Source organism: Ovis aries, chromosome 7 (genome assembly GCF_016772045.2).
Source record: "Ovis aries strain OAR_USU_Benz2616 breed Rambouillet chromosome 7, ARS-UI_Ramb_v3.0, whole genome shotgun sequence".
Taxonomy (NCBI): Eukaryota; Metazoa; Chordata; class Mammalia; order Artiodactyla; family Bovidae; genus Ovis; species Ovis aries.
Window position 1 is genome coordinate 23257109 of NC_056060.1, and position 123576 is coordinate 23380684.

Genomic DNA, 123576 nt, shown 5'->3' on the forward strand with positions numbered 1-123576 from the left:
GCAATATTTAAGACCCCAACAGAATGAAACAATAAGCAAGGGAACTAGAACTATTCTAAAAAGACCCTTTGTAATCCTACACCATGATCATCTAGGATTTATTCCAGGTATGCAAGGATGATTCAGTATCCTCAGATCAATCAATGTGATATACCGCAACAACAGAATGAAAGATAAAAACCACATAATTACTTCAGTAGATGCAGAAAAAGCATTTGACAAAATCCAATATCCACTCATGATAAAAGCTCTCAATAAACTTGATATGGGGAAAATGTACTTCAAAATAATGAAGGTTATTTATGACAAACCAACAGCTAACATCACAATCAATTGTTTTAAACAATGAAAGCTTTTTCTCTAAGACCTTAAACAGACAAGTCTGCAAATCTCACCACTTCTATTTAACATAGTACTGGGAGTCCTAGCCAGAGCAATCAGATATGAAAAAGAAAGAAAAGGCATCAAAAATCTGAAGAAAGAAACTGCCACTATTTGCAAATGACATGATGCTGTGTATAGAAAATCGGAAGGTACCATCAAAAAGCTATTGGGATAAATAAATGAAAGTAAAGCTCAGTAAAGTTGCAGAGTATGAAATTAATATATAGAAATCTTTTGCATTTCTATATACTAATAATGAATTATAAGAAAAAGAATTTAAGAAAACATCCAATTTACAATTGAATCTAAGAGAATAAAATAATTAGCAATAATTTCAACAAAGGAATTGAAAGACCTGTACTTTGTGAACTGTAAGAATTGATAAAAATGAATTAAGACAATACAAATAAATAGAAAGATATCTCGTGTTCATGGACTGGAAGAGTTAATATTGCTAAAATATCCATACACCCAAAGCAATCTATAGATTCAATGCAATCCTCATCAAGTTACCCATGGCATTTTTCATAGAACTAGAAAAAATAATCCTAAAATTTGTATGGAACCATAGAAGACCTCAACAGCCAAAGCAATTTTGAGAAAAAAGGAGAAAAGTTGAAAATGCTACACTCTCTGATGTGAAAATATGCTACAGAGTCACAGTAATCCAAAATTGTATGGTACTGGCACAAAAACAGACATAGATAAATGGGACAAAATAGAACCAAAATAAACCCATACACCTATGATCAATCAATCTATGACAAAAGAGGCAGGAATATACAGTGGGGGCAAAGAAAGATTCTTCAATAAGTAGGTTTTGAGCAAACTGAACAGCTACATGTAAAAGAATGAAACTAGAAATTTTTCTCACAGCATGAATAAAAATAATCCAAAATGTTTTAAAGACTAAAATGTAACAGCTGAAATTATAAAACTCCTAAAAGAAAATATAGACAGTATGCTCTGTGACATTCATCTTTATAATATTTTTTATAATCAAGCTAAACTCTTGCACAGAGAAGAAAACCATTAACACAAAGAAAAGGAAATCTGAAAAGGAAAAGATATTTGCAAGCAACATGTTGACAAGAATTTAATATCCAAAATATATAAAGAATTTATGCATTTAATATCAAAAACATAATCTTATTTTAATTTAGGCAGAGGACCTGTTTTACCAAAAAAGGTATACAGATGGCCAACAGGCACAAAGATGCTCAATATCTTTAGTCATCAGTAAAACGCAAATCAGAAAAACAAATGAGCAAATCACCTTACTAGGGCTGTCATCAAAAAGGCAAGAAATAACAAGGGTTGGTGAGGATGTGGAGAACAGGGAATCTTTGTGCACTGTTGGTAGTAATATAAACTGGTGCAGCCTCTGTGGAAAGCAGTATGGAGATTCTCCCCGCTCTGCCCTCCACAGATTAAAAATGGAATGATGCCTGAGACCTGGAGTCTTGAAAGGAGGTAGCACCTTTTGGTGGGGAGAGACAGAGACTGGGATCCTATCTTGGTGGCTGTGGTGGGAAAGATAACAGCAAATTGACTGACAATTTTTTTAAAAAAAAATTAAAAATAGAACTACTACATGATCCAGAACTTCCACTCCTGGATGTTTATCCAAAGAGAACAAAAGAGCTAGTTCAAAATATATAGTCGCCCCAGTGCTCGCAGAAACATTGCTTATGATAGTCAAGATACCAAAGACATCTCTGTGCTCATTCGTATCGTAGATGAATGGATAAAGAAGATCTAGATGATAGATAGATAGATAGAGCCATATAGATATAAATAGTGAAATATTACCATAAAAAAGTAAAATCTTGCCATTTGGGAAAACATGGATAGACCCAGAGGGTATTATACTTATTGAAATAAGTCAGAGTGAGACAAATAAACTGTACATTTTAATACATATCTGTGGAATCTGAAAAACCAAACAAACAAATATAACAAAAGAGAAACAGACTCACAGACAGAATGAAACAACTAGTGGTCACTGGATGGGAGAGGAGTGAGTGCAGGAGTGAACTAGGTGGAAAGAATTAAGAGGCACACATTCTCAGTTATAAAATAAATTATGTTTGTAATGTACACCAAATGAAATATGATCAAATTTTATAATAATTTTGTATGGCATGTAATTTATCAAAAATATCAAATGACTATGCTGTACATCTGAAATTAATATAGTATTGTAAGTCAACTATGTTTCCATTTTAAAAGTTTTTTTTTAGATTATCAGAGAAACTTTAATTAATCCATTTCTAAAGTGTTTTGTGTGTGTGTGTGTATTTAGACCATTATAAATTTTTTTTAATTTTATTTTTACTTTATTTTACTTTACAATAGTGTATTGGTTTTGCCATACAATTTTAAAAGTTTTAATTAGATTAAAATGTGGCAAAGTAGACTTTGGGTATGGGATTAGTTGCAGGATCTTGATATGAATTATTCTGGATTATCTGGGTAGGTCCTATACATAACCATGCATCTTTTGCTGAGATGAAAAAAAAAAAAAGACTATCAGATATTTCTCTAGAAAGATGAGTTTATTTGGGATCAGCAAAGGACTGCAATTTGGGGTCTGCAACCATGGCAAGCTTCATGCAAGTCCCCACAGGACTAGAGAAGAACAGTCTTATAGAGAAGAAAAGAAGTTGGGAGGGCTACTGCAAACAGACATTTACATTTGTTTACATTGGGATGTCCCTGGTGGTCCAGTGCTTAAGAATCTGCCTTCCAATGCAGGAGATGTGGTTCAATCCCTGGTAGGGACCTAAGATCCCACAGGCCACCAGGCAACTAAGCCCGTGTGCCATAACTAGAGAGCCCATGTGCTGCAACTACTGAGCCCACGCACTCTAGAGACAGTGCTCGCAACAAGAGGGGCCCCTGCACACACACACACACACACACACACACACACACACACACACACACACACATGCACACACACACAAAGTGAACAGAGACCATGGTTTTTTACTGGCCCAGTGTTTGGCTGGAAAAGAGGTGGCATCTTTCTTCTGCCCTTTAATCCTGTTATCTTCACAGAGTATGAGAGCTCTCCCGCTCTCCCAACTCTATTAAATGAGTTTCTGTTTATTTACTTATTTCCTACACCTTAGAAGCAGAAGAGTATTTGACTCCAGAAGAGAAAGGAGCTGAGGTGGTAGAAGTAAGAGATTGCAGTGATTCAAGGAAGGGTTATGACCCAAAGAATCAAGTGACCTCCAGAAGCTAGAAAAATGCAAGGAAATGGATTCTTCCTTAAAGCCTCTAGAAGGAATCAACCAGCCAAGATCATGACTGTAACCAGCGAAATTGATTTCATACTTCTTCAACCCAGAATTTAAAGATAATTAATTTTTTTAACTTATCAAGTTCATACTAAACATTGAGCAAACATTTTTTGTTTGCTTTCCACAGTGGTAGGATGGCATGTAAATATTTGCAGTGTCTGTTGGAACACTTCATGGTGAGGCGGACGCAAACATTCTGGAGAAGGCAACTAAGCTGGATAATATCTTTATTGGAGTGATTTCACTTAATTCCTTTCACTTTTCAACATTTTTGAGTTTAGCAAGCATGCTCTGTCACTCAGTCATGTCCAACTCTTTGAGACCCCATGGACTGTTGGGCTGCCAGGCTCTTCTGTCCCTGAGATTCCCCAGTATTACCCAAGAATACTGGAATGGGTTACCATTTCCTCCTCCAGAGGATCTTCCCCACCCAGGGACCAAACCCATGTCTCCTGTGTCTCCTGCACTGGTAAGCAGATTCTTTACCACTGAGCCACCTGGGAAGATGTGGTTAAATATTTATTTTAATTCTATCCTCTTATCAACTACTCTGCTGGTTCCCAGTTAGAAGTTTCTAGCACAGACGGAGACACAGACTGAGAAGGGAAGATAAAGACCAAAGTCCATAATCTGTAGGGCCAAAAAGTATCTGTGATTAAAACTGTACTGATGTAGGTGAGTAACATTAAACACTGCAAACGCCCTGTGGTGGCCTCAGGGTGTGACCGTGGCTGGAGGAGGGGCTGAGCCCCGTGGAGGGTTTGTGTAGAGGCTGCAGGTGCCTGGGGAGCACTGTGCTGTGCAGCACAGAAGTAAGTGCCCGAGTCTGTGGTCTGCGAAGAGGAAATGTGCAGGGAGCTGCGGCGTTCTGTAGGGACTGTTGTGGCGTTTAATCTTCCATCCTGCTTTGTCCCTGAAGGAATGTAAAACAGGTGGATGAGGCGGCCCCCAGGGTTCTGAAGATACCACTGCACATTGTCTGCCAAGGTGGAGAAATTACACCGCAGAGTAGAGCTGGCTCCCTCCTGGAGACTCAGGGCTGGGGGACTCTGCCCCACATCCATCCCTCTCACACCTGATGAGAAGGAGAGAAACAGTCACAGGTGAGGGTCACAGAGCTCCTGCAAAACCCGGAAAGTACACCCCCAACCCCATAAGGGTAGAAAGTCTGCAGGACTTGTCAGCTCCTTTCCTTCCTTCAACAAAAGAGAAGCTGCTCATTCCTTCAGATTCCCCTGTGGTGCAGCCCCAACTCACAGCAAACCTGGGCAAACAAAAGCCCCAGCACAGTGTCCACTAGCCTTTTCATGACTCTGTCTTGTTTCTGGAAAATATTCACAAGATACATAGCAAACCCTGGGTGGTGAGTGTCATGACTTGTCTGGATGGTTCAGCTCCTGCAACCAATCAGCTCAGCCAAGAAACCCTGCTCAGCTGACACTCTGTGACAGGAAGCCCCACCCTTTGGTCTCAACTGAGCTAAAAACAGGTTAAAGAGGGGTGAGAGTGGAGGAAAAAGGTGACATTCAATGTTTTATACACAATTTTGAACTTGTGAAATGGACGTTCATATTTTCTCCTGATATATATTAATAAATAAATCTTAGGCAATAAAAGTGGAAAAAAGTCAGAAAAAGCTGGTATCTATACTTCAAAATTTTCCATCTAACGTTTTGTTTATGACTCCCTGTTTGATCCAGGGGACTTTCCTGAGAGCTATGGATAAAGATAACGACATAGATAAAGATAATAATAATCAATACAAATACAGGTATTTTGCATTGTGGTCATAAATGTCTAGTGCTTGAATCAAGGAATAAGGCAGAGCTATTATTGAAAGGAATATTCATCAAAAAGCATGCTTCTTATATGCCGATAATGATTTAGCTTTTCTTCACACAAAATTATTCTCCTCTATTATTACTAATCCCCATTTGAAAGAGTTTTTCAGGGGGTGGAGTGGTAAAGAATATACTTGCCAATGCAGGGGACGAAAGAGATGGGGGTTTGATCCCTGGGTCAGGAAGATCCCCTGGAGAAGGAAATGGCAACCAGCTCCAGTATTCTTGCTTGGAAAATCCCATGGCCAGGGGAGCCTGGTGGGCTATAGTCCACAGGATGGCAAAGAGTAAGACCCGGCTGAGCACTCGAAACCTCAGGATGAGTTTCAGAGGCAGGAGGTAGATGGGCCCCTGGGCTAGACAGCTGGCATGTGTCAAGCAGAGTAAAATTCAAGCTTTGTTTTCCCTACACACTCCAAGCACTGAGGGAAGGACCAATTCTAACTGTTGGAACTGTTCCTTTGACTTGCTTTTCGTTGCTTTTGTTATTGTAATCGTACATAACAGGCTGCCTCAGAGAATCAGCCCCTCTGCCTGACTGCTCAAGTGCTTTTTGTTCATGATCTGTCCACCTGTGGATGGTAGGAAAGAAGAAATTGATACATCCCCTGCCTGAGGCTTGCCATTCCAGGAGACGTTTACAAGATTAAGTTTGCCTTTTTAACTTGTTTCCTCACCTTCCCCTTCCCTCTTCTGTAAAAGAACCTGGCGTCCAGACCCGGACAGGATGATTACTTGGGACATTAGTCCGCCATCTTCTTGGTCAGCCAGCTTTCCGAGTAAAACCCTTGCCCCAACACCTCGGCTCTCAGAGTCATTAACCTGCCATGCTAATTAGCCTGTCAAAGGGAGCTCAGCCTCAGCACCTAAGACAATTAACAGCAGGAGCTGAGCTCTGCTAGAGTGAAAAAGTGACCACTTCTGAGGTCAAGAGGTCAAGGAAAACTGCACAGGCACAGAAAGACTCCTTGGAGCTCAAAAAGGAGGTGGCACCACCTCACAACAGATGATGCCAAGCAGCCCACACAGCTCTGTGCTGGAGTCCATGCTGGTGAAGAGATGCACAGGCATCGCTCAGGAGTGCCCTGAAACAGGTCTCCTGTGGGAAAAGGAGAGAGAGATCCGGCCAAAGATAAACACAGGCCCAGAAGAACTGCCCCGTAAAGATGATTTAACCACCTCTTCATGGCTCTCCTCATCTTCCTCCCCATTAAGGAGGGTGCCCTGTGTCTCCTGCATTGGCAGGCAGATTCTTCACCACTGCACCACCTGGGAAGCCTATTATTGGGGACTGATGAATAAAGAAGCCTTCTTTTGTTTCACATTATATTGTCTTTGGAAAGGTCACCCATATACATCCTTAAGTGCCAGCAGTGATTAGCTGCACCAGTCCCAAATGCTTTAGTCAAAGAGTTGAAGTCCTTTAAGGAAAGAAGCCTCTTAGGATACTAGCAAAATAGTCTGGAGATAATGCAGTTAGAAATAAGCCATTGTCCTGGGTTTTTTTGTTTGCTTGAGAGATGAGATGAATATTGTAAAGCAAATTCTCTGACTTATGTTGTATCAAGTCACATGGCCAACCTCAAGCTATTATATCTCAGCCCATCACTATTCCAAATGACACGGGAGTAAGTAACTTTCTCCAGCTTGTTGAAAATTCTATGGCCTCATTTTCTCTAGAGTTCTGATTCTAGAGGACAAAAACGCCAAATTTCAGAAAACAGGAGTCTTTCCTTTGTAAAATGATAAATAAAAAAGACTAGAAAAGACAAGAAAAAATGAAGAAAAGAAAAATCTAAGATGCCCATGGGAACCAAACACTTCCAGGATTCTGCATTGCCTGTACTATTTGCCTTCACAGGCCAGCCAACTTCCTAAACATAACAAAGATTGAGCTACAGTGTCCCGGGGGGTTTGTGTTCAGCTCCTCCTGCAGTCCCAGGCACTGTGTCACTCAGCGCACAGAAGTACTTGGCCGAGTCTTTCCAATGAGCTGGTATTTTCCTCAGGCGGAAGGACTTCTCACTCCTCCTAAATTCAGCCTCAAAACCTTTGATGCCTGAAACAAGATTGTCTCCAGACTCATACTTCAGGAGAAGCTGGAGTCCTTGGTTGGGGTACTGCACGTACCAGGAGAGGTATGGTGAAACAGAAGATGAGTAGTTGCACTTCAGCTCCAGACGGGCTCCTTCAGAGACAGTGATGTGGTCATCAGGCTGGGTCACTGACTGGGCTCCAGCTCCTGCTGAAACATCAATGCTGAATCAGTGAACTCAGCTAAAACAAAAAGTCTCTCTTCAACACGGAGCACTATTCCACGTGTGGACAAAAGAGTAAAATGGAGCAGTACTCACTCAGAAACAGGAGCATCTCAAGCATCAAGGTGAACACCAGGGTCATAGTGGGGCAGTGAAGCGGCAGTGAGCTCCCTTCTAACAGGTTCCCCACGAATAAGCCCGAAGACTGGCTGACTTGAACCCAGGTCTCTCTGAATAAGAATGACAAAGGATTTATATTTCTTCTGATGGAGGTTGTAGGGAGGTTGTTAGGAAGAGAAGCTGTCTTAACCAAATGCCTACCTCTGGTGTCTGAGATGCTTTAAGTCTCATGTGTGAAAAATGGTCAGAATATCTCTTTAAACCATTGGGGTTTTCTGAGGTTCTTCTGGTCTTTTACAGAAAAGCAATTTCCAATTTAAGCAGCAGTGCCCTCCAGAGGCCAAATAGAGAACTACGGAGAAGTTCACTGTTTTCATTAACATGCCCCACCTTTTACTGCCTTTCTGTGGTTGAATTTCAAAGCATTATGATTATGTACAGAAGAGGATTTATATGTTGTCAGCCTTGAACTGTATTAAATTTGGCTTTTTTAAAAAACACAGAATTGTGATTTTAAAATTCCCTGTGTTACTGGATAGCACAGGGAACTATATTCAATATCCAGGGGTAAACCATAATGGAAAAGAAAGTAAAAAAGAAAGTCTATATATGTATAACTCAGTCACTTTGCTCTACAGAAGAAATTAGCATAACATTGTCAATCAGCTATCCTTCAACTTTTAAGTGTTGAATACAAAATAATTTTTAGAATGAAACATAAAATCACAATGTTACGATTTTTTTAGTTTCCAGATTTAACTATGCGCCAGAAGGAAATAATCCAATATATTTCAACTGCAGAAAGAGAAGGGCCATTAATCCAGAAGCCTTCACTAGTAAAGACAAAATTGAGACATTCTCAGATGAAGGAAAACTAAGAAAGTGGTCACCAGAAGACCTATCCTTATAATGTCTAAAGGAAGCTCTATAAATAGAAATAAAAGTATAAAGGAAGGAGTCTTGAAACAACAAGAAGGAATCAAGAATACAGTAAGCAAAAGTATGGATGAATACAGTAGACTTCAGCTATATTTGGTGAAAATATAGCATACTATATATGTTATATAATAATATAATGATATATCTGGAAATAATTATAACACTGTCTAATGAGGCTCTAAACACACATGGAGGGAATACTAAAGAAAATTATTTTATGATTGGGGAGAATAAATAGGTGTAGAGAGAGGCAATATTTATACACTTAATTCAAATAGATAAGATAATATTACCAATAGACTATGTTATGTATAATGCAGTAACTGGAGCAACCATATAAAAACATCTTTACAATAAGACACACTATAGGAGCTTCCCTTGTGACTCAGACCGTAAAAGAATCTTCCTACAATGCAGGAGACCGGGTTCAGTCCCTGGGTTGACAAGATGCCCTGGAGAAGGGAATGGCTACCCACTCCAGTATTCTTGCTTGGAGAATTCCATGGTAGGTTACATCCATGAGGTCGCAAAGAGTCAGACACAACTGAGCAACTAACACACACACACACACACACACACACACACACAGCACTGCAGATAAACTGAAGTATAATCTTAGAAAATTTGACTAACTCACAAGAGGTTAGAGGGAAAAACATAGGGAACAAGAAAAAAGCACAAACAAAATATCAAATAAAATGGAAGGCTAAGCCCTAAAATATCAAGACATTAAAAGCAAGTGACCTACACACAAAGACTAAGACACAGAAGTTCATCTGAACACACCAGTGACAAAACAGTTCAGACAAAAAGTGGATTAAGAAACATGACCCAACTATAACTGTCTGAAAGAAATCCATTTCGAATAAGACATAGTCATCTTGAAAGTAAAAGTATGGAAAAAGATGTATTATGCAAACATTAATCAAAGTATAATGGCTATATTAATATCAGATAAAGTGAACAGACTCCTGAACAAAGAAAACTACCAGAGACAGAGAAACACTATCTGCTGGTGAAGAAGGTGATTTACCAAGAAGACATAGCAATCCTAAATGTATGTGTACCAACTAACAGAGCTGAAAAATAGATGGAACAAAAAATCAGAACTAAAAAGAAGAGACAGATCTAGAAATATAGTTAAATACTTCAATATTCGCCTCTCAACAACTGGTAGAATAACTTGCCAGAAAATCAGCAGATGTATAGAAGAACTCAATATCACCATTAACCAGTAGGATTTAATAGTCAGCTATACAACACTCCACCCAGCCAGAGCAGAGTATACTTCTTTGCAAGTGTCCATGGAATATATACCAGGTGAGTCCAAATCTTGGGACCTAAAAAAACTCAACAAATCTAATGTAAAAAGCTGAAATAGAAAGAGTGTGTTCTCTAACCACAATGAAATAATAGTAGAAATAAATAACAGAAAGATACAGGAAAATTCCCAAACACTGGCAACCAAACAACACACTTCTTAATAATCTGTGGGTCATAGAGAAGGTCTCAGTGGAAATCATTGAATTTCTCATAAATTGAGTAAAAACGAAAATACAACATACCAAAATTGGGGGGACACAGCCAAAGAAGTATTGAGAGTGAAATTTTAGCACTACATGCAAATATTAAAAAAGAATAAAATCTCAGATAGATTATCTAAGCTTCTACCTGAAGAACCTAGACAAGGAAAAGATAAATTAATCCAGAACAAGCATAAGAAAATAATAAAGATAAAAGGAGAAATCAATAAAATTTAAAAGAGATAAACAATAGAGAAAATCAATGAAACAAAGAGTTGGTTCTTTAAGAGGATCAGTAAAACTGACAAACTTCTAGCAAAACAGACGAGTGGAGGGGAGTGGGAAGAACAGGGACAATGTCAGCAGGCTAATTAGCACTATGGCATCTTATGTGACTGGTTAACGGTGAACATTTGCCTTTCTCCAGTTGGTCCTGGGCTTCCCTCATAGCTCAGCTGGTAAAGAATCCCCCTGCAATGCGGGAGACCTGGGCTTGATCCCTGGGTTGGAAAGATCCCCTGGAGAATTGAAAGGCTACCCACTCCAGTATTCTGGCCAGGAGAATTCCATGGACTGTATAGTCCACGGGGTCACAAAGAGCTGGACACGACTGAGAGACTTTCACTAACTAACAGCTGGTCCTGAGTTGAATGAACTTCCAAAGTATTATGCTAAGTAAAATAAACAATGCAAGAATGCCATGTGTTGTATGATTCCATTTGCATGAAATACATAAAATAAGTAAATCCATGGTCAGAAAGCAGTTGGTGGCTTCCAGGGACATGTGCGTGGGGAGCATGGGGAGTGACTGCTTCATGGGTGTGTGGTTTCCTCTTGGGGTGATGACAAGGTTTCAAATCTAGGTAGAGGGAGTGACTGTGCCGTGTTGTGAATATACCAGATGCACACTTAGTTGTTCGTTTAAAAGAGTGAACTGTGTGAAATGTTACTTATTCTCAACAAAACTACTATTTTTTAACTTTTTATTTTATATCAGAGAATAGCTGATTAACAATGCTGTGTTATTTTCAGGTGTACATCACAGCGATTCCGCTATGCATATACATGTATTTATTCTTTTTCAAATTCTTTTCCCATTTAGATTGTAAAACTATTATTTAAATTGAAGCTGATGAAAATCTAAAGATCAAACAATTCACAATATAATTTTAGATCATTTTATCAGATTTTAAAACTTATTTATTTTAATTGGAGGGTAATTGTTTTGCAATATTGTGATGGTCTTTGCCATACATCAACATGAATCGGCCACAGGTATACCTGAGTCCCCACCATCCTGAACTCCCCTCCCACCTCCCCCACCACCCTATCCCTCTGGGTTGTCCCAGAGCCTGGGCTTTGGGTGCCCTGCTGCATGCATGGAACTTGCACTGGTCATCTGTGTCACCTATGGGAATGCACATGTTTCAGGGCTCTTCTCTCAAGTCACCCTACCCTTGCTAATTGCCTCTATCTGGAAGGAAAGTCAATACAGGAACCCCTTAATGGAAAAAGTTGCCTCAGCGCCAAGACAGGACGTGGTTGGAGCCCCATCTGCAGTTTGAGTACTGGGAACAGGTTCCCTGGGTGCACTGTGCCTCACAGCACAGAGGTAGGTGGTCGAGTCACTGTGCTGAGAAGTTGCAATGTATAAAGCACTGTGTCTTGATGATTTATCCAACGAGACTGTAATTCTTCCACGTGCTTGCTCCTTCTGGTTCGCCTGAATTGACAATAGAGATGCGGGCCCTTTCGCGGGATCCTGCCTGAACCACTGAAGGAAGTACAGAGCGCTGTCGGTGTAACTGCAGTTGAGAACCAAGCTGTCTCCCTCTCTCACGCTCAGAGCTTCAGGACTCTGACTCACGTCCTGTTTACTGCTCACCCCTGTTCAGAAAGAGAACACAGAGACAGGCTGGTTAGCGGCTGATTATTCTTTGGAAACTAATTTTGTTTACTTTTTTGCTCTCCACAGGAACTCCCAGAAACCACACAGGTACAGCTCCCTGACTTTCTCTCTTCCCTGGAGAGCAGTATCCGGGAGTTGCCCATTCGTTGCCCTGTTTCCAAATCCCTCTAACTCACAGTCTAGTTGTAACCAAAGGATGAGCAGGCTCAGGGATGTGTCCATTCCTCTGTCACGTAGACTCACTGAGAACTGAATTCTTGTGTCTGTAAAATGTTCGAGGACTCATAGGATAAAAGATACGCTTTGCTGCCTCTTGTGTCCAAAACTTTCTACAGGAAACAGCGTCAGCCCAGCCAATCAGAGCAAGTCACACAGGCAGGGAGGAGGACAGCGCCAGAAGCCCAGCTGCCAAGAGTGGGAGGTTGCCATGGAAACACCATCACCTCAAGACCGAGCCCAGCCTTGCCAGAGAACTGCTCATCTCTTTCCCTCCTCTTTCTCTCCTCCTGGGGAAAACAATTTTTAACACATCAGATTTGTAGAATGTGGCTAAGTATGTACTTAGAGGGGTTTCTCTGACGGCTCAAACAGTAAAGAATCTGCCTGCAATGCAGGAGACCCAAGTTTGATCCCTGGGTGGGGAAGATCCCCTGGAGATAGGAATGACAATCCACTCCAGTATCCTTGCCTGGAAAATTCCATGGACAGAGGAGCCTGCTGGGCTACAGTCCATGGGGTGGCAAAGACTCAGACACTACTGAGTAACCAATACACATAGGTACCTAGAGAGAAATGTAAGCGTAAATGCTTATGCTAGAAAAGAAGAAATTGTAAGTTTTACTGCACAGCTGCCACTGAACCTCCTCGGATTCCTGTAACTGCTCCTTCCTCTTGCCACTTCAATTCTTAGGAATTGTTTTCTCTAATTCACATTTTCTTAAAAATCCCTTTCTATCATTTCTCAGCCATCAGGTTGCAAAAAGAGTTAAGAATGGTAATATTCACATTCAATGTGTGTGATAAATCAGGAAATGGGCACTTTCACATCCTATAACTGAAGTATAAGCTAAATAAGATTCATAGGTGCTATTTACATATCATTGGCCAGAAATTCCACTTGTCTGAGAATTTTTTAAGAAATAGCCTTATAAATACATTATAACATTACATATTGTATGCAGCAAGGATATTTAAATATCCTTCAATACAAATATTCGATATGTTATGATAGATCTGTATTATAATATACTATACAGTTGTCAAAGGAGGCACCCCACTCCAGCACTCTTGCCTGGAAAATCCCATGGAAGGAGGAGCCTGGTAGGCTGCACTCCATGGGGTCGCGAAGACTAGGACAAGACTGAGCGACTTCCCTTTCACTTATTACTTTCATGCATTGGAGAAGGAAATGGCAACCCACACCAGTGTTCTTGCCTGGAGAATCCCAGGGACGGGGAGCCTGATGGGCTGCCATCTATGGGGTCACACAGAGTCGGACACGACTGAAGTGACTTAGCAGCAGCAGCATACAGTTGTCAAAAGAGTAAGTAGACCATTTCTGACTTGCAAAGATTTTTTGGGCTTATTCAAACTGGTTATTTACATTTTAAATTAATTCTTGTTGGAGTATAACTGATTTCCAATGTTATGTTACTTTCTGCTATATAGCAGAAATATTTTTGAACTGTTTAACTCTGGAGATTTTATTTTTTAATTCTCATTTTATGTTGCCTGCAGCATTTATCTTAGAAATCCTTTCATCTTTAAACATGTTTAAGGCTCAGTTGCACTCATCTCACACACTAGTAAAGTAATGCTTAAAATTCTCCAAGCCAGGCTTCAGCAATACGTGAATTGCGAACTTCCAGATGTTCAAGCTGGTTTTAGAAAAGGCAGAGGAACCAGAGATCAAATTGCCAACATCTGCTGGATCATGGAAAAAGCAAGAGAGTTCCAGAAAAACATCTATTTCTGCTTTATTGACTATGTCAAAGCCTTTAACTGTGTGGATCACAATAAACTGGAAAATTCTTCAAGAGATGGGAATACCAGACCACCTGATCTGCCTCTTGAGAGACCTATATGCAGGTCAGGAAGAAACAGTTAGAACTGGACATGGAACAACAGACTGGTTCCAAATAGGAAAAGGAGTACGTCAAGCCTGTCTATTGTCACCCTGCTTATTTAACTTATGTGCAGAGGACATCGTGAGAAACACTGGGCTGGAAGAAGCACAAGCTGGAATCAAGATTGCTGGGAGAAATATCAATAACCTCAGATATGCAGATGACAGCACCCTTATGGCAGAAAGTGAAGAGGAACTTAAAAGCCTCTTGATGAAAGTGAAAGAGGAGAGTGAAAAAGCTGGCTTAAAACTCAACATTCAGAAACCTAAGATCATGGCATCTGGTCCCATCACTTCATGGGAAATAGATAGAGAAACAGTGGAAACAGTGTCAGACTTTATTTTTGGGGGCTCCAAAATCACTGCAGATGGTGACTGCAGCCATGAAATTAAGAGACGCTTACTCCTCGGAAGGAAAGTTATGACCAACCTAGATAGCATATTCAAAAGCAGAGACATTACTTTGCCAACAAAGGTCCTTCTAGTCAAGGCTATGGTTTTTCCAGTGGTCATGTATGAATGTGAAAGTTGGACTGTGAAGAAAGCTGAGCGCTGAAGAATTGGTGTTTTTGAACTGTGGTGTTGGAGAAGACTCTTGAGAGTCCCTTGGACAGCAAGGAGATCCAACCAGTCCATTCTATAAGGAGATTGGTCCTGGGTGTTCTTTGGAAGGAATGATGCTAAAGCTGAAACTCCAATACTTTGGCCACCTCATGTGAAGAGTTGACTCATTGGAAAAGACTGGTGGTGCTGGGAGGGCTTGGGGGCAGGAGGAGAAGGGGATGACACAGGTTGAGATGGCTGGATGGCATCACCGACTTGATGGACATGAGTTTTGGTGAACTCCAGGAGTTGGTGATGGACAGGGAGGCCTGGCATGCTGCGATTCATGGGGTCGCAAAGAGTCGGACATGACTGAGCGACTGAACTGAACTGAACTGAAGGCTAAATTTCCTTACCTGAGGATAGATTAATATTAGTTTGTGTGTTTTAGATGATAAAAAGAGTACCTAAAGTGCTGAGTAATGGACTTGGCATATGGCAGTGGTTCAATAAATGATAATAAACACTCTGATGTTGAAGATGAAAATGACAAAAAGATAGCAGGTAGAAATAAAAATCTCATGATGATTCTCTGATCTATTCCACTGAAGACATTGGGCGGACTATAAAGCTATAAACCCAAGATTAAAACTGAACAAAACCAGATGGTATGGATAAGAATACCTTGTCTCTCTCCTTGAATCAGGAAGCTTCCACTTCTTCTTCCCTTCTTTGTAAACCTCCCCTCTTCTTCTACCCACAAAGGAGGAGTGAGAAGGTCTGATGTTGTCATTCAGAGTCCATTTATGAGTAGGAGATTGAAAAAAAAGTGAAAATGCTAGTCGCTCATTCATGTCCAATTCTTTGTGACCCTGTGGCTGGCATCCTGCCAGGTTCCTCTGTCCATGGAATTCTCCAAGCAAGCATACTAGAATGAGTAGCCAATCCCTTCTCCAGGGGATCTTCTTGACCAGGGATTGAACCCGTGTCTCCTGCACTGCAGGCGGATTCTTTACCATCTGAGCCACCAGAGAAGCCCAGAAGATCAGTTCTCAGTCTAACTTAAAACACAGGACTGCAGAGTCCACTTATTCTGCTTACAGCTCCTGCATTTTGAAGTCTTTGCCTACCTGTGATAATGCATTTCTATAGAGGGCTAATTTAGTGCCCTGGGAATGGCTGCCTCTTCTTTCTCTTTCAGCCCAAATGCCTGAAAAGTAAATCAACTCTTGGCTAATTTGAGGTGTGTCTTATCTTTCCACCTCATCCTTATAGGAATTCTGAGTTTGCTAATCTGGATTCAGAAGGAAGTAGGAAACTCTACTTAGGCATGAACCTCAAACCCACCTTTCCTAGAGGTAATCAGAGGACCAGTGATATTAGGTCCTGGAGGAAATTAGGTCCAGGGGTCAGCTAAAAGTCCTTCTTCACTTTCTGTTTGGATTAAGCTAATACATACAGCATCTTCAGGAATCTTCCCAGTGGTGAGCAGGGCAGGATTTGGCCATTCTTAGGTCCCTGACAATATCACCATAGGATATTAAATCCCCACTTCAAATGGAAATATTTTAGTTGAATAATAATGAATATATGACATATCAAAACACGTAAGATGCAGCAAAAGCAGAACAGAAAGTCCCTTCCTTTCCAACTTTACAATGGTGCAAAAATGATATGGATTCAGTAGAAACTGCACTTCTAATTTTGAATTTTGATCTTTTCATGGGCCAGTATGATGCTGTCTTTTAATGCTGAACATCAGCAGCGACTTGCAGCTCCCAGTCAGTGACTCGATTGCAAAGGTAAACAACCAACACACGACCATCCTGAACCTAGACAGCCACTCAGTTTTTCCTCTTCAGTACAGCGCCAAATACATTATACATGGTAGTCAGCATCAAATTATAAGACAGGCTTTCTATTAGATAATTTTGCCCAACTGTTGGCTAATATAAGTGCTCTGAACATGTTTAAGGTAGGCTAGGCTGAGCTATGATGTTCAGAGTTCAGGTGTATTAAATGAACTTTTAACTAAAGATATCAGCTTATGATCAGTTTTTGCGGCATATAACACCATTGTAAGTCAAAGAATATTTGTAATTAGAGACAAATTTATGAATTTAAATTATATTTGTTAGGAAAGAAGAAATGTTGAGAATTAATAGGCAAAGTTGCAACTCAAAGAACTAGAAAAATATCAAGTTAAAATAAAAGAAAGTAAAGGTAGCAAATAATAAAACATGAGCAGAAAAAAACAATTTGTAAACCATCATAAGAGGAAAATAAATATATAAAGAACCCTTTATCTGTTAAACTAACTGAATCCATAATTTAAGGATTATTAAGTTTCTCCCATAAGGCAATGCCTCACTATAGTGAACTTTCTGAAAATTGTTTCTGTTGGGACCTAACAAATGCCATGATAGGCTTCAGGGACTAAGGTAGGACTCATGGGAAAGGCTGAGTCATTGCCCAGTGAGGTCATCCCCGCGGATGCCAGGACTTGTCTAATCAGCATACTCCCCATAACCTGGTTTGAGTTTATCAGGATGTAAAAGACATCACCCTGCAGCCAATAGCCAATTAGTAAATGCCAGGAAACCCCTGCAGCCAATAAAGATTAGCCAACTAGTACATACTAGGAAACTCCTGCAGCCAATCAGCCCCTGCCAGCTCTCTGTTCTAAAACCTATAAATACCTCTGTAAATCTGGGCTCGGGGCTCTTTGCTCCACTCCACTGCATTGGATGTGGCAGGAGCCCTAGCTCGAGCTAGAAATAAAACCCCTTCATGCTTTTGCATTGCTGTGGATGTCTTATTCTCTCAGTTTTGGGGACTCGGACTCTGGGCATAACAGTTTCTAAATCATTAAAAAGCCTACACAAATTCTTATATAGGTAGAAAAGAAGCCATAAATTGCAAGTTACCACCATTACAATCTTGATACTAAAAATCTGATATTAACATGGAAAAGAAAAAGTTGAATACTAGTATCATTCAGGAAAATGGGGGGAAAGTGTGCAATAAAATAATAGCAAATCAATGTTTCATTATGTAAAAAGGACAAAACAACATTCCTAAGAGCACTTAACTCTAGGAACGAAAGTTGGTTTCACATTTAAAAATCAGTTTAAATAAATAAAGAATATTTATCAAAAACACTATAATTATTAATCACAGTGAAATATTGAATGCTTTACCTCTGAGTTTGGGAATAAGAAGAATTCTATTCAACATTTTATAGGTGATCTTAGCCAGTTAAGTAGGACTTGCTATATCATTTGTGGGGTGCAGTTAAAATGAAAATGCAGAACACCAAGTGGGCTGGGGAGTCACCTGGTAGGACCACTGCCCAGACCCCAGACCTACTGAAGAGCTTTCAGTCGGTGAACACACAGAGGTGCTGGGCGAGTGGTCCCTGAGGAGGATGCGGAAGCTCTACAGTTCCCCTCACAAACCTGACCCTACACGCCTCTGCCATCCGGATATTCACCTGTATCCTGTATCATAGCCTCTTATAATAAACAGGTGAAAATAAGTGAAATATTTCTCCTAGTTCTCTGAGTCACTCTAGCGAATTAATTGAGCCCAGGGTTTGGTTTGGTTTTGTCTTGTTTGGGGAACCTTCTATCTACAGTCTTTTGTTCAGAAGCACAGTTGATCACTTGGGCTTGTGACTGTCATGCTTTTTTCAAGTAGAAAGTGTCAGAACTGACTAGAATGATAGGATACTCAGGTGGGATTGCAGAGAATTGGTTGGTATGGGAAAAAACACATTTGCTGACCAGAAATGCTTTGTGCGAGTAGTAAAGGAGACTCACAGGAAAGAAGGGCATAAAAGGGCAGAGATGGGTTTTTCCCTACACAAGAAGGAAAAAAAGTCAGGTTTTTTTTTTTTTCCTCACACACAGCTTTTTTCACAATAGCACAAAACTGCAATCAATCCAAACAATCCAAATATCTACTTCTTGGAGGATGGATAATTAAATTGTTAGATATTCATATAGAGGAACTCTACACATCAATTAAAAAAAGAAAAAGTAAGACATAAGCAAAGCAACACCAATGAATTGCAAAGATATTATTTTGAGTGAAGAAAACCAGATATAATATATATATGATGCATGTAGATATTAACAAGGGTAAAAGTTCATTGAGTTCTAAGCTTCAGTTTTATACACTTTATTATGTGTTGTACCTCAGTTACAGAGAGAGAGAGAAGAGGAAGCCAAGGATCGTTTTGAATGTTGAGATAAATGTCAGTGTCATCACCTGAGAATAAAGAGTGGTTCCTCTGGGGAGGCAAAAATAGACTATGTGGAAGAGAGAGAAGAAAAAGAGAGTGCTATTTGATTATGTAAATAAATGAGAGTATTATTTTGATTTAAAAAAAGAAATTTTATTTTTAAAAAGGATGAGAAAATGAGAATCTCAGATGAGATGAGGTTGAAAAATAATCATTGGCTTTATCACCACCAAAGCCACTGGTTTAAGTGACAGCATCTCTCAGAGTAATGCTCACAGGAGTCAGGTTCAAGGAGGGGAGGACTGGACTTGAAGAAATGAAGACAGTAAGTCTATACAGTCAACTAACTGATTATTAAGGAGAAGAGAAATGTAGTAATAGGGCTGGTGGAGATATGACCGAGAATGTATTAAAATGGGAAAGATTCTCTTACAGACATGTGGCCAGATTATTACAAGAGAATGTCAAAAAATTTATTTCAGGGAAGAAGGTAGATTCCTGTGGTGTCTTTTCAAGGGGCCAAGACTTCATACCACCCCTATCCCTTTCGAATCTCCACGAGGGGAGCTCTGGGCTGTTTGAAAGAGCAGACTGACCCATGGGCACAGGGGGGTACTGTCTAGGGTCCTGGACAGAATGCCCAGTAACCTCTGCTGTCTGGCTGCGTCACAAGAGTTCGTTCTCCATGGGACCACTTGGGAAGAGGCTCTGGGTGCTCAGGAGGAAGGAAAACAGCAAAGAGGCCCCTATTCTAGAGACCCAGCTTCAGGGTTTGGGTACAGTCTGCAGGTGCCTGGGGAGCACTGTGTCTCCACAGCGCAGAGGTACGTGGCTGAGTCTTTGGGTTTGGGGGCTTCAATGTGCAGAGAACTTCCCTTCTTTAACAAGGTGGCTCTCAGTCTTTCTTCCTGCTTTTCATCCCCAACTGAGTAAAGAAGGAAGAGGAGTTCGGGGCCTTTCCCAGGATCTTGTCTATACCACTGTAGCGCTCTAAAATTGCTGACAGTGTAGCTGCAGTTGAGACTGAGACTGTCCCCCTCCTGGATTCTCAGGGTCTGAGGACTCTGCTCCACTTGGTCTTCACCATTCAACCCTGTTCAGGAAAACAAAATCAGAAACAACACAAAGCTTTCAGTTCAGCAGTACTTGAAAGTTCCATCACAAAGCCTGGGATGAGCAGTGTCTAAACTCCTCTCTCTCTCCTCCGCATCTTTGGGAAAATGTGCCCGTAGGGTCCCATCTCTTAACCTGCAACTTACATCCAAGCTGCAGCCACAAGACCATGAATGCACATTCCAGCATGTTCTCCATCCTGCCATCTCACTCTTGATGCAATCTTAATGATTCCAAATCTTCTCCCCTGAGGAGCTGCTCCTGTGTCTTAGTTCTTCTCTAATGCACAGGAGAGCCTTTCTGTTCCGGGCTCAGCCAATCACGAGCAAATCCTCTAGTAGCTGTCATGCTTTTCTTTTAAGGCACTGGAAAAATGAAAGGAATGGAATCACTGCCACCTGGCGGTCACACATATAAACATCTCACAGGACCAACTATGCCACCTACAAAGACAAATATTGAGGGAGGGACATCTTTTATGTTGGTGGCCACAGTACATAGGAGGTCTAACTCAGTAATCAGAAAAGCCTTCTCTGCCTGCAATTTTAATCATATAATTGTTCCTTGAGTGTACTTTAAAGCTAAACTGCTACCAAGGGTTATAGGAGTTGAGCCCAAGCATCAGTGTAATGGGGCTTACCAGGTGGCACTACTGGTAAAGAACCCATCTGCCAGTGCAAGAGATGCAAGAGACATGGATTCAATCCCAGGATCGGGAAGGTCCCCTGGAGGAGGGCATGGCAGCCCACTCCCATATTCTTGCCTGGAGAATCCCATGGACAGAGGAGCTTGGCAGGCTACAGTCCATGGGGTTGCACAGAGTCAGACACGACTGAAGGGACTTAGTAGCAGTGGCATAGGTGTGATGGATTGTGTCTCCCTCTACGGTACACAAGAATCTCACAGTGAGACTGTAAAGAGACTAGAGTGCTGAGGGAAGCAGAGGGAGAGAACAGCTGTGCATCTGACTGGAAACCTGTTTGGCAGAGAATTGGGAATATAAGTTAAGAAATCCATTTCTTCAAATAATTTTATGCCCGGCTTCAGGGACCAAGCAAAACTAAAACTCAGGGTCAAGAACTTGGTAGATCTTGGGAGAACAGAATGGGCGATCATGGCAGAGGGAAAGAAGAGCTCTCCGATCCAGACATCAGACAGGTCAGAAAGTCTCAGGGCAGAGTGGGTCGCAGAAGACAAGTACAGCAAAACTAGCGTTGCTTAATGTGCTTGGGTCTATGACACCCACTGGATTTTGTCACTGAACATATGTCTGTGTTGTGGACTTGACCACCGTTTATAGGAGCTCTCTTAAGACTTGTCTGAACAGCACACTCTGCCCCAACCCCATCAGCTTCAATGCGGAAAAAGAGCATCAGCTCTCACCCGCACTGCTCTGATGTCACTTGACCCTTTACCCACTCAGCGACAAGAAAGAAGAAGCAGCACAGACGTTCTTACAGTAACAGTGTTTGGAGTTTGTTGTTCTTGGACTTTTTATTTGAAAATTTGGTAATTTCTCAGTGATTTAAAAGTCATTGAACTAAATTATATCCATTTAGCATCCTTTGATTTAATTCATTTTAACCTCACTTAGCAAGCTCTCTTACAATCATATTTAGAAGGCAGCTTTTCTTTGTTTCTGAATGTGTATCTCAGAAAGAAGATGAGAAAGATAACTGCAAGATAAACGCAGGAGCTCTTTGTAGAACAGACACTAACTGAATCCAGGAGCTGGATGAGGGGTGTGTAACGAAGCTCAAGAGGTGATTTACAGTTGTGAACATTATGGAAATTGCATGCCATTTTTTAAATACTTTCGATTTTGAATCACATGACTGAGTGACTGAACTGAATAGATTCATGGAAGTTTCCAAAATGTACAAGGAGGCTCTGGGTACTCTTTATCCGGTCTCCTCCATGGTATCTAAACCAGGAAATTAACATTAGTAAAATCCACAGGTTTCAGTTTTTGGATTTCCCCAGTTTTGCATACAGTCATTTGTGCGTGTGTGTGTGTAGCTCTATTCCAATTTTACACACGTACAGATTCACATATTCGTGTATATCTCATGTATAGGTTACACAAGTACAGATTCACGTATTCATGGATATCACATGTAGGTTCATCACCACAATCAAGATGCACAACTGTTTCATCACAACAAGGCTTCCGAGGCCATGCACACCTTTGCAGCCACACTGACCCCCTTCCCTAATCAATAACCCCACACAATCACTAGTCTGTTCTTCATCCATACAATTTTATTGTTTAGTAATGTCATAATGGCTTCCTTGGTGGCTCAATGGTAAAAGAATCTGCCTACCAAGGCGGGAAATGCAGGCTTACTCCTTGGGTCAGGAAGAGCCTCTGGAGAAGGAAATGGCAGCCCACTCCAGTATTCTTGCCTGGGAAATCTCTTGGAGAGAGGAGCCTGGCGGGAGTCCATGGGGTTGCAAAAAGTCAGGCATGACTTATCCACTAAACAACAACAATGCCCTAGAAATGGAATTATTTAGAAGTAACCAACGAGATTTTTTTCACTTAGCATAAGTAGTAAAATCATGAGATCTATCCAAGCCACTGTATGTGTCCCGCGTGTTGCTCTTTCTATTTCTGAATAGCATTCCATGGCATAGATGCACCACAGTTTGCTTAGCCAGTAACCCCTGAGGGACACTGGGTTGTTTCCACATTTCGACTGCTGTGAATAAAGCTGTTATGAATATTCAGGTACAAGTTTTTATGTGAATAAAATATTTTATTTATTTAGAATAAGTATCCAAATGTGTGATTCCATGTTTAGCTTTATGAGAAACTGACAAGCTATTTTCCAGAATGCCGTATCATTTTATATCTTCATCAGCAATTTGTGAGTGATTGAGTTTTTCCCACGTTTGCCAGAATTTTGTGTTATCACCATTTTTTATTTTAGCCCCACTGAGATTTGTGTAGTGATATTTCATTGTGGCTTCAATTTGCATTTCTCTGATAGTTAATATTGTTGAACATCTTTTCAGGTGCTGATTTGCAGTCTGTATATCCCCTCTTTGGTGAAATACCTGTTCGAATCCAAGGCTCGCTATCTTCCCTCATAGCTCAGTTGGTAAACAATCCACCTGCAATGCGGGAGACCTAGGTTCGATCCCTGGGTTGGGAAGATCCACTGGAGAAGGGAAAGACTACCCACTCCAGTATTCTGGCCTGGAGAATTCCATGGACTATAGAGTCCAAGGGGTCGCAAAGAGTTGGATTGAGCAACTTTCACTTTCACCCCCAGCTCTGTAACTTATCTTTTCATATTTTAACAGGGTCTTTTACAGAGGAAAGGTTTTTAATGTTGATTCAGTTTGGTGTGTGCATGTGTGTGTGAGTGTATCATGCTTTCAGTGTCAGATCTAAGATTTACTGAGCTGCAAGCCTGAAGTTTTTCTCTTATGTTTTTTTTTAGAGTTCCATAGTTTTATATTTTACATTTAAGTCCATGATCCATTTTGAGTTAACCTTTATAATATATATATTTTTAAATAATTTTTAAAGGGGCTGTGTCATCATCTTTGTTCCAGCCTTTACCTATTTGCTGTTATCAAGTAACTAGTTCAAAGCAACATAACCAAAATGTGGATTGAAGACTTCTCATAGGGGAGTGAGAAAAAATTTGTTCTTTGAACCTGTGACTTTTCCTTTTTATACTTACTGTGATTTCTCTACCTTAAGAGTAAAGTTAAAATTGTAGTGAAAAGCCAAGCCCTTCTCAATTCATCGCCTCTGAAATCCTCTATCGTGTATTATAGGGCAATGCTTTCTAGTATAGATTCAGATAATGGTTACATTTGTCTTATGATTGAAGATAACTGTAATCTCTTCCAACATTCACATTTCTTTAACTTTAAAGTTAAAATGCCTGTCAATCTTTAAGTCATCAAACTGAGCTAAAAGTCAGAATCTCCTTTCTTGTCTATAACTTCTTTCCTATAATTGAGCATGAGTTTCTTGAAGAGAATATTCTTCACAAATTTTCCCAAGAATGAAAATTCCCTCTTTCTGTTATTACTTTTTGAGAAAATTACAGGCTTCCATGGACCTTGTTTTCACAGACAGCATTCCAAGGTCAAACAGCTCATTTCTCCAAGGATGTAGGGATTCTTCTTTCTACTGCCCCAGGGGCAGAGTCTTTTAAATATCGATTTTTTAAATACAAATATTACAATTGAGGATAACACTTTATAAAAATTTTCTTGAGGGTTGTAAATCCAGGAGCTTAAAGTTGTTCTTGATCAAAATAAGTCAGGCCTTGAAAACAGATACTAGAAAAAGAGACAAGGCATTTTTCCTGTCTTAGGCTAGGACTCCCAGTGGTAGGAGTGTTTATCCCTAAACTAGGTATTTAGATTTGAAAGAGAAAATATGCAAAGAAGCAGCACAAGTCCTGGCAACGGTAAAGGTAAATAGAGACGGATAGTGTGACACCATCCAGTCGTACTCATGGGCAGTATCTAGTGTATGGAGAATACCTGTTACACAAAGTCATTTCCTTTGAACCGTGGAAATTACGATGGAAAGGGAAAGTACTGGGACTCAAAGAGAACTAGGGTAACTATGACTTCCTTTCATTCTGGACCACTGTTCCCTCCTTGCCCACTACCATCCTTAGCTTAATAGGATTCATATCTTTAGCCACAGCAAGTAAATATTTGAGGCTAAAATTCGAAGATTAAAAAGTCTAGAGATGAAAGCAGAAAGAGATAATACAGGGGTACATTAACATTGGCTGAAACCTAGAAGAATCACTGATAAGAGGGACTTCCAAGTTTACAAGAGAACAAGTCTATATACCTTACTATAGACTCACTCAGGTCTATGCCAACAGGAGGGAGACCATTTAATTTAATTGCAAGCCTGAAAATAGTACCATATGAAGAAAATCTGTTCAAACAGAAAGGGAACTTATGACACATATAAACAGAAGTATTCTTATGCTGATGAGAAATGAACTGCAAGAAATAATAGATCCACAGTTACCTAACAGCATCCAAAAGTGAGAAGCTCTATATCTGTTGATTTTATGAATTAATTCTTCTTCTTCAGTCAACCAATATTTAACCTGTAACCACTCTGCGCTATGTACTGTGTAATGTACAATGCATTCAGGTTTCCTGACCCTATGGAGCTCACAGTTATAGTCACAACAGAGACATTACTTTGCCAACAAAGGTCCATATAGCCACAACTATGATTTTTCCAGTAGTCATGTATGGATGTGAGAGTTGGACCATAAAGAAGGCTGAGTGCCAAAGGATTGATGCTTTTAAAGTGTGGTGTTGGAGAAGACTCTTGAGAGTCCCTTGGACTGCGAAGAGATCAAACCAGTCAATCCTGAAGGAAATCAGTCCTGAATATTCATTGGAAGGATTGATGCTGAAGCTGAAGCTCCAATACTTTGGTCACCTGATGCGAAGAACCGACTCATTGGAAAGACCCTGATGCTGGGAAAGATTGAAGGAGAAGGGGATGACAGAGGATGATGGTTGGATGGCATCACTGACTCAATGGACATGAGTCTGAGCAAGCTCTGGGAGATAGTGAAGGACAGGGAAGCCTGGTGTTCTGCAGTCTATTGGATCACAAAGAGTCGGACATGACTGAGCAACTGAAAAATACAATACATAATTATAGATATAGATGTAGATACACAAAAGCATATTAATTGCAACATCCTTTTTGTCTTGGGCTTTGAAGACAGCCTGTAGTACATGAGAATACATGGAGAGAGACCTCAATACAAGCTTGAAGATACTTGCAAAACATATATAAGCCCACTCTAACTTTCCTTAGCCTATTCTGCACGATAATGATACATGAGAAAACTGATAATCCACTAAACAGTTAGAATAAATAGGGACTATTTAGCCACAGGTGGTACAGTGGCTAAGAATCTTCCTCAAGTTAGAGGAGATTCAAAGGATTGTCTCAGAGAGTTTGACATATTCCCCTGGAATCTGGAGGACTTTGAAGCTCACGTTAGGTTGCAATGACACTTCTCCCACTTTACTGTGGTAAAGAATCTGACTGCCAATGCAGGAGATGCGAGTTCAATCCCTGGGTCGGGAAGATTGCCTGGAGAAAGAAATGGCAACCCACTCCAGTATTCTTGCCTGGGAAATCCCATGGACAGAGGAGCCTGGCGGGCTACGGTCCATGGGATTGCAAAGAGTCAATTCTAAGATACATTTTTTTCTTTCACGTGTTTGATTTATTCCTTGAAACTGCTTACATCTATTTTCTTCATTTAAAGTTGGTCTCTAGATGACTTTACTTTCTTCTTTCCAATATGTTTTACAAAATTCAACTCTTCTAACTGTTAATTGCTTGATGACTTGGCTATTAAGTCTATTGTCTCTCTCTCATCTCTCTCTCTCCTTCACACACATGTGCGTTGCACACACACACACACACACACACACACTTTCTTTTCTGGAAAGTTGCTCTTTATTGAGATTATTGTTATTTGTACAATAGGGATAGAAAATCCTTACACAAGGAAGAGTATCTTCCTTTTTGGAATTCCAGATGAAAGCAAATCCACTAGGTTAATTCCCACCAGTATCACCAAGCAACAGTGCAGAGACTCAACTCTTTTAGGTGTTACATGCCAGCTACTCTGCACATACGCGGTGCAGAATCATCCAAAATTGAAGCCACCTGGAGTTAACTGGGACTAAAGTATGAAGCAAAGCCTTCGTATAAAAGAATTTTGTGAAACAAGGAAAATATGACTGTTTAGTAATTGCAGAGTGAAAATGCTCTGTTCTCCAGGGTCACAGAAATGAGCAGGGAGCCACATCAGAAAGATTTAATGGTAAACTCCTATTAAACTCTTAGGAGTCGTCAAGAAAACCACCAAATACCTTTGTGTTTATTCCAGTATTGTTTACTACAGTGAGTAAAACAATCTAAAAAGCTAGTAAAATGAATTAGCACAAAAGTATGATAAAATCACACATTGGAATATTGCCATTAGAATGTGTGATGTTGACCTGTAAATATGTTGTGAAATAATTATTTCACAATATACTGTCAGGTAAAAATTCAGACTAGAAATATCCTATGAGGTATGAATCTCTAATAGAGGTTTTTTTTGACTAGTAAAATTGGTGAGTTATTTTGTTTTTAGTATTCCTTCTTTGCATATTCTTTTTTCTGCCTTACACATACATAACTTTGTAATCACACATAGGGAATGTGACCAGGAGATGAGGTTAGTTCTGAGCAAACTGTAGGGTTTCATTTCTCTTTCGGGTGAAGATTTGTGGTAACAGTTACTCTGCGCACATCATTCCAAGTCATTCACGGCACAGGTGAGGCAGGGCACAGGGAGGGTCCAAGAAGTGTCCTTTCAGAGATATTTCAGATCCACAATGATGGCCAGACTTAGCAATGCATAAATATTTGTGCAGTGAACCTAAAACTCTGACAACTCAGGTGCAGATTTTGTCAAATTCTATTGAATTTTTTAAAGTCAAATTTCATACTTTAATAAAGTCACTATTTTAAAATTTAAAAAAATTGGCAAACAATCTTCTGCAAGATAAAGAATTGAAGATAAAGGTATTTTTGATGAATGACACTTTAAGATATGCTCTCTGAGCCAAAGATAGCATTTTCCTTACAGTGAGGTTTTCACTTCTAACCCCTCTACCTTCTCCTGTCCTTACCGAGAATCTCACTAAGCTGTTCATAGCTGGGGGACTCCACATGTTAACAGCTGAGGTTTCTGTGGGGCTCCCTCAGGCAGCGGCATCACTGTGGTCTCTCAGAGCACAGAAATATACCGCTGAGTCCTCGAGCTGTAAGTCTGAGATGGTGAGGCTGATGGAACTCGTTGCTTTCTGGAAGTTCAAAAAATACTGACCTTTTGTTGTATTCAGCTCATTGTGAGACTCCTGATGAATAAGGAAAATCATTTCCCCACTTGGTGGTTGCTTGTACCAGAATAAATAATAAGTATAGCTATTAGCTTCATATGCACAGTTCAAGGTTACATCCTCCTTCTCCAGCACAGAAATTTCTGACCGATTCTGAGTTACTTTCTGGGCCATGATGGATCCTAGAGAGAAGAAAAAAAAATACATATATATATGTATGTATAAATATATGAGAGAGAACGAGAGGCAGAAAGGAAGAGGCTGATTTTCCTGGGGGAACTCAGAGGGCTTCAAGGAACAGAGGATTAAGAGTTCTCATTCCTCTGCCAGTTAAGCAACTCTCCTAAACCCCAACAGACAATAATAACCATCCCTACCTCTACACATGGGAGCTGAGCAGAGCTGAGTGTTTGCGGTCATCCTTACCAGCCTTACCAAGGCAGACAGAGGCTATGACAGCTCTGAGCAGGCCAGGGAGCCCCATGCTGGACGCTCTTCCTCTGAGTGAGATGCTCTGTGTTCCCTCTCAAATCCGGGTGGCGGTGCCTGACCTGTGCCTGCCGGGCACATGCACAGAAACTCAGCTGTGAGGTGCTTCTGCACCAGAGCAGGAAGCGTGACTGGCTGACGTCAGCTTGCCTGTGTCATGCCGTGGCTCGTTGATGTGCTTGGTGACTGTAACCTGCCCATTTAGACTTGAAAGTCACTCGGTCATATCTGACTCTTTGTGACTCCATGGACTGTAGCCCACCAGGCTCCTCTGTCCATGGGATTCTCCAGGCAAGAATATTGGAGTGGGTTGCCATGCTGTAATTAAATTAACAACAATTACATCAGGGCTGCAGGCATATTCATGCATCTAGGATAGACATACGTTTTGTGACAAAAACAATTTATTATGATTATAGTGACCTCTGAGAACAAATAGTCATCCATTTTTGTATAGCAATTTTTGGGGGGAGGGATCTGCAGCCCAAATCTACTGTGAAATAAGCTCTCAAGTTTTTCTTTCATACAGGAAAATAAAACTGTTTACTCTCAATCATCATAACTTTTCTTCCTACCCTCCAAGGCATGGGTTTCTGGGGAAATTTGAGCTGGATAAAGTTCCTTGTCTGTTTAACACAATCGTAGCAAGTTTCCTGGTGGACAACATTTGTCCAGCTGTTTGTGTCGAACAGTCATCAATAATGCGTGCTAAGATAATCTTGCTTTTAAATATCCACCCTGTAGTCAAAATGAGTACGAGCTCACCAGACCATGTGTTATTTCCTCCTATCAGAAATGTAGCCCTAGAGGCTGCGTGCCGCACCTACTGAGCCCGCGCGCCGCCTCTGCTGGAGCCCGCGCCCCTGGAGCCTGTGCTCTGCAGCGAGAAGCCACGATGCTGAGACACCCCCGCGCTGCAGTGAGGAGTGACCTCCACTCACTGCAGCTGGAGGAGCCCGAGTTCAGCAACAAAGACCCAGATGAACCAAAACTAAGTAAACAGATGAATAATACAAGAAACACAGCCACTCAAAAGTCACAAACGCTTTTTCATCCCACGGCTGCAGCAGCTCCAGTTCAAAGGCTTCCACTGGAAACAGCGCCTCAACAGTGTTACGTCTCAGCCACATGCAGACTGGTGTGTGATTTGCTTGGTACCTCTGTGTTGGTTTATGATTATGATTCAGCTGATGCAGCTTTTAATCATCTATTTCTTTTCTCTAAATGAATTATTAATTCTGTGGCATCTAATATCCATCTTACTTTATGAGAAAAATAGATTTTTTAAAAAAAGTCAGTCTAGAGAAGAGAGGAATCTTTCCGGCCGAACAGGGGTGCTTCTGGGGATTGGAGCTTGGGTCTTCTCTAAGACTGACATCCACCCTTTTATCCCTGTAGAGCAATTTCCAACCTACTGAGTTTCTAGGATTAGACTGAGCTTGATTGGTTTTCCTGAAAAACTCTAAATGTAAACTAAATTCTGATCAAGGAGAGAATATACCTCTTCCTGACTTCAGCCTCCTGCTCCCCTGGGGTTTGTGCTCAGCTCCCCCGCAGCCCTGTGTCACTGTGTCACTCAGAGCACAGTAGTACACAGCCGAGTCTGATGCTTGCACTGCCCGTTTCTGCAGGTGGAAGGACCTGTCACTCTGAACAAGAGTGGCCTGAAAACCTTCATGCTCTGGCCTCCGGTTTGTCATTGAGCCCTTCAGGAGGAATTGAGGAGCTTTGTTGAGATGCTGGACATACCAAAAAAGATAAAAATCTGAATATGTGGTCTGGTAAGTGCAGTTCAGGGTCATGAGAGCCCCCTCTGAGACAGTCACTGGGCCTTCTGTCTGGTTCACGGAGTCACCATTGGTCCCTCCTACAAGAGAATCACTTTGTTATAGTAGAAATGTACAGGAGGAGTTTTCAGCCAGAGAAGAAAAATACAACTTACCTGTTATCACAGGAAAGTGAAAAACCATTTTAGGATAAAATGCTGCTTACCAAGTATTAAGAAGATGAAAAGAACTGAGTCAGTGGCAGAAAACATTCTGGTAACAGTCCTCGTTCCCTGGAAACATCAAATCTAACAAAGTTAGTCTCTGGCTGGATGTTACAGAAGCTCCTCACTCAGAAACTGGGAACCCCTTTCTGCACAGCAGCAGTCATCGGTCTTGTGGGTACAGAGTAGGCAAGTCAAATCAGCTCCTGAATACAAAAAGGAATCGCATCTGAAGGAAGCCCCGCCCTCTGGTGGTGATCTTAAACATTACACCACAGTCATACCTGACCTCAGTTCAGTTCAGTCACTCAGTCGTGTCCAACTCTTTGCGACCCCATGGAGAGCAGCAGGCCAGGCTTCCTTGTCCAACACCAGCTCCCGGAGCTTGCTCAAAGCCATATCCATTGAGTCGGTGATGCCATCCAACCATCTCATCCTATGTCATCCCCTTCTCCTCCTGCCTTCAATCTTTCCCAGCATCGGAGTCTTTTCCAATGAGTCGGCTCTTCGCATCAGGGGTCCAAAGTATTGGAGCTTCAACTTCAGCATCAGTCCTTCCAGTGAATATTCAGAACTGATTTCTTTTAGGACTGACTGATTTGATCTCCTTGCATTCCAAGGGGCTCTCAAGAGCTAAGGGGCTCTCTTTTGAACACCACAATTCAAAAGCATCAATTCTTCAGCGCTCAGCTTTCTTTTTGGTCCAAGTCTCACATCCATACATGACTACAGGAAAAACCATAGGTTTGACTATATGGACCTTGTCAGCAAAGTAATGTCTCTGCTTTTTAATATGCTGTCTAATTTGGTCATAGCTTTTCTTCCAAGGAGTTAATTTCATGTCTGCAGTCACCATTCGCAGTGATTTTGAGCCCTAGAAAATAAAGTCTGTTACTGTTGCCATTGTTTCCCCATCTATATGCCATGGGGTGATGGGACTGGATGCCATGATCTTAGTTTTTGAATGCTTAGTTTAAAGCCAGCTTTTTCACTGTCCTCATCCTGACCTACTCCTGGCCTAGTCCTCCTGATGATAGTTGTGGGGTGCACACAGGAGAATGGGACAGGACTCTAAGAGGAGAGCCCTAAACACAGATATGCTTTGGGAAACGTTCCATTGTTACATCCATGATTTTCTGTGTGGTATGGTATCTCTAGCTTTGCAAATAATGCCAGTTAACAATTTGTAGGAGGAATGGTCAGAGGGTTTCTTCCTTACAAATGTGTCCATGATTCTCATGGGTCAGGGAAGGACCACTCTGCATGGAAAGTGCTCCCTCCTGTCCCCAAGACCTTCACCTGATTAGCTCTATTCATCCCCTAGACACAGCTCACTTGCTGCTGGAATGCTGCATAATGTTGGAATCATTATCTCAGACAGGTCTCAAATAACGTGCGGCTGAGTGACCAGTAACTGCCCCTGTGTCCTGTGCTCTGCTCAGCTGCTCAGTTGTGTCTGACGCTGTGGCCCTAGAGACCATAGCCTGCTAGGCCCCTCTGTCCACGGGATTTCCAGGCAAGAATACTAAAGTGACTTGCCATACCCTCCTCCAGGGGATCTTCCCAACACGGGGACTGAGCCAGAGTCTCCTGCATCTCCTGCATTGCAGGTGGACTCTTTGCACATCTGAGCCACCAGATCCCTTAAGGCAGATCTCATCTAATGTGTGGTTGAATGAGCAGGGTATTACCCCTATCCACCATAAAATGTCATATTTGTAAAATTAAAAAATAAATTGCTGTTACTTCTTTTTACTGATAAAGGTAGAGGTGACCTTCCAACTAGAAAACTGGACAAAATATGTGAAACAAGTTGTGGATCCTGGACATCAGGTGGCACAGAGATGAGGAAAACAGGTGAGATGAGCCAGGACATCGCCCAGCCTTCTTCACCGAGGCAGCTTCTAGGCACCAGTGCGTGAGGCATTTAACAAAAATGGCCCAACTGTCTCACTGTGAGATGGAATAATATTTTGGGGATCCTGAGGAACCTAGAAATTTGTGAACCAGTGTACCAGAGAGGAGGGAAGTGGGTGAAAGAGAGAGAGGGAGAGAGATGAGGGCAAAGAGGTGGGGGGAGGCGTCACTGTGAATCTTGGACTGAGTACTGATCTGTAAGTAATGAGAGAAGACTCAATGAGTTTGGTAAACCTCCCTGAAGGGGCCTCCTTTGGGGCCCTGGACCCTACTTGGATGACAAGCCACCTTACACCTTTAGCCTCATGAGAGACAGGTGACCTTACTTAGGTAACCTGGTTCTTGAAGCATCTTTTTACCTCTTGTCACATTCTTGCTTTAATTCAACTAAGCATTTTTTTTAGAATGTCAAGTTTAGATGCTTAATATATTAGCCAGGCACTCTTCATTCCTGAGGCCTGTGTGTGGTATTTATCTGTCTCCTGTTTGTTTGGTTAGTTTTTTAGGGATTCAGGAATCTCACTGGAAAGAACTGTTTGCTCAGTGTCTGGCAGCCTCTTTGTCTAGTTTCTTGTGCAATTATTTGTGCTAGTGAAGTGAACCCAGCAGAAGATTTAATAGGGTCATTTCATAGCTTGTTCTTTTCTCTAGGATTGGGTTTATTTTATCCAGAGTCTGACTGTATTATGGTAAGAATTGTTGCCATTGTTCTTTGCTGGCATACACCATTCTAAGGCCTGGGGATGTGTGGCTGCAGACAGCTGGGAGGCTGCCTGACACGGGCTCTCAGGACCGCGCTGTCCATCCAGGAACAGTGGCTGTGACTCAGTCAGATGAACCAAGAACAGTCAAATGTGCCTTTTTCACCTACAGAGATTTTCTCACCTGGTAAAATGAATTTTGTTAGTTCTTACCAAAACTGGGGTCAATTTTAATGTGCATCTGTTTGCTGAGCTGTTCTTTTTGTTCGTTTTTTGTCTGTGCCAGGTCTTAGGTTAGGCATGTGGTATCTAGTTCCCTGACCAGGGATCGAACCTGGGCCTCCTGCAATGTGAGTGCAGAGTCCTGCTCACTGAACCAACCCTCCACCTAAAATTAGCATCTTGAGTTGAAGTTATCATGCTGGCAGGACTCTCTGGTTCCACAGATCACCTAGATTCTCTTAAACTCTTGTGCATTTTCAGGAATCTCTAGCTTCCAGCATTCATTCTGGAAATTTACAGGGTTGTCTGCAATGTGGAAACAAAAATCAGACACAATTCCTATCACAAATTGCTTTCAGTTAATTGAGGAGCAGGTGAGCAAACATATTATATATATATATATATGTATATGTACATATATATATATATATATATATATATATATATATATATACGTACTATGCTTCTCTGTACTCCCACTAGCCTGGACCCCAATACGTGAAATGAGGGATCAGACTGAAAGCAGAGAACTGATGTAATTACCACCAGGGAAATAAAACCTGCTAGAATACTTGTATTTCCCCACCATTAAGATTTATTTCTGTTCTTTCATCTCCCTCTCCATTTCTAGGCCTCTTGATTAAGCTGTTGAACCCCCAGTGCTCAGGTGGCCAGTACCCAGTGTGCAGGACTCTAGGATGTCAGGGAGGAAGGCAGTGCTTACCTTCAGGTGGGTGTGGATTCACCCTAAGTGAAGATGGTGAGTACATCTGCCAAGACCATAAAACTACTGTAACTACTAAACTCTGCATTTAAGTAGTTGTGTCCATAAATTGGGTTTCCCCAATGGCTCAGCAGTAAAGAATCTCCCTGCCAATTGAGGAGATGAGGGTTCAATCCCTGGGTCAGGAAGATCCCCTGGAGGAGAAAATAGCAACCCGCTCCCGTATTCTGCTGGAAAACTCCATGGACAGAGGAGCCTGGCAGGCTACAGTCCACAGGATTGCAAAGAGTCGGACGCCACTTAGCAACTGAGCACCAGACACAATGCACACATATGAATTATGAAATGACAGTGATTAGTGTCCTGGCCACATCTCACAGCCTGCCCCGCAGTCAACATGCATATCTTCCCACCTATTGGGCCCACCACTGTCCTTCCAGAAAGTCTGCTCCTGGAAGTTGAGACAGGAGCTCAGCCTGAAAAGATGAGGGGACGCTCTGTGCAACCGGCACGAGTGTATCAGAGACACAGAGAGTGACCCAAGAGGCTCCTCATTCCTGCTCATGATTAGAGGAATGTGGAGACGCTCCTGCTTGGCGAGTGGGTGGTAACCTCTTCTAGTCTCCGGAGTAGGCGAAAAGCCCACTCCACTGCCAAGACAGCTTATTGTGAGAGCACATGAACACTTCTCCCACGTGTCTGAAATACGGCTGACTGGTGAATTAATTTCCCCTGCTTTTGCTGCTGTTAAATAGGTCATGTCTGACTCTTTACGACCCCAGGAACCGCAGCACATCAGGCTTCCCTGTTCTCACTATCTCCCAGCATTTGCTCAAACTCATGTCCATTGAGTCAGTGATGCCATCCAACCTTCTTACCCTCTGTCACCTTCTGATCCTCTTGCCCTCAGTCTTTCCCATCACCAGTGTCTTCTCCAGTGAATTGGTTCTTCACAATCATGTGGCCAAAGAATTGGAGCTTCAGTTTCCGTATTCCAGCAGGTTTAATCCGCTGGTGGTGACTGCATCAGAATTCCAGATTCAAGGTTGCCGCTTAGCCTTCTTTATGGTCCAACTTTCACATCCACACATGATTATGGGTAAACCAGAGCTCTGACTACAGGGACCTTTGTCAGTAAAGTAATGTCTCTGCTTTTTAATACACTGTTTAGGTTTGTCACGTCTTTTCTTCCAAGGATCAAGCGTCTTTTAATTTCATGGCTGCAGTCACCATCTGCAGTGACTTTGGAACCCAAGAAAATAAAATCTGTCATTGTTTCCACTTTTTCCCCATCTGTTTGCCATAAAGTGATGGGACCAGATGCCATAATCTCAGTTTTTTGAATGTTGAGTTTTAATCCAGCTTTTGCATTCTCCTCTTTCACCCTCGTCAAGAGGCTGTTTACTTTCTCTTTGCTTTCTGCCATTCGAGTGGTACCATCTGCATATCTGAGACTGTTACTATTTCTCCTGGCAAACTTGACTCCAGCTTGTGAATCACCCAGCCCAGCATTTCGCATGGTAGACTCTGCATGTGAGTTAAATAAGCAGGGTGACAATATCTAGCCTTGGAGTACTCTTTTTCCAAATTTGAACCAGTCCATTGTTCCATGTGCAGTACTAACTGTTGCTTCTTGTCCTGCATACAGGTTTCTTGGGTATTCCCATCTCTTTAAGAATTTTCCACAGTTTGTTGTGATCCACACAGTCAAAGGCTTTAGAATAGTCAATGAAACAGAAGAAGACTTTTTTAAATTCCCTTGCTTTTTTCTGTGATCCAGCCAGTGTTGGCAATTTCGTCTCTGGTTCCTCTGCCTTTTCTAAGCTCAGCTTGTATGTCTGAAGTTCTTGGTTCACGGACTGCTGAAGCCTAGCTTGAAGGATTTTGAGCATAATCTTGCTAGCATGTGAAATGAGTGCAATTGTATGGTAATTTGAACATTTTTTGGCATCCATTTCCCTGAGATGAGGTTATTAGCAAAGAGACTTTCCTGTACCCACTGTACACAGACAATGCACACAGCGCCTGCGATGTTTACAGAGTGGGCTGCTCTCATCCGCAGGGCCCTTGACAGAAGGAGTATCTTCTCAGAAACTCTCCTCCTGGAACTTACTTAGGCAGCAGCATTTCTGGAGCAACCAGAAGGGATGGAAAAGTCAAGCAAAGAGAGAATAAAGCTCCAGTCCCTGAAGATGGAGTGTCTGCAGGTGAAACTCAGCAGGATACACAATCTTGGCCTGAATTTTAAAAACCAGAGACTAGCTTCCAGGTCACACAATCATCCATCAACAATGTGCCCCAGAATTTTCCTTAACACATTGTGAAATATTTCAGCATATATAATCTGAATTGTCACTGAAGAGTTAATGTCGCTTTAATGGATTCTATCTGGAGGGATGTCGATGGGCTGAAAACAGGCATTTCTGGAGAAAAGTGCTTAGGTTCCTTTCTGCACTGTCCCACTCCAGATTCCTCTCTGTAGGGCAACCCAAGAATTCATAGGTCCTTGGCTCTGAGGAGCAGACCTGGAAGAGCTTTGACAGTTTCTCTAGGAGAGCTCACTGGAGAGAGAAACAACACCCCTCACAGGGCTGCCCACAGCCAGAGCCCCATCTGCACTCTGGGTTTGTACTCAGCTCCCCCTGCAGCCCTGTGTCACTGTGTCACTCAGAGCACAGTAGTACACAGCTGAGTCTGATGCTTGCACTGCCCGTTTCTGCAGGTGGAAGGACCTGTCACTCTTAACAAGAGTGGCCTGAAAACCTTCATGCTCTACCTTCTTGTCTGCTGTTAAGCCCTTCAGGAGGAGTTGAGGAGCTTTGTTGAGATGCTGGACGTACCAGTAAAGATAGGGATTCAAATATGTGGTCTGGTAAGTGCAGCTCAGGGTCATGAGAGCCCGCTCTGAGACAGTCACTGGGCCTTCTGTCTGGTTCACTGAGTCACTATTGGTCCCTCCTGGAATAGAATCACTTTGTTATCGTAGAAAATACAGGAGGAGAGTTTTCAGTTAGAGAAGAAAAATACAACTTACCTATAGTTATAAGAAAGTGAAAAATCATTAACATTTAGAATAAAATGTTACTTACCTAATACTAAGATGATTAGAAGAACTGAGTGAGTGACAGGATGCATGTTTGCAAAAGAAAACGATCCTTGTTCCCTGGAATACACCAGTCTAACAAATCTAGTCTCCATCTGGATGTTACAGAAGCTCCTCGCTCAGAAACTGAGAGCCCCTTTCTATACTGCAGCAATATTGTGTCTTGTGGCTACAAAGCAGGCAAGTGAAACCAGCTCCTGAATACAATGAGGAACCGCATCTGAATGAAGCCCCGCCCTCTGGTGGTGATCGTGAAAATTGCACCACAGTCCTGTCTGACCTGTTTCTCCTAATAGTTTGTGGGATTACTTACAGGAGAATGGGACAGGACCCTAAGGAGAGAGTCCTAAGCATAAGCGTGCTTACGGAAATATTTTATTATTACTTCCATAATTTTTTGCATGGTACAGGTATCCCTAGCTTCGCAGGAAACCCCAATTACAATTTCTAAATGGAATAGTCAGAAGTTTCTTCCTTGCATACGCCTCCAAGATTCCCATGGGACAGAGAAGGATCCCTCTGTATGGAAAGTGCTCCCTCCTCTCCCCAAGTCATCTCTCTGAAGTAGTTATATTCATGTTGACTCTGTCAACATGCCGTGGAGAAAAGTTTATCTAAGATTGATGTATAATAATGTGAAGTTAAATGATAAGGTTTTATCCTGATTTATCATGGAATGACAGATTTGTAAAACACAATAAAAGTAGAATATGTGACTTCTTTTTCACTGATAACAGTAGAGTTGATCTTCCAACTGGAAAACTGTTTTTGGACCTTGAACATCAGGGAGCACAGAGATAAGGAAAACAGACGAGATGAGCACTAACATTGCCCAGCTTCCTTCATGGAGGCAGCTTGCAGGCACCAGTGCACGAGCGATTTACCAAAATACTGCAGCTGTCTCATTGTGGGACTGAGACAGAATAGGAGAATGGAGATCCTGAAATACCTAAAAATTGTGGACCTCTGTACCAGCGAAGAGGAAATTTGACAAAAAGAGAGAGAGAGAGAGAGAGAGAAAAGCACAAGGCAGGGCTTAGGGGGCGGGGGGGAGAGTAAGGAGGGAGTTGGACCATCCTTGGAGGACAGCAACCTTACCCCTTTAATCTCATGAGGGACAGGTGACCTTACTTAGGTAACCTGGTTCTTGAAACATCTTTTTACCTCTTGTCACATAGTTGTTTCATTCAACTAAGTATTTTTTTAGAATGTCAAGTTTAGATGCTTAGTATATTAGCCAGGCACTCTTCATTCCTGAAGCATGTGTGAGGTTTATCTGTCTTCTGTTTGTTTGTTTTATTAGGGATTCAGGAATCTCAATGGAAAGAACTGTTTGCTCAGTGTCTGTCAGCCTGTTTGTCTAGTTTCTTGTGCAATTATCTGTGCTAGTGAAGTGAACCCAGCAGAAGAATTAATGGGGTCATTCATAGCTTGTTCTTTTCTCTAGGATTGGGTTTATTTTATGCAAAGTCTAACTATAATATGGTAAGAAGTCAAAACATTGTTCCTTGCTGACATAAACCATTCTAAGACCTGGGAGCGTGTGGCTGCAGACAGCTGGGGGTCTGCCTGACACGGGCTCTCGGGGCAGCGTTGTCCATCCAGTAACAATGGCTGTGACTCAGTCAGATGAACCAAGAACAGTCTTCTTCAAGTGGGCCTTTTTCACCTACAGATATTTTCGCACCTGGTAAAATGAATTTTGTTAGTTCTTACCAAAACTGGGGTCATTTTTAATGCACATCTGTTTGCTGAGCTGTTCTTTTTGTTCGTTTTTTGTCTGCACCAGGTCTTATTTTAGGCGTGTGGGATCTAGTTCCCTGATCAGGGATCGAACCTGGGCCTCTTGCAATGTGAGTGCAGAGTCCTACTCACTGAACCAATCCTCCACTTAAAATTAGAATTTTGAGTTGAGGTTGTCATGCTGGCAGGACTCTCTGGCTCCGCAGATCACCTAGATTCTCTTCAACTCTTGTGCATTTTCAGGAATACTTAGGCTCAGCATTCATTCTGGAAATTTACAGGGTTGTCTGCAATGTGGAAACAAAAATCAGACACAATTCCTACCTCAAATTGCTTTCAGTTGATTGAGGAGCAGGTGAGCAAAAAAAAAAAAAAATCCTATGCCCTGTCTATACTCCCACTAGCCTGGACCCCAGTACATGAAATGAGGGATCAGACCAAAAGCAGAGAACTGACGAGTTACCACTAGGGAAATAAAACCTTCTAGAATACTTGTATTTTCCCACCATTAAGATTTATTTTTGTTCTTTCATCCCCCTCTCCATTTCTAGGTCTGTTTATTAAGATGTGAACCCCCAGTGCACAGGTGGCCAGCACCCAGTGTGCAAGACTCCAGGATGTCAGGGAGGAAGGCAGTGCTTACCTTCAGGTGGGTGTCCAGATTCTCCCTAAGTAATGATGGTGAGTACATCTGCCAAGACCATAAAACTACTATAACTATTAAACTCTGCATTTAAGTAGTTGTGCCAACAAATTTGGCTTCTCAGGTGGTGATAAAGAATCTGCCTACCAATTGAGGAGACGAGGGTTCAGTCCCTGGGTCAGAAAGATTCCCTGGAGAAGGGAATAGCAACCCACTCCAATATCTTGCCTGGAAAATTCCATGGACAGAGGAGTCTGTTGGGCTACAGTCCACGGGGTCACAAAGAGTCAGACACCACTTAGCAACTCACACACACCTATAAATTATGAAATGACAATGATTAGTATCCTGGCCACATCTCACAGACTGCCCAGCAGTAAAATATACATCCCTTCCCGCCTGCTGCGCCCACCACTGTCCTTCCAGAAAGGCTGCTCCCGGAAGGTGCAGACAGGAGTTCAGCCTGCAGAGATGCAGAGGGACTCTCTGTGCACTGGGCACGATTGTATCAGAGACGCAGAGCAGTGACCCAAGCGGCTCTGCATTTCTGCTCCTGAGCAGAGGAGTGGGGAGATGCTCCCTCTTCCGGAGGGGGTGATAATTTCTCTAGTTTCTTGAGCAGGTGAAAGAGCTCACTCTGCTGCCAAGATAACTGATTGTAAGAGTACATAAACACTTTTTCCATGTGTCTGAAATATGACTGATTGATGAATTGATTTTCCATGTTTTTGTTGCTGTTCAGTCCCTAGGTCATGTCTGACTCTTTACTACCCCAGGAACTGCAGCATGCCAGGAGCTTTGTTCTCTCTTTCCTTACTTTTCTATCCCTTCTGGTTGCTCCAGAAATGCTGCTGCCTAAGTCAGTTCCAAGAGGACACCTTCCTGACAAGATAGTCCTTCTGAAGGGCCCTGTGGATCAGAGCAGCTCACTCTGTAAATATTGCAGGTGTTGTGTGTCCTTCCCTGTCCTTTACTATCAACCAGAGTTTGCTAAAGTCATGTCCATTGAGTCAGTGATGCCATCCAACCATCTTATCCTCTGTCACCTCCTTATCCTCTTGCCCTCAATCTTTCCCAGCATCAGGGTCTTCTCCAGTGAATCTGTTCTTCACATCAAGTGGCCAAAATATTGGAACTTCAGCTTCAACATAAGTCCTCCCAATGAATATTCAGGGTTGATATCCTTTAGGATTGACTGGTTTGATCTCCTTGCAGTCCAAGGGACTCTCAAGAGTCTTCTCCAACATCACAGCTAGAAAGCATCAATTCTTTGGCACTCAGGCTTCTTTATGGTTCAACTTTCACATCCATACATGATTACTAGGAACCATAGCTCTGACTATATGGACCTTTGTGGGTAAAGTAATGTCTCTGCTTTTTAATATGCTGTCTAGTTTGGTCATAACTTTTCTTCCGAGGAGCAAGCATCTTAATTTCATGGCTGCAGTCACCATTTGCAGTGATTTTGAAGCCAAAGATAATTAAATCTGTCACTATTTCCTCATTTTCTCCATCTATATGCCATAAAGTGAGGAGACCAGATGATGTAATCTTAGTTTTTTAATGCTGAGTTTTAATCCAGCTTTTACAATCTCCTCTTTCAACTGCATCAAGAGGTTCTTTAGTTCTTCTCACTTTCTGCCATCAGAGTGGAATCATCTACATACCATTGAGATGGTTGATATTTCTCCTGGCAATCTTGATTCCAGCTTATGAGTCATCCAGCCCTGCATTTCACATGATGTACTCCACATATAAGTTAAATAAGCAGGGTGACAATATATAGCCTTGACGTACTCCTTTCCCAATTTTGAACCAGTCCATTGTTCCATGTCCAGCACTAACTGTTGCTTCTTGTCCTGCATACAGGTTTCTTGGGTATCCCCATCTCTTTAAAAATTTTTCCACAGTTTATTGTGATCCACACAGTCAAAGGCTTTAATGTAGTCAATGAAGCAGAAGTAGACTTTTTTTAATTCCGTTACTTTTTCTGTGATCCAGCAGAAATTGGATCTGCTCTGGTTCCTCTGCCTTTTCTAAACCCAGCTTCTACAACAGAAATTCTTGGTTCATGTACTGCTGAAGCCTAGCTTGAATGATTTTGAGCATAGTCTTGCTAACATGTGAAATGATTGCAACTGTATGGTAATTTGAACATTGTTTGGGATTCATGTCGATGAGATGAGGTTACTAAGAAAGAGACTATCCTGTACCTAGTTTGAATACAAACAACACACACAATGCCTGCGATATTTACAGAGGGGGTTGCTCTCATCCACAGGGCCCTTACAGAAGGAATATCTTCTCAGAAACTCTCCTCCTGGAACTTACTTAGGCAGCAGCATTTCCGGAGCAACCAGAAGCAATGGAAAAGTCAAGGAAAGAGAGAATAAATCTCCAGTCCCTGAAGATGGAGTGTCTGCAGGTGAAACTCAGCAGGATACACAATCATGGCCTGAATTTTAAAACCCAGAGACTAGTCTCCAGGTCACACAATCATCCATCAACAATGTGCCCTGGAATTTTCCTTAACACATTGTGAAATATTTCAGCATATATAATCTAAATTGTCATTGAAGAGTTAATGTCATTTTAAGGCATTTATGCCATCTGTGGAAATGTGAATGGGCTGAAACCAGGCATTTTGGGAGAAAAGCGCTTAGGTTCCTCTTTACACTGTCCTGCCCCAGATTTCTCTGTAGGGCAGTCCAAGAATTCCAATGCCCTTGGTTCTGAGTATCAGAGCTGGAAGTGCTTTGACAGTACCTCTGGAGAGAGAAACAACACCCCTTGCAGGGCTGCCCACAGCCAGAGCCCATCTGCACTCTGGGTTTGTGCTCGGCTCCCCCGCAGCCCTGTGTCACTGTGTCACTCAGAGCACAGTAGTACACAGCCGAGTCTGATGCTTGCACTGCCCGTTTCTGCAGGTGGAAGGACCTGTCACTCCTAACAAGAGTGGCCTGAAAACCTTCATGCTCTACCTTCTTGTCTGCTGTTAAGCCCTTCAGGAGGAGTCGAGGAGCTTTGTTGAGATGCTGGACGTACCAGTAAAGATAGGGAGTAAGACCAGCAGTCTGGTAAGTGCAGTTCAGGGTCATGAGAGCCCCCTCTGAGACAGTCACTGGGCCTTCTGTCTGGCTCACTGAGTCACCATTGGTCCCTCCTACAAGAAAATCACTTTATTATCATAGAAACGTACAGAAGAGGAGTTTTCAGTCAGAGAAGAAAAATAAAACTTACCCATAATTATAAGAAAGTGAAAAATCATTAACATTTAGGATAAAATGTTACTTACCTAATACTAAGATGATCAGAAGAACTGAGTGAGTGGCAGAATGCATGTTCGCAAAAGAAAACGATCCTTGTTCCCTGGAATACACCAGTCTAACAAATCTAGTCTCCATCTGGATGTTACAGAAACTCCTCCCTCAGAAACTGAGAGCCCCTTTCTGTACTGCAGCAATATTCTGTCTTGTGGCTACAAAGTAGGCAAGTGAAACCAGCTCCTGAATATAGTGAGGAACCGCATCTGAAGGCAGCCCGCCCTCTGGTGGTGATCGTGAAAATTGCACCACAGTCCTGTCTAACCTATTCCTCCTGATAATAGTTTGTGGGATTACACACAGGAGAATGGGACAGGACCCTAAGAAGAGAGTCCTAAATATAAGCGTGCTAGGGGAATATTCTATTATTACTTCCATAATTTTTTGCATGGTACAGGTATCTCTAGTTTCGCAAGAAACCCCAGTTACAATTTCTAGACGGAATAGTCAGCGGTTCCTTCTTGCACGTGTCTCAATTCCAATGGGTAGAGAAGGATCCATCTGTATGGAAAATGCTCCCTCCTCTCCCTAAGTCATTTCTCTGAAGTAGTTATATTCATGTTGACTCTGTCAACATGCCATGGAGAAAATTTTATCTGAGGCAGATGTCAAATAATGTGTAATTAAATGCTAAGGTTATTATCCTGATTTATCATGGAATGACAGATTTGTAAAACACAATAAAAGTAAAATACGTGACTTCTTTTTCACTGATAATGGTAGAGTTGATCTCCCAATTGGAAAACTATTTTTGGACCTTGAACATCAGGGAGCACAGAGATAAGGAAAACAGATGAGATGAGCACTAACATTGCCCGGCTTACTTCATGGAGGCAGCTTCCAGGCACCAGTGCATGAGGGATTTACCAAAAATAGTGCAGCTGTCTCATTGTGGAATTGAGACCCAGTAGGAGAACAGAGATCCTGAAATACCTGAAAATTGTGGACCTCTGTACAGGAGAGGAGGAATGCTGACAAAAGAGAGAGAGAGAGAGTGATGCAAAGCAGGGATTGGGGGGGCAGAGTGGAGGGGAGTTGGGCCATCCTTGGATGACAGCAACCTTACGCCTTTAGCCTCATGAGGGACAGGTGACCTTACTTAGGTACCTTGGTTCTTGAAACACAATCACTATTGTTTCACTTCTTGTCACATAGTTGTTTTAACTCAACTAAGTATTTTTTAGAATGGCAAGTTTAGATGCTTACTATGTTAGCCAGGCACTCTTCATTCCAGAGGCATGTCTGCATGGTGTTCGTCTGTCTTCTGTTTATTTTCTTTATTAAGGACTCAGAAATCTCTATGGAAAGCACTGTTTGCTCAGTGTCTGTCAGCCCATTTGTCTGGTTTCCTGTGCAATTATTTGTGCTAGTGAAGTGAACCCAGAAGAAGATTTAATGTGGTCATTTCATAGCTTGTTTTCTCTAGAATTGGGTTTACCTCATGCAAAGTAAGACTGTGTTATGGTGAGAAGTCAAAACATTGCTCTTTGCTGACATACACCATGCTAAGGCATGGGGACGCTGCGGCTACAGACAGCTGTGAGGCTGCCTTACACGGGCTCTCTGGGCAGTGCTGTCAACCCAGGAACAATGGCTGTGACTCTTAGTTTAATTAAGTCCGATTTGTTTATTTTTGTTTTTATTTCCAGGACTCTAGGAGAAAAGGGTCGTGCTGTGATGTATGTCAAAGAGTGTACTGCCTATTTTCCTTGAAGAGTTTGATGGATTCTGGCTTTCATTCAAGTTGTTAATCCATTTTGAGTTTATTTTGTGTATGGTGTTGAGAAGGGTCCTAGTGTCATCCTTTTACCTGTAGCTTTCCAATTATTTTCCAATTAAAAATAAATGTTTCTAAATGGGAATGACCAAGTCAGTTGAACACAAGAGCAATCTTCTTCAAATGATACCTATTAATGGACATAGAATTTCTCAACAGTCAAATGAGCTGTTTTTCTAAAATTAGGATATTTTTTTAATGCACGGCTGTTTGCTGAGCTGTTCTGTTTTGTTTTTGGTTTGGCTGCGCTGGGTCTTAATTTTGGCTTGTGAGATCCAGTTCCCTGACCAAGGATCAAACTCAAGCCCCTGGCATTGGGAGCGCAGAGTCCTAGCCCCTGGACCAAAGATCCCCCTAAAATTAGGGTCTTGAGTCAAGTTACCAAGCTGGCAGGACTCTGGCTCGGCAGATCCCTGAGGTTCTCTTAAACTGTTGTGCATGTTCAGGAATCCTTGGGCTCCAGCATTCATTCTGGAAACTTACAGAGTTGTCCACAACATGGAAACCAAAACAGACATGATTCCTATCTCAGACTGCTCTCAGTTGACTGAGAAGCTAGTCAAAGAAAAAAAAAAAATTCTCAGCCCTGTGTAGTCCCACCAGCCTGGACCCAGAGATGTGAAATGAGGGATCAGACCGGAAGTAGAGAGCTGACACAGTTACCATCCGGGGAATAAAGCCTGCTTGAATACTTTCCTTTCGCTGTTCAGATTTTGTTTTGTTTTTTCATCTCCTTCTCCCTTCCTAGGCCCTGTTTATCAAGATGCTGAAGCCCCAGTGCTCACATGTCCAACACCCAGTGTGCAAGACTCTAGGTTGTTTGGAGGAAATCTGTGTTTAGCTTCAGGTGGGTGTTCAGACATCCCCCCTGTTAAATAAGGATGGGGACTACATCCTCCAGGAATATTAAAACCATTATAACTATTAAATTCTGCATTTTCATAGTTGTGCCTATAAATTTTTAAATGACAATGATTCAGTGTTTATGCCACACCTCCTAGACTGCCCAGAAATAAAACATATACCTCTTTTCCGCTTCTGTGTCCCCCAATGTCCTTACAGAAAGTATGGTCCCGAAGTTGCAGACAGGAGTTCAGCCTGCAGAGATGTGCAGGGTAAACTCTGTGCAATGGGCCCAATTGTAGCAGACATGAAGAGCGCTGACCCAAAAAGCTCCACATTCCTGCTCATGAGCAGAGGAGTGGGGAGAGGTTCCTGCCTTGGGAGGGGCTGATGCTTTCTCCTAGTTTCTTGGAGCACGTGAAAAACTCATTGCACTCCAATGGCAGTCTGCCTTCAAACTGGGTACAGGATGAGAATATCCTCTTTGCCAGTGATCATATCATCTCAGGAAAATTAACTCATTAATCAATCAAGTTTCAAATATATTGAAAAAGTGTTTATATACTCTTCAAGCAATCACAGGAAAGAAATTCTCCTTAACTTACACAGAGATTTTGTATGTCACAAGTTAGCCAATGGCAGTATATTTTCTTTTAGGTGAAAATGCCGTCTCTTCATTATCTTTTATCCTGACATGTGGAACTTTGCTGAATATTCATTAACTGTGTGCAAGGCTGAAAGCAAATCAGTTTGAAGGCTGCAGTGAATAGTGATCATGTCTTAGAGCATTTTTCCATTGATCTGTCAACAAATAGGGGGAAATACACCTTCTGTTATATAGTCAGGGGAATTAAAGTGGCCCTGCCTGGCCCTGAGAAGGGCAGTTTTATGTTGAGCATAAGCCACCTGCTCTTCTCTGTCAGGACCGGGGGCTTGTCTGCAGGGGCGGCTGAGATGGGAACGTGGACCACAGGGCTACCAAACCCTGTAGGCGACATTCCTAGCAGTGCCAGCACGGCCCTGGCTTTTCCCTGAGCTTTGGTTCCTTTCTTAAAAAATAAGGAGAAACTTTGTGTTATAGAAAAGAGTGACATGAATGAAAATCTGATGTAGGTACTGGAACAAACTCTGCCTTTTACATTAATAATGGTCATCAGTGAGTGATCCCTGCTGTATCAAGATGCCATAATATGTACCTGTGCTTAAAATTTTATTTATATAAACACACAAGCAGGTGGGTTTATATATATTTTAATTTTATAATGATTTTAAACAGAGATATATAAACAATTTTGATTCTTAAGTCCATGAAGTAGGTTCTATTATTGCCATTTTACATATTAAGAAACTGATGCACAGAGAGGCTAAGGAGTGCCTGAAAAGTCATGCTGTGATGCAGATGGCAGAGTTTGAATCCAGCTAAGTTCAATTCATTCTTTTATTAAGGATGATATCAAATGTATACAAAAGTGTTCAGGATGAAAGAACAAAGTCTGGGCCTGTCCTCCCCTCCTTCCTGCATGCCTGTCCCTTTTCCTCTGCCCTCTCCCTCCAGGGAGGCAGAACAGTGCTCCTGATGTGTTAAAGGCAGGTGGCTTCCCTCGTCACTCTACTCTCTTCCTGTGCCCGTGGCTTCTTATTACACTGTGAAGCGATGTGAGCAGCGCCTTGATAACTTCTACATCTAATAGTCCTTTCTTAAGTAAGGGAGGGTGTTAGGAACTCAAAAAGGGTAGAGAACTAAGTGGTCCTGTGAGGTGAGTAAAATTTTGAAAAGGACTTCCCTGGTGGCTGAGATGGAAAAAATATCTGTCTGCAATACCGGACACCTAGGTTCAGTCCCTGGGTCGGGAAGATCACCTGGAAAAAAATATGGCAACCCACTCGAGTCATCCTGCCTGGGGAATTCCACGGACAGAGGAGCCTGGCAGCCTACAGTCCATAGGGTCACAAAAGAGTTGCACACGACTGAGCAACTCACACTAACTCAACAGCAGCTTCATGACTAACCTTTACACTTTACAGATGAGGAAGCAGAAAGTCAGAGTGAACGACCTGCTTAAGGTCACACAGTCTGTGCTGTGAGGTCCTTTCTGCCTACTATCCTGTACTGGAGACCATATAGCCCCCTGAGACATGAGCTCCACCACAGCAGACATCACATCTGTCTTGCCAACTAATGTTTCCCCAATGCTGACCAGAAAACTAAGAATTAATGAATAAACTATACTGAAATTTCTCACACTGGGATCCATGCTGTGATGATAAAAATCACAGGGAAAAAAACAGGTATATTTCCATGAGATGTTAATTCAGATTTGTTTGCTTTGTGGATGAGCTTCCATATTATGACAAATAATTTAAAATCTTATTTTTTGGCTTTTCATGTTGTAAATGGTAAATCTGCATAGATTTTAAACAGAAAATGAGTCTATATCAAAGGCATTATGCAATCAAACATGACTTTTGACCTCTACCACAGAGGATGTTGTGCTCTTACAGATTTTTATAGACAAGCTAGAAATCCAGTTTCCAATGTGATGTCTGATTTTTTAAATAATAGCCATAACTACTAGCTTCATATGCACAGTCCAAGGTTGCAGCCTCCTTCTCCACCACAGAAATTGCAGACTGGACTTGAGTTACCTTCTGGGTCACGCTGGATCCTGCAGAAAAGAGCCTTTACTTACACCCATGATGGTATAGGGGATGAAGTGGCTTAGGACCTAATGCCGCAATTCCACTGCCCCTTATCTCTGCCTTTCAAGATGCATCAGGTAACACTGATCTGTCCCGCCCCACAACCTTGGCTCTGAGAGAGGGCATGAGTCCTGTGTGTGGCCACCCTCACCAAGACAGACAGAGGCTCTGCCCGCCCTCAGCGCACTGGCAACCAGCATATGGGCAGCTCCTCCCTGCAGTGACGCGGCCTCTGCTCCATTTCAGATCCAGAGCTGAATGCTGCACCCTGTGCTCAAGAGGTCCAGGCAGAGCTCCTGGGCTGTGGGATGCTTCTGCCCCACGCAGGAAGCTGAGTCAGCAGCTGGAGGGCAGTGTGTCTATGTCATCACACACTTCCTTTCTAGGAGGGAAATGCTAGACTTCCGCACATCAGTTTGTCGAATTAGAACACTCTCAGACTAGAAATAAACAGTGGTAAAACAGAATCATGTTCAGTTCATTCTCCTTTGGATCAGAGAATCAAAAGGAACAATGGGGTTTCCACTCTAACAGAAAGGCAGAATTTTTCGCTTCAATCCTTGTTTCTGCCTCCTATGGAATCTGGTAAAAGTTACCTGTGAAATATTCTGTTGTCTATGAACCATTTCATATCTTGCCTCTGCATCACAAAATCTGTCAAGTGTGTGCCATGTTAAACAGCAGCAGGGGGAGAGATACATGTGCATGTGAGCACAATTTACATGTGTGTATGTGTGTAAACAAAAGTAAATTCAGAAAATTTTAGTCAATGCCTAAATATAAGAACCTCTGTTAAAACTCAATACATGTATTTGTGAATCACCCCTAACTCTTCCAAACCACACCCATTAATTGTGGTGCAAATTAAAACCCAAAAAATACACAAATCCAGAGCCAAAGCATTATCAAAGGCAATAGAAATCCTGTTAGAAATGCCAGCACAGTTCAATCTCCATTGACGTTTGTTCACTGCATCATAGTTTTAAAACTCTTTGACATCTTAAATATTAGGAGTTGTGTCTTGCTGCTCTCACACAGGTCCATGAGAACATGTAAAACCAAGGTCATCAAAATTTTAAATGTTATTGTTCTTCATAAGGGCTTTCCCTGGTGCCTCAGCTGGTAAAAAAATCCACCTGCAATGTGGAAGACCTGGGTTTGATCCCTGGGTTGAGAAGGTCCCCTGGAGAAGGAAATGACTACCCACTCCAGTATTCTGACCTGGAAAATTCATGATAAATCAATTTGCTTAATGCTAGAGAGGAAGATGGACCAGCACTCCTTTTACCCTCCCTCTCAGCTTTATCAGGTAGCTTTCACTTGAAAACCCTAGAAATTCTTGAAGCCACTAAAGCAAACACTAGATTTTAGGCTTTTTTATCGAGAGAAAATTGCCTTCAAAAGTTTCTGTTTTGGCACAAATAAATTAACGTGCTTAGAATAATCAATGAGAGGAGGAGGAATCAAAGATGGCGGAGGAATAGGACGGGAAGACCACTTTCTCCCTCACAAATTCCTCAAAAGTACATTTCAACGCTGAGCAAACTCCACAAAACAACTTCTGTAGGCTGGCAGAGGACATCAGGCAACCAGAAAAGCAGACCATTATCTTCAAAAACAGGTAGGAAAAAATATAAAAGACGAAAAAGGAGACAAAGGAGGTGGGGAGGGAGCTCCGTCCCGGGAAGGGAAGCCCGTCCTGGGAAGGGAATTTTAAGAAGAGAGGTTTCCAAACACCAGGAAACACTCTCCCTGCCGAGTCTGTGGCGAGCCTTGGAAACACAGAGGCAACATAACAGGAAGGAAAAATAGATAAATAATTAAAACCAATAGATTACAAGCCCAGCAGTAACTCCCCCAGCGGAAAAGCAGCACAGACGCCTGCATCCGTCATTGGGAAGTGGGGGCAGGGCAGGGAGGCGCGGGAGGCGCGGGCTGCAGTGCTTTGTAAGAATCGGGCAGGAACGCCCCACGCGCAACCAGAATGATCTAACTTGGGCTAGCAAACCAGACTGTGGGATAGCTACCACGCGAAAAGCTCGAACATAAGACACCGCCAGGACCGAGCACAGAACAAAGGATGGAATGGAAAAAGCCGGCTGCAGACCATCCCCCGCCGGGGACAGGCAGCCAGAGCCATAAGGACTGGAAAGGGGCAATTGCAGACCCGGAGAGACTTTACTTACCTAACTGCAAGCAGGCTTCTTTGCTAAGACTTCTCGGGGTGCTGGACAGTCACCATCTGCCTCACAAGGGGGGCCAGCGGTCCACCCAGAAAACTGAGCAGCAGAGGCAGAAAAGGTGACAAGCCGCGGCGATCGCGCTCGCCAAACTCCTGAGCTACTCGGACCTGGGAAGGGCACAAAACGCAGTCCCGACCGAATCTGTGCCTCTGAGAGCTCCCTGAGCGCCGAACCTGAGCGGCTTAGACCGGGGAAGTGCACGCAGCCTAGGGCCGGCCTGAGACGGTTCCCGGCTGAGCATCATAGAGCCAGACCGGTTTGTGCACCGCGGGAAGGGACACGTCAAGCGGGGCTGAGACACTGTGTGCACACGACAGTGCTACTTGTTTGCAGCATCCCCCCTCCCCACAGTGCGACTGAACTAGTGAGCCTAAAAAACCAGCAAACAGAAGTTAAACAGAGGGAACCACCTTGAAGTGACCCCACACTACCCACAACATCAGAGAAGGGCTAGGTATATTTTTACTATTTTTAAAATCATTCCTTTTTTTTCTTTTTCTTTTTTTTTTCTAACTTTTTTTAAATTGGTAAGTCTTTTATTTCTCCTCTAATTTTTATTTCTATTACCTACTATTACTATTTAAAAAAAAGACTTTTTTTTTTTTTAAAGGCAAACACCGTATATAGTCTTTGGGTGGTTGTTGGTATGTCTGATTTTTTTTTTTTTTTAATAATTCTTGTGGGTTTTTTTTAACTCTTTTTTTTCTTTCTTCCTTTTTCCTTCTGCTTCTCTTCTTTAATATTATATTTTTGAAAATCCAATCTCTACTCTAGATTTTTATTCTTTGCTCTTTGGTTCTTGTTGTCAATTTTGTACATTTAAAAACCCAAACTCCACTATCCAATTTTACCTGAGGGCGAGATTTCTGGCTTGACCACTCTCTCCTCCTTTGGACTCTCCTTTTTCTCCACCAGGTGGCCTCTGTCCCTTTCCTCCCCCATCTCTTCTCTATCCAACTCTGTGAATCTCTGTGTGTTCCAGACGGTGGAGAACACCTAAGGAACTGGTTACTGGCAGGATTTGTCTCTCTCCTTCTCATTCCTCTCTCTTATCCTCCTGGCCACCTCTGTCTACTTCCTCCCTCTCCTCTTCCCTGTATAACTCCGTAAATATATGTGAGCGGTCCAGACTATAGAGCGCACATAAGGAAGTGACCACTGGCTAGCTTGCTCTCTCCTCTTTTGATCTCACCACATCTCATTCCAGTCACCTCTAACTACCCCCTCCCTCTTCTCTTCTCCTTATAACCCAGTGAACCTCTCTGAGTGTCCCTCAATGTGGAGAAACTTTTCATCTTTAACCTAGACGTTCTATCATCAGTGCTGTATAGATGGAGAAGCCTAGAGGCTACTGTAAAAATAAAACTGAAAACCAGAAGCAGGAGGCTTAAGTCCAAAGCCTGAAAACATTAGAGAACTCTTGAATTCAGGGAACATTAAGCAATAGGAGCTCATCAAATGCCTCCATACCTACACTGAAACCAAGCTCCACCCAAGGGCCAACAAGTTCCAGAACAAGATATACCACGCAAATTCTCCAGCAACACAGGAACACTCCCCTGAGCTTCAAAATACAGGCAGCTCAAAGTTATTCCAAAACCTTTGATGTCTCATAACCCATTACTGGTCACTCCACTGCACTCCAGAGAGAAGAAACCCAGCTCCATCCACCAGAACTCCAACACAAGCCTTCCTAACCAGGAAACCTTGACAAGCTACTGATAGAACCCCACCCACAGTGAGGAAGCTCCATAATAAAGAGAACTCCACAAATTACCAGAATATAAAAAGGCCACCCCAAACACAGCAATATAACCAGGATGAAGAGACAGAGGAATACTCAGCAGGTAAAGGAACAGGAGAAATGCCCACCAAACCAAACAAAAGAGGAAGAGGTAGGGAATCTACCTGAGAAAGAATTCCAAATATTGATAGCGAAAATGATCCAAAATCTTGAAATCAAAATGGAATCACAGATTAATAGCCTAGAGACAAGGATTGAGAAGATGCAAGAAAGGTTTAACAAGGACCTAGAAGAAATAAAAAAGTGTCAATATATAATGAATAACATGATAAATGAGATCAGAAACACTCTGGAGGCAACAAATAGTAGAATAACGGAGGCAGAAGATAGGATTAGTGAAATAGAAGATAGAATGGTAGAAATAAATGAATCAGAGAGGAAACAAGAAAAACGAATTAAAAGAAATGAGGTCATTCTCAGAGACCTCCAGGACAATATGAAATGCTCCAACATTCGAATTATAGGAGTCCCAGAAGAAGAAGACAAAAAGAAAGACCATGAGAAAATCCTTGAGGAGATAATCGTTGAAACCTTCCCTAAAATGGGGAAGGAAATAATCACCCAAGTCCAAGAAACCCAGAGAGTTCCAAATAGGATAAACCCAAGGCGAAACACCCAAAGACATTTATTAATCAAATTAACAAAGATCAAACACAAAGAACAAATATTAAAAGCAGCAAGGGAAAAACAACAAATAACACACAAGGGCATTCCCATAAAGATAACAGCTGATCTTTCAATAGAAACTCTTCAGGCCAGGAGGGAATGGCAAGACATACTTAAAGTGATGAAAGAAAATAACCTACAGCCCAGATTACTGTACCCAGCAAGGATCTCATTCAAATATGAAGGAGAAATAAAAAGCTTTACAGACAAGCAAAAGCAGAGAGAATTCAGCACCACCAAACCAGCTCTCCAACAAATTCTAAAGGATATTCTTTAGACAGGAAACAGAAAAAGGGTGTATAAACCCGAACCCAAAACAATAAAGTAAATGGTAACGGGATCATACTTATCAATAACTACCTTAAATGTAAATGGGTTGAATGCTCCAACCAAAAGACAAAGACTGGCCAAATGGATACAAAAACAAGACCCCTCTATATGCTGCTTACAAGAGACCCACCTCAAAACAAGGGACACATACAGACTGAAAGTGAAGGGCTGGAAAAAGATATACCACGCAAATAGAGACCAAAAGAAAGCAGGAGTGGCAATACTCATATCCGATAAAATAGACTTTAAAACAAAGGCTGTGAAAAGAGACAAAGAAGGCCACTACATAATGATCAAAGGATCAATCCAAGAAGAAGATATAACAATTATAAATATATATGCACCCAATATAGGAGCACCACAATATGTAAGACAAATGCTAACAAGTATGAAAGGGGAAATCAACAACAACACAATAATAGTGGGAGACTTTAATACCCCACTCACACCTATGGACAGATCAACTAAACAGAAAATTAACAAAGAAACGCAAACTTTAAATGATACATTAGATCAGTTAGACCTAATTGATATCTATAGGACATTTCACCCCAAAACAATGAATTTCACCTTTTTTCAAGTGCTCATGGAACCTTCTCCAGGATAGATCACATCCTGGGCCATAAATCTAAACTTGATAAATTCGAAAAAATCGAAATCATTCCAAGCATCTTTTCTGACCACAATGCAGTAAGATTAGATCTCAATTACAGGAGAAAAACTATTAAAAATTCCAACATATGGAGGCTGAACAACACACTTCTGAATAACCAACAAATCACAGAAGAAATCAAAAAGAAATCAAAATATGCATAGAAACTAATGAAAATGAAAACACAACAACCCAAAACCTGTGGGACACTATAAAAGCAATGCTAAGAGGAAAGTTTATAGCAATACAGGCATACCTCAAGAAACAAGAAAAAAGTCAAATAAATAACCTAACTCTACAACTAAAGCAACTAGAAAAGGAAGAATTGGAGAACCCCAGAGTTAGTAGAAGGAAAGAAATCTTAAAAATTAGGGCAGAAATAAATGCAAAAGAAACAAAAGAGACCATAGCAAAAATCAACAGAGCCAAAAGCTGGTTCTTTGAAAGGATAAATAAAATTGACAAACCATTAGCCAGACTCATCAAGAAGCAAAGAGAGAAAAATCAAATCAATAAAATTAGAAATGAAAATGGAGAGATCACAACAGACAACACAGAAATACAAAGGATCATAAGAGACTACTATCAGCAGTTGTATGCCATAAAATGGACAACGTGGAAGAAATGGACAAATTCTTAGAAAAGTACAATTTTCCAAAACTGAACTGGGAAGAAATAGAAAATCTTAACAGACCCATCACAAGCACGGAAATTGAAACTGTAATCAGAAATCTTCCAGCAAGCAAAAGCCCAGGTCCAGACTGCTTCACAGCTGAATTCTACCAAAAATTTCGAGAAGAGCTAACACCTATCCTACTCAAACTCTTTCAGAAAATTTCAGAGGAAGGTAAACTTCCAAACTCATTCTATGAGGCCACCATCACCCTAATACCAAAATCTGACAAAGATGCCACAAAAAAAGAAAACTACAGGCCAATATCACTGATGAACATAGATGCAAAAATCCTCAACAAAATTCTAGCAATCAGAATCCAACAACACATTAAAAAGATCATACACCATGACCAAGTGGGCTTTATCCCAGGGATGCAAGGATTCTTCAATGTCCACAAATCAATCAATGTAATTCTCCAGATTAACAAATTGAAAAATAAAAGCCATATGATTATCTCAATAGATGCAGAGAAGGCCTTTGACAAAATTCAACATCCATTTATGATAAAAAAAAAAACTCTCCAGAAAGCAGGAATAGAAGGAACATACCTTAACATAATAAAAGCTATCTATGGCAAACCCACAGCAAACATTATCCTCAATGGTGAAAAATTGAAAGCATTTCCCCTAAAGTCAGGAACAAGACAAGGGTGCCCACTTTCACTGCTACTATTCAACATAGTTCTGGAAGTTTTGGCCACAGCAATCAGAGCAGAAAAAAAAATAAAAAGGAATCCAAATTGGAAAAGAAGAAGTAAAACTTTCACTGTTCGCAGATGACATGATCCTCTGCATGGAAAACCCTAAAGACTCCACCAGAAAATTACTAGAGCTCATCAATGAATATAGTAAAGTTGCAGGATATGAAATCAACACACAGAAATCCCTTGCATTCCTATACACTAATAATGAGAAAGTAGAAAAAGAAATTAAGGAAACAATTCCATTCACCATTGCAACAAAAAGAATAAAATGCTTAGGAATATATCTACCTAAAGAAACTAAAGACCTATATATAGAAAACTATAAAACACTGATGAAAGAAATCAAAGAGGACACTAATAGATGGAGAAATATACCATGTTCATGGATCAGAAGAATCAATATAGTGAAAATGAGTACACTACCCAAAGCAATCTACAAATTCAATGCAATCCCTGTCAAGCTACCAGCCATATTTTTCACAGAACTAGAACAAATAATTTCAAGATTTGTATGGAAATACAAAAAACCTTGAATAGCCAAAGCAATCTTGAGAAAGAAGAATGGAACTGGAGGAATCAACTTGCCTGACTTCAGGCTCTACTACAAAGCCACAGTCATCAAGACAGTATGGTACTGGCACAAAGACAGACATATAGATCAATGGAACAAAATAGAAAGCCCAGAGATAAATCCACACACATATGGACACCTTATCTTTGACAAAGGAGGCAAGAATATACAATGGAGTAAAGACAATCTCTTTAACAAGCGGTGCTGGGAAAACTGGTCAACCATTTGTAAAAGAATGAAATTAGATCACTTTCTAACACCGCACACAAAAATAAACTCAAAATGGATTAAAGATCTAAATGTAAGACCAGAAACTATAAAACTCCTAGAGGAGAACATAGGCAAACCACTCTCCGACATAAATCACAGCAAGATCTTCTATGATCCACCTCCCAGAATTCTGGAAATAAAAGCAAAAATAAACAAATGGGATCTAATTAAAATTAAAAGCTTCTGCACAACAAAGGAAACTATAAGCAAGGTGAAAAGACAGCCTTCTGAATGGGAGAAAATAATAGCAAATGAAGCAACTGACAAACAACTAATCTCAAAAATATACAAGCAACTTATGCAGCTCAATTCCGGAAAAATAAACGACCCAATCAAAACATGGGCCAAAGAACTAAATAGACATTTCTCCATCGAAGACATACGGATGGCTAACAAACACATGAAAAGATGCTCAACATCACTCATTATTAGAGAAATGCAAATCAAAACCACAAGGAGGTACCACTTCACACCAGTCAGAATGGCTGCGATCCAAAAATCTGCAAGCAATAAATGCTGGAGAAGGTGTGGAGAAAAGGGAACCCTCCTACACTGTTGGTGGGAATACAAACTAGTACAGCCACTATGGAGAACAGTGTGGAGGTTCCTTAAAAAATTGCAAGTAGAACTACCTTATGACCCAGCAATCCCACTTCTGGGCATACACACCAAGGAAACCAGAATTGAAAGAGACACATGTACCCCAATGTTCATCACAGCACTGTTTATAATAGCCAGGACATGGAAACAACCTAGATGTCCATCAGGAGATGAATAGATAAGAAAGCTGTGGTACATATACACAATGGAGTATTACTCAGCCATTAAAAAGAATTCATTTGAATCAGTTCTGATGAGATGGATGAAACTGAAGTAAGCCAGAAAGAAAAACATCAATACAGTATACTAACACATATATATGGAATTTAGGAAGATGGCAATGACGACCCTGCATGCAGGACAGCAAAGGAGACACAGATGTGTATAATGGACTTTTGGCTCAGAGGGAGAGGGAGAGGGTGGGATGATTTGAGAGAATAGCATTGTAACAGGTATACTATCATGTAAGAATCGAATCGCCAGTCTATGTTCGATGCAGGATACAGCATGCTTGGGGCTGGTGCATGGTGATGACCCAGAGATACGTTATGGGGAGGGAAGTGGGAGGGGGGTTCAAGTTTGGGAAAGCATGTACACCCGTGGTGGATTCATGTCAATGTATGGCAAAACCAATAGAGTATTGTAAAGTAAAATAAAGTAAAAATAAAAATTAAAAAAAAAACATAAATTTTATGGTACATAAACTGTATCTCAGTAAAGGTTTTTTAAAAAAAGAAAAAAAAATCAATGAAACGTCCTCATCATGCTCGTATTTGTTGCTGTTTAGTCAGTAAGCTGTGCCCGACTCTTTGCAACCTCATGAATTGTAACCCACCAGCTTCCTCTGTCGATGGGATTTCAAGACCAGAATACTGGGGTGGGTTGCTGTATTCTTCTCCAGGGGATCTGCTTGACCCAGGAGTTTAACTCATCCTGGAGAAGATCTTCTGCATTGGCAGGCGGATTCTGTACCACTGAGCCCCCGGGGAAGACCAGACCCATATTTACTAATTGTCTAAGAAGAATTTGCTTTAATAAGATATACACTGTAGCAGAACAGAAAATGCTGTGTCTTACAGTCCCAATGAGGAGACATATTTGCCACATGAAGGGTTTTTTTAAATTTGAACAATATAGTCCTCATTGCCATGGCAAACACCTTTAATATATATCCTCTTTAATATGGCTACTGAGGCTCAGCTATAAGCCCTGAAATACGCAGGTTATTCAATCACAGAGAATCTGTGCAACTTTATGTTCAAAGTCATAAATGATGATGACTGCAGTTTTTTGGCTTCAGTGTTCAGGAATATATACAGACTCCTGTGATTGCCCATTGAGTAAAGGACAGTTTTGATTACTGCATTAACTTATTTTTCATCAAGTGAAAATTTCAAAAATTATAAAATTCTAAGAAGGCAGTGGTACTTAACAAAAAGAAAAACAGATTTCATGGTGGTTCTATCAATTAGCTTTTAAGAATAAAAGTCATGCATCAGAATGATTGACATCCTACCCAAGCTCTGTCCTGACTGGTTATGTAACCTTGATTAAGTTACTAAATATCTCTACACCTAAATTTTAAGATTTTTAAATTGGAAGTTTCCTAGTATCCACCTGAAGAGGTGGAGAGGGATTTAAAATGTTTAGCCCATTGCACATAAACCTACCAATGTCACATAGTGGGGACAAACAGAGCCCAGTGAGTGAATAAAATGATTTGTGAAAGAAACATTATTTTAAGACACGTGTGGTGTCTTAAAGCAATACAATCCTAAAGCAGGAGACTCGGTCACATATACTATATTCTCAACGCTTATTCGTATGACTTACACACATGAGTATGTGCTCAAAAAGCTTTCCAGAAAGAATGCAAGTATAGCTTGGAATGATTATATCTCATGTAAGCATTAAAGCATAATTTTAAAGAGCATTTTCTCTTGTACTTACTCATTGTATATCCTAAGGAAATGTTGGTACCAAATAAAGCAGAATGAAACGAAACAAATATGAAAACACAAAAAGTTGAACCTCTAACTGAACGTACATTCTCTTAGAGCAATAGAGCTCCTGCACATGAGTGCTCATACCAGCATTATTTATAAGAGCTAAAAAGTGGAAATAACCAAAATGTTTCCAAAACAATCACTCTTCAAGTGAAGTATGGATAAGGAGAATAGGTGGTATCACAGAGCAGCCTATTAAGTGACCACAAGGCGTAGTGGAGAGCTGATATGGAGACATGCCATGGAAAGAGTCCACGAGGCGAAAGAAGACAGGTACAAACAGTCATATGAGAGCTGATCCTATCTCTAGGAAACGCCCAGAGCCATCACATCCACAGAGACAGAGAACAGAGGAGTGGATACCCATGTCTGGGGGAAACGGGGAACAGGAGTGACTGCTAATGGGTACCAAGTTTCTTCCTGGGGTGGTGTTCTGGAATCAGTACTGATGACTGCACAACTCTGTGAACATGCAAACCACTCGATTGTACAGTTAAAAGCGTGAAGGTGATGATATGTGAATCAGCTTTATAAAGCTGTTATTTAAAAAGTGATAGAGCTGAAAATACTCATTAATTACAGATCAAGTGCTGGGACAGAAAGAGTCCTGGGGGGTTCTAATCTGCCACTATCAGGGCAAAGTAAGATGGTTATAATGCTTTGATCTTAAAGAGGAGAGTAAAATTTATGAAGAGGGTTTACCATGAAGAAAATTCAGCTTGTATTTCAGGATCCCTTAGTGTCCTGGGCCCAGGAAACTTGACTCTGCAATGTCATTTTCTTTTTCTTAAGAAGTCTCTGAAATCACAGAAGGCTCAGGCTCTGCAAAACCTTCATCTTTACCTGTCAGTCCCACAGAATCATGCAAGAGGATAAAGGACGGGTGAGGTTCAGAGACCACCAGAATGCCAGGACGAATTTCTCTCGGTGAGTTTCATTCATTGCAAGTTACAGTGAGAGCCACACGTTTCTCTGTTTTCTGCTACTCTGCTGTGGGAACATTGTGAATATGTCAAGAATTTAGAATCCAGGTCAACCAAAGTCCATGTGCCCTCTTTACACTAACAGACTGCTTGGTCGCTGAATTTGACACATTTCAAAAGTATCAGAGGTCTCAATACACCGATAAAGATAATATGTCAGGTTCTGTGGTCATGCTTATGTCCAGAATTTCTCACAGCACAGATCTGCCAGACCAGAATCGGGATCATGACCCAGCATTCTATAAAGAGCTGCCATGATGACATGATGCGGGTGGAGCTGTGTCACCAATATATAAGCAAGACACCTCATGCACAAAATGTTTACTGACTAGGCTGCTCCTTCCCACGGGGCCCTTGACAGAAGGAATATCTTCTCAGGAAACCATCTTCATGGGACTCACAGCAGCAGCATTTCTTGAGCAACCATAAGAGGTGGAAAAGTCAAGGGAAGACAGTGTAAAGGCCCCAGTCACTAAAGATGGAGTGTCTGCAGGTGAAACTCAGCAAGACACACAATTCTGGTCTGAATTATAACACTCAGACAGTAGCTTCAAGGTCATACATTCATCCATGAATGAGGTGCCTGGAGTTTCCATCAACAGGTTGTGACATATTTCAGCATAAATCAACTGATCTGTCACTGAATAGACTTAATGTCACTTCCAGGAATTCTATGCCATCTGGAGAAATGTGACTGGGCTAAAAACAGGCATTTCTGGAGAAGGCCATTTAGATTCCTCTTTTCACTGTTCCTCCCAGATTCCTGTCTATAGACCAGTCCAAGAATTGCAGGGTTCTTGGCACTGAGCTTCAGAGCTAGAAGTACTTTGATGACGTGTCTGGCATAAAACAGGGTCTCTCAGGTGGATCAGCAGTAAAGAATCTGCCTGACAAACAGGAGACATGGGTACCATTCCTGGGTGGGATAATTCCCAGGGAAAGAAATGGCAACCCAGTCCAGTCTTCTTGCCTGCGAAATCCCATGGACAGAAGAGCCCACTACAGTCACAGGGTCGCAAAAGAGTCGGACATGACTTAGCACATAAACAACCACACAACTAGCATAAAATACCTAAGACAGAAAGAGCCACCCCCTTGCAGGGCTGCCCAAGCCAGAGCCCCATCTGCACTCTGGGTTTGTGCTCAGCTTCCCCTGCAGCCCTGTGTCACTGTGTCTCTCAGAGCACAGTAGTACACAGCCGAGTCTGATGCTTGCACTGCCCGTTTCTGCAGGTGGAAGGAGCTGTCACTCTTAACAAGAGTGGCCTGAAAACCTTCACTATTTGGCTTCGGGTCTCTCGCCGAGCCCTTCAGGAGGAGTTGAGGAGCTTTGTTGAGATGCTGGACGTACCAGTAAAGATAGGGAGCCCAATCAGCAGTCTGGTAAGTGCAGTTGAGGGTCATGAGAGCCCCCTCTGAGACAGTCACTGGGCCTTCTGTCTGGTTCACTGAGTCACCATTGGTCCCTCCTGGAAGAGAATCACTTTGTTATAGTAGAAATGTACAGGAGTTTTCAGCCAGGGAAGTAATATAAAACTTACCTATAATCATAGGAAAGTGAAAAATCATTAACATGTAGGATGAAATGTTACTTACTGAATATTAAGATGATCAGAAGAACTGAGTGAGTGGCAGGATGCATGTTCGCAAAAGAAAACGATCCTTGTTCCCTGGAATACACCAGTCTAACAAATCTAGTCTCCATCTGAATGTTACAGAAGCTCCTCGCTCAGAAAATAAGAGGCCCTTTCTGTACTGAGGCAATATTCTGTCTTGTGGCTACTAAATAGTCAAGTGAAACCAGCTCCTGAATACAGTGAGGAACCGCATCTGAAGGAAGCCCCGCCCTCTGGTGGTGATCGTGAAAATTGCACCACAGTCTGGTCTGACCTATTTCTCCTGATAATAGCTTGTGGGGTACATACAAGAGAATGGGGCAGGACCCTAAGAAGAGAGTGCTAAACCTAAGCGCGTTAGCGAAATATTCTATTATTACTTCCATAATTTTTTGCATGGTACAGGTATCTCTAGCTTTGCAAGAAACCCCAGTTACAATTTCTAGACGGAATAGTCAGCGGTTCCTTCCTTGTGTCTCTGATTCCCATGGGTCAGAGAAGGATCCCTCTGTATGGAAAGTGCTTCCTCCTCAACCCAAGTCATCTCTCTGAAGTAGTTATATTCATGTTGACTCTGTCAACATGCCGTGGAGAAAATTTTATCTAAGGCAGGTGTCAGATAATGTGTAGTTAAGTGATAAGGTTATTATCCTGATTTATCATGGAATGACGGATTTGTAAAACACAATAAAAGTAAAATACATGACTTCTTTTTCACTGACAATGGTAGAGTTGATCTTCCAATTGGAAAACTATTTTTGGACCTTGAACATCAGGGAGCACAGAGATAAGGAAAACAGATGAGATGAGCACTAACATTGCCCGGCTTACTTCATGGAGGCAGCTTCCAGGCCCCAGTGCACGAGGAATTTACCAAAAATAGTGCAGCTGTCTCATTGTGGAATTGAGACAGAATAGGACAACAGAGATTCTGAAATACTTAAATATTGTGGACCTCTGACAAGGAGAGAAGGAATGTTGATAAAAGAGAGAGAGAGATATGCAAGGCAGGGGTTGGGGAGACAGAGTGGAGGGGAGTTGGACCATCCTTGGATGACGGCAACCTTACCCCTTTAGCCTCATGAGGGACAGGTGACCTTACTTAGATCCTTGGTTCTTGAAACACAATAAATATCGTTTTACTTCTTGTCACATAGTTGTTTTAACTCAACTCAGTATTTTTTGGAATGGCAAGTTTAGATGCTTAGTATGTTAGCCAGGCACTCTTCATTCCAGAGGCATGTGCACATGGTGTTTCTCGGCCTTCTGTTTATTTGTTATATTGTGGATTCAGGAATCTCTATGGAAAGAACTATTTGCTCAGTGTCTGTCAGCCCATTTGTCTGGTTTCCTGTGTAACTATTTGTGCCAGTGAAGTGAACTCAGCAGAAGATTTAACACGGTCATTTCATAGCTTGTTTTCTCTAGGGTTGGGTTTACCTTATGCAAAGTAAGACTGTATTATGGCAAGAAGTCAAAACATTGCTCTTTGCTGACATACACCATTCTAAGGCATGGGGACGCTGCGGCTGCAGACAGCTGGGAGGTTGTCTTACACGGGCTCTCAGGGCAGTGCTGTCAAGCCAGGAACAATGCTGTGACTTATAGTTTAATTGAGTCCAATTTGTTTATTTTTGTTTTTATTTCCAATACTCTAGGAGGTGGGTCAAAGAGGATCGTGCTGTGATGTATGTCAAAGAGTGTACTGCCTACGTTTTCCTCTAAGAGTTTTATGGATTCTGGCCTTCATTTAAGTCGTTAATCTATTTTCAGTTTATTTTGTGTATTGAGTTAGGAAAGGTTCTAGTGTCATCCTTTTACCTTTAGATTTCCGATTATCTTCCAATTAAAAATAAATCTTTCTAAATGGCAATGACCAAGTCAGTTGAACACAAGAGCAATCTTCTTCAAATGATACCTACTAATGGACATAGAAATTCTCAACAGTCAAATGATCCATTTTTCTAAAATCAGGGTATTTTTCATGCAAAGATGGGCTTGATAAAGGACAGAAATTGTATGGACCTAACAGAAGCAGAAGATATTAAGAAGAGGTGGCAAGAATACACAGAAGAACTGTACAAAAAGGATCTTCATGACCGGGATAATCACGATGGTGTGATCACTCATCTAGAGCCAGACATCCTGGAATGTGAACTCAAGTGGGCCTTAGAAAGCATCACTACGAACAAAGCTAGTGGAGGTGATGGAATTCCAGTTGAGCTATTTCAAATCCTGAAAGATGATGCTGTCAAAGTGCTGCGCTCAATATGCCAGCAAATTTGAACAACTCAGCAGTGACCACAGGACTGGAAAAGGTCAGTTTTTATTCCAGTCCCAAAGAAAGGCAATGCCAAAGAATGCTCAAACTACCACATAATTGCACTCATCTCACATGCTAGTAAAGTAATGCTCCAAATTCTCCAAGCCAGGCTTCAGCAATACGTGAACCATGAACTCCCAGATGTTCAAGCTGTTTTTAGAAAAGGCAGAGGAACCAGAGATCAAATTGCCAACATCCACTGGATCATGGAAAAAGCAAGAGAGTTCCAGAAAACATCTATTTCTGCTTTATTGACTATGCAAAAGCCTTGACTGTGTGGATCACAATAAACTGTGGAAAATTCTGAGACAGATGGGAATACCAGACCACCTAACCTGCCTCTTGAGAAATCTTTATGCAGGTCAGGAAGCAACAGTTAGAACTGGACATGGAACAACAGACTGGTTCCAAATAGGAAGAAGAGTATGTCAAGGCTGTACATTGTCACCCTGCTTATTTAATTTATATGCAGAGTACATCATGAGAAATGCTAGACTGGAAAAAAACACAAGCTAGAATCAAGATTGCCGGGAGAAATATCAATAACCTCAGATATACAGATGACACCACCCTTATGGCAGAAAGTGAAGAGGAACTAAAAAGCTTCTTGATGAAAGTGAAAGAGGAGCGAGAAAAAGTTGGCTTAAATCTCAACATTCAGAAAACGAAGATCATAGCATCTGATCCCATCACTCCATGGGAAATAGATGGGAAACAGTAGAAACAGTATCAGACTTTATTTTTTTGGGCTCCAAAATCACTGCAGATTGTGATTGCAACCACGAAATTAAAAGACGCTTACTCGTTGGAAGAAAAGTTATGACCAACCTAGATAGTATATTCAAAAGCAGAGACATTACTTTGCCGACTAAGGTCTGTCTAGTCAAGGCTATGGTTTTTCCTGTGGTCATGTATGGATGGGAGAGTTGGACTGTGAAGAAAACTGAGCACCGAAGAATTGATGCTTTTGAACTGTGGTGTTGGAGAAGACTGTTGAGAGTCCCTTGGACTGCAAGGAGATCCAACCAGTCCATTCTGAAGGAGATCAGCCCTGGGATTTCTTTGGAAGGAATGATGCTAAAGCTGAAACTCCAGTAGTTTGGCCACCTCATGTGAAGAGTTGACTCATTGGAAAAGACTTTGATGCTGGGAGGGGTTGGGGGCAGGAGGAGAAGGGGACGACCGAGGATGAGATGACTGGATGGCATCACGGACTCGATGGACGTGAGTCTGAGTGAACTCCAAGAGTTGGTGATGGACAGGGAGGCCTGGCGTGCTGTGAATCATGGGGTCGCAAAGAGTCGGACACGACTGAGCGACTGAGCTGAGCTGAGGGTATTTTTTAATGCGCGGCTGTTTGCTGAGCTGTTCTGTTTTTTTTTTTTGTTTGTTTGTTTGTTTGTTTCCTGCTGCGCCGGGTCTTAATTTCAGCTTGTGAGATCCAGCTCCTTGATCAAGGATCAAACTCAGGTCCCCAGCATTGGGAGCACACAGTCCTAGACCGTGGACCAAAGTTCCCCCTGAAATTGGGGTCTTGAGTCAAGTTATGCTGGAAGGACTCTGTCTCAGCGGATCACCGAGGTTCTCTTAAACTGTTGTGCATGTTCAGGAATCCCTATGCTCCAGCATTCATTCTGGAAACTTACAGAGTTGTCTGCAACGTGGAAAACAAAACCAGACATGATTCCTACCTCAAACTGCTTTCAGTTGACGACTGCTGCTGCTGCTAAGTCGCTTCAGTCGTGTCCGACTCTGTGCGACCCCATAGACGGCAGCCTGCCAGGCTCCCCCGTCCCTGGGATTCTCCAGGCAAGAATACTGGAGTGGGTTGCCATTTCCTTCTTCAATGCATGAAAGTAAAGAGTGAGGAGCAGGTGAAAGAAAAAAAAATAATCCTCAGCCCTGTCTGTAGTCCCACCAGCCTGGACCTAGAGATGTGCAATGCGGGATCACACCAGAAGTAGAGAGCTGACACAGTTACCACCAGGGGAATGAAACCTACTTGGATACTTTTCTTTCACTGTTCAGATTTCGTTTTGTTTTTTCATCTCCCTCTCCCTTCCTAGGCCCTGTTTATCAAGATGTTGAAGCACCCCTGTGTTCAAGGGTCCAACACCCAGTGTGCAAGACCCTAGGTTGTTTGGAGGAAATCTGTGTTTACCTTCAGGTGGGTGTTCAGACATCCCCCCTGTTAAATAAGGATGGGGACCACATCCTCCAGGAATATTAAAACCATTATAACTATTAAATTCTGCATTTTTATAGTTGTACCTATAAATTTTTAAATGACAATGATTCAGTGTTTATGCCACATCTCCTAGACTGCCCAGAAATAAAACATATATCTTTTCTGCTTCTGTGTCCCCCAGTGTCCTTACAGAAAGTCTGGTCCCGAAGTTGCGGACAGGAGTTCAGCCTGCAGAGATGTGCAGGGTAAACTCTGTGCAATGGGCCCAGTTGTAGCAGAGATGCAGAGACTGACCCAAGGGGCTCCACATTCCTGCTCATGAGCAGAGGAGTGGGGAGAGGTTTCTGCCTTGGAAGGGGCTGACACTCTCTCCTAGTTTCTTGGAGCAGGTGAGAAACTCAGTCCACTCCAACAGCAGTCTGCCTTCAAACTGGGTGCAGGATGAGAATATCCTCTCTGCCATCATCTCAGGGGAAATTAATTAATCATTCAATCAAGTTTCAGATATATTGAAAAAATGTTCATATACTCTTAAAATAATAACAGGAAAAACTCTCTCCTTAACTTACACGAAGATTTTGTATCTCACAAGTTATCCAATGGAAGTATAGTTTTTCTAGGTGAAAAATGCCATTTCTTCATTCTCTTTTATCCTGACATGTGCAAGTTGGCTGAATGTTCATTAACTGTGTGCAAGGCTGAAAGCAAATCAGTTTGAAGGCTGCAGTGAATAGTGATCATGTCTTAGAGCATTTTTCCATTGATCTGTCAACAAATAGGGGGAAATACACCTTCTGTTATATAGTCGGGGGAATTAAAGTGGCCCTGCCTGGCCCTGAGAAGGGCAGTTTTATGTTGAGCATAAATCACCTGCTCTTCTCTGTCAGGACCGGGGGCTTGTCTGGAGGGGCTCCTTAGATGGGAACATTGACCCCAGGGCTACCAAACCCTGTAGGCGACATTCCTAGCAGCGCCAACAAGGCCCTGGATTTTCACTGAGCTTTGGTTCCTTTCTTGAAAAATAAGGAGAAACTTCGTGTTATAGAAAAAATGACATGAATGAAAATCTGATGTAGGTACTGGAACAAACTCTGCCTTTTATATTAATAAAGGTCATCAGTGAGTGATCCCAGCTGTATCAAGATGCCATAATGTTTACCTGTGCTTAAAATTTTATTTCTATAAAACACACAAGCAGGTGTGTTCATATATAATTTAATTTTATCATGATTTTAAACAGATAGAGATATATAGATGATTTTGATTCTTAAGTCCATAAAGTAGGTGCTATTATAGCCATTTTATACTAAGAAACTGATGCACAGAGAGGCTAAGGAGCCCCTCAAAATTCAAGCTGTGATGCAGATGACAGGGTTTGAATCCAGCTAATTTCAATTCATCCTTTTATTAAGGATGATATCAAATGTATGCAAAAGTGTTCAGGATGAAAAAACAAAGTCTGGGCCTGTCCTCCCCTTCTGCCTGCATGCCTGTCCCTTTTCCTCCTCCCTCTCCCTCCAGGGAGGCAGAACAGTGCTCCTGATGTGTTAAAGGCAGGTGGCTTCCCTCGTCACTCTACTCTCTTCCTGCACCCGTGGCTTCTTATTACATGTGAAGCGATGTGAGCAGCGCCTGGATAACTTCTACAACATCTAATAGTCCTTGCTTAAGTAAGGGAGGGTGTTAGGAACTCAAAAGGATAATGAACTAAGTGGTCCTGTGAGGTGAGTAAAATTTTGGAAAGGACTTCCCTGGTGGCTCAGATGGAAAAAAATATCTATCTGCAACACAGGAGACCTGGGTTCAGTCCCTGGGTCGGGAAGATCCCCTGGAGGAAAATATGGCAACCCACTCGAGTCGTCCTGCCTGGGGAATGCCATGGACAGAGGAGCCTGGCACCCTACAGTCCACAGGGTCGCAAAAGAGTTGCACACGACTGAGCAACCCACACTAACTCAACAGCAGCTTCATGACTAACCTTCACACTTTACAGATGAGGAAGCAGAAAGTCAGAGTGAACGACCTGCTTAAGGTCACACAGTCTGTGCTATAAGGTCCTTTCTGCTACTATCCTGTACTGGAGACCATACAGCCCCCTGGGACAAGAGTTCCACCAAAGCAGACATCACATCTGTCTTGGCAACTAATGTTTCCCCAATGCTGACCAGAAAACTAAGAATTAATGAATAAACTATACTGAAATTTCTCACACTGGGATCCATGCTGTGATGATAAAAATCACAGGGAAAAAACAGGTATATTTCCATGAGATGTTAATTCAGATTTGTTTGCTTTGTGGATCAGCTTCTATATTATGACTAATAATTTAAAATTTTATTTTTTGGCTTTTCATGTTGTAAATGGTAAATCTGCATAGATTTTAAACATAAAATGAGTCTATGTCGAAGGCATTATGCAATCAAACACGACTTTTGACCTCTACCCCAGAGGATGTTGTACTCTTAGATATTTTTATAGAGAAGCTAGAAATCCAGTTTTCAATGTGATGTCTGATTTTTTAAATAGTAGCCATAACTACTAGCTTTGTATGCACAGTCCAAGGTTACAGCCTCCTTCTCCACCACAGAAATTGCAGACTGGACTTGAGTTACCTTCTGGGTCATGCTGGATCCTGCAGGAAAGAGCCTTTGCTTACACCCATGATGGTGTAGGGGATGAAGTGGCTTACGACCTAATGCCCTGATTCCATTGCCCATTATCCCTGCCTTTTAAGATGCATCAGGTAACACTGATCTGCCCTCCCCGCAACCTTGGCTCTGAGAGAGGGCATGAGTCCTGTGTGTGGCCACCCTCACCAAGACAGACAGAGGCTCTGCCCGCCCCCGGCACACTGGCAACCAGCATATGGGCAGCTCCTCCCTGCAGTGACATGTCCTCTGCTCCATTTCAGATCCAGAGCTGAATTCTGCACCCTGTGCTCAAGAGGTCCAGGCAGAGCTCCGGGGCTGTGGGATGCTTCTGCCCCACGCAGGAAGCTGAGTCAGCAGCTGGAGGGCAGTGTGTCTGTGTCGTGTCACACGCTTCCCCTCTAGGAGGGAAATGCTAGACGTCTGCACATCAGTTTGTTGAATTAGAACACTCTCAGACTAGAAATAAACAGTGGTAAAACAGAATCATGTTTAGTTCATTCTCCTTCGCATCAGAGAATCAAAAGGAACAATGGGGTTTCCACTCTAACAGAAAGGCAGAATTTTTCGCTTCAATCTTTGTCTCTGCCTCCTATGGAATCTGGTAAAAGTTACCTGTGAAATATTCTGTTGTCTATGAACCATTTCATATCTTGCCTCTGTGTCACAAAATCTGTCAAGTGTGTGCCATGTTAAACAGCAGCAGGGGGAGAGATACATGTGCATGTGAGCACAATTTACATGTGTGTATGTGTGTAAACAAAAGTAAATTCAGAAAATTTTAGTCATTGCCTAAATATAAGAACCTCTATTAAAACTCAATACATGTATTTGTGAATCACCCCCAACTCTTCCAAACCACACCCATTAATTGTGGTGCAAATTAAAACCCTAAAAATACACAAATCCAGAGCCAAAGCATTATCAAAGGCAATAGAAATCCTGTTAGAAATGCCAGCACAGTTCAATCTCCATTGATGTTTGTTCCCTGCATCACAGTTTTAAAACTCTTTGACATCTTAAATATTAGGAGTTGTGTCTCGCTGCTCTCACACAGGTCCATGAGAACATGTAAGACCAAGGTCATCAAAATTTTAAATGTTATTGCTCTTCATAAGGGCTTTCCCAGGTGGCTCAGCTGGTAAAGAATCCACCTGCAATGTGGAAGACCTGCGTTTGATCCCTGGGTTGAGAAGGTCCCCTGGAGAAGGGAATGACTACCCACTCCAGTATTCTGACCTCGAGAATTCTTGATAAATCAATTTGCTTAATGCTAGAGAGGAAGAAGGACCAGCACTCTTTTTACCCTCCCTCTCAGGTTTATCAGGCAGCTTTCACTTGAAAACCCTAGAAATTCTTGAAGCCACTAAAGCAAACACTAGATTTTAGGCTTTTTAATTGAGAGAAAATTGCCTTTGAAAGTTTCTGTTTTGGCGCAAATTACTAACGTGCTTAGAAAAATCAATGAAACTTCCTCATCATGCCCATATTTGTTGCTGTTTAGTCAGTAAGTTGTGCCCGACTCTTTGCAACCGCATGAACTGTAACCCACCAGGCTCCTCTGTCCACGGGATTTCCAAGACCAGAATACTGGGGTGGGTTGCTATATCCTTCTCCAGGGGATCTGCTCGACCCAGGAGTTGAACTCATCCTGGAGAAGATCTTCTGCATTGGCCGGCGGATTCTGTACCATTAAGCTCCCGGGAAGCCCAGGCCCAAATTTACTAATTGTCTAAAAAGAATTTGCTTTAATAAGATATATACTGTAGCAGAACAGAAAATGCTGTGTCTTACAGTCCCAATGAGGAGACATATTTGCCACATGAAGGGTTTTTTTTAATTTGAACAATATAGTCCTCATTGCCATGGCAAACACCTTTAATATATATCCTCTTTAATATGGCTGCTGAGGCTCAGCTATAAGCCCTGGAACAGGCAGGTTATTCAATCACAGAGAATCTGTGCAACTTTATGTTCAAAGACATAAATGATGATGACTGCAATTTTTTGGCTTCAGTGTTCAGGAATATATACAGACTCCTATGATTGCCCATTGAGTAAAGGACAGTTTTGATTACTGCATTAACTTATTTTTCATCAAATGAAAATTTCAAAAATTATAAAATTCTAAGAAGGCAGTGGTATTTAACAAAAAAGAAACAGATTTCATGGTGGTTCTATCAATTAGCTTTTAAGAATAAATTCATGCATCAGAATGATTGACATCCTACCCAAGCTCTGCTCCTAACTGGTTATGTAACCTTGATTAAGTTACTAAACATCTCTACACCTCAATTTTAAGATTTTTAAATTGGAACTTTCCTAGTATCCACCTGAAGAGGTGGAGAGGGATTTAAAATGCTTAGCCCATTGCCCATAAACCTGCCAATGTCACATAGTGGGGACAAACAGAGCTCAGTGAGTGAATAAAATGATTTGTGAAAGATACATTATTCTAAGACACGTGTGGTGTCTTAACAATACAATCCTGAAGCAGGAGACTCGGTCATGTCTACTATATTCTCAACACTTATTCATATGACTTACACATATGAGTATGTGCTCAAAAAGTTTTCCTGAATGAATGCAAGTATAGCTTGGAATGATTATATCTCATGTAAGCATTAAAGCATAATTTTAAAAAGCATTTTCTCTTGTACTTACTCATTGTACATCCTAAGGAAATGTTGGCACCAAATAAAGCAAAATGAAATGAAACAAATATAAAAACACAAGAAGTCGAACCTCTAACTGAAAATACGTTCGCTTAGAGCAATAGAGCTCCTGGACATGAGTGCTCATACCAGCATTATTTATAAGAGCTAAAAAGTGGAAATAACCAAAATGTTTCCAAAACAATCACTCTTCAAGTGAAGAATGGATAAGGAGAATAGGGGGTATCACGGAGCAGCCTATTAAGTGACCATAAGGTGTAGTGAAGTGCTGATATGGTGACACGACATGGAGAGACTCCACGAGGCGAAAGAAGACAGGTACCAACAGTCATACGTGAGCTGATTCTGTCTCTAGGAAATGCCCAGAACCGTCACATCCACAGAGACAGAGAACAGAGGCATGGATGCCAGTGTCTGGGGGAAACAGGGAACGGGAGTGACTGCTAATGGGCGCCAAGTTTCTTCCTGGGGTGGTGTTCTGGAATCAGATAGTACCGATGACTGCACGACTCTGCGAACATGCAAACCACTCGATTGTACAGTTAAAAGCGTGAAGGTGATGATATGTGAATCATCTTTATAAAGCTGTTATTTAAAAAGTGATAGAGCTGAAAATACTCATATTAATTACAGATCAAGTGCTGAGACAGAAAGAGTCCTGGGGGGTTCTAATCTGCCACTATCAGGACAAAGTAAGATGGTTATAATGCTTTGATATTAAAGAGGAGAGTAAAATTTATGGAGAGGGTTTACCATGATGCAAATTGAGCTTGTATTTCAGGATCCCTTAGTGTCCTGGGCCCAGGAAACTTGACTCTGCAATGTCATTTCTTTTTCTTAAGAAGTCTCTGAAATCACAGAAGGCTCAGGCTCTGCAAAACCTTCATCTTTACCTGTCAGTCCCACAGAATCATGCAAGAGGATAAAGGACGGGTGAGGTTCAGAGACCTCCAGAATGCCAGAACGAATTTCTCTTGCTGAGTTTCACTCATTGCAAGTTACAGTGAGAGCCACACATTTCTCTGTTTTCTGCTCCTCTGCTGTGGGAACATTGTGAATATGTCAAGAATTTAGAATCCCAGTCAGCAAAAGTCCATGTGCCCTCTTTCACTAACGGACTGAGTGTTTGGTCACTGAATTTGACCCATTTCAAAAGGATTAGAGGCCTCAATACAGCGATAAAGATAATACGTTAGGTTCCATGGTCATGCTTATGTCCAGAATTTCTCTCAGCACAGATCCTCAAGACCAGGATCGGGATCATGACCCAGCGTTCTGTAAAGAGCTACCATGATGACATGATGCGGGTGGAGCTGTGTCACCAATATATAAGCAAGACACCTCATGCACAAAAGGTTCACTGACTAGACTGCCCTGGCCCATGGGGCCCTTGACAGAAGGAATATCTTCTCAGGAAACCATCTTCATGGGACTCACAGCAGCAGCATTTCTTGAGCAACCATAAGAGGTGGAAAAGTCAAGGGAAGAGAGCGTGAAGGTCCCAGTCATTAAAGATGGACTGTCTGCAGGTGAAACTCAGCAAGACACAAAATTCTGGTCTGAATTATAACACTCAGACAGTAGCTTCAAGGTCATACATTCATCCATGAACGAGGTGCCCTGGGAGTTTCCATCAACAGGTTGTGACATGTTTCAGCATAAATCAACTGAACTGTCCTTGAACAGAGTTAATGTCACTTCCAGGAATTCTACGTCATCTGGAGAAATGTGACTGGGCTAAAAACAAGCATTTCTGGAGAAGGCCGTTTAAATTCCTCTTTTCACTGTTCCTCCCAGATTCCTCTCTGTAGACCAATCCAAGAATTGCAGGGTTCTTGGCACTGAGCTTCAGAGATGGAAGTACTTTGATGATGCCTCTGGCATAAAACAGGGCCTGTCAGGTGGCTCAGTGATAAAGAATCTGCCAGACAAACAGGAGACATAGGTACCATTCCTGGGTTGGGATAATTTCCAGGAGAAAGAAACGGCAACCCAGTCCAGTCTTCTTGCCTGGGAAATCCCATGGACAGAAGAGCCCACTACAGTCACAGGGTCGCAAGAGTCGGACATGACTTAGCAAATAAACAGCAACACAGCTAGCGTAAACACCTAAGAGAAAGAGCCACCCCTGTGCAGGGCTGCCCACAGCCAGGGCCCCATCTGCACTCTGGGTTTGTGCTCAGCTCCCCTGCAGCCCTGTGTCACTGTGTCTCTCAGAGCACAGTAGTACACAGCCGAGTCTGATGCTTGCACTGCCCGTTTCTGCAGGTGGAAGGACCTGTCACTCTGAACAAGAGTGGCCTGAAAACCTTCACTCTTTGGCGTCCGGTCTGACATCGAGCCCTTCAGGAGGAGTCGAGGAGCTTTGTTGAGATGCTGGATATACCAGAAATGATAGGGAGAAAAACCAGCAGTCTGGTAAGTGCAGTTGAGGGTCATGAGAGCCCCCTCTGAGACAGTCACTGGGCCTTCTGTCTGGTTCACTGAGTCACCATTGGTCCCTCCTGGAAGAGAATCACTTTGTTATAGTAGAAATATACAAGAGGAGAGTTTTCAGCCAGAGAAGAAATATAAAACTTACCTATAATCATAGGAAAGTGAAAAATCATTAACATGTAGGATAAAATGTTACTTACTGAATATTAAGATGATGAGAAGAACTGAGTGAGTGGCAGAATGCATGTTCGCAAAAGAAAACGATCCTTGTTCCCTGCAATACACAAACCTAATAAATCTAGTCTCCATCTCGATGTTACAGAAGCTCCTCGCTCAGAAACTGAGAGCCCCTTTCTGTACTGCAGCAATATTCTGTCTTCTGGCTACAAAGCAGGCGAATGAAACCGTCTGCTGAATACAATGAGGCACCGCATCTGAAGGCAGCCCCGCCCTCTAGTGGTGATCGTGAAAATTGCACCACAGTCTGGTCTGACCTATTTCTCCTGATAATAGCTTGTGGGATACAGATAGGAGAAAGGGACAGGACCCGAAGAAGAGAGCCCTAAACATAAGCGTGCTTAGCGAAATATTCTATTATTACTTCCATAATTTTTTTCATGGTACAGGTATCTCTAGCTTCTCAAGAAACCCCAGTTACAATTTCTAGATGGAATAGTCAGATTTCTTCCTTCCATGTGTCTCCAAGATTTCCATGGGTCAGAGAAGGATCCTCCTGAATGGAAAGTGCTCCCTCCTTTCCTCAAGTTCTTACCTGAACTAGCTCTGTTCATCCCCAAGACTCAGTCAACATGCCATGGAGGAAATCTTATCTACGGCAGGTGTCAAATAATGTGTGGTTAATGATAAGGTTATTATTACATACCCTACCATCATAAAATGACACAGTTGTAAAAATACCCCAAAAAATTACCATTACTTCTTTTTCACAGTTAAAGGACCTTACAACTAGAAAACTGGACAAAATATATGAAACAGATTTTGGATCTTGTACACCAGGTAGCACAGAGACAAGGAAGACAGATGAGATGAGCACTGACATTGCCCAGCTTACTTCATGGAGGCAGCTTCCAGGTGCCAGTGCAGGAGGGGTTTACCAAAACTGTCTCACTGTGGGATTGAGATGGAACCTAGAAATTTGTGGACCACTGTACAAGAGACGAGGGATGTGGACAAAAAAGAGAGAAAGGGAGAGACAAGGGCAAGGCGGTAGCATGAAGAGGGAGGAGATCCAAGTGAATCTTGGGCTGAATGACAATCTGCAATAAAAGAGAGAAACCTCAGTGAGTTTGGTAAACCTCCCTGAAAAGATCTCCTTTGGGGCCCCTGGACCACACTTGGATGTAGCACTTGTCACATTCTTGTTTTAATTCAACTAAGTATTTTTTTTAGAAAGTCAAGTTCAGATGCTTAATATATTAACCAGCCTTGCTTCATTTCAAAGGCATGTGTGCGGTGTTTATCAGGCTCCTGTTTATTTATTTTATTAGAGATTCAGGAATCTCAGTGGAAAGAGCTGTGTGCTCAGTGTCTATCAGCCTGTTTGTCTAGGTTCCTGTGCAATTATTTGTGCAAGTGGAGTGAACCCAGCAGAAGATATAACAAAGTCATTTCACTGCTGCTGCTTTTTCTAGGATTTACTTTATGGAAAGTATGGTTGTATTATGGTAAGAAGTCAAAACATTGTTCTTTGCTGACATAAACCATTGTAAGGCATGGAGACTTTGTGGCTGCAGTCAGGTGTGAGGTTGCCTTACGCGGGTTTTCAGGGCAGTGCTGTCAATCCAGCAACAGTGGCCATGACTTGGTCACTTGAACTAAGAGCAATTTCAAGAACAATCTTCTTCAAATGTACCTTTCCACCTACAGAGATTTTCTCACCAGTTAAAATGAACTCCTACTAAAATTAGAGTTACTTTTTAATTCACAGCTGTTTGCTGAGTTGTTATTTGTTTATGGCTGCCCTGGGTCTTAGCTTCAGCTTGTGAGATTTAGTTCTCTAACCAAAGACTGAACCCGGGACCCCTGCTTTGGGACTGCAGAGCCCTATCCCCTGAATCAAAATTGCCCCTAAAATTAGGGTCTTGAGTCAAGTTATCATGCTGGTAGGACTCTCTGGCTCAGCGGATCACTTAGGTGCTCTTAAATTTTTTTGCATGTTCAGGAATCCCTAGGGTCCACCAGACATGATTCCTATTTCAAATTGTTTTCAGTTGACTGAGGAGCAGGTAAGCAAAAAAAAAAAAAAAAATCCTCTGCTCTGTCTGTAGTCCCACTAGCCTGGACCCAGAGATGTGGAATGAGAGATCAGACCAGAAGTAGGGAGCTGATACAGTTACCACCAGGGAAATAAACCCTGCTTGAATACTTTTTTTTTTTTTCCATTGTAAGATTTATTTTTGTTTTTTCATCTCCCTCTCCCTTTCTCTGGCCTGTTTACCAAGATGTTGAAGCCCCAGTGCTCAGGTGGCCGACATCCAGTGCGCAGCACTCTAGGATGTTAGGGAGGAAGTCTGCACTGAACTTCAGGTGGGTGTCCAGACATCCACGCTGTTAAATGAGGATGGGGACTACCTCCTCCAGGACCATCAAAACTATTCTATTAAACTCTGTATTTTGATTGTTGTGCTTATAAATTATGAGATGACAAATAATCAGTGTCTAGGCCACATCTCCCTGACTGCCTGGCAGTAAAACATATCTCTTTTCACACCTTCTGTGTCCCCCACTGTCCTTCCAGAAAGGCTGGTCTCCAAAGGCGCGGACAGGAGTTCAACCTTCAGAGATGCAGAGGGGCTGCTCTGTGCACTGGGCATGATTGTTGCAGAGCGCTGACCCAAGGGGCTCCACATTCCTGCTCACGAGCAGAGGAGTGGGGAGATGCTCCTGCCTTGGAAGTGGGTGATATTTTCTCCTAGTTTCTTGGAGCATGTGAAAAGCTCACTCCACTCCAAAGATAGCTTATTGTAAGAGTACATAAACACTTTTTCCATATATCAGAAATATGACTGATGAATAGATTTCCCCTGAGGTGACATTATTATTGGCAAAGAGAATATCCTGTATCCTGTTTGAATACAAACAATACACAACATGCCTGCAATATTTACCACCTGGGCTGCTCTGACCCACAGGGCCATTGTCAGAAGGATTATCTTGTCAAAAAACTCTCCTCCTGGAGCTTACTTAGGTAGCAGCATTGCTGTAGCAGCCATAGGGATGAAAAAGTCAAGGGAAGAGAGAATAAAGCTCTTAGTCACTGAAGATGAAGTGTCTGCAGATGTATCTCAGCAAGACATACAAGTAGTCTGAATTATTAAAACCAGAGACTACCTTCCAGATCACACAGTCATCCATTAACAATGTTCCTGGGAGTTTTCATTAACAAGTTATGAAATATTTCAGCATATATCAACTGAATTGTTACCGAAGAGTTAATGACACTTCAAGGGATTCTGTGCCTTTTGGGAGAATGTGAATGGGCCAAAATCAGGCATTTCTGGAGAAAAGCATATAGGTTCCTCTTTACACTGTCCCACGGAATTCCAGTTGAGCTATTTCAAATCCTGAAAGATGATGCTGTGAAAGTGCTGCACTCAATATGCCTGCACATTTGGAAAACTCAGCAGTGGCCACAGGATTGGAAAAGGTCAGTTTTCATTCCAGTTGCAAAGAAAGGCAATGCCAAAGAATGCTCAAACTACCACACAATTGCACTCATCTCTCATGCTAGTACAGTAATGCTCAAAATTCTCCAAGCCAGGCTTCAGCAATACGTGAACCGTGAACTTCCTAATGTTCAAGCTGGTTTTAGAAAAGGCAGAGGAACCAGAGATCAAATCGCCAACATCCACTGGATCATGGAAAAGCAAGAGAGTTCCAGAAAAAAACATCTATTTCTGCTTTATTGACTATGCCAAAGCCTTTGACTGTGTGGATCACAAGAAACTGTGGAAAATTCTGAGAGAGATGGGCATACCAGACCACCTGACCTGCCTCTTGAGAAATCTGTATGCAGGTCAGGAAGTAACAGTTAGAACCAGGCATGGAACAACAGACTGGTTCCAAATAGGAAAAGGCTGTGTATTGTCACCCTGCTTATTTAACTTCTATGCAGAGAACATCATGAGAAACGCTGGACTGGAAGAAACACAAGCTGAAATCAAGATTGCCGGGAGAAATATCAAGAAACTTAGATATGCAGATGGCACCACCCTTATGGCAGAAAGTGAAGAGGAACTAAAAATCCTCTTGATGAAAGTGCAAGAGGAGAGTGAAAAAGTTGCCTTAAAGGAACAACATTCAGAAAGCGAAGATCATGGCATCGGTCCCATCACTGCAAGGGAAATAGATGGGGAAACAGTGGAAACAATGTCAGACTTTATTTTGGGGGGGCTCCAAAATCACTGCAGGTGGTGACTGCAGCCATGAAATTAAGATGCTTACTCCTTGGAAGAAAAGTTATGACCAACCTAGATAGCATATTGAAAAGCAGAGACATTACTTTGCCGACTAAGGTCCATCTAGTCAAGGCTATGGTTTTTCCAGTGGTCATGTATGGATGTGAGAGTTGGACTGTGAAGAAGGCTGAGTGCCGAAGAATTGATGCTTTGAACTGTGGTGTTGGAGAAGACTCTTGAGAGTCCCTTGGACTACAAGGAGATCCAACCAGTCCTTTCTAAATGAGATCAGCCCTGGGATTTCTTTGGAAGGAATGATGCTAAAGCTGAAACTCCAGTAGTTTGGCCACCTCATGAGAAGAGTTGACTCATTGGAAAAGACTCTGATGCTGGGAGGGATTGGGGGCAGGAGGAGAAGGGGACAACAGAGGATGAGATGGCTGGATGGCATCACCAACTCAATGGATGTGAGTTTGAGTGAACTCCGGTAGTTGGTGATGGACAGGGAGGCCTGGCGTGCTGTGATTCATGGGGTCGTGAAGAGTCGGACATGACTGAGCAACTGAACTGAACTGAACCCCAGATTCTTCTCTGTAGGGCAATGCAAGAATTTCAAGGTTCTTAGCTCTGAGCTTCAGAGCTGAAAGTACTTTGACGATGCCTCTAGCATAGAACTCTGGAGAGCTGCCCACAGCCTGACCCCATCTGTGCCCTTGGGTTTGTGTTCAGGTCTCCTTGCAGCCTCTCTCACTGTGTCACTCAGGGCGCAGTAGTACACAGCTGAGTCTGATGTTTTCACGGAGGATTTCTGCAGGTGGAAGGAGCTGTCACTCGAGATATGAGTGGCTTCAAAGCCTCTGCTGGTCACCTTCTCGTTTCCTAATGAGCTTTTCAGGAGCAGCTCAAGCTCTTTGTTTTGGTACTGGACATACCAGAAAAGAGAAACTGAATAGCTGGACTGATAAGTACACTTCAGAGTCAGAGATGCCGTCTCGGGGAGGGTAACAACACTTTCTGTCTGGGTCACCGAGTCTGCACTGGTCCCTCCTTAAAGAAAAAAACCACACACACACACACACACACAGTAAGACTTTGTTAAGTTGGCTAAGGAAGAGGGACCATCTCCCGCTTGATAGAGGTTACATGACATCCTAAAACAAAGGACTAGAACATCTTAGAAATTTTAAATAAACGTTACTCACGCATTATCAACAAGGTCACAAGTCCTAAGTACAAAGCCGAGAGCATAGCTGGCTCAGAAGCAGTGGAGGCTGAGTTTGGGGATACACGAAAGTTGAAAAAACTACTCCTCTAGTTTCTTGATCCTTTGTTGAAATCTTCAAGAAAATCTTGGTTCATGTGTTATGCAAGACAAACTCCCCTACAGGATCATGCTGTAGGATGAGCAAGAGAGAAAGTTTCTCAGAATTGAAAGATGAATTTATTATCAAACCACCAACGAAAGGGAGCAGCGCCCTCTGTCGTTCTCCCTCTGTTTCTGCAGTCTGCTGTACATCTTTTGGTATTTACCCTGAAAAGGAGCTCAGTTCAGTTCAGTCGTTCAGTCGTGTCCGACTCTTTGCAACCCCATGAATTGCAGCATGCCAAGCCTCCCTGTCCATCACCAACTGCCGGAGTTCATCCAAACCCATGTCCACCGAGTCGGTGATGCCATCCAGCCATCTCATCCTCTGTCGTCCCCTTCCCCTCCTGCCCCCAATCCCTCCCAGCATCAGAGACTTTTCCAATGAGTCAACTCTTTGCATGAGGTGGCCAAACTACTGGAGTTTCAGCTTTAGCATCAGTCTTTCCAAAGAACACCCAGGACTGATCTCCTTCAGAATAGACTGGTTGGATCTCCTTGCAGTCCAAGGGACTCTCAAGAGTCTTCTCCAACACCACAGTTCAAAAGCATCAATTCTTCAGCACTCAGTTGTCTTCACAGTCCAACTCTCACATCCATACGTGATTACTGGAAAAACCATAGCCTTGACTAGACAGACCTTTGTTGGCAAAGTAATGTCTCTGCTTTTGAATATGCTGTCTAGGTTGGTCATAACTTTCCTTCCAAGGAGTAAGCATCTTAATTTCATGGCTGCAGTCACCATCGGCAGTGATTTTGGAGCCAAAAAAAATAAAGTCTGAAACTGTTTCCACTGTTTCCCTATCTATTTGCCATGATGTGATGGGACCAGATGTCATGATCATTGTTTTCTGAATGTTAAGCTTTAAGCCAACTTTTTCACTCTCCTCTTGCACTTTCATCAAGAGGCTTTTGAGTTCCTGTTCACTTTCTGCCATAAAAGTGGTGTCATCTGCATATCTGAGGTTATTGATATTTCTCCCAGCAATCTTGATTTCAGCTTGTGCTTCTTCCAGCCCAGCGTTTCTCATGATGTTCTCTGCACATAATTTAAATAAGCAGGGTGACAATATACAGCCTTGACATACTCCTTTTCCTATTCGGAACCAGTCTGTTGTTCCATGTCCGGTTCTAACTCTTGCTTCCTGACTTGCATACAGGTTTCTCAAGAGGCAGGTCAGGTGGTCTGGTATTCCGATCTCTTTCAGAATTTTCCACAGTTTATTGTGATCCACACAGTCAAAGGCTTTTGCATAGTCAAGAAAGCAGAAATAGATGTTTTTCCTGGAACTCTCTTTTATTTTTGATGATCCAGCAGATGTTGGCAATTTGATCTCTGGTTCCTCTGCCTTTTCTAAAACCAGCTTGAACATCTGGAAGTTCACGGTTTATGTATTGCTGAAGCCTGGCTTGGAGAATTTTGAGCATTACTTTAACTAGCATGTGAGATGAGTGCAATTGTGTGGTAGTTTGAGCATTCTTTGGCATTGCCTTTCTTTGGGATTGGAATGAAACTGACCTTTTCCAATCCTGTGGCCACTGCTGAGTTTTCCAAATGTGCAGGCATATTGAGCACAGCACTTTCACAGCATCATCTTTCAGGATTTGAAACAGCTCAACTGGAATTCCATCACCTCCACTAGCTTTGTTCATAGTGATGCTTTCTAAGGCCCACTTGACTTCACATTCCAGGATGTCTGGCTCTAGGTGTGTGATCACACCATTGTGATTAGATATCTCCTATGATGGAGATGGCTGAGATTTGTTCTCACTGGAGAACACTTATACCTGCATACGGATTTGTCTTCTTTGCTTAATGTACTCGGCCAGCCTTATCCTCATAAACTGACAGAGTGCCTAATTTCAGCAAGATATCCGCACAACATTTCTTCTGAGGAAGAAACTATTTTCACAGCAAAGGTTACAGCCATGGGCACACACCCACAGAATTATTTATCTTACCATATACCCTGTCATCCAGAAATGGCTGACCTGATTAAATTTAGAATGGCTTACTGGTTCTATGGGCTTCCCAGGTGGCACAGTGGTAAAGGATCCACCTGCCAATACAGGAGATGCAAGAAACACAGGTTTGAGCCCTGGGTCATTAAGTCCCCTGGGGTAGGAAATGCAACCCACTCCAATATTCTTGCCTGAAAAATTCCAGGGACAGAGGAGCCTGGTGGACTATAGTTCCTGCGGCCACAAAGGGGACAGCATGACTGAGCACTCACACACACACTGATTCTATAATAGCACCAGTTGAAAAACAGCTCTAAAAATATGGCATTCTGTCTCTTCAGATGCAATGCATGCTTTATAGCGGAGATAAGTAATGGTGTTGTCTCCTATAGGCAGAATGCATGATTCCAGAAATCAAGGAGGTGGCACTGGGAGTGGACCCCTCACTGTTATCTTCAGTAACTCACTAGCAAGATTTTTGCATGTAATGTTTGTAACTTTGAGTTGTATTAGTTCTTATTCTCTAAAAGAAATAATGCTTTCACCAGGGAACACAGCAATGGTTTCATTGAACTGGAAGATAAGACTTCCATGTGGCTATTTGGGTTATATATGTCTCACAACCAATGAATAGAAAATGAGGTTACTCTAGTGACTACAGTGGTTGATACCAATTACCAAGGAGGAATGGGTTGTTGCTACATATCAAATATAAAAGGACTATGTCTGGAACCCAGGAGACTTCCTAGGGGAGCCTCTTGGCACTTCCATGACCAATACTAAAGGTTAATGTTAAATTACAACAACCAATAAAAAGACAAGATTTTTGAGTACTCAGATCCTTTGAGAATGAAGAATTGGGTCACACCACTAGGTAATGGCTCTGAGCAGGGAAAATATAAAACGTGTAATAAGAAAAAATGTCATCTATATCAATTGCAGCATCACCACCAAATCAGGAACCAAAGAATGTAATAGTTTTCTACATTTTCTTCTTGCTCTTTACTTTCATGTGTTCCTCTGCCTACACTCCTATTTCCTGCTTCCTTCTCCTCACATTATTCTATATACCACTTGAGAGAGATTAACTTTAGAATTTAGTCTGCGTATAACAGAATTTTCAGTGGAATTCCCTCTGAATTTTAGAAGTAATTAATACAGCCAGTGATCCGTAGTGACTGTTGGGACCACAGGTCTCCTCATTTGAGAGAAAGGATGAGAACTTCTTCACCTGTTCAAAGGATAGACTTAGCTTGTGAGATGGAAACAGAGTCATTTCACCATTGCTTGAAAGTTAACTGTGTGTGGAGGAGTGTGTATGAAAGATGTGCCAGTTATCAGCTTATTGCCTTTGAACTACAAATTCTCCCTTCGTAGATTCAGAGGGTAATTCTGGACATGCGCCTTGTAAACATTTCTCCTTGCCAGCTGGCGCGATGTTAAGCTTTGTCGGTAGAGAGGATGGAAAGGACCCGGCAGAAAGAGGCAGCTTCTCTTCCGGGTCCCGGGATGTGCTCCGCACTTCTTGTTCCGGGGTGCTTGGCTGTCCTGTGGGGCACCTGTGACGCTCACGTCCAGCAACGTTTAGTGACAGTCCCCGGGTGCTTTCTTGGCAAGTTTCACAGGCACCCGAGCAAGTTCAGCAGTGCTCCTTTGCCAGCTTCCTACAAACTGTTCTAGAACCCTGGGAGCTGTTCTTCTGCTTGTTAGTCGTGTTCTCTGGCACCTCGGCAAACTTCCCCATCCAGCAGGCTACAGTCACACACTCCCCAGTGAAGCCTGAGTCACCACTGTGATAGGAGAAGAGAGTACATATTATAATGTGTTACTTTCTGTGAAACTCTGGCGTAGTTCTAAAGATAACAGTGCCTCCCTACAGATGCTATTCTTATGTTCTTTAGAGTTCTTTCTAGAGTTCTTTAGAGTTCATTAGTAAATAATGCTCTGCTATTTGTTAATAATTCTTTATATTAAACTTTCCTTTTTCAACTTGCCAAGATTTTTCTCCTGATGGTCCCTGTTTGGATGGTATGAGTCCATCAAGTGCATGAGAAGAAAGGCATCAGCTGCAGAAAGATCAGCAACCACATGTCAGGAAGCACCATTCTACTTTTAAGGAATTTCAGCCTGTGGTGATGATACTCGTGGGTGTGGATAAGGTGGCAGCAGAGTCGGAGAAATGGGACTGTATCACTTAAACCTGTGGAGCCCATCTGGGCCAAGAAGAGAATTTTCATGCTGTTACGTAGTTTTATTTCAGAAGTATATTTCCAGGTACTAATATCTAAAATAAATACATTTACTATTTAAAAATTAACTTATACAGAATAGCTAATGAGAATTCCCTTAAAAAAAATTATACAGCTAGTTGACAACTGATGTCAACTCTGTACCTGAGAGGTAAATTCAGTGTCAGTCTCTAGAGAGACAGCGCCCCACGGTGGTCAAATAGGGAACATGGAAATGCTTTCTGTAAGGGGTTTGCGCTCTGCTTCTCTTGTGAAGCCGGGTACTGTGTTACCCAGAGCACAGTAATACACAGCTGAGTCTTCCTCCTGAGTCGAGTGTTTTTTCAGATGGAAGGATGCCTCAGCCCGGCTGAGCTCAGCAGTGAAACCCTGGATGCTCTCTCTTGAGGTGTGTTTCAGGAGTAACTGGAGGTGCTGTCTGGGGTACTGGACGTACCAGAAGAGCACAGGACTCCCAGAATACAAATAGCTGCACTTCACCTGCACGGGGTCCCCTTCAGACACAGAGATGTGGCTCTCAGGCTGAGTCACTGTCTGGGCTCTTGTTCTTCCTGTAACACAAATTCTGGGTCAGGGTTGACTTTCAAACAGAGCAAAATATTTTGTTAAGCCAATTCTGAATCAGAAGACCACAGTAAGATAAAATAAAAGAGACTTTACTCACCAAGTGTGAATATCATCATAAGCACTGAGATGAGGGCGCGCTTCATATCTGAGCTCTGAGGAAGCAGGAGGCTCCTTTCTGCAGGTTTTTCCTAGAAACAATTCAGCCACATGGACACCCTGACAGAGCAGTGAGTGGGTTTACAGGGCATGCAAAGTAAAAGCTCTTCCTCAAAGGGCTGGTGGCTTTCTGGCTTTCTATAGAGTTCAAGATGTGTAGCATCTTCCTCTAGAGGCCAAATATGATACTGCAGGTAATCTCAGGCTTCAGGAAGACAAATTCTGAAACAAAATGGAGAGGAATTTCCTCGTTAGAAAGACAAAGTGTAATGCTATGTTAAGTAAAGAAGCTGGTTGCCAGAAAGATCCAGACATCGATGGAACATAATAGAAAGTCCAAACATACAAATTACTTACGAAAGTTTAGTTATTAATAAATAGGAAAAAGATGGCATATTCAATAAAATATGCCCCACGAAATGGAGAGTCATGTAGAGATTAACAAATAAATTTGGACGCCTACCTTAGCATCTGTTATTAAATAAATTCTAAATATAGATAATATTTTTAAGTAATAGCAATTTTTTGATAAATTTAGGATGATCGTGAATTTTCTAAGCATGAAAGTCAGGAAGAGTATAGGAAAATATTAGCAGGTCAGATTTCACAGAAATTTAAGCTTCTGTACAGGTTTGTTAATGAAATGCTTAAGCATGACCATACCGAGTTATTTTCCATTCATCATCATTGATTCTGACCTTCCTCATACCATGAATGGGCCTTTAGAATTTTAGATCTACAGTTTTTTTTTTTTTAATAGTTCATTAACAAGGTAACAATCATTTGAACTAAAAAGAAGGCAATTCTAGAAAGAGGGTAGGTTTAAAATGTTCCTGATCCCCTGTGTTTAGCCAAGGAGCTTTCTGTTGAAGCCAGCCAACGCTGTGCCAACAGAGCTCAAGTGAGTTATTCCACTGGGGCTCATAATAAATCTAGGGTCAGTAGCAAGTAACTCCAGGATAGAGCAGAAAACTATAGGTTATGAAGAAAGCTTTGCATGCAGAGATCAGTGGACCTCTAAGGAAGCTAGTTCTTTTAAGAAAGTCTTTTCTCTAGCCCCCAAATAGCTGAGAAGAAAGTAGCAGGTGGAGTCCCATCTATCCTAAATGGAGAGGAGTACAATGAGATCGGAGAGCAAAGACATGTTTTTCTAGTTTTTCAGGAAGGTACTGGCACTGGTGCTGAGACCAATGTCTTACTGCCTAAGACACTGCTGGTCACAGGTACAGAAATATCTAGGCTTTTCACTCTCACAGCATTGCCTCCACTTTAAGTGCCCAGGCAATCAGACATGTCAGAAAGGAGTAAAGAAAGGGAAAGGATACTTCAGAGAAAAATAAGGGCTTCATCTGGGGAAAATAAAGTCTGAAAAATGATCAGGGTCAGTGACCCAATTTCCCTAGCCAAGAATCAGTACACAAAATTTTCAGTGATTGAGAATTCATTTACAAGGAAGCTCTCACAAAGGACTATCTCACTGAATGCATTGTTTATTTACTGAATCCTCTTGAGGGAATAAATACAATTAAATAAAATTAGGAGAATTATTGGAGAGGCAATGGCACCCCACTCCAGTACTCTTGCCTGGAAAACCCCATGGATGGAGGAGCCTGGAAGGCTGCAGTCCATGGGGTCACTAGGAGTCGGACACGACTGAGTGACTTCACTTTGACTTTTCACTTTCATGCATTGGAGAAGGAAATGGCAACCCACTCCAGTGTTCTTGCCTGGAGAATCCCAGGGATGGGGGAGCCTGGTAGGCTGCTGTCTATGGGGTCGCGCAGAGTTGGACACGACTGAAGCAACTTAGCAGCAGCAGCAGCAGAATTATGAAAACCTCAGACATAATTATCATGAAAAAATAGAGTGTCTCCAACAAGATTTTGACTGATGGAAGAGAAGCAGGACATGTACATGATGGCCACCTGACTTCAATTCCACCTCCCTTCTGCTTCTCTCCAGCATTTTCCCCACTCACCTTGCAAGTACATCACACTGATTCTGCTCTGTAACTATGAAGCAGGGGCCACAATTCAAGTCGCTGTCTCCTATTTCTTTCTCCCCAGATCTTTTCTTTTTTCTCTTTTCTGTGCACTACTTCTCTTCTGTTTCATCTTCTCATCTCCTTTCTTTCTTTCTTTCTTTTTTTTTTTTTTTTGTCTCTGAGAGAAATGGAGGTGTAATAGAAGGTAGAAATCACTGGAATAATTGTGAAATGACAGTAAGGCTCATATTTTACAATTTTTAGTCATGAGTATCAAAACTCTAGATAGGTAATGCAGGTGATTTCTTCTTGAACTTTTAGTTTTACCGTGGCCCTAATCTGATGCTCAGTTCTGCTGGGGAATCATCTCTTTACACCACTCAAAGCAACAGATCTTCCTCACAGATGAGTATATGGAGATGCCCCAGTTCCCCATCTGACTAGTTCAGATGTTTTCCTAACTGCCAGAAACCCTAATTCAAATGTTCGCCAAGATTCGTCTCAAACCATGAGAAAATTGTGTCGTTTGGTGTAGCTTAAAGTGCCCCCTAGTGGTCTAAAATTGTTGGGTCAACTAGCTCATCAGCAGCCACTAGCCCTCCGTTCTCTCTTGAGGACCATTTACAAATTATCAGGAACAAAAGACCTGTCAGCTTGGGTGGGGATTTTTAAGTAAACTTATTCCTTCTTCAAAATGTCAGTTAATGGAAACTACTATCTTAAACTATTTTATCAAATTGCATCTTCAAAGTTGAATGTGATTTTCCCAATCTATTTCAAAATAAGTCCACAATAAATTATCAAAGGTTTTCTATGAGATCTTTTTCTAAGTCTTTAAAACTTAAAAACTGAATTCAGCTTTGTCTACTTACAAGACGTTGCAGTATAATAGGAAAGACAAGGACATGTGTGTATGTGTGTGTATTCATATACAAAGTGGTGCATGAGATCGTACTAAATGAATCCAGAAATAAGGAGACATTTCTTATAACAGAGAACAGTCACACAAAAATTAATGAGAACAAAATCGCTTTGTCTTTTTCCTGGAAATGATAGAAAGGAATGTCATCAGAGGTTACGTAGAGATATTGGGTTGGGAGGAGACTAAAGACTAGAGACACTGTCTAGATGAAAATAAGAGTAGGAGATGGACAGACAGGTGGAAGTAATTTGGGAGATATGAGGTAAAGTGTTCTATTCTATTATGCATTTCAAACTTTTAAAGGACATATGAATATATTATTCACCTATCTCTCCTCTCTATATGTAATAGTATACAGTTTGCAGCTTGAGTTATGGAACTCAGTTACACATCCTGATGACCGACTGATGCTAACACCCTGCTTCATAATAATTAAGTCCCCTTTATACGAACCTTCGAGTTTGAAACTTTCAAAGATGCAAACATGCATTCTCGTGTCCAGTCACTTAAGTCAGTTCACATATCTGGTGTAATTTTCAAGGTACTGTAATTTTATTTTGTTTTCTTTATTTTTGTATTTGTCTTTTATGTATTATTTGTGTGAAAAGTGTTATAAACCTATTACAGTACAGTACTATAAAATCGATTGCGTTAGTTGGACAAAGCTAGCTTTGTTGTACTTACAAACAAATTGGAGTTGTGCACACGCTCTCAGGATGGAACTCATTTGTATGTAGGGGGCTTAACATAGAATAGATTTGAAATACAGCTTTTGAATTCATTTTCTGAGAAACACTTTGTATTTCTTTTTTCCAACTATTACCACCCTCAAGTGCTGCAAAAATGTTTCAAGCTTGTCTCCTGAGCAGAGGCCAGAATGAAGTGAAAGAGTAAGCTAGGTGGCTACCTGGAGGAAAGGCACTCACGGTACAGGAAGAATTGCTGCAGAGACCCCAGGGCAGGAAAGCAGTTGCCATGCCAGAGCAACATCAGGTGTGGTGAAGGTGGAGAGAGTAAGGAGGAGACAGTGACTCATGTCAGAGAGGGGGCAGGGAAGCAGATGGAGTAGTCTTACAGATTGCAGTGAGACTCTGCTTTTCATCTCAGTGAGATGAAAAACCACTGGAGAGTTGTGAGCACAGAAGCCACATGATCTGAATTATGTTCTCAGAAGCTCACTCTGCTGGGTGGAGACCAGACTGAAGAGGGGCAAGAAGGAAAGAAGAGACACCAAGTAGGGTTATTACTGCCACCCCCAGGCAAGAGATGAGAGTGGCTTGGATCAGGTAAGAGCAGAGTTGGAAGTAAAAAGTGATGAATTCTGGGCCTGCTTTAAAGAAAGAGCTAATTGACTTTCCTAACAGATCAAATGGCAATATGAGAAAAATTGAGGAGATAAGGGCAACTTCAAGGTTTCTGACCAAGGTGATTAGAGAATTTCATAGACAGAGCTGCCTTTTCCTAAATGAGGATGAATTCACAAAAACCAGCTGGGAGGTGTGGAGGGTGAAGTTGCTGGAATGGTGGAAATCAGGAGATCACCTGGAGATATACCAAGAAGATGCCCCAATGGGGATGTCAGATAGATCATTTAATATACAAGTTCAGAAATCAGAGGAGCCAGGTGCGTTTCAGGTATAAATGCTGATATTTAAGTAGTTTTTAAAGCCAAGAGACTGGATATAATTAGCTGGAAATAAATTGTTGGTATAAAGTAAAGAGTTCTAACAATAAGTTCTTGAGGTATTCCAATGTTTAGAGATCAGGGGGATGAAGGAAAAACCCTCAAAGGAGACTGAGAAGGAGCCACTGAAAACAGGAAGAGAACCAAGAAGGTGCTCGGTCTCTAAATCTAAATAAAGAATTTCAAGAGGGGAGCATGCTGTAATCTCAAATGTCATCACTATTTGCTATGAAAGTCATATGTTGAAATTCTAATCCCCCAATGTCATTGCATTTGAAGGTGGGGGTCTTTGAGAGGCAGTTAGGGTAGAGCCCTCGCCATGGGATTTGTGCCTTTATAAGAGACGTTAGACAGGCTGTTTCTCTCTCCACTCTCCATGTGAAGCTACAATGAGAAGTGAGGAATCTATAAACTAGGAAAGGGATCTCACCAGAAACTCACCATGCTGGCACCCGGGCCTCAGACTTCCAGCCTCCAGAATGGTGAGAAACAAATACATCCATTTTGTTTATAACCCACCTGGTCTATTGTACTTTGGTCCAAACAAAGACACTGCTTCAAGTAGTTAAAAACAGTAGCTGGAACAATAAATGTAAACACAAATATAAATAGGCAAATTTTCCTATTGAGATACAGACACAATCTGAATAATATTCAAATCTTGTGTAGGAGACATAGAAATAATGCAATGAAGTGACAGAAATGTTAAAAGTCTGTGATTGGGCTCCCTGCTGGCCTCAGGTGATTCAGTGAGCAGCACATTCAAAAAAGGAAGGGTGGATATGAGTGTCATAGCAGATATGGGATGGGGAGAGATTATTCCTTTGTTTGGTGCTAAAGGGGAAAGAGTAAATTAGATCAGGGACTTTTACTTAACATCAGAAGAGAACATGTAACATTAATTATTTAATCAATGCAAATTAATTTAAAAAAACAGCAATTTTCTTTGTCAGTCAGAAAGTCTAAATATCACTTGGTCTCAGTATGAACAACTTTGATATTTGCTAAAGCCATAAAAAAAATGACTTGGGCACCACATGTTTATGTGCAGAAGGGGACAGTCCCATTCCAATTGTCAATGGTCAGGACAGACAGGTATACGGTGCCACATTAAGGGCACCTCACACTAAGGAGAATGTCAACAGAGGAGTATCTGCAGAGAACCTGAGCTACATTCTAACAGTAAAGAAAATATAGCACACATATAAATAATTCTGGAAAGAATTGTGAGAAAAAGAAGAGCACACTTACATAAACTCAATAAAGCGGGAAGGAGTGAAGCCAGGAGAGCAGGGATGAGAAGAACTTCTGTAGGTACAGAGGACACAGCAGTAAATTGACGCAGACACTCAACACCGCAAAGCAATTAGCATCCCATGCAGGTAGGAGAGAGGGTCTGCATTCAAGGAGCACTGATTCTGTGGTCTAACAAGAAGATGCAACTCTAAAGGGGAAAGTCTTCCCTACCCAACTTATGTTAGCATAGAGAACACTCAAACCTAATGCTGAAAAAAGTAAGCAGAGAGTTCTCCACTGAAATGAAAGCCTGGTCAGCTGGGGTCCTTTTGACAAGGTCAAAACAACTTCCTTCTTTCTGAGCACTCCGTTGAGTTGTACCAGTTTGAAATCAGTTCTCCCTTGTGCTTCTATTTACTTCTTGATCCTGTTGATAGACTTTCTTTCACATGTAAGACCAAATCATATGGTCAGTTTGAAAGTTTATATGACAATAAAAAAATGGGACCTAATTAAAATTAAAAGCTTTTGCACAACAAAGGAAACTATAAGCAAGGTGGAAAGACAGCCTTCAAAATGGGAGAAAATAATAGCAAATGAGGCAACTGACAAATAATCTCAAAAACATACAAGCAACTCCTGAAGCTCAATTCCAGAAAACTAAACGAGTCAATCAAAAAATGGGCCAAAGAACTAAACAGACATTTCTCCAAAGAAGACATACAGATGGCTAACAAACACATGAAAAGATGCTCAACATCACTTATTATCAGAGAAATGCAAATCAAAACCACAATGAGGAACCATTTCATGCCAGTCAGAATGGCTGGGATCCAAAAGTCTACAAGCAATAAATGCTGGAGAGGGTGTGGAGAGAGGGGACCCTCTTACACTGTTGGTGGGAATGCAAACTAGTACAGCCACTATGGAGACCAGTGTGGAGATTACTTAAAACACTGGAACTAGAACTTCCATATGACCCAGCAATCCCACTGCTGGGCATACACACTGAGGAAGCCAGAATTGAAAGAGACACGTGGACCCCAATGTTCATCGCAGCACTGTTTATAATAGCCAGGACATGGAAGCAACCTAGATGTCCATCAGCAGACGAATGGATAAGAAAGCAGTGGTACATATACACAATGGAATATTACTCAGCCATTAAAAATAATATATCTGAATTAGTTTTAATGAGGTGGATGAAACTGGAGCCTATTATACAGAATGAAGTAAGCCAGAAAGAAAAACACCAACACAGTATCAGTTCAGTTAAGTTCAGTCCCTCAGTTGTGTCCGACTCTTTGTGACCCCATGAATCGCAGCACGCCAGGCCTCCCCGTCCATCACCAACTCCCGGACTTCACTCAGATTCACATCCATCGAGTCGGTGATGCCATCCAGCCATCTCATCCTGTCGTCCCCTTCTCCTCCTGCCCCCAATCCCTCCCAGCATCAGAGTCTTTTCCGGTGAGTCAAACCTTCTCATGAGGTGGCCAAAGTACTGGAGTTTCAGCTTCAGCATCATTCCCTCCAAAGAAATCCCAGGGCTGATCTCCTTCAGAATGGACTGGTTGGACCTCCTTGCAGTCCAAAGGACTCTCAAGAGCCTTCTCCAACACCACACTTCAAAAGGATCAATTTTTCAGTGCTCAGCTTTGTTCACAGTCCAACTCTCACATCCATACATGACCACTGGAAAAACCATAGCCTTGACTAGATGGGCCTTTGTTGGCAAAGTAATGTCTCTGCTTTTGAATATGCTATCTAGGTTGGTCATAACTTTCCTTCCAAGGAGTAAGTGTCTTTTAATTTCATGGCTGCAGTCACCATCTGTGGTGATTTTGGAGCCTCAAAAATAAAGTCTGACACTGTTTCCACTGTTTCTCCATCTATTTCCCATGAAGTGATGGGCCCGGATGCCATGATCTTCATCTTCTGAACACTGAGCTTTAAGCCAACTTTTTCGCTCTCCTCTTTCACTTTCAACAAGAGGCTTTTAGTTCCTCTTCACTTTCTGCCATGAGGGTGGTGTCATCTGCATATCTGAGATTATTGATATTTCTCCTGGCAATCTTGATTCCAGCTTGTGCTTCTTCCAGCCCAGTGTTTCTCATGATGTACTCTGCATAGAAGTTAAATAAGCAGGGTGACAATATACAGCCTTGACGTACTCCTTTTCCTATTGGAACCAGTCTGTTGTTCCATGTCCAGTTCTAACTGTTGCTTCCTGACCTGCATGCAGGTTTCTCAAGAGGCAGGTCAGGTGGTCTGGTATTCCCATCTCTCTCAGAATTTTCCACAGTTTCTTGTGATCCACACAGTCAAAGGCTTTGGCATAGTCAATAAAGCAGAAATAGATGTTTTTCTGGAACTCTCTTGCTTTTTTGATGACCCAGTGGATGTTGGCAATTTGATCTCTGGTTCCTCTGCCTTTTCTAAAACCAGCTTGAACATCAGGGAGTTCACGGTTCACATATTGCTGAAGCCTGGCTTGGAGAATTTTGAGCATTACTTTATTGTCGTGTGAGATGAGTGCAATTGTGTGGTAGTTTGAGCATTCTTTGGCATTTCCTTTCTTTGGGATTGGAATGAAAACTGACTTTTCCCATCCTGCGGCCACGGCTGAGTTTCCCAAATTTGCTGGCATTTTGAGTGCAGCACTTTGACAGCATCATCTTTCAGGATTTGAAACAGTTCCACTGGAATTTCATCACCTCCACTAGCTTTGTTTGTAGTGATGTTTTCTAAGGCCCACTTGAGTTCACATTCCAGAATATCTGGCTATAAATGAGTGATCACACCATCGTGATTATCTGGGTCGTGAAGACCTTTTTGTACAGTTCTTCTGTGTATTCTTGCCACCTCTTCCTAAGGCCTTCTGCTTCTGTTAGGTCCATACCATTTCTGCCCTTTATGGAGCCCATCTTTGCATGAAATGTTCCCTTAGTATCTCTAATTTTCTTGAAGATATCTCTAGTCTTTCCCATTCTGTTGTTTTCCTCTATTTACTAATGCCTATATATGGAATTTAGAAAGATGATATTGATAACCCTTTATGCAAGATAGCAATAGAGACACAGATGTATAGAACAGTCTTTCGGACTCTGTGGTAAAGGGCGAGGGTGGGATGATTTGGGAGAATGGCATTGAAACATGTATATTATCATATGTGAAATGAATCGCCAGTCCAGGGTCGATGCATGATACAGAGTGCTTGGGGCTGGGATGACCCCGAGGGATGGGATGGGGAGGGAGGCGGGAGGAGGGTTCAGGATGGGGACACATGTACACCCTTGGCGGGTTCATGTGAATGTATGACAGAACCAATACAGTATTGTAATTAGCCTCCAATTAAAATAAATAAATTTATATTTAAAAAAAGAGATTTTACATGATTCAAAATATCTAATCAAACATATGTACTCTCCTCCTTTCTCACCAAACTTCCCACTGGGATAAAATTTACAAGTATAAACAGGATGATACTAAATCCATAATGTGAAAATAATAAAAAGATGAAAGATATCAACAGTTCCCATAACACAGAAAGTAGATGCGAGCATTCTGATGGGTGAGACAGAGAGGGAGAGAGCACAGCCCATAATGAACTATGAGAAGATTTTATTGGACATGCAAGTGAAGGAAACTTACTCCTTAGGAACCTATAGAGATTTTGGACTGAGAAAGGATAAGTGTGATGGAGGGCAGGGGGGACAGCACATGAGGACGAATTGAAGGTCACTATGTGGAATAGTTATACTAGTCTCCCTGCTACTGGACCTATATGTGAGAAGCATAGTAGGCTAGCCTGTATGTGGGCACCTGATGTTCACTAAAGTTGAAATAAACACCTGGAATGCTGTTTTTTCCTGTGAGTACTTAACAGAGCTAAGTGAAGTGAAGTCGCTCAGTCGTGTCCAACTCTTTGGGACCCAATGGACTGTAGCCTACCAGGCTCCTCTGTCCATGGGATTCTCCAGGCAATAGTACTGGAGTGGATTGCCATTTCCTTCTCCAGGGGATCTTCCAGACCCAGGGATTGAACCCAGGTCTCCCACATTGTAGATAGACACTTTACCTTCTGAGCTACCAGGGAAGCAACAGAGCTAAGCCACCTTCAAAGTGATATTAGGTGGATAGGAGAGGAAGCAACAAGTTAATAAGCAGTTCTCTGCTCATTCATTCTAAAAACAAGCCTGCCAAGTAACATGGTAAGTCCACATGGCCAGACTACTGGCCAAGAAACCCATTCAGGAAGAAACTTTGTGGAGAACAGGGACACAATGACATAAGGAGTCCATCCCACTGCCCAGTTCTTCATTCTTAAATATAAACCAAGAACAAAGTAACACTAGTCATTAATAAGTACAGATGGTGTCTCTTTCCATATCTTGAAGCACCAAGTCATCAACTGTGAATATGAGAGTCATATACCTGGAACCAAAGTTGTGGCAGAATGTCATGCTTTATGGTCTCGTATGGAAATGCACATTTGGAGAATGACCAAAGGATCTAAGAGAATAATATAATGGTTCCTTGGTCACTACTCTCAAAAAATCTGGAGTCTTAGCTTTGAATAATAATTCTTTATATATTTTTTAAAATTTTCTCTCTTAAGTTCTTCACCATACATTATTTTAATTTTTCCAGATTGGTAAGAAATAGAAAGGGCTTCCTGGTGGCTCAGATGGTAAAGAATCCACCTGCAATTTGGGAGACTTGGATTCAATCCCTGCAATTTAAGAGGCCTTGGGAAGATCCCCTGGAAAAAGGAATGGTTACCCACTCCAGTACTCTGACCTGGAGAATTCCATGGACAGAGGAGCCTGGAAGACTACAGTTCATGGTGTCATAAAGAGTCAGACACAACTGAGCAGCTAACACTTTGACTTTCCACTTTTCCCAATTAACAAGAAGACTGTATAGTTCATGACGTCACAAAGAATTGGACGTGACTGAGTGACTCACTTTCACCTTCAAGAAATAGAGAAGGAAATTAACTTTTTAAATACAATAATTTTCAAGTCTACCATTTATTGAATGCACTCACATGACATGAGAGTTCCATGCTAGTAGCAGACACTGCTGGTGCTCAACCTAGACCCCCTTTTCCAGGCCAGTGGACCCAATTCCCAGCTGCTGCAAATGTTGGCTATGCTTGGCTCATGGCTGCCCTCTTTCCCAGAAAACTGATCTACACCAATAAACATCACCATTCTCCAGTAGAGTATACCCGTGCTCCAATGAGTGCCTTATTCTAAGATCCCTGTATGGCCCCCTTGACTCAAGGTGGGAGGGATCAATTCTGCGGGGCATTTCATGCTCCAGAGACCCCCATGGAGTCAGGTTGGATCAAGAGTTCAGCTCAGCCACATTCATGTTTACCTCTTCCCTCCCCACTTAACTTGCTTGTCTTAAAATAAGATGGGTGTCAGAAATCCCAACTTTGGCTTTGTTAAGGAAGTCAACCTAAGACAATATGCTACCTCACTTAATCCTAAACCTATCCTGAAATATATATGAGTATAGCCTGAGATCAAGTCACTCATTAGCAACAAAAGATAATCAGACCAGCACCACAAACCAGGTTCTTTCCAGTGGCACCAAAAGACACACAAGTGGAAAGAGAATTCGAGTATCTTGAGCTCAATACATTTCATGCTCTTTCTCATCGCCTTTCAAGTGCCTTTTCCATGATTTGGAAATATTTCTGAGTCATAAGTTTCCAGACTGAGAATTTGAAGCGAATTCCGATTAGATTACATTCTTCTTTGCATGCTAAGTTGCTTCAGTTGTATCTGATTCTGTGCGACCCCATGGGCTGTAGCCTTTTATACTTTTACACCCTTTTAGTCAGTGACTATGTGAACAAAACTGAGTAAAAATCTTAATTAGTCATTTCCAGCTTTTCCCACTTTTTGGACTAAATAAACAATGTCATGTCTAACAGACCACTACTTCAGCTTTAAGACGACTGTGGCGTCTAATTTTTTTCCCTGGATTTATTTGTTGTTGTTCGGTCACTCAGTCATATCTGACTCTTTGCGACCCCATGGACAGTAGCATGCCAGGCTTCCCTGTCCCTCACCATCTCCTAAGTCTTGCACAAACTCATGTCTATTGAGTCATCCAACCGTCTCTTCTACTGCCATCCCTTTCTCCCTGCCTTCAATCTTTCCCAGCATCAGGGTCTTCCAATGAGTCAGCTCTTTGCATCAGGTGACCAGGGTTAATTTCCTTTAGGACTGACGGTTTAATCTCCTTGCAGTCCAAGGGACTTTCAAGAGTCTTCAACACCACAGTTCGAAAGCATCAATTGATTTCCATCAGATCACAAACATTTTTCCCAGACTTTGGCATAAGTTATAGGACAATTCCACAGTGACAGTGAGTCAGGAGAGGGCGGATATTCATATCCCTGTTGGTATTCCCAGCTCTCTCACCAACATTTTCTAAAACATCCTCAATACCATATGGTCTTTGATAACTGATCCATGTAGGTCTTTAATCACCATAACATTGGTTACTCAGAGATCCTTCTCAGGAAACCTGTACCCCTACACCGTGCTGTGGGTGTGGGATATCCTATGGCTGTAGCTAATTCTCTCTACCATCCCCACTCACGTGCATAGGAATCAGTGCGCTCTCCCACAAGGCTCACACCTGGAACCTTGAGTTCTACTCAGCCTTCACTCAAAAATGGTGACATGAACCTCTGATCCGAGTTCCTGCAACTGTCTAGGCTTTTTGTTTCAACCAGTTCTCACCTTCTGATGTTAATCCTTCCATCCACCCATCAAATGTATCCTTATCTAATCCACCAATGGGGCTGCAGTTGCAGATGAAGATGGGTGAAGATGAGGTGGCAGATCTATAACTAAAATAATTCATGACTCACAGCTTTTTCAGAATAGTTGCTTAAGGCTCCTTTCTGGGACTTCCCTGGAGGTCCAGCGGTTAACACTTGGCCTTCCAGTGCAGGGGGACTTTCCATTCTCTTTCCACTTGTGTGCCTTCCGATCCCTGGTCTGGGCACTAAGATCCCACATGCTTCACAGCCAAAAAGCGAGAAACATAAAATAGAAACAATATTGTAACAAATTCAATAAAGGCTTCAAAAATGGTCCGCATTAAAAAAAAAAAAAAGACTTCTGCATTTATGTTCTTCCATTATTTCCTAAAGCAATGAATATCAAACACCTTGAATAACTACCTGAGGAAAGAGCAAAATGTACCAGGAACTATGAGGGAGTATCCCAGTTATCATATTAAAATATTGTCATATATAAAAGCATCATAATTCCAATTCCAGTGAGTAAAGTTATGGTACAAAACTAGAGTACAATGAGAAGATTGAAAAATATTTCAGTCATTCAGACCAAACTGTCTGTTTAATTTCCCTTCAGAATCAACTGTTTCAGAATTATGAAAATATTTCCCTAATCAATCAAACCTTCTACACTGTTACTCTTAATCCTCATTTACATCTAGAGAGGTGACAGAATGTCTGTGCCCTGCAGCCTAAGCTCTCCAAGAGGCGCTGCCGGGGCCCCAGCAGGTTTGGGCACAGGCGGCAGGTGCCTGGGGAGCACTGTGTGCTCACTGCACAGAGGTAGGTGGCTGAGTCGCTGGGCTCGGAGTCTCTGATATGCAGGGAGACATGCTTGTTGGTTTTATTGGACTGCGCTTTAAATTTTCCTTCGTCTTTGTCTTTGTCGAGATACACGTTCAGCAGAAACTCAGGGCCTTTCCCAGGGTACTGTCTGTACCATGTGAAGTACTGAGAAGCACTGTCAGAATAAGTGCAGCCGAGAGAGGCGATGGCTCCCTCTGGGACAGGCAGAGACGCAAGACTCTGCTCCACGGTGTTCTGCTGGCTTCTCACCGCTGTGCAAAGAGACAGTGAACGCTCAGTCAAAGAAGGTGGTTTAGGTAGTGGATGCCTCCTCTCCAGAATTCAAGTTACCTTTTCACAGGCCTCCCACCTCTACCATCCCTTATTTAAGGGAAATAGTGTTCATGTTTCTCCGTAAGTCTAGAAGGGACAATGACTCCAAATAGTTATTTTACGGTCCCATAGAAATGCCCCAAACTTACAGATTAAGTGAAGCCACAGGATCACTAATAAAACTCTTGAGGATTTCATCATTCTTTCCCCCTCTGGTTCACTGAGGATTCAAATTTTAAGCCCTAAAATAAAAAAAAAAAAGAGTTGAGCTCAGACATTTCAATTCTTCTGCTTTAGAAATCATAAAAAGAGCCTGTTCTATCAAAGACAAAAGAGACTTTTTCATTACCCGTGCAACACACCACCGAGCTCCTCCTCTCTCCTCCCACTTTCTCCCTCCCTCTCTCTCTCTCTCTCTCTCTCTCTCTCTCTCTCTCTCTCTCTCTCTCTCTCTCTCACACACACACACACACACACACACACACACACACACACACACAGAGGAAGGAATACATGAGCAGGGTCCCTGAGAAGACACTGCCATCTTGTGGACTCAAGACCCTGATCAAATAAATATTTGAAACATAGATCCTTACTATGGGAACTGATGAAAATAAAAATTTGCCACTTTAGTTAAATTAAAAATTTGAGAAGCGTATGGTCCAAGTCAATGTGTGTGGGGATAGAGTGATGTCTACATGTGTGTTTTACATCAAATGGCAACACTTGTCTGATTAGAAGCAGCTTTATCAAACGGCCACTCTCTCACACTGAAAAACCAGTCCTAAGGTATTCTAGTGATAGAAGTCTGGGTGAGGCTCTCATGATTCAGGGGATCTGTGTAGCTTTTCTTCATATCAGGCCAACACTTCCTATCTTATTTCCCCACTTCTATTTTTAAAGAAATCTTAATCTAACTCAAAAGAATCCTCTTAAGACACAATGACCTAAAATCTAACTGAACAAACATGTTGCCAGCTCACAACTTGGGCAGATTTTCAACAAAGCCAAGGACTTAATTCTTAATCCCATTTTGTACCAGTGGCATATCTGTGTGGAAACATTGCTTACTTGAGCTGATGGTAGTAGTAGAGGGACCAGCCTTCAGCACCTAGAGTGTAAATAAAACCCAAAAGACATGTTCATGAGTCTAATCCCCCTTCTTGTACAAAGCCTGGCATCTCAGGATTAATCTCCAAAGTTATGGGCATGGTATCAGTCTCTCTAACAAGCTTCCCTGGTGACTCAGTGGTAAAGTATCCGCCTGCCAGTGCAAGAGACACGAGTTCAATCCCTGGGTCGAGAAGATTCCCCAGGAGAAGGAAATGGCAAGCCACTCCAGTATTCTTGCCTGGAAAATCCCATGGACAGAGGAGCCTGGCAAGGCTATAGTCCATGGGGCTGCAAAAGAGTCAGACATGACTTAGCAACTAGACAAGAGCAACAATCACTCTCTGCCTTTCTATTGTACCCTAACCACAAACCAGGTTTATCAGAGGGCTGCCTATGCAAGAAGCTTAACTGAGTCTAATGGGAAAAGAAACGCAGACAAGTTCTGTTCCTTCTCATTCCACCTCCTGCCTCATGCCCTTGTAGAAGCTAGTGGTTAGAGACCAGCAATGCAACAGGTCCCTTTCTGCTCAAGAACTAGGTAAAGAGTATCCATCAAAGATGGACTGGTCAGGTCCTCCCTATTCCCACCGACGACTATGTAGGAAGTAGGATGAGGGAGAAGATGCTATCAGTGGGATCCTTTTCTTTAACAGAACATCGCTTTTGACAAAACCCACACAGCTATTTCTCACTCTTCTCCTCTCCTGGGAATCCTATACTTATGTCAGAAAATTTGACAGTGTCCCACAGGTCCGTTAGTCTCAGCTCATTTCTCTTCATTCTTTTTTCTTTCTGCTCTCTGACTGGACAATTTCAGTTAACCTACCTTCAAGTTCTTTCTCCTGCCTATTCAAATCTACTGTTGAATTTTTCTTAGAAAATGTTCTCTTTGTAACAATTTCTCTGCCCTGAGAGAGTGCTGAGTTTGTGACATGTAGACAAGCCCTTTGCGTTAGTCCTTGAGGGAACCACAAGACAGGTTAAAACAGTGAAGCTCTGCTCTTTCACGACAAAGAGCTCTTCCCCCTCCACCACCCGGAACTCACACTGGGGATGCAGGCAGCTATCTAAAAACTGTCATGGATCCAGTGATGGAAAGACGGAACAAGGGTTAGTAAAAACACCACAGGGCTTTCCTACCAGGCGTTTCCTTTTACTTATATGTTTGCTCGGTTGCTGCACAACTTTCCATGGTGTTTGCCTCTATGAACAGATAAATGTGCTAAAGTTTCCTGTCTTGCTAAGCTGTCCTATTTCCTGGACCTTTGGCTGCAGAAAGAAGACTTTTCATGGCCTTTTTTGTCTACATCTGTTGGCATTTTCAGGTTCCTGGCTTCCCCAGGACTCACTTGGGTTACATGAGGCAAAAGAAAGCTCAGGGAACTCACTCTGCTCTATCTTTCCTAAAGCCCCAAGTTCTTAAGCTAGTCTGATTTCTTCTCTCCAAATTCTTATGTTTTTCTTTTACATGTTGTCCAGGGTTTCTAACTGTCCTTAACAGGTTGAGTATTTAAAAAAAAAAAAACACACCTACTACAGCTTGTCAGAAGTGGAAAGAAAGCATGATGCTTCCTTCTTTCCCTGAAGAGTGAACCTCTGACCAGCGTGGCTAGTCCACCTCCTTGGCAGTAAGCCAGTCCAAATGGTATTAAAATTATTTAATTCTTGTTCAGCCACCTAGATTCTCCTGTTTAATAAATACAGTCCTAGATTGTGAAGATAACTATGGTTTACTTGAGTACACTGCTCTAAGAATTCCCTTAAATGGCCCAGTAGGCCCAAGGTGGTGAATATAAATGATCTCTGTAAATGGCATGAAAATCCCCTTATTCCTCTTGCTCCTTATCATTCTATATAAAGTTTTGAGTGTGATCAGGAAATGACTAGAAAAAATGGCAAAGTTATAGCTACTAGAATGATCACGCCAATTTTGTGGTAGTGGAAAAGGAGCAACAACCCTGGTACTAGGCAAGGGGAAACCTTAGACCCTGGGAAGTTTGTATTTGTTGGAAGGAAAGGTTGTTTATGCTCTCTTTGTATGCTATACCCAGCACTGCAGCCTAAGCAGAACAACCATATGGTCTGTGAAAACAGAAAAATTGAAATGATTGTGGCTCATCCTGGACTGTTCTTCTGCACCTGACGTCACGAGCAGAATCTGCTCAACACGGATTCCCAACCCCCTATGTGTACAAACCTGTAAATCAGCGCAACTTGGCTTCAGTATGGCGGGTTCAAATGCATATGCTTTTGGTGTCTGCCCATCTTGAATTATGCCTCATGAATGATGCTGCTCATATAACTTAATAAGTGATGTAATGATGAATCTAATCAAGTTTAACAATAAATTTAAAACTGGACCAATCTGTCTCCCTTGGAGTTATATGTTTGTGTTTGGGAAGAAAGAACATCTCTCCATTGCAAAGGATGATTGATCTTTGGTCCCTTTTTAGAAATTAAACCAAAGACCAATGTGTCCAATTCCCTTGTATGGGTCATAATGAATATTATAATATGTCCAAGCTGTTTATATCCTGGAACTTATTCACAGTTGACTGAATCTGGGATCCTAGGAGACATGACTGAGCTTGATCGTGCAGACTGGTCTCATCCTGCTATATAAATTTCTGCTCACAGTTGCTGTTTATTCGCTAAGCTGTGTTCAGCTCTTTTATGACCCCATGGACTGTAGCCTGCCAGGCTCCTCTGTCCATGAGATTTTCCAGGTGAGAATACTGGAATGGGTCGCCATTTTCTGCTCCACGGTATCTTCCCAACCCAAGGATCGAACCAGTGTTTCCTGTGTCTTCTGGATTGCAGGCAGATTCTTTACCACTGAGCCACAAGGGAAGCCCTGCTAATAGTGGATTTAATTAAATGTTGTTAGAGAAAAATCAAATAGATTTAATCTCAGTCTTCATCATTCAGAGAAATCAGAACAGCGGATGGAGTGGCAAACTCTCAAGAAAAATTTCTAGAAACTAATACAATTTAGAACCATGAAGTGGATGCTGTTGAAAGGCAGTTCGCTGTGAGTCTCTTATACGTCTACATGATGTTCTGGGTTTACCAACAACATAAGGTCATTACCACTCAACCTGAACCATTTCTCAGAGTTGTGCTTGCAGATGTAACCTTGATGGATGGGGTAATGTCTTCTCTGAGACAAAAAATGAGCTTGCTTACTGCTTGGTGAAAATAGCAATGAATTCCCCAAGCTCACTATTCATCAGCTGTGACACAATCCCATCGCATGCATAGCATCCATTTACCCCCCTTAAATCACCATGAGAAACTTATGGACAAAGGCAACTGAAGCAAATGTGCTAGTGTGCATGCTGCTTGCTGTGTCCTAAGTAATAACATCCTTCATCTCTGACACAGGATTTGTGACTTAACTGATAGCACCAAAGACACAACAAGCTATTCGCCTGTAACAGAGTAAGATCAAGACCTGACAAAACCCTGTCTGAGACCTTTAGAGATACTATAATAAATACTTGAATTACTTTTGAGAAAAATGTTTCCCCAAGCTGGTCTAAAATGGATCTTTTCTGAAGGATATTCTTTATAGCCTCACATGGGACTTAACTACTATTTCTAATGAAATGAGGAAATCTCTGACATTCTGTAATGAAATAGACTCCTGGGAAATTCGTGTTACACCCTGAAATGACTATTAATTCTGTGAGGAACCTAATACCAGTACATGACCAAAAGTAGAATAACTATGAACCAGCCGTCTGACCATAATTATGATCTCTAATCAAAGCTTTTAAAAAAAACTTATCTCCTATAAAATGTTTCTAACAAAGCTAATTATTTGAATACGTTTCCTGAGACTTTTTCTTGCAGTAATTTGAAATCAGATTTTGATGTGTGCTCGTAATTATTTGACTTGAAATTCCTTTTATATTTTCCAAAGTCTTTTGGACATGTCTTTTTTTTTTTTTTTTTTCTCTTTGACATATTTCACTGCAGGGTTTCTAGCTTTCAAGTTGACCCAATTCATTGAGATTACACCTGACAAATTGAAGTCAGCTGACTGAGGACAGACTGAGACCCTGCGTGGATCTAATCATTTACCAGAGCCTCCTGAGCAGAGGAAGGCTGGAACCTGAGTCTTCAAGTAAGAGCCAGAGGTAACTGAACTAGAGCACAGAAGAAGCAGTGAGAATATGTATGAAGTTAAGAGTTTCAAGGGGGGAAATGACAAGAAGGAAAAGGAAAGCAAAGAGGGAGAAGGCCCACACAACATTTATTTAGTAGATAGTTATCAACTGACTGCTATGGGCCAGTCACTGTCCTAGATGCTAAGAGTAGAGCCATGAGCAGAACACACAACAATACTGGCCTCACAGAACTTATAATCTAACTGGAGTTGTTAGCAATGAATATATTGACATGTCAATCAAAAATATGCCTGCTTATTATGGTTATTACCATTGGGAAATGACCAGGGTGTTTGATACAGAGTTAAGAAAAGGTTTATGGATGGCTACATTAGTCAGGAAGTTCAGCAAAAATCAGGTTTTCTCTACAGTAGTGCTATCTAGAGAAGAAAATAGAAACCCACTCTAGTATTCTTGCTTGGAAAATCCCATGGACAGAGAAGCCTGGTGAACTAGAGTCCCTGGGGTCACAAAAGAGTTGGGCACAATTTAGTGACCAAACATAAACAAGTGATATTTGAGCTGAGACCTGAAGGATGAAAATAAGTCAGCCTCACCAAGATCTGGGGGAGGAAAATTGCAGACAAATGAAAGAATAAGACCCAACGTGGGACAAGACGTGACAAGTTTAGAAAACTGAAAGGTCAGCATTGTGACCGCACAGAGAGTCAGGGAAGAGAGTTATGAACTAAGATTGAAGGGTCAAGTGGGATTCACATTGTGCAGAATCTTGTATACCATAGCTAAGAGTTTGTATTTTATTCTAGACGCAATAGAAATCAACTGAAGCATTCAGGCAGGTAGCAACAACTTTAAAAAAAATCCACTGTTGCTACCAGTCAGATTAGTGCTTCTTAAGTTTCAAAGTGGTAGAATCACCTGGGGATTTGTTAAAACGAAGATTCAAATTCAGTAGAGTAGAAGTCAATCCTGGGATTCTGCACAAATTCTAATATTGCTGGTCTATATTTTGAGTATCAAAACTCTGGGTAATAGAGAGAAAAGAGACAAGTTAGAAGGTAACCTGGATCAGAACAGTGCTTTCCAAATTTTGTTTAATACATCTTATTTTATGAAAAGTTAAGTTCAATTCAGCCACTCAGTCATGCCCAACTCTTTGCAACCCCATGGACTGCAGCACACCAGGTTTCCCTGTCCATCACCAAATTCCAAAACTTGCTCAAACTCATGTCTATAGAATCAGTGATGCCATCCAATCATCTCATCCTCTGTCATCATCCCCTTCTCCTCCTGCCTTCAATTTTTTCAGCATCAGGATCTTTTCCAATGAGTCAGTTCTTCCTATCAGGTGGCCAAAGTTTTGGAGCTTCAATTCCATCATCAACCTTCCAGTGAATATTCAGGACTGATTTCCTTCAGGATGGACTGGTTTGATCTCCTTGCTGTCCAAGGGGCTCTCAAGAGTCTTCTCCAACACCACAGTTCAAAAGCATCAATTTTTTTGGCACTCAGCTTTCTTTATAGTTCAACTCTCACATCCATACATACATGACTACTGGAAGAACCATAGTTTTGACTAGATGGACCTTTGTCAGTAAAGTAATGTCTCTGCTTTTAAATATGCTGTCTAGGTTTGTGATAGCTTTTCTTCCAAAGAACAAGCATCTTTTAATTTCATGGCTGCAGTCACCATCTGCAGTGATTTTGGAGCCCAAGAAGATAAAATCTATCACTGTTTCCACTGTTTCCCCATCTATTTTCCATCTGCCATGAAGACCAGATGCCATGATCTTAGTTTTTTGAACGTTGGGTTTTAAGCCAGCTTTTTCACTTTTATGAAAAGATATTAGCTCTTATTCTCTGTGAGGTACTCTGATGTTTTCTAATCTTATTTTTTATTACAAAATGTGTAATTACAGAAACCTTACTGATTAAAATAAAAGAAAATTCAAACTGAAGTTTTTCTTTTAATAAAATGAAAACTAATTTAAAGTAGTAATATCCTGACTTGGTATAGTATTGGAAAGTCAGCAGCTTCATGGATTGCTTTTGAAGCTATAGCTCGGTGAAAATTTCTTCATGGAAACCAAACATTTAGTGTCATGTTTTTTCCCTTATCCAAGCAATTTCATTTCCATTGAAACTACAACTTAAATGATGCTCATAGAAATATTGTCTATAATACTGTATAATTGGAAAAATACAAAATAATGATTAGTTTTTAAAATACATCTAAATAGTGGAAATTAGCCAATCATTTAAAATTATGCCTTTAATATACATTTTCTGACATGGAAATATCAACAGTGTTAAGAAAAACAAATATGTTAATAAATCCCAGGTATATTATAGTCCCCTCTCATAGAAAAATATAGCTGTATAATACATACACCAAAAATTCTGAAAACTGGTGATAGTCATAACTTTTATGTCATGAAATCATAGGAGTGTTCTCTTTGTAAAAGTGTTTATATCTTCTAATTTATTTAAAATTAATATATATATAATTAAGTAACAAAATTTTAGCTTAATTTAAATTTAAAATACTAGACTCCTTCCTTCAAACTCTGGATCCATTTTTTTATCTTTAGTGGAAGAAGCAATTGACAAAAGGTCAGAGTGTCTGAGTTCTGTTCCCAGCTTCCATTTTGCTATAAGTCATGCTTTACGTGGCCATTCAAATCCTGTAAATCCTAATTCTTTCACCTATTAAATGAAGGGCATGGACTGAATCAGTATTTCCTAAAGTATGATTGATGCAAGAGGTCATGGTAGGCAGTACATAAAAGAAAATTGTAATTGCTACAGATAAGGTATTATTTTAATTTGTAATAGAAAAAATATAACCTGCTCATAAATATATGGTTTCATATATAACATCCATTAAAACAAGGATAACTTTTTGCACAGTCATTGGTAAAGTCTATTTAATATAAAAGTAAATTTAATATTAAATTAGTAAATAATTGTATAAATGGCACACAGATATAAAAAACATATAATGAAGACTATGAACCAATGAATATGACGCTACTGGTGAGGGTACAGCATGGTGAAAACTTGCTTTCTGAACTGGAGCCTGAGCACAAAGGGGCCTACCCTCTCACCTGAAGGGTAGACGGTGAAAAGAAATCTCGGCAAACATGCCCAGGAGAAGTTCACTTTGCACTGAGGAATGAACTTTCAATAGTAACAAAAGGAAATGTAATTCAACATAAATTCAGATTCATCACATGAGGGAGGGATAGATTATCCTTATTTTCTGTTTGGAGACAGAGATTTTAAGAAAACTCCCTCGGTGGATAAAGGAAACACCTTCATTCCCACCGCAAGGCTAGACCCCTGTCAAGAGGCCCAGCTGGGAGTTGTGGGACAGGCTGCAGGTGCTTGGAGAGCACTGTGATGCAAAGCACAGAAGTAGGTAGCTGAGTCTCCAAGGTGGGAGGCTGACATACGCAAAACACTATAAAACTTCTCTTTACCAGGAGTTCTTTAAAATTTTTGTCTGCCTGCTCTTTCTGGCTTGATTGAATTAAAGACAAAGATACAAGTCCTTTCCCAGGCTCCTGCTTGAACCAAAGGAAGTTGTAAAATGTTTTCTTTTGAAAAGTACAACTAAGATCGGCATGTGTTCTCTCCTGGATACTCAGGAATGAAGGATTCTGGTCCAATGTATACTGGCTGCTCACCCCTGTTTGCACAGAGAACCACAGACAAAGGAGATATATTCAATTCAGTTCAGTTCAGTTCAGTCGCTCAGTCGTATCCGACTCTTTGCGACCCCATGAATCGCAGCACGCCAGGCCTCCCTGTCCATCACATCTCCCAGAATTCACTCAGACTCACGTCCATCGAGTCCGTGATGCCATCCCTTCTCCTCCTGCCCCCAATCCCGCCCAGCATCAGAGTCTTTTCCAATGAGTCAACTCTTCTCATGAGGTGGCCAAAGTACTGGACTTTCAGCTTTAGCATCAGTCCTTCCAAAGAAATCCCAGGGTTGATCTCCTTCAGAATGGACTGGTTGGATCTCCTTGCAGTCCAAGGGACTCTCAAGAGTCTTCCCAAACACCACAACTCAAAAGCATCTATTCTTCAGCGCTCAGCTTTCTTCACAGTCCAACTCTCACATCCATACATGACCACAGGAAAAACCATAGCCTTGCTAGATCAACCTTAGTTGGCAAAGTAATGTCTCTGCTTTTGAATATACTATCTAGGTTGGTCATAACTTTTCTTCCAAGGAGTAAGTGTCTTTTAATTTCATGGCTGCAGTCACCATCTGCAGTGATTTTGGAGCCCAAAAAAATAAAGTCTGATACTTTTTCCACTGTTTCCCCATCTATTTCCCATGAAGTGATGGGATCAGATGCCATGATCTTCGTTTTCTGAATGTTGAGCTTTAGGCCAGTTTTTTCGCTCTCCTCTTTCACTTCCACCAAGAGGCTTTTTAGCTCCTATTCACTTTCTGCCATAAGGGTGGTGTCATCTGCATATCTGAGGTTATTGATATTCCTCCCAGCAATCTTGATGCCAGCTTGTGTTTCTTCCAATCCAGCATTTCTCATGATGTACTCTGCATATAAGTTAAATAAGCAGGGTGACAATATATAGCCTTGACTCATTCCTTTTCCTGTTTGGAACCAGTCTGTTGTTCCATGTCCAGTTCTAACTGTTGCTTCCTGACCTGCATACAGATTTATCAAGAGGCAGGTTAGGTGGTCTGGTATTCCCATCTCTTTCAGAATTTTCCAGTTTATTGTGATCCACACAGTCAAAGGTTTTGGCATAGTCAATAAAGCAGAAATAGATGTTTTTCTGGAACTCTCTTGCTTTTCCATGATCCAGAAGATGTTGGCAATTTGATCTCTGGTTGCTCTGCCTTTTCTAAAACCAGCTTGAACATCAGGATGTTCATGGTTCACGTATTGCTGAGGCCTGGCTTGGAGAATTTGGAGCATTACTTTACTAGCATGTGAGATGAGTGCAATTGTGTGGTAGTTTGAGCATTCTTTGGCATTGCATTTCTTTGGGATTGGAATGAAACTGACCTTTTCCCATCCTGTGGCCACTGCTGAGTTTTCCAAATGTGCTGGCATATTGAGTGCAGCACTTTGACAGCATCATCTTTCAGGATTTGAAACAGCTCAACTGGAATTCCATCACCTCCACTAGCTTTGTTTGTAGTGATGCTTTCTAAGGCCCACTTGACTTCACATTCCAAGATGTCTGGCTCTAGATGAGTGATCACATCATCATGATTATCTGGGTCGTGAAGATCTTTTTGTACAGTTCTTCCATGTATTCTTGCCACCTCTTCTTAAGATCTTCTGCTTCTGTTAGGTCCATACCATTTCTGTCCTTTATCCAGCCCATCTTTGCATGAAATGTTCCCTTGGTATCTCTAATTTTCTTGAAGAGATCTCTAGTCTTTCCCATTCTGTTGTTTTCCTCTATTTCTTTGCATTGATCGCTGAAGAAGGCTTTCTTATCTCTTCTTGCTATTCTCTGGAACTCTGCATTTAGATGCCTACATCTTTCCTTTTCTCCTTTGCTTTTCGCCTCTCTTCTTTTCACAGCTATTTGTAAGGCCTCCGCAGACAGCCATTTTGCTCTTTTGCATTTATTTTCCATGGGGATGGTCTTGATCCCTGTCTCCTGTACAATGTCATGAACCTCATTCCATTGTTCATCAGGCACTCTATCAGATCTAGGCCCTTAAATCTATTTCTCACTTCCACTGTATAATCATAAGGGATTTGATTTGGGTCATACCTGAATGGTCTAGCGGTTTTCCTACTTTCTTCAATTTAAGTCTGAATTTTGCAATAAGGAGTTCAAGATCTGAGCCACAGTCAGCTCCCGGTCTTGTTTTTGCTGACTGTATAGAGCTTCTCCATCTTTGGCTGCATAGAATGTAATCAATCTGATTTTAGTGTTGACCATCTGGTGATGTCCATGTGTAGTCTTCTCTTGTGTTGTTGGAAGAGGGTGTTTGCTATGAGCAGTGCATTTTCTTGGCAAAACTCTATTAGTCTTTGCCCTGCTTCATTCTGCATTCCCAGGCCAAATTTGCTGGTTACTCCAGGTGTTTCTTGACTTCCTACTTTAGCATTCCAGTCCCCTAGAATGAAAAGGACATCTTTCCTGGGTGTTAGTTCTAAAAGGTCTTGTAGGTCTTCATAAAACCATTCAACTTCAGCTTCTTCAGTGTTATTGGTTGGGGCATAGACTTGGATAACTCTGACATTGAATGGTTTGCCTTGGAGACGAACAGAGATCATTCTGTCATTTTTGAGATTGCATCCAAGTACTGCATTTCAGACTCTTTTGTTGACCATGATGGCTACTCCATTTCTTCCGAGGGATTCCTGCCAGCAGTAGTAGATATAATGGTCATCTGAGTTAAATTCACCCATTCCAGTCCATTTTAGTTCGCTGATTCCTAGAATGTCGATGTTCACCCTTGCCATCTCCTGTTTGACCACTTCCAATTTGCCTTGATTCGTGGACCTGACATTCCAGGTTCCTATGCAATATTGCTCTTTACAGCATCGGATCTTGCTTCTATCACCAGTCACATCCAGACCTGGGTATTGTTTTTGCTTTGGCTCCATCCCTTCGTTCTTTCTGTAGTATTTCTCCACTGATCTCCAGTAGCATATTGGGCACCTATTGACCTGGGGAGTTCCTCTTTGGTATCCTATCATATTGCCTTTTCATACTGTTCATGGGGTTCTCAAGGCAAGAATACTGAAGTGGCTTGCCATTCCCTTCTCCAGGGGACCACAGACCTCTCCACCATGACCCGCCCGTCTTGGGTTGCCCCGCAGGCATGGCTTGGTTTCATTGAGTTAGACAAGGCTGTGGTCCTAGTGTGATTAGATTGACTAGTTTTCTGTGAGTATGGTTTCAGTGTGTCTGCCCTCTGATGCCCTCTTGCAACACCTACCATCTTACTTGGGTTTCTCTTACCTTGGGTGTGGGGTATCTCTTCACGGCTGCTCCAGCAAAGCACAGCCGCTGCTCCTTACCTTGGACGAGGGGTATCTCCTTACTGCCACCGTTCCTGACCTTCAACGTGGGATAGCTCCTCTAGGCCCTCCTGTGCCTGTGCAGCAACCGCTCCTCTTGTTGCTCCTCCAGGCTGCGGGCCCTGGCCTCATGTGTGAGTGGCTCCTTCCAGCTGCTGCCGCTAGCTTCAGGCTCGGGGTGGCTCCTCAGGGTCACCGCCCCTGGCCTCAGGGTAGTAATGCAATATGATGGTCTTAACCTTGGGAATAACCAGGTGAGCAGTTAACTTCCTGTGTTGAGTGAGGATAACTCTATGTTAGAAGATACCTAGACTCAAGTTCAGATTCAGCCATGTCTGAAAGAGAATCACTAGCTTACTTTGAAGTTACATACAACATTTTAAAAATGCTCCTTGACAACATCCAGGTGCAGGTTTGGGTACAGAGTGCGAGTGCCTGGGGAGCATAGTGCACCCACCACACAGATGTAGAAGGCTAGATCGCTGAGCTGGGCCGCTGTGAGGTGCAGGAAGCTGTGCTTGGCAGTTGCATCCATAGTCGCTGTGTACCGTCCATTTGACTTTTTGTTGTCACTGTAAGTCATGGTTATCAGGGAAACAAGACCTTTCCCAGTGTCCTGTGTGTACCACCTTAGGTTGTTAAAGGGGCTCACTGTATAATTGCATTGAAATGTGCAATTCTCTCCCTCCAGGACTGCCAGGGATGGAGGACTCTGTTCCACTTGGTTTTTGCCACTCACGCCTGTTCAAAAAGCAAAGAGAGATCTGAGAGATAGCTCACCCATTTTTATTGCTTTCTAATTTGCATCTCTTACTCCTCTCCAGAATGAATCCCAGCTGAACCATAACATGGCCCCAAATTCTTCTCTCCTTCTACCCCAAAGCAATACATGCAATACTCCTTTTGAAAACCTTTAAAATATTCCCTGGACTTACTGTGTCAACCTGGCTAAAACTCTTCATTAACTTACAACAAAAATGAAGCCACAAAACCACCAGGGAGGATCTCACATGCATCTCCATTCTTCTGCACTGGGCTCTCCCCCAAAACTGACTTGTCTATTCAATACCTTTTATTTTTTTTACATTAACAAATGATTCTCAGGGTTTATGCTTAGCCAATCAGAGACTACAACCCTATTGAGCCAAAGACCAGATTTTGCTACTTCAAACTCAATCATACCCACAGGCAAGGCCAATGCCAATACTGCCATCTTGGGGTCAGAGCTATGGTTGCTCAGAACCTTGGGTTAGGCTTCTTGCTAGGTTTCCTTCTCACTATTTTGAACATAATACTGAATATAAGCCCCTATAAGTCTCTGTAAACAGAGTAGGTTAGTACATAAAACATATGCTTAAAAACCCTGGTATGAATTCTGACTTATTGGATAGGAGAGTTAAGCCTCAGTTTTCTTATCTGAAAATATATATGGTAACACTTTCCTGACATTTTTGAAAGATTTAAAAGACATGATGTGGACTATCAGCATAATGGCAAAGGAGGAAGCCCTGTCTCTCTTTCCTCCACAGACATGGACTTCACAGTGATGTTAGCAACAGTATACCTTGAAGGACAGTGCCAAACCCAGCTAAAAGTAAACATACTTGTGGAAGAACAAGCTGAGGGCAGTCACATTTACAGGGGAGAGAAGAGCAACTTCACTTCACCCACATCAGTCGCTCAGCCAGATGGGCTCAGCTCAGTACCAAGGAGGTAGCCTGTGCCCATCGTGCCCCCATGGGGGAGGGGAGAGAGGAGCTTGCACCCGACCTTCAGTCCTCTCAGGGGGCACCCTCTGTGGGGTGGTTTTCTATCTTACCTCATGCCCAGTATGACAGGCAGAGAGCAACCCCTCGGGACAGTGAGAAACAAAGGAAAATGCAGGCCATCTCCTTTGTTGCCAGTCCTGCTTTGTGAGCCTGGAAGAGCCAAACTGAGGTTCTTCCTCCGCAGGGGAAAAGAGAGCTAATGGGGGTAGGAGAAGGAGCTGGCCTTCCTCCTAGCATTTCAGAGTAGGAATGGTCTCTATCTCCCCCTGTTCAGGCAGGAGCAGAACCTGGTCCTTTGGGATAGTAAGGAACAAGGAAAGGGAGAGTGTCTTTCCACACCTAGCACTGCCCCGCAAGACTGGGAATCAGCACAGAACTGGTTTTAACCCCACACAGAGTGAAGGGGGCCTTACGCCAGATAATTCAAAGCACCCTCCATGGAGCCAGTTTCTACTTGCTTCAGGTCATACTTAGCACTGAATGACTGACAGCGCTTGGTCACTGGAACAGCTAGCGGCAAAGGAAAAAGAATGGTGCGGTATTACAGCTAGTACTGATCTGCAAGGTGGAGAAAGGATAGAACTGAGGTGTTTCCTCCAAATGAAAGGATAGGAAACCAATGGGTTCTTGTCCAAATTTCCTCAGGAGTACACTCCCAAAGGGTCTGGTCTCTATCTTGCCTCATATTTAGCACTGCTGACTGAGGAAGGTCTCTTCTAGTCAAGACGAGACCATAAATCCTGGGAGAGGTATCTGCTGATTCAAAAGCTCACATGACAAAGCAAATCTGTTAGATGCACAAAGAATTGAGAAAACATGATATAATCAAAGGCAGGAAATAAATTTCCAGTAACCAATGGAAAGAAATGGAAATCTGTGAATTACCTTAAAAAGTGTTAAGTGTAGAAGCTTGTGAAAATTTTCTTATTTCTTCTATTTTCTCAGTGAAATAGGAGGCCAGTGAACACTTGAGAGTGTGGGTATCTGAGGATTTATTCCAAATTTGAAATATAATATCCAAAGATTTTGAAAGCAAAAGAATGGCAAAAGATATATCACATAAAAACTTACCTTAAAAAAGCTAACATATCATCCCCTTGTATAACAAACTAGGCCTTCAGAATAGGATTATTAGAGATGAAGACACACGCACATTAAATTAATCCTATTGGTTCTGTTTCTCTGGGAACCCGAATATAGAGAACTTTTAAAATTCATAAAGAAATTTCATAAGCAAAAAACCATAGCCTCAAATTTGTATGTACCTAAATAATATATATTGTGAGTTTTACATACTTTTGTGAACATTTGTTATATGTCACAATAAAATTATTTCTAAATATTGATGGCTCAAAGAAATGGTTAATTAGAAACACTTACTTCAGAGAAGGATGAAAACAGAATCGGTCCAGGAAAATCAAGAGCAGAAAAGCTGAGAGAAGACAAGAGAGGAGAGAGGCAACGGGAGCAGGAGAGGAAAAGGAGAGAAAGAAAGAGCCTAGACCACGGAGCTGCCCGTCCCTGCTCTGCCTAACTTAGGGGCAAGAGGTGTGAAATACAGTAATCAATTTTCAACAACACCCTCCACAGAAGCAAGGATAGTTACTAAAGTAGATTTTTACAAACTTCATCAAAAATTAATGTGGCAACAGAAAAAAAATTCAAAAATGTCCTACAAAGCAATGACAGATTTCAAAACACTGAGGCAGCTGCAGATTTCAAGGCATTTCAAGTAGATGTGATTCCTCCAAACTCCAAATTCCAGTCCTCATTATTTAAATCTTCTTCAAGAAGACAGATGACACAAAATTGTTCTTGTTCTCCAGTGTTGATTGTCCACCTCCCATCCTTGTGTGGACTAACTGTGAACATGTTTTTAGGGACTTTGCCCGGGTCCCCGACTGACAGAGCTGGGAACACAGGCAGATAGTTTCCACTGCCTGAGATGATACTTCATCCACATCTTGTGATGTGATGGGGTGGATTCATCTCTCCCTCCTCCAATGGCAGCTCTCCCAACCACATTGTTTTCTCTATATTTCTAGCACAGGCTTGAAGTTGACTGGACATGTATTCCTTATGTATCCAGTAAGCAACTAACTGGCAAAAAGCACTGCTAATATTTAAATATAAATATTGAACAGAAAAGAATGCCTAGGTTGAAAATCTTAATAAGGAAAAATGGAAGAGATAGGAAAAAAGACAAATATAACATTTAAAAATCAGAAGAAAAACGAGCCATTCAAGATGTTGAGCCTGGATAACTGCCTCAAAATAAGCAAAAATTGAGAAAAACAGATAGCACCTCAATCTCAACTAACATACACACACACACACACACACACACACACACACTCACCCACACACACATGCAAATTTAAAGACAAAACTAATCTGAGAGAAATTAAAGGAAATATGAGATAAAATTTATAATTTAAGGTGCTACAGATTGTGAAGAATGAAATATATAACTCAGAATCCATAAAAGAAAATTTTCATAAATTTACTACATATTATTTTTAAAATTCTGCATAGCAAACATGAACAAAGTCAAAAGATTGTATTAAACTTTTAAAAGACATATATATGACAGTTTTATGATGACTTTCTTAACACAGAATGCTCTTTCAAATCTATATTTAAATGACTCTAACATGGGTATTGTTTTACTTGCTAAGTCACATCCGACTCTCATGCACCCCATGGACTACAGCCACCCAGGATCCTCTGTCCAGGGGGTTTCCCAGGCAGGAATATTGGAGTGCATTGCCATTTCCTTCTGCAGGGGCTCTTCTGGACTCAGAGATTGAACCTCATTTCCTTCCCACTGAACCATCTGGGAAGCCCCATAACACAGTAGGGAATGGTAAAATACATGAATAGAAAATTTGCACAAAAACATATGAATGACTTTTAAATGAAATGAAGTTCCGTCTCATTCATAAACTTTAATATTAAAATTTAAAGCTTAACTGATAAGCGAAAGCCCAAAGCCTCAGTAATACACAAAGTTTAAGGAAAAATTGGTGGTAAAACTTATCTAGAAAAAAATTTAGTTGAATCATAAAGACTATGGGTATGTTACTTTCTTAAATAATATTTTATTTCCCTAAAGTGAATACTTATTATATTTTAAATTTTTAATTATTTTGGCTTTCTTACTTACTTGTGCCACTGCTCAATTCATCATTGGCTAACTTCCAATTTTCTGCTGGGTTTGGGAAGTGATCACTGCTTATTATACAGGCACTGGTAGAGAACAAAGGTAGTCTCTGCTTATATATTTTTGGTCCTCCTATTTTCAACCTTCACTCCCTGAATGACCTCGGAACACACAAACACACACAACATGTCATCCACCCTAATTATTCAAATGTAATTGATGTTTCTGGTCTCTAAATTTTTCCACAAGGGTACAGCAGCATCCCAATGCTTCTTGTTTCTTTTCCAATGGCCCCAAGTATCGCTATTTACATGACTTTACCCTGAAATTCAAAATTCTCCAAGCCAGGCTTCAGCAATATGTGAACTGTGAACTTCCAGATGTTCAAGCTGGTTTTAGAAAAGGGAGAGGAACCAGAGATCAAATTGCCAACATCCGCTGGATCATGGATAAAGCAAGAGAGTTCCAGAAAAACATCTATTTCTGCCTTATTGACTATGCCAAAGCCTTTGACTGTGTGGATCGCAAGAAACTGTGGAAAATTCTGAAAGAGATGGGAATACAGACCACCTGACCTGCTTCTTGAGAAACCTATATGCAGGTCAGGAAGCAACAGTTAGAACTGGACATGGAACAACAGACTGGTTCCAAATAGGAAAAGGAGTATGTCACGGCTGTATATTGTCACCCTGCTTATTGAACTTCTATGCAGAGTATATCATGAGAAATGCTGGGCTGGAAGAAGCACAAGCTAGAATTAAGATTGCCGGGAGAAATATCAATAACCTCAGATATTCAGATGACAGCACCCTTATGACAGAAAGTGAAGAGGAACTCAAAAGCCTCTTGATGAAAGTGAAAGAGGAGAGTGAAAAGTTGGCTTGAAGCGCAACATTCAGAAAACAAAGATCATGGCATCCGGTCCCATCACTTCATGGCAAATAGATGGGGAAACAGTGAAACAGTGTCAGACTTTATTTTTGGGGCTCCCAAATCACTGCAGATGGTGACTGCAGCCATGAAATTAAAAGACGCTTACTCCTTGGAGGAAAAGTTATGACCAACCTAGATAGCATATTGAAAAGCAGAGACATTATTTTGCCAACAAAGGTCCATCTAGTCAAGGCTATGGTTTTTCCAGTGGTCATGTATGGATGTGAGAGTTGGACTGTGAAGAAAGCTGAGCGCTGAAGAATTGATGCTTTTGAACTGTGATGTTGAAGAAGACTCTTGAGAGTCCCTTGGACTGCAAGGAGATCCAACCAGTCCATCCTAAAGGAGATCAACCCTGGGATTTCTTTGGAAGGAATGATGCTGAAGCTGAAACTGCAGTACTTTGGCCACCTCATGCGAAGAGTTGACTCATTGGAAAAGACTCTGATGCTGGGAGGGATTGGAGGCAGGAGGAGAAAGGGATGACAGAGGATGAGATGGCTGGATAACATCATCGACTTGATGGACATGAGTCTAAGTGAACTCCGGGAGTTGGTGATAGACAGGGAGGCCTGGTGTGCGGCGATTCATGGGGTAGCAAAGAGTCGGACACAACTGGACTGACTGCTCCTGAAATTACTTTAATCCTGGACAAGGAACTATTGGTGTCATACTGTTTTGCTAAACTCACTAAGGAGAGTTGGGTATGGGAATATTCACTTCTTGTTCTCATGCCCTAGTCATTTGTGCCAGGAGCCAGCATGAGGAACTCCGCCCATGGCAAAGGTCATGAGGAAGGAGGCTTCAGCATTCACAAAGGCGGGATCGAGCCTCAGGATCGAACCCCTGTTCCCGAGCATCTACCTCCAAAACCACAGTCTCTCCACTTTACTGTTTTATGCTCTCACCTACACCTCTCACTTTATGGGGGCTCTCCCCATCACCTCTCCTCAGAGAAGGAGTTAACCTACAGCTCCAGTTAATAAAAATTCCTGGGCGTGACAAGAGTGTTTCAACTAATGAACTCCTCTGAAGGTTATCTAGCCTGCCTGTACAGGTTCATCCAGCCACATGTGATTGTTTACAGCCTCCCAACCATGAGAGGCACAAGATGTTTTAAGCTTACTACAGGCAGATTCTTTTAGGAAGTTAGAAATTATTAGTATAGTGGGTTGATAGGGAATTATATTGGTGAAGGTTTTTTCACTTATTGGGCCAATGTTTGCTGCTAAATCCCCTGCCCTTATACATGTTAATGAATATATAACTAGCATATAGGAGAAATAAGTATTAACCTTTAAGATTAGTCATGTTAAACCTTAGGCTAAGTAAATTCCTTTCTTAATTGTAACCCCTACACCCTCACCCTATAGGAATGCAACTTTATCTGGTACCTTCAGAGGGTGATGCCTGGTTTAAGAAAAATTACCCCTGGAAAATAAGTTTCTGGTTGACTGACCGTTATCAGAAAAGAAAGGATCATAAAATGTCAGCAGGCCTCATGGCCAGAAGACGATGTAAAACCCCTAAGACCTTTTTGTATACATTTATATGAAGCACCTGATTTTGATAAAGGTCAGGACTGCTGACCCCCGTGTGACTTTAAAATTTCCATTTGTCTCTATGTGTAACAAAAGGTATATAAGCAAACCTGAAAATAAAGAAAACGGATCAGTTTCTGGGAAGACTGATTCCCCATGTCGTTCTTTCTTGTTCTCCATTTTCTGGCTGAATTCCCATCTGGAGCATGGGTGCTCTCCAAGCCTGCTAATTTTGCCCTGGCTTTTAAGTTCCACATGAGAGGGAGCCCAAGGCAGGGCACCCTCCAATATTCAAGTGGGCGCTGGTGGCCTATGTAGGTGGTGCAAGCTTCTTGTCTCAAAGCTTTATTGGTATCCCACATAAACCAAGTTATTCAGCCTCTTTTCTCCACTAATTTTCCTACTACACTATTTCTTTCTAATCTCCCTCTATGTCTTTAAGCAATTAATTCCTAGGATGCTGACTCCATCCCCACTTTGAATTACCCTGGATCCACTGGGGCTGGACCCCGGCACATTTGTATGAGTTTTGTAACAACCAGAGACTGAGAGACAAAACCCCATAGACTCAGCCACAGAGTGGATCAGATAGTCAGACGCTCGGCACCCAGGCCCCCGTTGCTGCTCAGAGTGTGCTCGGCTCCCCCTGCAGCTCCCTTCCCTGTGTCACTCAGAGCACAGTAGTACACAACCGGGTGACTCTCGGACTGAGGCTTTCCTCAGGTGGGAGGATTTTGATTTTCTGTGGTACGTGGCTTCAAACTCTTTGCTGATTCCTTTCTCCTTGTCCTTCGTGGCTTTCAGGAGGAGCTGTGGACCTCCTCTTGAATACTGAACATACCAAAAAAGAGTGGGTGCCCAGTGGCTAAATAAATGCAATTGATGGTCACAGCAGCTTTTTCTGGAAGAGTCACTTGGTTGCTTAACTGGGTCACTGAGTCTCCACCGGTTTGTCCTGGGAGAATAAAAGAGTTCTGTGTGATCTTAGGCGTAAAGCTCTGGGATAAAATTATGATTAAAGGTTTTGTTGACATAACAGAAGAAAAAATCCAAATTTTTAGAGGCATTTTGCTTATCCAGCAGGAAGAGTATTACAGTCACTAAGCCTGAGGAAGAGCTCATCTGTTGAGTATCTCCTGAATAACTTTCTTGACTCTGAAGATGAAGAAATGTTGACGTCACAGTGAAATTTAGTTTCACACAGAAAATGTGTCTGTGTTAGAAATCTGCACCCTCTGGTATTATGGGACAGAAAAGTGATGCATGTATCCTGGTCTCCTCTGCAAATCAGAAAAATGTTATCCTTGACTTTATCCATGAGGCACATGTCAGTCTTCAGGTGGGGCTTGGAAATCTGATCAACTGCTGTCAACACCTCTCACGTCTGTTTTGTTTTTAAGATATTACCTGACATGGAAGTTCTTTAACAAAGCATCCCAGGTATTTCTGTAGCTAAGAACATATCAGTTTTCTCAATCACTTTAATATAGTGCTTTATAGACTTATGCATCCACAGGGGCCAACCTATAATCCACTGACTGTCAGAAAAGGATTTTGTGGCTGATTACAGAGGAAGTAATAAGAAGTCAAGTCAGTATTGAATGAATCTCTATTTCTCAGCATTGTATCCCAATTTATAGAACAGTGACTTACATTTATTTCATGCTCACTAAGTATTTGCTATACCAAACAAAAATAATGAATAAAGGGTCTTTTATTGAGGACTCACTACTACTTGACATTTGTAAGAAATGCTAGCTTTCTAATAAAATATTTTCAAGGGGAAAAATTCACACTATCCTATCAATAGTCAAATAACCTTAAATTTCAAAACCATTAAAATATGAAAACAAAAGAACTATCATAACTGAACTTATCAAATCCTTATAGAATGATCTGACATCAATATCTTATTCTATTTCTCTGATTTCAAGATAAGATGGCTAATCTATCTGAATCAGCCAAGACTAACCCCATACTCTTAACGAAAACCTAGCTTCAGGATTGAGTCTCTTAGCACCCATCTGCCACATTTTGTTGCCAAACTTTAATCAAATAATTTTCCTCCACTGGGTTGGGAACCCTAAAAATGTGGATTTCTGTCAAAAGCCTGGAGCACAAGTTAGGACTCTCTTCTTCCCAGCTTTTCAAATTATTAAAGACATAGCTAATAGTCATACAACAGCTGATAATAGAATCAATGTGTGACTGATTTAAAATAACAGATTCAGGAATCCCAACTATGACTTCATGAATTATACGTTTCAGGATTTAGACCAAAATGTGTAATTTTTCCTTGACCCCACTGCACAGCTTATAAGATCTTAGTTCCCTGCCCAGGGATGGAACCATTTCCCTCAGCAGTGAAAGAACAAACTCCTAACCACTGGACCACCAGGGAATTCCCAGAAGTTCATAACTTTTCAAACTCCCAGATGGTTCTGTTGCAGCCAGTTCGATACTGGTTTTAAGATTTCTTTTGTAATCAGTGTCCTAGAGCAAGATGGTCTTCAATGATCAGGGAGAAATAAATTTTTTTTTTAAACTGGTCTTTTATTATGAAGTAGCAGCAGCAAAAACAAGCACTTCTTTAGCTTACTTTTTATGAATATTCATTTTTGAAAAAATAAAATAAAAAATACTCCAGGCTATCAGAATGAAGTTCTGGAGAGGAAGACACCTTCTGTAAAACCCTGTAACCATGCATCCCTAGACACACATGCATGGGTGCTCAGTGGCTTCAGTCGTGTCCAACTGTTTACAGTCCCATGGACTGCAGCCTGCCAGGCTCCTCTGTCCATGGTATTCTCCAGGCAATAAAACTGGAGTGGGTTGTAATGCCCTCCTCCAGGGAATCTTCCTGACCCAGCAATTGAACCCACAACTCCTGCATCTCCTGCATTGCAGGGAGATTCTTTACCGCTAAACCACAGGGGAAGCCCCACACTAGACACAAAGATGGAAGCTTAGCTCAGCCTGATTCCTGGAGTTCACTCTCCACAGATTTGTATCAGGCATCTTCATTAGTCCAAAGTTAACATACAAATAGTTTCCCTGATCCAGATTTAAGTAATAAATCAGGCTCAGATTCTCTTTTGGGTTCACATATTCCTTCCTTTCTCCTTTTTTTTCCAACTCCGTTGTCAAAAATGGCCTCAAAACTATGCTAGGAAGGAATTCTGAAAAAAGTTGACACATTAAACAGAAAGCATAAAATAAGTTTGGATGATGCTGGGTTGCAAATAAATGTATAACACATGGACACAGAAAGTTGCTATCCACACCTCTAAAAAAAACCATAGGACAATGAGAACACAGAGGAGAAATATTTGTAACTGGGGTCACATTAGAAGACTCATGCAAAATTGAAGAAAGACATTTGCTAAACTTGGATTTTTGATTGTTTTATAAATATGCAACATTCACAAAACTATACTGCACTTATTTTAAATAAACAAATTAATATGATTTGACATGTGTACACGTTTGTGAAGCTATTATTCCAGTTAAGATAATGAACAATGCATCACCCAAAAAAAGTTTCCTCACATCTCTTTACAATCTTCCCTCAATTCTCTCCCCACCTTCTACTCCAATTTTCAGGCAGCACTTCTGTCATGAATTAGTTTGCATATTTTATACGATATAAATAGAATCATGTGGACTGTTTTTTCTAGCTTCTTTCTCTCAGCATAATTAAGATTCTTTCATGGTTGTAGCAATGGTTCATTCCTTTGTATTGATGAAAAGTTCCATTACATAGATATAAAACAATTTATTAATCTATTCACCTGTTAACAAACATTTCTGTTAGTTCTTGTTGGAGGCTCTACAAACAAAGTTGCTTTGAGCATCTGTGTGTCACATTTTTAATAGACATGTGCTTTCATTTTTCTCTTGGGTGAATATCTGGGAGTGGAATTCCTGGAGCATATGGTAGGTGTTTATTTGACTTTAATTTTCTTATTTTTTCTAGCGGTTTTTTTGTAGATTCCCTTGGATTTTATACTCAGATAATTATGCTGTCTGTGACTAAAGATAGGTTCGTGTCTTCCTTTTCAAATTGTGTTCTTTTGTTTCTTTCTCTTGCCTTTTTACACTGACTAGAATCCCTAGTAAAACACTAAATACAAACAGTGAGAGCCAAAATTCTCCCCCTAGTGCTGAAATTAGGAGGAAGCATTTATTCTTTCACCATCAAGTATGATGTTTGATGTAGTTTTTGTAGAGGTGTTTTATTAAGTTGAGGAAATTCCTTAGGTCCTAATTTGCTAGAACTTTTTAAACAGGAATGGATGCTGAATATTCTCAAATGCTTTTTCTGCATCTATTGAGGTTATTCTCATTTATTAATCAACTGCTACTTGTCAGCCCCTGTGACTACACTATTGATAACTTACCACAATAAAATGTCAAAAAATATATCACTCTCCATTTTATATAATAAAACAAAGCTCACAAGCATCTAGAAAGTTCATGGCAGAGCTAATAATTTTGGATAGAAATCTCTCTGGTAACAAAACCTGATTCCCTGTTTTCAGGGGCTTCCCTGGTGGCTCAGTGGTAAAGAAATCACCTGGATCCCCCAGAGGAGGAAATGGCAACCCACTCCAGTATTTTTGCCAGGATAATCCCATGGACAGAGGAGCCTGGCAGGCTACAGTCCACGGGGTCACAAAGAGCTGGACATGACTGAAGCAACAAAGCACACGCACACACAATACAGCCTGCTAACTACTTTCTTCTTTATTTCTGCACATTGAACTAATAAAAAGTGACTAAATAATCACAGATTTGACCCTTTCACCAAAAGAGGACAGCAACACATTAGAAGAATATCCAAGCTGCCGCTCAGGAGCTGATCACCAGGTAATGCCTTCGCCATTCCTTTCAGATCAATTGTTAGGCACCTGAGGAGCAATGCACTATGGCAAAGATGAGAAATTTTTCTGGGTTTAGGTGAACCACCAGAGTCCCAAAACTTCACTCACAGCTCCTGATCACTCGCTTTCTCTAGTCTTTGAAACTGGCTTGTGATAAAGTAGTCTAGAGGATAGCTGTTCCAATTAACTAGGGTAAATATTTCTCAAAAATTTAAAAACAAATGTGTCATATGATTCAGGAATTCCACTTCTAATTATGTCCAAAATTGATATTGTGGTATATACCCAAAATACTGAGATATTTCAATATCTATGTTTCTGTCAAAAGGTGGAAGCAACCCAAATATCAACAAATGAATGGACAGATGAAATGTGCTCTATACTTACCCTCGAATATTAACCTTAAAAAAGTTAGAAATATTCAGCCTTAAAAAGGAAAGAAATTCTAAAACATGCTACAACATAGATGAAACTTGAGTACATCATGATAAATGAAATAAGACACAAAATGACCTGTGTTGCATGATTCCACTTATACAGGATGTCTAAGGCAGTCAGACTCAGAGAGAGCAGAATAGTAGTGGTCAGGACCTGGAGGAACAGGGGAATGGGGAGTTACTTTTTAATGAGTACAAATTTTCAGTGTTTCAGCATGAAAAGAGTTCTAGAGATGAATAATGTTGCTGTTTAATAATAATGTAAATGTATTTAATATCAC

The 123576-nt window shown here is 41.6% G+C and overlaps 1 long non-coding RNA gene, 1 pseudogene and 9 gene segments (V, D, J or C); 1 reads left to right on the forward strand and 10 right to left on the reverse strand.

Annotated features, from left to right (window-relative positions):
- Positions 1–3346: 3346 nt before the first annotated feature.
- Positions 3347–5039, reverse strand: LOC114115801 (T cell receptor alpha variable 22-like). The segment is given in 2 exon segments: positions 3347–4770; positions 4953–5039. Coding segments are annotated over 2 exon segments (582 nt in total).
- Positions 5040–7416: 2377 nt separating this feature from the next.
- LOC114108703 (T cell receptor alpha variable 8-3-like) lies at positions 7417–8145 on the reverse strand. The segment is given in 2 exon segments: positions 7417–7781; positions 7891–8145. Coding segments are annotated over 2 exon segments (396 nt in total).
- A 3569-nt stretch (positions 8146–11714) lies between these two features.
- On the reverse strand, positions 11715–12576 carry LOC114115586 (T cell receptor alpha variable 21-like). The segment is given in 2 exon segments: positions 11715–12263; positions 12462–12576. Coding segments are annotated over 2 exon segments (447 nt in total).
- A 6760-nt stretch (positions 12577–19336) lies between these two features.
- LOC121820025 (T cell receptor alpha variable 20-like) lies at positions 19337–20582 on the reverse strand. The segment is given in 2 exon segments: positions 19337–20292; positions 20459–20582. Coding segments are annotated over 2 exon segments (399 nt in total).
- Positions 20583–27795: 7213 nt separating this feature from the next.
- Positions 27796–28817, reverse strand: LOC114115588 (T cell receptor alpha variable 19-like). The segment is given in 2 exon segments: positions 27796–28417; positions 28671–28817. Coding segments are annotated over 2 exon segments (369 nt in total).
- Positions 28818–29805: 988 nt separating this feature from the next.
- LOC121820052 (T cell receptor alpha variable 18-like) lies at positions 29806–30865 on the reverse strand. The segment is given in 2 exon segments: positions 29806–30591; positions 30717–30865. Coding segments are annotated over 2 exon segments (429 nt in total).
- An 11522-nt stretch (positions 30866–42387) lies between these two features.
- Positions 42388–43249, reverse strand: LOC114115890 (T cell receptor alpha variable 18-like; annotated as a pseudogene).
- An 851-nt stretch (positions 43250–44100) lies between these two features.
- LOC132660172 (uncharacterized) lies at positions 44101–61633 on the forward strand. The gene is made up of 2 exons (XR_009601446.1): positions 44101–49841; positions 57661–61633. It is a non-coding gene; the product is annotated as an uncharacterized LOC132660172 (long non-coding RNA).
- Positions 61634–78791: 17158 nt separating this feature from the next.
- Positions 78792–79635, reverse strand: LOC121820053 (T cell receptor alpha variable 18-like). The segment is given in 2 exon segments: positions 78792–79265; positions 79421–79635. Coding segments are annotated over 2 exon segments (459 nt in total).
- Positions 79636–83532: 3897 nt separating this feature from the next.
- On the reverse strand, positions 83533–84647 carry LOC121820054 (T cell receptor alpha variable 16-like). The segment is given in 2 exon segments: positions 83533–84343; positions 84457–84647. Coding segments are annotated over 2 exon segments (402 nt in total).
- A 10711-nt stretch (positions 84648–95358) lies between these two features.
- LOC101113736 (T cell receptor alpha variable 12-2-like) lies at positions 95359–98636 on the reverse strand. The segment is given in 2 exon segments: positions 95359–98231; positions 98442–98636. Coding segments are annotated over 2 exon segments (462 nt in total).
- Positions 98637–123576: the final 24940 nt, after the last annotated feature.